This window comes from Pieris rapae, chromosome Z (genome assembly GCF_905147795.1).
Source record: "Pieris rapae chromosome Z, ilPieRapa1.1, whole genome shotgun sequence".
NCBI classification, from domain to species: Eukaryota; Metazoa; Arthropoda; class Insecta; order Lepidoptera; family Pieridae; genus Pieris; species Pieris rapae.
Window position 1 is genome coordinate 416,846 of NC_059534.1, and position 121,896 is coordinate 538,741.

The 121,896-nt window shown below is 34.1% G+C and overlaps 6 protein-coding genes, 1 long non-coding RNA gene and 1 other non-coding gene across 9 annotated transcripts; 5 read left to right on the forward strand and 3 right to left on the reverse strand.

Annotated features, from left to right (window-relative positions):
- Positions 1-44,162: 44,162 nt before the first annotated feature.
- On the forward strand, positions 44,163-52,043 carry LOC110993417. The gene is made up of 10 exons (XM_022259676.2): positions 44,163-44,230; positions 45,271-45,352; positions 45,751-45,912; positions 46,835-47,004; positions 48,299-48,428; positions 49,203-49,344; positions 49,521-49,612; positions 50,263-50,404; positions 51,068-51,264; positions 51,619-52,043. Exons 2-10 carry the CDS (start codon positions 45,280-45,282, stop codon positions 51,750-51,752), a joined length of 1,242 nt encoding a protein of 413 aa, XP_022115368.1. The 5' UTR covers positions 44,163-44,230; positions 45,271-45,279; the 3' UTR covers positions 51,753-52,043.
- Positions 52,044-54,697: 2,654 nt separating this feature from the next.
- LOC110993437 lies at positions 54,698-78,696 on the reverse strand. Of its 2 annotated transcripts, XM_022259703.2 has the most exons (21): positions 78,437-78,696; positions 76,690-76,818; positions 71,622-71,712; positions 64,694-66,076; positions 64,049-64,240; positions 63,504-63,659; positions 63,095-63,224; positions 62,719-62,792; positions 61,814-61,929; positions 60,833-60,907; positions 60,036-60,146; positions 59,597-59,744; positions 58,592-58,670; positions 58,272-58,406; positions 57,746-57,871; positions 57,376-57,484; positions 57,006-57,074; positions 56,428-56,510; positions 56,170-56,240; positions 55,730-55,839; positions 54,698-55,166 (listed from the first exon to the last, which is right to left on the reverse strand). In XM_022259703.2, exons 3-21 carry the CDS (start codon positions 71,686-71,688, stop codon positions 55,047-55,049), a joined length of 3,354 nt encoding a protein of 1,117 aa, XP_022115395.2. In that variant the 5' UTR covers positions 71,689-71,712; positions 76,690-76,818; positions 78,437-78,696; the 3' UTR covers positions 54,698-55,046. The 2 variants fall into 2 exon arrangements, with proteins under 2 accessions (XP_022115395.2, XP_022115396.2); XM_022259704.2 differs by lacking the exon at positions 76,690-76,818.
- A 1,604-nt stretch (positions 78,697-80,300) lies between these two features.
- Positions 80,301-80,372, forward strand: Trnap-cgg. Its single transcript has one exon. It is a non-coding gene; the product is annotated as a tRNA-Pro (tRNA).
- Positions 80,373-82,109: 1,737 nt separating this feature from the next.
- On the forward strand, positions 82,110-89,627 carry LOC110993439 (cyclin-dependent kinase 6). The gene is made up of 7 exons (XM_022259706.2): positions 82,110-82,406; positions 84,099-84,267; positions 85,074-85,215; positions 87,498-87,665; positions 87,885-88,045; positions 88,687-88,822; positions 88,926-89,627. The coding sequence occupies exons 1-7, from the start codon at positions 82,298-82,300 to the stop codon at positions 89,010-89,012; spliced, it is 972 nt and encodes a 323-aa protein (XP_022115398.1). The 5' UTR covers positions 82,110-82,297; the 3' UTR covers positions 89,013-89,627.
- A 1,827-nt stretch (positions 89,628-91,454) lies between these two features.
- On the reverse strand, positions 91,455-93,588 carry LOC110993427. The gene has a single exon (XM_022259690.2). It carries the CDS (start codon positions 93,434-93,436, stop codon positions 92,414-92,416), a length of 1,023 nt encoding a protein of 340 aa, XP_022115382.2. The 5' UTR covers positions 93,437-93,588; the 3' UTR covers positions 91,455-92,413.
- Positions 93,589-97,563: 3,975 nt separating this feature from the next.
- LOC110993385 lies at positions 97,564-100,990 on the forward strand. The gene is made up of 6 exons (XR_006751191.1): positions 97,564-97,624; positions 98,206-98,328; positions 98,821-98,962; positions 99,274-99,406; positions 99,980-100,051; positions 100,960-100,990. It is a non-coding gene; the product is annotated as an uncharacterized LOC110993385 (long non-coding RNA).
- Positions 100,991-101,488: 498 nt separating this feature from the next.
- LOC123689111 lies at positions 101,489-105,937 on the forward strand. The gene is made up of 2 exons (XM_045634166.1): positions 101,489-101,530; positions 101,885-105,937. The coding sequence occupies exon 2, from the start codon at positions 102,011-102,013 to the stop codon at positions 105,935-105,937; it is 3,927 nt and encodes a 1,308-aa protein (XP_045490122.1). The 5' UTR covers positions 101,489-101,530; positions 101,885-102,010.
- A 3,057-nt stretch (positions 105,938-108,994) lies between these two features.
- On the reverse strand, positions 108,995-121,041 carry LOC123690564. Its single transcript, XM_045634167.1, has 16 exons — positions 120,990-121,041; positions 120,795-120,876; positions 120,030-120,157; positions 119,481-119,581; positions 118,882-118,963; positions 118,216-118,314; positions 117,703-117,837; positions 116,955-117,069; positions 115,896-116,025; positions 115,307-115,366; positions 114,819-114,849; positions 114,019-114,083; positions 113,307-113,349; positions 110,075-110,121; positions 109,880-110,001; positions 108,995-109,013 (listed from the first exon to the last, which is right to left on the reverse strand). Exons 3-16 carry the CDS (start codon positions 120,130-120,132, stop codon positions 108,995-108,997), a joined length of 1,152 nt encoding a protein of 383 aa, XP_045490123.1. The 5' UTR covers positions 120,133-120,157; positions 120,795-120,876; positions 120,990-121,041.
- Between the last annotated feature and the right edge of the window lie 855 nt (positions 121,042-121,896).

A 121,896-nucleotide genomic window follows, 5' to 3' on the forward strand; every position in this document is an offset into this window, starting at 1 on the left:
TGTAGGGTCAGTATGATTTTGGTTTTAAAAAGATTTTCATCAAAAATGTTCTATATATTTTTAGGCATGTCTTCGCATGTGTGGACATTTATTTTTTAATATTTTGGCATTAGCGTACAGTAAACGCAGGTCATACCTAAATAATAATGTATTTAGTAGTGGTGTATTGCTGACTCCTTTTGGGACTTGATGATTGAAAACAAAATGATAACATAATAAATGAGAACGGGTCATTTCTAAAAATATATCACTGAGCTAAGCAATTGTGTGTGAGATAGTATATTGTGATATATAAGAATAAAATCATAGCTTGCCTTGCCTATTATTGCTATGGGCTAATATTATTTTTATTTCTTAACGTCTGTTGCGTATCTGTGTGCCATGAGCCGCTGCGAGCGTTCCGCGATAGATTCACGTGTACGCGTTTGCGATGTTCTTACTCTGTTCTCAGCGATGCGCTGCGAGTGTCCATCGTTAGATTCCTTTGCACATGTTTGTGAGATTCTGTTTGTTTTTTCAGCAACGCGCTGCGAACGTTCGGCGCTAGATTCTTTAGCTCGCGACTGTGAAACTTAATTTCTATTAAATTTTTAAATGTTAAAAAGTATTTATAGTGACATAACTAATTTCGTTAGACACATGCTATCGCGATATTTTTATGTACATATTGACATGTTCTTTAATATTGTAAAACATTTTTTTTTTCAATAGTTTTTGCAGCGAATGCGATGAAAGATTATATAGGAATTTTTTTAAGTTTAAGTAGGGGTCCTTATTTTCAAGCAATTAAAATAGCCAATACATGTGATAATGTAGCATGTAAATGGTGAAAGAATTTTTTTAACCGGTGCCGTACTTACTTTTTGAGCCAATTTGTTACTAAAACATACTTACACATCAAAGAAAACAGTGACTATATATATATAAAGCCAATATAGAAAACATAGGTATATTTATAGTCTCACATAACTTAAACTAGTTTAATTTGAACTATTTGATATTGAAATAGTTTAACTTAAGAAAGCCTAGGGTACTTAAATTAAATATGATAAAAGCAAAAAAAGAGCTTTGAGATCTTTAAAGAAAATACATTTTAGGATTTACACGTATGTGACATGAAAAGTTAAAAAGAGAACCAGATCTAACCAACTTCCTTAGCAGTAGCGCGATATATCGCAGCACACTCACGATAGAACTCTTTGTGTCAATAACACATGGTTCCAAGAAGCATCTGCTTAGTATATAATTATGTTGGAAAACAGATAATAATTTTAACAAATAACTAACAAAGTTGCTAGTCCTGGAGGAAGGTCTCTGGAGTAAAGATGTCTCCCTTGTCATATTTCATCAAAGCTTTTGCGTTTTGTTAAAACGAATTTTGTAATCACGAATCCGTCCCAATTTGGGTTGAAGGTTCGTCACCCCATTTCCGAACATCTGCCCCGCACGTGGTCACAATACGTGGGAACCAATCGATTTCGCCTATGCATCTGTTTGAAGGGCGCAATCTAGTTTTGGTTATGTATTTATGGCCAAATTTTGTGCTGAATTTTTTTCAAATTTTCTTTTCTAAGTACTTACAGTAGAGACTACGGTATACCGTCTCTCATCCATAAGAGAGCCAACAGCCAGGGCGTTTGGATTAATAAAACTCTGAGACACTATATGACAAGCTTCAAGAGTATAATTGGTGTTTAGTTTAATATGGTCATTATAAGTTTTGTTATTTATGTAATAACTTCGACATCTAGGGACTAACTTAGGGACCTTTCTGTGACTGTGTGTCTTCTCAGTGGATACACGCAGTCCGCCGTATTCATGAGGCCTTAAGCTCGGACCTTTACGTGTTCCTGAAGTATACTTTTATGTTGTTCAGTTGATCTTCTAATGCCTTCCTCGATAGTGGTAATTCCCAAATATGTATGAAGGTAGAAGATTTTTTTACATCTCTTTGATGGCATAATTATATTTCACTTATATTTAAATAAAAAGTATTCCTACATATAACGAGTCCGTTATTCACATTCTTCGTATCAAATAACATTCGTAAGATGTTTTCTATCTTAATAATATAAACAATTGATTTCTCAGTAGTAACATGATTACATTGTATTAGGTGTTCGGTTCAAATTCCGGTGCACCAATCGTTCTATACGAAGAAGGTTCTTGTGTAAATTATAGTGCCTACTCCTACCTTATATTAGAACCAATTTTAAATGCCCCTAAAGATTTGGGGCATTAAAAGGTTGTTCTTGTGATTTTAATTAAAAAAAAAATAATTTAACAATGTTCATTAGATGTCTTCAGCTTCGTGGTAATGGGAATTAGATCAGTCTTCTGTTGCTGATTTTTTGTGCCCCACCTAAGATTTTCTAAACATTTTATGCACCTATTTAACAAACATATTTTTAAATTTATTGGTTCAGAAATTGGTTGTAGTATGCCTTTAATACTTATGTATTTTTTTCCACAAACTTGGAATTAAATGCGCGACATTTAAATATACAAATATATGTATTCCTAGTTATAGAGCAGATACATTTCCATCGATTCACACAATATACGAAAATAATACTGGTTTTATTATATTTCTATTGGAAAGGGTTTCGAGAGTTTTCGGTTGCCATAGCAACTAAAGGGCAGCTGTGTTAACAATACTGTGCGAACAATGTTCGCGAATACAATACACACAATTATTTTCTATTGAAAAATAACGGTTTTTCGTCGTATATATTTTATTTTAAATGGGACAATATTGTAACAAGCAATATAGTCTTGTGATAAATGTATTATTATTTGAAACTGATTTTTATAGTAGGAGCCTGGTGTTAAGTGATACCGCCCATGGGCACGTTGTCATAGGGCTCACAAATGTACTGATTTGAGAATTATTACGCGATTGAATTGTTTCGGATATACCAGTTGACTATGGACACTCAAAGGCGAAGTGTGTTGCCGGCCTTTTATGAATTAAAACCTAAATACTTACCATAGGCTATAGAATATTTCCTAAGTTATGGGTATGAAAACTTAACGTAATCGTATGCAGAAACTATTGACAATAGAGCGTACAAAACTACAGTTCTATAGAAGACATCATGAAAAAAATATTATTTTAAAGTCTATTTACCGTAAGCTTTCGACGATAGACCATCGCGATGGATCGATTTATGCGGGTGGAACGGTACAGTATTGTATAATAGGTAAAATCACAACCTAACGAATTTAATTAAATTACCGCAAAAATGTAACGGCCAAATACGCGTCCCATTTACGAAATTCAAATATGGCCGCACAAACAACAGTTGACCCCGATGCGGGCCTAATGGCGTGGTAGGGCTGACACATTAAAAGTTAATTTACGAAACAGTAAAATTACAAATTTAAATAATCTTTAAAAGTACCTTTTTCAAAACTTAGCGATTCGATGCGATTCTCATCCCTGATGTACCTGAATGTACCAACTTGGCTGACCCAAAAAGTCGGTGTATTACAGGAGCCTACTTGCCAGAACATGAAATAGATAGAGAACTGATGCCCAGATCTAACAAAGTTTTAACGCCACTGATATTTAATATAACCCCTATCTATTCGCTTCACAAACAGACCGGTTTCCGGCGAAAACTATTAAGCTGAGTAAGCGGGACGCCGGATAAAGGGCTGAAAAATTCTAGAAAATTATTATTGATAGAATTTGATTTGATTATTCAATACTTTAAAGAGTGATGCAACGATTATAGCCGTCAAATAAACTATTATTATATATTATAGAACGATTTGTCAAATTCAAAATAGGCTTCAGTGTCACCTTCGGCATCAGCGCTCATTTGGTCAGCATTCACTTAAGGTCTGAGAACAGCACAATTATAGGTATTTGCAAATTTATATCATAACACCTTTTTCTTGGAGGGGTAGGCTACGGATACTATATATCTGAATAAAATAACTATTATTTATACACCTCTACATCCAATCGGCCAAGTCGGCGGTGAGTTTTGGATGTGATTTCTGATAGTGAACCCCTTTCTATGGGAATTAATCGCTGTAAATTCAAGCAAGCAAGCTCATCATGATGATCAAAAAGTCCAAATCATTTAGGTAACGCAATGTACACTTATACACGTCAAGAAATACATATTAAATTAAAGTTGATGGAGAAGTATTTCAGGACGGTTGTAATTGGAGATCTGTGGCCTGCCTTCGTAAGGCGTAAAATTATTAAATTTCGTACAACCCTATGTGACATTGATCCAGTGAACAGACTGGAGAATAATTTGTAATTTAAACTAATATTACAAAGAAATCGTCAAAGCGCCAACTTTGAATGAAAGTGAGTCTATTATTCTACCTTGAAAGACACCAAACGATATTTGAGTTTTTTTGTAATTGGAATTACGTTACAATACATGTCTGACAATAGAATTCTATTGTGAAAGGCTTCGCTCCAGGTCGTCTAAGGGTAAGATTTTTGAGACGAGATTCTGTGACCCATTACCCCTGTATGTCAAATTCCATTCAATTTCGAACTTACTGATGGAAGTCGGTGACATGAGTGAGACAAAAACGGGACAATATTGTAAGGTTAAACATACCACACAAATAAAATTCATAAATGCTATGCGATTGGTATAGAAACGGCTCTGCGTCTTAGCCTAACACATAAATGTTTACAAAAATAAAGCGTGTCCCAGCTATATTTTTTAATAATACTCTGTAAATACTCCAGGATAATGTTGAAAATCGGTCCAAGTTTATTTAACTAGCGGATTATGCTTTGTGGACTTCGTTTCGCCTCGATATGTTTTTTACATTTTCCTTCATAAAAAGCTTCCTTAGTGTTCAAAAAGGGAAGAATTTATTTAAATCGATCCAGTGTAACTTTCCGCTTAGCCACATGTTTTACTATCAATTTTTATAGATAGATAATAGTTAGACTTATGACAGACAGATTATGTTTTCTATAAAAAGATTACATCACTTTATTTATTTATTAAAATTCACCACAGCTTACATAATCATCAAATATCTACAGTAGGCCTTTTTAATAAAATTTAAGCAAAAAATAATGGTAAAACAGGGTATCAGATATTCTATAACAATGCTTTTTACAAAATCGATCAGCCCACTACCGATGAATATTGCTTCATATACGCGATGAATTCAAATGAGTGGTGCCCCAACTGATACTCTCTTGTCAAAAGATTCCGCAGCATACGCGATTTATTTTCACACCTTTGATAATTAAAAAATAGGAATTCGGATTCCTATTTCTTAATACACAAGGATTCTATAGTGAAATAATTCTTCAAATCGTTATATTTGTAGCAATAGAATCAACTCTTATATATATATATATATATATATATATATATATATATTATTTTATCTTCGTATGAGGGACGATACAGACGATATCACAGATAAAACGGTAGTGTGCTTGACGTTTGATAAGACGTTGAAAAATATTATTTCAATTATCTAACAATTAATTGTCCATGGACCAAATGCTTATCTATTGGTAATATACGTCTGTACTTGACAGTAGATTATCAAAAGGATACCCTTGTCATATAAAAACAGTCTTGACATAACTATTTTAATAGAGCAGGGGCTGGAGGCTCATCTGATAAGCGCTTATTAGGTTCGCGAGTGCGTTGTCGGCGCTTTAGGAACTAAACTTTAGATAGAGATATTTTTAGAGAAAGTCGTTGGAAGTCATACTTAGCACTGAGAATATAAGTTTTTAGATTGATTAACTTTGTACTATTTTTGTTGCTCTTTTAATGATGATGATTACATATCAACCAGTGTGGACCGTAAAAACTGTATTAATAGAAAAAAAATATTCAAACGAAGAATTTGTCCCATGTTCCGATTTTATTACTAATGCCATGCGTTTTATATTCCATTGTAATGCAGTGTTTACTGTGCGCAGATAAAATCGAATTTTGAAATAAAAAATGGTAAATTTGAAATTCGAATGTCGACCGTTATCGTTTAGGGTCAGCGCTTCCTATCGCTTATCGTTGTCACTTCCCGTTCGAACATTTGAAATATTCGATTTTTAAATTTGATTTGCCGTGTTTTTTGTTGTTTAAGTCAATAGTATTTAAAAACACAATTCTATTTTTAAATTTATATTCGTCTTTGTTTTGTTTTTTTAACAGACGCTACATAATATGTGTGTTTTCGATTTTTGAATTAATTTGCCGTATTTTTTATTGTCTATTTAAAAACGCGTTCGATTTTTAAATTTATATTCGTCGATTTTGTTTTTTTAATAGCAAATACATACGCGTATTATGCCTTATAATAATTAAATCAGTATTGCTGTATTCGTCTCTTGCTAAATTTATGTTAACGCTCTGATATAAAGAGGCGTCCTGATTTCTAAGCGATCTATGTTAAAGAATATACAAGTTATGTAATACAAGATTTTTTCTTTCAGTTACTGAGGGCCTGTTGAATACGTGAAATTGGTAAGTTTAAATTGACTTTTATTAAATATGTCATGTCTGTATGAACGCGATTATAATATAAGAGATATTATGGCGAAGGTTTAGGTTTAGGTGTATTTTTTCATGGAGACTTTCAGGCACCGCGAACCAGCTGCGAGAAGTATTTCCACCAATTTCAATTCGACTTAGGGTCCTTGCTTACCATTTCATAAAAGGTGCCTTTGAAAGGGAAAGGATAAACTGTGAGGCCTAAGGGGGACTTTTGTGGATAATAAGAACCTAATAGACAAGTAGGTTTATCAGCCTGCTGTGACACGCGGTCGTGTTTCCTCACGATGATGCCACTAGGCCAACTGTGTTCTGACCTTCAGCCGTGACTTTTTATAATAATAAATATGAAATGATTTTTCTCTGGTCATAACATATTAAATAAAAACTGGGATGGAAATAACTACATTTTAATTAGGACTCATACTAGGGATTAATGCTCATGGCTTTCATCATCATCAGAAATTCCACCATATAGATTATATGTTAGAATTTCTCAACTGAGCGTTTGAGGCAGTTTTTGGAATATGGGGAACCAGCTACCCACTGAAGTATTTCCGAATCAGTTCAACCTTGGGTACTTCAAGAGCGTACCGATTCTTGAAAGGCCGGTAACGCATTCCCAAGCTCTTAGGCATTGAGTGGCCAAGGGGGATAAGTATTTTCGAAACCTTTTCGAATACCAATTGAATTGTTATTATGGTCAATATCAGATGAGCAGCCGGTTTGCCCACTATGAAAGGTCCTCTTGCTGACCAAAGTGTCTTGGGATTTTGGTAAAATAAAAAGCCAGCTATAGAATTTTCTACTTTAAATTCAATGATTTTTAGCTAAATGGGAATTATAGTCGCGTCTTTCTTATTTTTAGAATATCGATCTGTGCCGTCTCAAAACCAACGAGCCTATTGTTTTTGAACCCCACGACTCGGAGTATCGAGGTTTTTTAATTTAAGACCCGGTTAGGGGTTGTAACGTATACAGACGGATGAATTGATTTTTAGTATTTTAAAATTGAGTAATGGTCTGATGTTACAGCATTAATGCGGTAGTACTGTGTGAAGCCAAATGCTTTCGGTAAAGACTTACTGAATGCAAAACTTTTGAAGATATTAATGTCTTATGTAACTGCGTTCGTTAAAAGCGTATAGGATTTTTTTATTGGCATTATTCACATCTTGCTGAATAAATAAATTGAAGAATCCTTACACGACTTGGGAAAGGATGACATTAATACAGAGTGTCTAATTTACACTATTATATGTGAAAAATACCAATAAAGATTCCTATAGGCTGCGAAATCTATTGACAATAGAGCAATGTAATACAGTTTTATAAAAGGCATCAATATCTACTCAAGTCTAACAAAAAAATTCAATTACGATATAATAATGAATCCTATATGTTGCGACAACTTCTATGCTTTCAATATTTCATACACAAATGGAGCCCTTCATAAAACTCAAATGGTGACAAATTTTTTGTATCTTTCTGTCCAATTGTGTTTTACCGTGATGGAGAGAGACGGATACTTTAAATACAAATATAGTAAATTCATACAATTAATTCCTAATCAAAATTCCTAGCGAGTAAGTCATTGAGCCAATCGTTAAACAAAATGGCGGCTGGGGAGCGTGTGCGCATAGGGTTGCTAGCTTTGTAAATTTACGCGAATTTTTTGATGAATTTTATTTTTCTCTTTTTCTCTAAACATATAACAATCATTTTTGCTCTCAAAAGTTACAATAATCAACTATGAATATAAGTTATAGAACTATATGCTATAAAAATGACAGGAGAACTTAAAAACGTGCCAGTTTGTGTCGAAGTCGCATGGTTCCGCAATGAATCCGCGAATATACAATGTAAATATAACTAGGCAAAATTTATATTCAAATCTTACGTCGCAAACCCATCTTGATGAAACGTCTTCATTCCTAATTATCTAAATTAAATAGGAAATTAAATAATTGTAGCTGGTAACCCTATGCGCTAGCGTCGAGGGGAGGCGCGCGATTGGACGCATCCTGTCGCAAATTAAACGCCGCGGACGTCCTGCGCGCACGTGTGGAGCGCGTAGGACCGTTTCGAAATTCAAATTTTGAAGTATTGTGTTGCTACGCGTTACAGCGCTTGTCCTTCGAATTTCGTTCCATATTCAAATTTCTACTTGTCACCGTGCTGTGTTCGTGAGGAGTATAGTGAAATCAGGAAGACAATGTACGTATTTAATTAAAATATTCTTTGAAAAATTATTGAGCAGCGTTTTCACAGACGCCTATCAAAGTCTAGTTTCTGAATCTCATCCTAAAGCTATCTGATATAGATTTATTCTGATATAGTTTAAAGATATTCAGAAACCAGAGTTATGAGAGTATAACGTAAAATTAGGCACTTTTGCGTTCTTAAATCTAAGTGTACATAAGTTTAGTCTGGTTATTGTATCTCGGAAACGAGAATTGTTCTATTACAATTAATATATGAAAAACTAAAAGGCACATTTATTACTAAACTTATGTTTTAACATTTGGCTTGCGCTTCTAATTGTTAACTAATATGTATGTATATATATGTGTAACTTCAAGCGAATTTCAATATTCTTAAAGCGATGTTTTGCTCTCCGCCCAAACCTTGCACGGGTCCCAGACTTGAGATAAACTTCGCCAAAACTCTCTCATGATTTCTACAATAAAATGTTAAACCAATTAACAGTTGAAGATATTTGTTTCGTATATACGTGGAATATCGTTGAGCATTTATTCGAGCCGGTTAAAAATATACACAAAGACCACTCGACAAGATAGGCAGATTTTTGTTCCATTTTTTTCTCTTCATAATTACTTGCTTTGTGTCGGTACCTATCGCTTAATTAAAAATTTTCACTCGACTCTTATTTTTTGGTATTGTCATAATTATAAGTACTGCGTTCTTTGAGTTTTTAATTAACAAGCTGGTGCATTTCGCCTGTGTGAGTGTTCAGTTACAATTGCGATGTCATTGACAGCTTTAAGCATAGTTTGGACTATTCCAACGATGTCTGTGGTAATTAGTCGCGAATATGACCTGGTGCTACTCCATACACCTTATATATATATTAATATCAAAGACCACTTATATACAACAAGACATCTGGGGAATAGGTTCAATTACATATTATGTTACATTCATATTATGTAGCGGCATTGGTCGTCTGCGGCCACGATGTTCCCTGAGACGCCATCGATGTCCGTTGAGGTCAACACTTAAATATCTGTGGTCTAGGGTGAAATACTTTACCCAGGAAGGCGGACCATACGTGATTCGTCAACACCTAGAACGTCGTTTTACCTAGGCCTGACCTTACAGTAAAACCCTTCTTCAGGCAGATATAGCCCAGCTAAACTGCCCAAACTCTACCTGCTACTTCAGGCTTAGATTCTCTATATAAAGGCCTATCTATATGGTCTACATCTAGGCCGACTGTTGGAGGATTCTCGCTTTAAATTAGACCACATTGTCTGCCACTTACACCATGAACTTTATGCCATTAATATAGAAGTTCTAGGGATAATGGGTTCCAAAATTGAGAGTTTAGAATAATTTTTGGTTATGAAGAGTCCTTTGTAAATCGTGTGTTAAGTCTCCAGACGGGCCCCGGGAGCTATGCTTCAATAAAAAACTGGTTTCGTTTTTTTTATGTTTATAAAGGAATTTATTTTCTTACATCTGTCTTGCGAATTCCTGTGAAATGCGAAAATAAAAAAGCCATCTGCAAGTGAACAAAAGCGTGTTCAAAAACAAAATTCTATTTCAAAATGTGCAGATGTGTTCATTGTTGTAGTTTTTTTGCGTTAAAATGGACTTTATTATTCGTGTTTAAGATTACTTTTGCCGTGCGGGGATTATTAGGGATTTAGTTGGCGTAATTAAAAGCTAAAATGAGCTTTAAGTTATTGAAGATAAGACGGAAATTAACTTAATGAAATGTTTAAGGGATGTTGGGAGTACGAAAAAAATATCGTTGGAACTATTAAATCTATTTCTCAAATAGGCTGGGGTTATTGACCTCTGGTCAGTCGGTAACGATCGCAGAGGTTAAGCGTTGGTAGGGTAGGTCTGTTTTTGGATGGGTTATATAAAAGAAAAATTACAACCTAAAAAAGAACTTTTAGTCGTCTTACAAATTATAAAATATAGTCACTTGACCGCGTATGTATAACCGCGCAAGCTCAAGAACTTCGTTAATGTGATTCTTATTGAAGTTGTAGATCTATAATAGGTTTAAAGATTTTATTTCCAAAAAAGACAAAAAAAATCACTTGCATAAGAACAACACTTTAACAGTACATTGTAGTCGTTATTAAAATAATCACAATAAAAGATAGATAGTACATACGATAAACTTGAAACTAAAAGTAACCACAGAAATATGAACTAATAGTAATTATAAGAAATGAATTTAAAAGTAATTTTGTCTAACATATTCACTTAGCTTCCAAATGAATTGAAAGAAGTAATATTTTTTATTTTTTTGTGGGTAGTTTATTATGATATAGCTGTGCGCATTCGTACGTTTTTGCCGTAGTCCGTACGTATTCTCGTATAATTAATTATGGTTTTATGTTAATTAACGGAAATATAACGATAATTGAAAATCATGTCAGTTTTGCGCGGTCGAAGCCGACCGTCTCTAACCAATATACATCATTCATTGTCTAGTCAAAACTAATATGCGGAGGGTTAAATTTACTAATGAAAACGGAAGATAAATGTTGTCACAGCCCCTTGCCCCATCGCCCAGTGGGTGAGGTATTTTTAAGCGTTGAGAGGAGTCTTGCAAGGTATTATATCTGTGTTTCATTTGAAATGTTCTTCAAGAATTGGGTTTCTTTGTATATGTGTGACGGCGAAGGCTATGATTTGATACCAGAATCTGCACAGGTTTAAAAAAGTCGGTACTAATTATACCATGAGCATACCCTCATTTTCACACCATCACTAATAATACTTAGTTTATATTATCTTTCTGTAATACAGATTTGAATCTTTGTTTGTATTATGTATTACATCTTGGCTATATGTATAATTGTTTTTTTTTTAATATAATATGTTACTAGTAGGAGTTCGAAATAAATAAATAATAATGTATGTTTGTTTGTAAATAAATGAGTGTCGTGGCGGCCACATAAGACACCTATTTATTTAGGCTTTACAAACATTGTTCCCTTTGATTAATTAGTTCAACCTTTTTAAGTTAGTATTTTGGTTGGCAACCGTTTGAGTTATACGTATAGGCCTCTCTTGCCTGCCTGGTTTTAACCACGATTATGTTGTCAAGGAGAGTACGAACAAAGAGCGTACCAATTCTTAAAAGGCCGACGCTTGTGAGCTGTCTGGTAATGTCCATGAGCGGTATCACCTCCCCTGTACTATACAAAAAAAACTGAGTTATTGTTGTCCTGCCAATATGTTCTACTTTTATTTGAGATCATTAAATGAAGTTTATAAGTGTACATTAACCTATACGATAAATAGAATCTAGAAAAAATATTCGAGTGCGTGCGGCTCGAAACTACAGGATTTGTAAAATCATTTCTCCATTAGAACCCTACTATGATGAACATGTTCTGTATATTTTCAAGGTGTGGAAAACACCAATAAAGATCCCTACAAACTTGGAAACTATCAAGAATAAAGTAATGTACTACAGGTTTATAGAAGATATCAATAGCTGCTCAAAAGTTTTGCAATTAATAGTCAACCGAATTGTTGCGGTATGTTTCTAGCATATATGAGAATATAGTGTCTATTTAATATGAAAAAATACATAAGCTTAGTGAGAAATCAAATTGTGTTTGATAATGGGTAGTGAAATTGCGAATGCATTTCCCTTTGAGTCACGTCATCTGGAAAATCGCTCATTTCCTAATGGTTTTCCACTCTGTCTCTTTTTCTGACTGTATTTGGAAGATAACTGTAGGTATACCTAAAATAACGAGATGTTTAAAAATTTTGCTTTAGCGAAAACTTAAATAATGAAATAAATCTAAATTACTTCGTTTATTTTCGATTATTATTGGTAAATTTGTTAAATCACGGCTCCAAATTTTTGGCTTTAACCTTATGTGATTTACTGGGAACTGAGACAATATCATGCATATATTATTATCATTTTTATTTTATATTTAACGGCCCAAAACCTGGAGCCGTGTTTCGACAAATTTACCTTCTATCATCAATTTTATACAACAAAAAGCAATTTTCAAACTTAAAATTTATTAAATGGGAGAGTATTTTGACAATTATAAATAAGTGTTCTTATTATGACATTGTGATAATTAATATGACATTTGAATTCCTATTTTTATTATGGCTGATAGTGCGATTTTTATAACCAATGTAATGTAACATTTTCATTGCAAATAAACGATTTATTGTTATTATACTAAAGATAGATAAGGTATACATAATATAGAAATGTATCAATAATTATTATTAAATACTTAATGAGGTAAAACCTAATTTGGCTGTCTGTGTTAGTTTTTGGAACCCGAGAATCAGGAAGTCCACCGATGAATTATGACACGTTAAGTGTTTAAATCATGATACGTAGACTCTATCATCCATATTGCAAGATTTTATTTTAAAAGAAAGTTCTAATAAACAATAATAAAATGCAAAAAATCAATATTTTAAGGCACAGTATTCATACAACGAGCCACTCTCGTAGTACAGCAAACCGCCGCTAGATGGCGCTATTTTACATTAGAGAAACGTCAATACAGAGTAAATATTTGATTAGATCCCTCTACGGTCCCAGAGTGGGCCGTATCATCAAATTGCTTGGATGTAAGATTAATTATTCAATGTGTGTAACTGCTTTTGTTGTAATCAACGGAACTACGAGCATATAATATTTAATATTATGAAGATTGACCAGCGAGAGCACCCTATGACAATTAACACTTATAAAAGTATGTAATACAGGAGGGGACAAAAACGTATTGCTTTTTTTATAAATTTGTACTTTGTAAGAAACAAACACAAATTATGGAATTACCAAACCTAATCTAAAATAATAATTTAAAAAATGTACATCGCTGGGTGTTGCCGCCCGCATTATATGCCCGACTTCATAGTCCCCAGCTTCACGTCGTAGGTAATAAAAGGCCAGCACCGCACTCGCGAGCTGTTCCTAAGGGATATTTTAATAATATGTATATACCATAGGTATTGTAAATCCCGTCAAAACAGTTTTAATTCATGTAAAACCCTCCATTGTTTAAAAGAGAACTTGGCGTGTATTATAAAATTGATCAAACAATTTCATTGCTACAAAGTTTTGTTTTTTTAAATACTTTACATCGATAACAAAGTACTCGGTTATCTGGGATTTGTTACACAGTATAGGATTCTTATAGAACATGTGCGTCTTATGATAAATCATGAACAAAACCAGAAGGCTCGCAATAATTATTGGTACACTCTGAAAGGACTCTTTAAGTCGAAAGTTAAGCCTACTCCCGTAGGCAGCTTGGTCCACATAACGGCAAAATCTTTAAACGCTTGGTTGCGCTAGGGACTTCTGATGATGAAACTGAGCTGCCGGCATTAATCTGAAGATCTCTGTAGCTTGATAAATGTTGGTTGAAGAAGAACCCACATTTTAATTGCGAGGCATTTCTGTGTCACATTATATATGATCCCGCCAGTTGGTCCTGTAAGAAGCCTATACCAATAGCCTTTACCATAGAAAATATGAATCCTGATAAAACAATTTTGTGTCATAAAAATGAATTACGACTGTCATTAAATATAGCTTATGATTTTATGGTGTTTTTTCCCATTATAGTAATTATATGTTGTATATTTAAGATGTTTATTTGCGCTCTTAAAGTCATAAATCGTTACTGGTGCTCTCCTCAACGAATAAGTATCGCTCGAGGAAATATATTTTTTTGTAGAACCAGGGGCACAGCTGTTAAGCCGCCCATGGTCACTCAATGGCCTCGTGCCTGCGTTGGCGGATGTTTAGGTATAGATTGTCGAATGGAAGTCGAATTGGTTCGGAAATATCTGTCGCCTATGGAAAATTAAGAGGAATCGCGAGTGCGTTACCGGATTTTTAATAATTGATACGCTCTGAAAGACCCGGAGTTGAATTGGTTCAGAAATACTCAATAAGGTTCTACACAGTTGTGGAAGGGACGTAGACGTGATACGGCTAGAATTCAATGTCTCGACGTCTGATGAAACTAAAATATATATATATACCCCCCCCAATTAGCAGAAAACTCTAGCAAAATCAATTTCAGGGTAAAAAACCCGGGTCATTCCATCCGTAAACTTCGTCAGCTGCAGCAAATGAGGCGAGCAATGATTTACGATGCCCGGGCCAATTGATCGGATTGTTTTAAACGTGAAATCGGAATTGTTAACCGACGTCGAAGGGTGTGAGTTATTTGAGACGTGTATACCTAAGTGCAGAGTATCGTACGAACTGGGTTCTTAGGTTCGATGCCCTGATGTTAGTTATACCTACATGGAAACTCACTGCCAGAAGGCTCGCAAGTGCGAGCCTTATGAATCTTGAATCTGGATGACGTGTGCGTTGATTTGAACTAATCAGAATAAATATTGTTAATTTAATAGGTTTAGATTTTTGGATTTTGTTCGAGTTTTAGGATTCCGATTGAATTGAAAATCAAAAGTTATACTAAATTTTCTCGTTATTAACATTGTTTTTATCAACGTTACTATGGAACATTTTTCTTTTTAACAATACTGCTGCGAACAACCAGCTTTTTTGTCCCTGTGCGCTTTTTACGATACTTCACCGCGTACCATTACCACTGGAACCAGCCTCGCCAAGAATTTCTAAACTGCTTCACATGTTAAAGAATTTTTTAGTCGTTAAAGTTGAGATTCGCGCGCTTTTGATCATAAATTTGAAGCAATAAACCCAATACTGCGTCTGACAGATATTACTAGTTAAGGGTGTGGTTAGGGCTATACCAACAACCCCTCCCTTACCCCCCACCTCAGAGCATGGAGCAGACACTGACAATTTTGGATGGAGGGTGATTCATGCTGATGATACCTAATTGAAGAAATTAAAACCTCTCGAGTTTGAGTACAAAACAAGAGACGAGAGTGGCGTTTAAGTTTACTGGTTTTCGACGATTTAAAATAACTACACCGTTCTACGTATGGGCGCTGGAACGTGTTTTGCGACTAGCTTTTTTCTACGCATTTTATGTTCTGTACATATATATATATCACTACCTAAATTCTGGAATAAAGATACATCGATCGTCTCAACACACAGCGAGAGCACTTCACGCTGACACGGAGATATTGATTATAGAATATATACAATTTTGAATTTGAAATTACGAATAAGAATTATAATTCATTGCGAAGTTTAGAGTAAAAATCATAGATCAGCTTCAAATAAAATACTCGGGGACGGAAGAAGTGACGTAGGATTTGAATTTAGAAATTTGAATTCTAAAATTTAAATTGTGAATTGGATTTCAATTCATTAATATAGAATAAAAATCATATACAATATATAATGTTGTTATAGACAAGCCTCAAATAAAACACTCGGCGAGTAAGTGTCGGAGAGTTTGAATTTAGAATTAATACAATTTTAAATTTAAATTAGGAACTAGAATATTCACATTCATATTAGAAGCCTGAGGCAGATTCATTACAAAGTTATAGAGTAAAAATCACAGACAATATTGTTACATAGACAAGCCACGCAGCCTCCATCACTTATTCAACACCCCTGTACCTTGCCGATAACACTTCGCGAGTATGGAATAATGTTGTAATATGGTCTGAAATTTATGTAAAAATAACTATTAACTTGTTTTGCTCTAAGTTGATAAAAAAATCGGCGCTAATCAAGTGTTTCGAATCTCACAGCACTTCTTATACTATATTACTTACTATTATGTATTATAAAATTACGTATAATTATTTTAGTTAAAAAACATAAATCGGGCGTTTGAATACCAGCTATCAATTGAATTTTTTTGCAATTGGTGAAAGAAATTCGTTAGCATTTTAGCTCTATAAGCTTTTTATTTAAAACATAATCTCTACGACTTTGAAATCGAAATCGTGTAGCGGCCCGAGAAATCCCGTTTTTCTACAGTTGGTACAATTTAAAATATCCGTCGACATTTAAATTAATAGTAAAAATTATTATTCATAGCATAACTGTATTATGGCAAGCCTGCCATAATTAAAAATATGTCTGGGCCTGCACGAGCCTCTCTAAAGGCCGACAAAGGAATTGCTACGCGCAATTAGCTTTGGTCTCCGACATCTTTGACCTAACAGTGAAATTTCATAGCCATGAGATGATTGGTCATTCCTCGCAGCCTATCATAAATTTAATTACATAATTACAGTCACAAGGAATGGAAATCGAACCTGATTGAAACCAAATTTAGATAACCTTCACAATAGCTTTTTAAGGCAGATTTTGCTTACCACCACTGGTACCAATTCGACTTCGGGTCCTTCCCATGGGTGGCGATATACCTCCTGTTCGTTTGCCCCCTATTCCATCCCAAATAATCTATCTATCTCAAATTTTCTACAAATTTTGAAACATATAAGTTATTCTAGTGATTGACTCAAAGTTCAATGTCTTGTAATCTTTTGCACTAATGAACAAGTGGGATTTCTCACAAATTTTTATATTGTAATTCGCATCGAATCAAAATCTCATCTTAAATAAAGATTAGACAGCTCTAGCGATTAGATGATGAACTAGAATGACATCCTAAAACAAAACAGGCCGGCAACACTTTCGCGAGCCCTTTGGCATTGCGTGTCACATTCTCGTCTCAAGAAATAATTTGAGAACTTATAAAACTATTAATTTTGATTGACGCTCTGAAGGAAAAATATTGTTAGGAAACCCTCGTGTACCTATAGACGACCAGAGCAAACACTGTTTGTCTCTAAAACATAAATGATTGTAGAAATAGAACGCGATTGGATGACAAGATGGCGTTGTAGCGATTATATTATTACGCCGGCACACCACTCACCGTTCTACCATGTCGCAAACAATTTCGCGATATAATGCAATTAGGCGTTACCGCACACAGCGCCACCTAGTTTCGTATTTCGCGAACTAGCCGTATTGAGTGCGCAGACCGCAGAGCGCACGTCAGTTCCCGTCGGGACGCCTTCACGGGCGGACGCGTTCGTTTTTCAAAATCGACATTTTTTTTCTTGAACCACTTCCTGTTTTAACAAGCTGAGGTGATGTATATGTAGATTATAATTAATTTTTCATATATTACGGAAATTGCGACCACGCCTTCATCTCGCTAACTTATCGATTACTAGCGACCCGCCCCGTAGGTATTTTGTAGATAAGTTTCGCTAAACCCCTCAATTCTTAGTGAGATGATCATCTCAATCTGGAAATGTTTTATTAGTAAAAACCATTAATAATAATAAAATATTTTATAAAATCACGAAATTATTCTTAAAAATTATGTGGACCCTTAACAAAGGTAGGACTTTTCGTTATTCCATTTTTTAAGCAATAGATGGCGTTGTACATTTATAAAACGCGATATCTTAACGAAATCCTAGAAACATATAGTTTTAATGTTTTAAACAATATGATTTTAGATGTGTAACATAGTTACATTTATATTTCCCTCTCTGGTAAAAAAAGATGCTGATTAAATAATCCCAGAACTATCAAAATTCCATCTATCAAAAAGTTATATTACGGAATAACCAGCTAATTGAAATTAATATCAATAGGTGTTACACACTTTTTCTACGCTGTCGTGTAAAGATCTCCTGAACTTTAAATTTGTATCTATTTTGAGCTCCCTCCATCGATTTTTCCCCAGAAACCTTAACAGTCTTCCCACGGTTCGTTTTCCTGTAAGTCCCCCTTTCACACAGTTAATATCCTGTGAATTCGTATATCATAATCGTACCAATTCTTAAAATTCACTTGCGAGTTCTGGCAGCGTCCATGGGTATCACTACTTCAAGTGAGCCTCCGGCCCGTTTGCTCCTTTTGCCGCTTTGGCAAAGTCCACATATAAATGTGTGTTAAAGGAAAATTAAGTATGAATTTATTAAAATTAAATTTTTTTGTTACAGATTTTCCGGAATATCCCGTGCAGTATCAAGATGGTTATTGGGAAAGTATTCTAATTTAATTATTATTTAACAAAGAACAAAGAGATATTTTCTCTACTCCAACTTTATAAGCAACCACGGCTCTTCATGGACGCTAGTAGCGTCTTGAAGGTGTTTGAGGAAATTTGAAATATCTTTTATAAAATACAAATCGGTTCTTTAAGCTTAGGTGATATTGTATAACACTTTGCGAGTTTTCTAGTTTAAATTAATTTCGCTTAAGGGCAGGAATCAGAATTATATTTGATGCAATATTTTTCATTTTCAGATTTGCAGACAATCATTTCTTGGCTCCGAAAGATTTCGGAGGCAGGATAATGACATTCATCAGGACCCGACGCTTTTATTTATTTATTAAAAATTATGTAATGTCAAAAATATATTGACATATGACTGAGTTCGCACCTATTTTCCTATAATTCAATTTGACAAACCATAGTCATTAAATTTTATTAGTCTTTGCGTTTCTTTCTGCCAAATTATACTTGAGCTGTAATACAGAGATTAAAACTGTGTTGGGTGTGACTTCGGTAATATGTCAATAAACTTGGAACTAATATATTATATTGTGTGAATATAATAGCACAAAAAATTTCGTATTTAAATTCCATGTAATGACGGTAAGTGGTATTAAAAAATGTAAACTCAAGATATTTCCAATTGTATAGAAGTAGCCATGATGATACCTCACGATGGAAAGTAAAATAATAAAATAGCAAAGAGAGAGAGTGAGACCGGCTGAAAATTTAATTCTGGCCAGGAACAATATAATATTTTTATAAGTCGAGGGAAATCCAGAAATAAGAGAATTCGTATTTATATATCATCAATCTTCTAGGCTCAGAGATTTCAAAGGTTCATCATGGAATTAATTCTTCTGAACAATTAGTTGTGGCCTTCCATCATCCACTTTGTCTTGAAAGTGGAGGCGGATATTCGAGTTTTTCTTTTCTTAATAGCACTTTGGTCTGCATTCAGGTCTTTGTTGTTTCTTTAAATTGATTTATTGTTAAAATGTCCGCATAATATGTATCGCTTGCCCGGGGAACAAACTCGTAAAGCACTATTACGATCATTTTAATATTCTCCCATTTTTGACGTTCTTGGGTGTAAATAGGCTTTTCAAAATTTTTATATTTTTGTGATTTTTCGAAATTATTTTGTACACAATTTTGGTAATACTCGTTTACTTAATTAACTTTCCTGAAATAGATCGCAACTACCATAAAGATTGTTTTAGTTACGATTGCAAACCAAACAATCTTAAAAGTCACATCGATAGTTTAAAAACGAATAAACATTTTTCATTTCATTCAATTTAAATCACCGAATAGGAATATAGCTTTCATTTGATATATATGTATATGTAATGTACTAAGTATCCTAGTAATTATAGCATTACCTTCTTTAATTTAACCTAAAAATTGATTTGGCTACGTTCCCCGGGGCAAACGATATGTACAATAAACTGTCATGTACTTACTACCCTTACATTAGCAGAAACCAGAGATGAAGACAGACATACATACATAGTTGTGCCCTTGTCATTCTTCCTGCCCTGTGTGTTATACAACTGGACGGAGAACTGATAAGGGCATAACTTGTATAATTACGACGAGAGAAGAGAAGAGAAGATTGCCTGAAATTCTGCCGGAGTTACACAGCGACTAGGGGAAATCATTTTTATCATTACTATGTAGTTTAAGAAAATTTTAAATTTATTATTGGTATAATAAAAGCGTATAGCATATTATTTAATAAAAATTAATAAATTGTATTAATTAACCGTTTTTTTTTTTTGTAAAAGTAAAAACATTGATTTTGTTCCTTTAGGTTCAAGTGCTAATTAAAGATTTGAGTTGGAACCCGAAGCTGCGCCTTTAATAAATAGGGAACGCCAGCATACAGCATCCATTTTAAATTATAACTATTACTATGAAGGTTAAAAATATTGTAAACATTGTATATTTCTTTGAGTATTTATTAATTACCATGTTATATTTTTTATGTAGTGTTACAAATTGTATAATAAAGAAATATTGATTAATTATTTGTTTTATTTATAAAAACAATCAATACTCACAGAATCGAACCCAGCTGTAAAGAACTCTGTATAGTAATCCCAGATAAGTGTTACCAATTTTATAAATTATTTGGACACTTAGAAACTTGAGTTCAAAGTAGCTTTTAAACTAGTATTTATTAATTACAACAAAATTAAATTGCCAACGACCGATTTTTTATAGGGTTCACCATCACAATAATTAGAAGTGATTTCTGAGCAAGGTTTTAGCAGCTATAAGTAAATTGCATTATATATAACAATTACAGAGCCATCTAATTTTGTACTCATATATAAAATTACTGCTAAATACATATTATTATCATATTATTTTTGGATCTCACCTCCATATATTTAGTCACCTAGTACATCTAGCTACATACATACACATAAGAAATGTATGTATAGATAGTCCTAAAATTTAAAACATAAATTCCACGGGCTGCCAATCTGAATATTATTTGGTATCGACGTCACCAGGGGAGAGCTGCCGGAAGCTTTCACTTCATACAAAACATTTTCCTCTGTACCTACTTGAACCGCCCTCAAATGGGGCAGCGCCCTGCACTGTATAGTTGATACCTTTGTGAGACTTATTCGCCTTCCACTGGCATCCCAAATATTTTCAATTGAAAGAACGATGATCATGGCTGTTATAATATCAGGCTTGTAAATAATTATTTAACAGGAAATATTTGAAGTATTTGTGGACACTGGGACACGTCGCTATATCTAATGTATCATGCCTAAGTTATTTAACCTAACTAACAATTTGGGTTATTGTATGACAGAAATACGAGAGGTAATATTTTTATATGAAAATCTTAAATAGTGCTAGATATTGGGTGGGCTGAGAAAACATGTTTATCAAATAGGTGATCAGCCTTCTGCGCCTGACACTCGTTCTTTAACCAGTTTTCTCCATGAGAGCGGGTGATGAAGTAAAAAAATAAAACCTGGTGCACCTCCGTGTCTCGAGCTCATGATATCAGGGTTAGCGTGGCTCTTCCCTCAATGCCCTCTGCTTAAAGGGATACCCACTTAAAACACCTCAGCCTTCCAGACGCCCATGAGATGGGCCCTGGGGGTCGCCAACGCAAAGCTACTAGGCCACCACTGCACCCCTATTATATAAATATATATATAGAATTATATAAAAACAATTATTTACAAAAAGTGTTACAGAAAGACAGACTGATTTATAATAAAAAATATATTTATCAGATATTAAATTAGATATCTGCACCGGTAGTCTGTGTACGAAACCTATAAACCGCCTATTTTAAGAATCTTCATGTTTCAATGTATTTTTCTTTATTGTTTGTTAATTTTTCACCAAATAAAATGTTGTCCAGTTTTCATGGATTATATTTTCAAAATAGGTAATATTACTTCTGCTTCCGCTTGCTTATTCAGGGAGAGGAACGGACGCATTTTCTGCGGCATCATCTTTGACAGTAAAATGAAACCACAAATGTAAATATCATATTGAGTCGTTTATAATTAGCGAAATATGCATTTATAATTTTTTTCAAGAAATGAATAAGGCTTAGTTATGGTTAAATGTCATTTTAGAATGAGCTTGTAAGAACCCGATGAGCGGCCATCTTGCCGAGTTTAGCGCCATCTTATAATTACACTAATAAAATATTTAAACAGAATTACAATAAACATTTTGTGTAGGTTCTACTGAGGAATACTGTTCTGTTGTCGGAGACTGGTTGATCGAATTATATTAGTATAAATTAACCTTTAAGAATATTTATAATAAGCTGTAAAAAGTCAAGTGACGTGTAGCAGTGGGGTATAGGTGTTAATTTCTTACTTTATTATAAAAAAGAAAAATCTTTTTTTAATGGCTTCCAACCAACTGGGCACAAGATACTTCGCCAGTGTCGTGTAAATGGAGAAGGCACGAAAATAATAATTATGCACCTAAAAAAAATAGTTGAAATTCGATTGTTAGTTTAAAGACAGCACAGACAACACAAATATGAGTAATAACATGATTAAATACTATTCCTATTTATCAATAATTTATATATATATTACACTTTAATTATATTACTTGCTATAAAAATCTGAAATATCGAATCTGTTTGGCATGACATTTGACAATTAACATATTTTATTCAATAAAATCACTGGTTTCAAAAGAGCTCGGTCCACGGGGATTATATATCTCTCCGACATCCGATGTCCATATGGACATTAACAAAAGCGGCGTAGTAGGTAGAGAAAACAAATGACACGAATATTGATCGTACATTGTAATTTAGATTATTTCCTTATAACATTACAAGTAATACTTTAATTTATAACAGCGGGTTCAAGGCACCGATCTAACTTTAAAACACAATCTCATCACCAGAATGTTCCACTGAATACTCCATCATAACTACTACTACTCAGCCTGCGTTCCCTGAACGCTCTGTCAAGAGTCAAGGTGGCACCTCGTCTCCACTAGAGGCATTAGCTGGCTCTGATTGATTCTAAATTATGAAACAATTAAATATTATTAATTTATTGATTATTAATTGATTCTTACAAATAATTGAAGAATATCCATTACAAATGTAACGATTAATACTACTGATAATCGGAACATTGCTGGCGAAAGAAGATATTCATGCAACGAAGTCAAAGTCAAAATTCATTTATTCATATAGGTAACATAATGTACACTTATGAACGTCAAAAAAAAAAAAGAAATATTAAATGGTTCTAATTTTACATTTACTGCCAGTTCTAAAGTCAAGGGCGTAGAACGGAAGAGAAGAACTGGCAATAAACTCTCCGCCACTCTTTTTAATCGTCAAGTTTTTTTTACACAATGTAAATAACCGGGATTGAAGGCGCGACTTAGTCGTTATTACCACTAAGCCGACTATTTTAAGGTGTTTAGTAAACCTTATATGAGGTCACGCGTGCCTATGCATTGACAACGTGTTAAATGAGATACACTTTGAATTTTTATAAAAGAAAATATACTAAAGATACCATCTCGCCATTTAGCTATTCCATACATATTTTCGTCGTTAAGATTCTCCTTGATTTGATTGAAGAATATATATGCTATTAAGAATATCCATTGCGAACACTTACATAATAAGCAAACCTCACAAATACACGTATATACCCTCACTTTCACAGCATCTCACAACACAAATGAATTCGGTAATACGTATTGAATATTATTTATAGATTTTTTCCTTTTGTTAACGAACCTTTTTGTATTCATCTTTGGCTATATGTTTGATATAAACGTTTTTTGTTGTATATAATATATATTGGCTGTATTACGAAATAATGGCTACTGGAAGTAGTTAGGGGGAAGGAAAAGTGTGGATTGTTTACATACCAATATACATGCTATGTTGCCACATAGAGTTTGCTTTTCCGGGGTAAAACTGGTTTCTAGGCTTTTCTGTTCCATTCTTTCAAATTCACTCCATAATAACCTTCCTCAAAGTGTTGATTTTACTCAGCCTGCCTTTTCAGAAGCTACATATTCTAGCTACATATAGAACATTTACTATGCTACCACATAGAGACTGGTCTTAGGAGTTTCCGTGTAATATTCCTAATGTTTCTCTCCATGAAAACCTTCCTCAGAATTTTAGTAATAAGAATGAAAGCGACTTTTATTACTGATGTATTATAATATAACTACTTAATAATAAATAAAAACAAGCTATACATAAAAAAATGCTTTGAAAACGCACTTCTTGTAGTAATTCTTAATTACCAACTTAAATATTGTAGAAAAGTTGCCAAACTTTTCCCATTTTCGTCGGGAACGACAATTTCATGGGCGTGTTTCACTAAACCTGGTTTAACTGAGATTAACGGAGGTTTAACATTCGAAACTTTACTAACAATCAATTAACTTTTTAAAAATTTACGTTATTATAATATATAAATAGAAAACTAAAATGACATTAAATATGGTCCTAGTGGTAGTCCAATAAATGCTTTCCTTTATTTGACTTATTCTTTGAAGTAAATTACCAGCTTCGTTCATCACGGGAAGTGTAAATCGATGGTGAGAAGTGTTGGCTAACTGCAACTATCAACCCTGGGTCGTAGAACCCCAGCTGTGCACCAATGGACTTCATGTACGCATTTAATATTCGCTCCCACGAAGGATCATCAAGCTTTGTAAATATCTTACCTAAGAGACAATACGATAGCGTGTGTCGGGAGCAAGCTGTTGATACTTACTTATAACATGAAACAGATAAGGCTGTAGCGCCATTCATTTACTTTTAACAAAAAAGAAGGTGAGGCAAATAGGATAAGACCTGATCCAACTGAAGGTTCCTGAAGACCTTAGAACAAAAGACCGCCTGGCCACATTCAGGGTGGAAGGAGAATCGGTCTGGAAAGATTGACGGCTTTTTATTATATGATTTAACTTCCAAAGCTAATAAAGCTTTTTTGACGACTATTTTAATGATCCTAATCCCTGGGATTGATTTGCTCCAGTTTATTGTATGACTCAAAACTTGGCAATTGAAAACGTGGCGGAGAGTTTATTGCCAGTTCTTCTCTTCCGTTCTACGGCTTTGATTTGAGAACTGGCAGATAATGTAATATTAGACTATTATAGTATATATTTCATTTTTGACGTTCATAAGTGTACATTGTGTTACATATATAGATAAATCATTCAGATTTTTTTCATTGAATAAATAAAATTATTTTGAGTTCGGGTTTAAGTTGAAAGTTTAAGGTCGGTTTAAAGGTTCGATGCAATCCTGCGTCTCAGGTGTTGCGTTTATAAAATAAGTGACTTGTCGTTTTAACTTCGTAACTTACTTAGCGAGCTCCATACGATTTTGTATATAATAGATACGAAGATTCTATTTCCAGCGGTCGAGGGACCTCAACTTCTGGGGACTTGCCAGTCAGTGTTTCATTTCCAGCCATTCTTTTCTTTTCTTTAAAGTGGATATCCACTCCCCATATTATATCCCTCTACATATATCACTATATCACACAGATATAGAAAATAATTTCTATAAAACCAGCGAGGCTTCAGACTACGCAGATAATTGAAATATAAAACTCCATATGAAATATTTACGTCAAACTTAAAAACACAGTTTCAAAACACTTTTGAAATCTACAAATACGAAATTCGCGTACTCTTCATATTAGGCGAGTGATGGGCGTGTATCGATAGAATTTATCGATGTTTTACATTTGTTCTGGACACACGCCTCGTGACGCAAAGACAAGAAATTGTCACATAATTAATTAAAAAGATAGTCATTTCAGACAGATGTTAAGTGATGACAGTACCTGATGTGACGGAATCTATTGTATGCCTGTCTATAAGGCTAACCCAAATTAAACTGAACCTATAGAGAAGTGTAGTATCTAGGGATCGTCAGTTAGCAGTTAGCACATAACAAAACAATTAATGAGCATTGAGCCCAGTTGCTCACTGAAGTTATTCGGAACCAATACGACTTATAGTCCTTGAAGAAACGAGGATGCGAATTTTATAAAGCCTGCCTCTTGCGATACTTGGCATACTAAATATAATGTTAGTTTAAAGCCATTAAACAAATCATTACATACAATTAAGGACTAATGATTAACTGAATTGACAACAATAAAATAGTTAAAATAACAAGTATTATAGATTTTTACTTAGTTTTATAATATGCATTCAGCAGGGAATCTTAGCCAATTTACCCACTGATGTATTCCGAAACCAATTCGACAGGGTCCTTCAAGAAAAGAGCGTATCAATTCATAAAAGGTAATGCACTCGAAGGTCATCTGACATTGAGATAATTCTTCGGCAGTACCACTTAAGATCAGGTGATACTATCGGTTTATATACAAATATATTTTTAAATAATGTTTTAAACGTATAAGCCCAAATAACGTTATCACATCACTATAACCACTCAAAGCCGGCCAGTGGAATAGTATGATTCACAAAAAAAAATATTTTTTAGTGAATATTAATGCTACTTCCACATTTTGCTTAATATGGAATGGTAATACGAGAGAACGGGTCCGGTTTTTTCTAAAATTTAATATATGCAATATTATGTTTTCTTGGTTTATTAGTTCCACAAACTTTGTGGAATCGCGGCTCCACCTGAGAACAGCTTCAAATGTTTATCTATATGTAGTACCTACCCCAAGTAATAATTTTTCTTTCCTTCACTCACAGTGGTTTCCTGGAAGAGATCGCTCGAACGGCCGCCAGTTTCTCTCCTTTTCATTTAACTATGTTCAATTTTTATATTGTAATAGAACGAAGTGTTAATTAAAAAAAATAAAAAAGCTTGATATATTATTATATTGAAATAAGCATGATGATTAATTGATTAAGATATTGTTTCACTCCCATTGCTTATATTAGGGTACGTTATAGCCAAAAATGTGTTACTTCTTTCGTTAAATTTACAAGTCATACAGCTAAGTGCAGAAAAGATGCAGAAAAAAAATTAAGAGCTGTTTTAAGGTGGAGCCGGATTCGACAATCCGAAAAATAATACAATTTGTGCACTAGATGTATAAAAAACAAACAAATCAGCTGCACTACAACCTTTTTAAGTCTGGGCTTCAAATGAGTATCTGTTTCATAATCAATTGTCTTATTGGTGATCAGAGTCCTATGACACACCGTCTTGTTGGATCAAAGGCACGATTCCTCATGATATTTTCCATATTCATTGGTGCACAGCTAGGTTTCTACAACCGCTGCTCTATTAAAGATATATGTCGCAGTAAATATATATGTCGCTTCCGTTCTACGCCCTTGATTTCATGATTTGAGAACTGGCAGTAAATATAAAATTAGAAGCATTTAATGTATATTTCTGTTTTTGACTTTTATAAGTGTCTATATGAATGAATAACCTTTGACTTTGACAAAAACGGGCAATGTGACCGGCCCATTTCCATTTTAACTTTTTTGTATATACTTCAACGTCTTTTATTTTTGTACGGCCTCGTATCACATCGTTTTTTCTTTGTCTTTAAGTTCCAATCGAAGAATGGAGCGCTTCTTAGTTTTACATACTCCAATCTCCTTTATTAAGGCCTTATTGAAAAGAAGAGAAATAAACGTCTATAAAATAAATTCTGTGGACGAAACATATTACTGTACCAGCTTTGTGAGTAGAATTCGTCAAAAGACAAAAATGGACTTCACTTCATGGTTCCTCTGTTCCTTTAGACCAGTGCCAATTCCTTTTACCAGCCCCACTCACGCCCCACAGGGGGCTATTTTATTGGGGGCAATCGAAATCGGCTGGAGACTTGTGAAAAATATAAAATCTCATCGTGCGGATCTCACTAAATTCAAATAATACAGAAAAATCTTTATTAAAATTTGAATGTGAATTTTATGTATTATGTATATCGTTACTGTATATCGTTAACAATTTCCAAAAAAAAACCTATCATTTAAGTGTTTTAATTAATGATTTTCGAACTGAAACTTCTTAATTTTTTTCCGTATGAAACGTCACGAATATGCGCAACGTTTTAGTCGAAGAAAAGGGAAATAGCGATTGAGACGGATTGAGAGAGAGTAAGAAAGGGAGATCGAGAAAAAAACGGTTTAGTATTTATATATTAGAACTTTAGATATAAATTCTGCAGTAAACGCTGATTTTTTATTTATTTATATTATCAGTGAGAAGTCATTTGGAGTGCAACGCAATGCCATATGAAGCTAAATAAGGCCCCATATGAAGTTAAATACAGTTTCATGTTAGAGCGAGTACAAAATGACTTCACTGGCAGCCTCTACAAGAGACTATATAAATATGTTTTATATCGGCATGGGAGGCGGTATCACTTAACATCAGGTGAGCCTACTGCCAGTTTGAGAAAAAGAAAGACTTTTGTAGCGCCACTTGTTTTCTTATTTCCTATGGTACTGATATTTGCTAAGATTTTTTAAACAGGCGTTTTGTCATTGAATTTCACTTTTAGCCAGACTAAACTAATATAACAATATTTACTTTGATTTTAAATTACGCTGTCGATACAAAAATAATGAGCTGATTCTATGAGACTTGGGCTTAAAATTCAGATTTAAACAATAATTCTGTTAGTTTACAAATATCAGCATTAATAAGAAGACAAGAAACATTACTGGATTTGTTTTAATTTTTTGTTTATTATGTATGTTGCGAATATGGTAAATATTGTATTATTTGTGATGTTCTTTGTACATAGTACAACATTTTTCAAGTCGGTTCAACAGTATTTATAAATAAACAGTTGTAATATCATTAGGGTTAGCGTTGACAATAGATCGCGAAGCCGGATTTCACTAATTGGTAAGCCCTAGGCGATTTGAGTCAACGGAAGTTTAGTCTTTGGAACTTGGAGACGACATTACGCATATTTTTTCCCAACTTTAGGTCAACTTTAAATGAGAATTTTTAACTTTTCCACAATCGCCCATATCACAAATAGTTTTATTGTGCTTTCATATCGAATAGAACGGAGGAAGACAAGAAAATATGTGTTTAAAACACGAATTTGTTAAAAAAAAAACATAAATACGGAATACAGAGTATTTTTTTACTTAATATAATTAAAAAGTTATTTCGTTAAGTCACCTCGCGTATATTTATACGACTGAAAGAAAGGGGAACGATATACTAACCAACTACCCCAAAACCCCGTTCCTCCGACAAAAACGCTGCACATCTTCGTGACGTTCTGTAAAATTTTTACCGTCAAGCCTTAATGAAGGTGTAGATTACAAAGTCTTTGATGGGAGAGTATTTTTTTGACAGTTTTGACTATTATAAATTAGTTAATTGTTTTTAGTATGACATGTGTATGCTGATTTTTTATTGCTGATTGTTTTTTTATAAATCGGGGGCAAGCGGGCAGGAGGCTCACCTGATGTTAAGTGATACTATCAATGCCAGAGGCATTTATAATTATTATTAACACATGGTTCAGGACGTCTTTTTTCGTGTTTTACAACGTCTTCACAGCGACTCCACTCCATCATAACTCTTAAATATCTTGCTAGTGTGTTTTCCTTTCGAAAAAATGCAAATATTTTTACACGTTTATCGAATACATATTTGCTAATTTAATTTTGCAGGCGCTAAAGTATTGCAATAGTATACGAAAATATAAATTAAACCAACGGGCAGAAGGCTCACCAAGTGCTCCAGGGAATAGTCAATAGTCCCTAATATACCTTAATGTCGACGTCACTACAATAATCAAAAAGGTACAAATTAAACTTGATCAGCGGAGGTTTAATAACCTGTTGTTGTAAAGGTTCCATTTGGGATAAGAGCTCTTCGTTGTTCATTGTAAGAAAAAAATTCACGTCGGAGACTTCACTTTGCGAAAATAATCACATCGGGAAATGAAATGAAATCGTTTATTTGCCGAGATAGTGGTACAATTAGATACATCTTAATATATATATTTCGTGTGTGCGTGTGTATGTGACTGAACTCCTCCTAAACGACTGGACCGATTTTGACGAAATTTTTTGTGTGTGTTCAAGGGGATCTGGGAATGGTTTAGATTCACAATTTTGTCCGCTGGACAATGTTTTTTTAATTAATTTTTAATTTATTAGTAGTTGTTGATTTTGGAATGTTTTACATGGGATCCGACAGACGGCGCTACCATCGCAGTGTCAAATTTTAAATAATATTCGAATTTTAGTCTGTCCCGACTAGGGCATCGAAACTCGGTTCAATTCTGAAAACCCGGGTTTTCGGGTCTAAGAGTAATCAAAACCCGGGTAGACCGGTTTTTTCGAGCATTTCGATCTTTTTATTGCATTTTTTTTAAATACACTAATCTGCGTTTAAATATCGATTTCCTATAATGTGTACAAAATATAAAGGGTGAGGAAGAATGTAAATAAATGAAACAGTACTTTACAAATTACAAAAACACTTTTAATGTTTAAAAAAGTGATAAATATTTATTTTTTCTTCAGAATATCTTTAAACTTAATAAGTTATCTAGTGCCTTTTAAACCTCCATTCTCGAAGAGTGCCATTTCAACCCTCACAGTATTAAGCAAATCGTCTGATGGACAAGTTGATCCAGTGTCAGGAGCTGAATTATCAGTAGCAACAGCTTGACATAACTGTCTGTTCAGTTCCTGATCATCATCATCTAACAGCGGGAGTACTCCTGTCCAAAATCAGCTCTGAAATGTTTTTGAAGGATTTCATCGTTTTTTGTCGGAGAGTTCTTGAAAATTTTTAAAACTTTTCGTACTTTTGATAGCAGATCATTGTATCGCAAAGACTGTGAACTGAAGGACTCCATAAACGAGGATTCATTATTAAATTCAACGCCATCCTTTCAACAGTTTGCAGTCTTTGAGCCAATACCGATAAAGGTAAATCTTCATCCTCGTCAACGTTTTCCTCGAAGCCAGCATTGCGTTTCTACATTACGTCTACAATTGCCTACTGAATGGCAAGAGCGATGCATGACTTAATGGACTTCCCTAATGCACCCAATAGCCTGCAACCGTCTGTGGTTTGAGCGACGATGTCATTTGTTAGAGATACCCCATATTCATCCAACTTGGCCTCAATCAATTGTAAGCATTCATGGACCCGTGAATGCGTATGAGACCTAGATTTCGAAAACTGCTATCCCTCGCAAAATTTGGTGAATGTAAAGTGATCCCTATATATCTTCTATTTTTCATGGATGTCCATTCATCGAATGATATCGAAAACTTCTTTTCATCTGACAGTATAATTTTTATCTCGTTTATTATTTCTAGCTTCCTTTTATCTTCTATTCTATCTCAAAGTCTTTGAGAATTATGTGGCGAACGGTATCAGCAGTAGTTGGTAATTTGTTGCCGGTCTTTTCAGAAAGGTACTTTAAATCTTGTGATTTTGAGAACGTTCTAAGAGAAATTCCATCAACTGCAGCCATATGAGACACCATAACCTGCATACTTGGGTTGGCATCAGTCTCAAATGGCGCCGGTATTCATCACCCGCGCAACGATACACCCTCCCCTCTCAACTGCTCCACAGTTCACCCCTCTCATGTCCTGAGATGGACGCGCATTTAACTTGCATGTCTTGTTTATGGGTAGGAACGTAGCAAGGAAGGTACTTTTTGTGTCATAAATAATAATTTTTCAAAGCGAATTTTTATTCAATTTACTTATTATTGCATTCAAAGTGCTTTAAACTTAATAAACAATAAAAACAAAAGTATAAAAAAAAACCCGAAAAACCCGAAAACCCGAGTTTTAAAAATTGAAACCCGGTTTTTTTTGTAATCCTCAGAACCGGGAAAACCCGGGTTTTTACGGCCCGGGTAAACCCGGGCTCGATGCCCTAGTCCCGACAGTTAGCGCTGCGATCAAATTAAAAAAAAGTTTTGTTATCATTGTGTTATTGTAGACCATGGGCTGGATCGTTAGATATTTGTCATAACATTTGAATAATAATTTTCATCAAAATGGTCCAGAATGTTTTAGCTTATTAAAAAAAGTTTGAAATTTTCAAATTAAAGACGTGTAGACAGGACAACGTCTGTCAGGTCCGCTAGTTTATTATAAAAATCCGCACAATCCGCCACATACATATAACTCGGCATGCAAATGTCATTAATTTTATTATGTCACATAATAGAAGCATTAACATAATATCGTAATAAGAGGAAAAAATAAGTTAGAATTGGTGTCAAAATCTAGATACTCGAACTACATTTTGCGACAATATCACGTCGGGGTTACCATTTATGGGATGTTCTACCTTGTCATAAATCACAACCCATTTTTATCTTTGCTAGTTGGTTTATTTTTCACAACAGTAATTAATTTATATTCTTATAGAAACTCTCAAAGAAAAAAATATATATTCACTCATCTTAAAAGGCTGTTCTGAGTGACGTCTATTTTCTTCTTCTTCTTCTTAGTATCCTGTGTTTATGTTGCCACGTACATCAAAATCTTATAGAAAATACTACACAATATAGTATGTACATTTTTAGTGCGTATCTACGATACGCTACACCGGCTTTACAAAGAGGCTATTCGACTTGACACCAGGGACCTAGTGAGAAGGTGGAAAAGGACCAAACCAAAGTTCCATGTTAGTGCTAAGTCGTAAGTCAATAGAACACAGGAACAAAGTGTCTTTAAAGAGACTGAAAGTAGTGTTATTGAACACTTTATGTAAAATATCCTTTTTAGTAAATGCCATGATGTCTCAGTGCAGACTAACAGTTAAGTGATACCAGAAGGGCAGGGCAGCATTGTAAAATATATATTATTATTAACTAGGGTTGGTTGTGTTGAGTTAAAATTTAAACTCTGTTTTTAACTACGCCCCGCGGTGGACACGACTAGCGCATTAATAGGTAATTACCTATTGTAAGGGATATAAATTAACGGCTACTAATTGACAGTACTGTGTTAAATACATGAGTAATACATAAGAATATAATAAAGGATTTTCATTTTTTCAATCAGGGAAAATTATTTTTAGGCATCAGATTTCTGTATTAGTTTCATATCTTATAGGCAAGTAGTGGCTTCAGGGTGCGACTCTCATCTCTGAGGTCCTAGGTTCGATCTCAGGATCTGCATTAATGGATATCAAATGCGCATTTAACATTCGCTCATACAGCAGGAAAAATCATAAGAAAACTGGCTTGCCTGAGTCCCAACATAACCGTCTTACCTATTAGACAAATGATCATGTAATCTGAAGCCCAGGCCTAAAAAGGTTGCTGCTGCTGGTCCAAGTTCCTAAATAATAATTTATTGAAAAGTGATAAAATCGTAATTTGAATTATTTTCAAACCAAATCTTCCTAGGGTCCTTCAAGTCCTCCCCCTGTTCTACATAAAACAATTACATAGAAATTTAAGTAAAAAAAATATTTCTTTCCCAATGCAGTCATTATTGTTGAGAGACGTTTATAAGTAAGATTTAGTCGGACCTATCGAAGTACTTCAATTTATAAGCAAACAATAGGCTGCATTCATCATCTCCCCCTAAAAGTTTCATTGTGATAAATCTAGCCCTTGTTGCTGTATTGTTCAGAAAACGACGATTTTAAAAATGTCAGTATTAAATACTTTTACTTGTAGATTTGACAATTACTCAAGGCAACGGAGATACAAATGTTTACAAAGTATTGAAGCCAATAAATGAGCGAGTTACGATAAAAAGATTCTCTATACATACATAGCGAGAAATTATATTTCATTATAGGACGCAATACAGGTAGCATTGGATGAAAAGCTATCCATAATCCAACGAAGGAGAAGAACGAGTGATGACTTTTCAACATACCCGAGGTAGGTACAGTCGTAGTTATTTTACGAATCTTGGTAGTTATGATAGAGATACTAGTATATATTTTGCAAACTCACATAAAAACCATCGTAATACACGGGAAATCGTGGAGGACAAGATCATAATAGTTCGTCTAATTACGGTCGTGGTAATTTTCGTGGCCACACACAGTTTCGTGGACATACGCGACAACAGCAGAAAAATATTGCTAGTTTGGGTAACAGCGAGAATCAGCGGTGAAATAGGTGAAAATATGATGAATTGGTTACTTGATACCGGTGCATCGTCAGCGGTGAGTCAAAAGATATTAGAGAACTTAAACATTCCATTCCATATGAAGCGGATTAAAGTGAACGGCGACGGTGGTCATGTATACTGTGACGGTTTTGTTTATTTAAAATATTGTTACAATAATAATTAATTAAAATATACATAGAATATATATATAAAAAGTGTATAATTCCAAGTAATTGACAATGTACTTATATTGCACCTGTATACAATTCGGGTAATTATCCATCAGAATTAAATTTCGATTGCAAAAAGCACAAAGTGATGCAAGAAAAAATTTAATGAAAAGTAAATTATTAAGAAAATGTAAATTTGATGAATATCTTAAACCAGTAATGTATAGAAAAGATGATATGTTATTAATTAAGAACGAGACAAAAAAAAAATTTGATGATGTATACCTTGGTCCATATAAAGTTGTGATCGATTTTGCGTAACAATAAGGAAGAAATTGTACACAAAAATAAGACATAATTATATACATGTTAAGTTAAAAATAAAATAAATAATGTATTTTTATTTTATGTTTTATATTAGGTAGGACATAATAATATGGTGTCAGTATAAAATAAGATACCTATAATATACGTATATGTAAGTCTAGTATAGTCAAGAGAAATGTATTCTAATTATTTAGTGGTATTATACCAGATATATCATACGAAATGGACGTGTTTACTTCATTCCCAACACCGAACCTTATAGTCTTTATCGATCAGTAGGCTAAAGAACGCCGTTCTTACCAAATTAAATATATAATACGTATTTTTACCTTTCTTTATTTATATGTAGGTATATATTGTAGAACTGACTCTCATCTCGGAGGTCGTAGAACCCCGGCTGGGCAGCAATAGTCTTTCTATTTGCACATGTTCACATTCGCTCATACAAAGGAAAACATCGTGAGGAAACCGGCTTGTAGACCCAAAGAGTCGGTATTTCAGGAGACTAATTGCAGAACTAGGCTTGTGGCACATGCTTATATATTGTAAAACCTATGTCAACCATGTTCTTATATATCCAGAATCAACTGTTTACCTACAGCATAGCTAGATCGCAAATCCAGACTTATTGCGGACTGCCTGAAGTGGCGCGAATCATTCGCGGCTGCATTCAATCTCACTAGAGCTGATATTACATTTCTTTAAAAATCAGTTTAATTTTAACCTTACATGATCTCTCTCTGCGTGTACAATTTGAAAGAAATAGAAACTGATTAAAGAGATGTCATGGCTTTTATTAATAACTACTACGTACTTTATGAAGAAATTAAGACTAAAAGATATAACATTTTTTGCAAAAGAACGGGTACCTAGGAAAACGAAAAGGGAAGAGGTAGGAAATATACGTTTAACTTCTTCTAGTCTTCTTAGGTTCTGTTCTAGGGTCTGATGTAGTCTGTATTATAAACAAAAAACACCATTAGAAATGCATTCTCAAAAAACCCTGAACTGATATTAAAAATAAATGCAGTGTAAAGAAGTAAGGAAGATGCTCATCCCCCTTTTTATGTGATAGAAAGCAAATGACAAAAGGCTCATCTGATGTTAAGTGATACCGCCCCCCATGGACACGCCTGATTGAAGTACATAGTAAAATACCCCCCGTATAAATAGCGGTTTTTTAATAGAATCTATCTTATTTCGCGTTCAGAGCCTTGATGCCGGACCACTCCCGTACATTCCGCAACCACGACTTCTTCCTTCTACCAGTGAAGTCGATAAGAGAGTATAAAACCCCAAGGTTTTTGTTTTAGCAGCTCTATATATAAGAGAAATAGTAATAATTTAGGATTAAAATTTGCATCAGCAGTGAGTTTTCTTTCATGGACTCCACTTGACTTGATATTTAAATAAAAGATTAAAGTATTGATGTCTAGATTTTGTTTGTTATTCTCTATCTAAGTCTCAGGATTACTAGGACCTATTAAGATTTTACCGCTCTTTTAAAGGCCCTAAGTGGAATTGGCTTGGAAATACTTGTAGCCTATGTACTCGCAATGCCAGAGGGATCGCGAGTGCGTTGTCAACCTTTTAACAATTTGTACGCTCTTTTCTTAACCCAAGTGAGATGTGTGCGACGGCGAAGGCCTAAGTTATTTGTGATTCCAAAGGCAAGAACAAGTCCGTTGCACAGATCCCGTTTTCCAAGACGTTGTACCTATTGATTGCTGTCTCCGACACTATCGACATATTTACACGTTCGCAGAGAGAATTAACAGTAGCGATATTATGTAAAATATGTTTTTAATATTATATACCTGATTATACGTTATTATATATTTCTCGATATTATCGTATTGGTAAGGCAACGCACTCACGAGCCCTCTGGCATTGAGAGTGTCCATGAGCGGCGGTATCACTTAACATCAGGTGAGCCTCCTGCCCGTTTGCCCTCTGTTCTATAAAAAAAAAAAAGTTAGTCAAAAATGAGGACACATTGATACAGTCGTAATAGAACTTTTATTCTATTGTTATTGATTGAATACAAAAAAAACCGCAATCAGTCGTTTCAAACGCATGGAAATGTCATATTAATTATCATAATAAGTCATTTATAAATATTGTCAAAAGATACGGACTAAATCCTCTCTCTGTAAAGACACCTTGCCTATAAAAATCTAATCATCTCTCTTGATAACTATAACTTCTGGGAAGGTGATTGAATAGTTCAAGGGAAACAATTATTTAAATACATTGTGGTGCACTCACAGCCTTTTTGGATCCCGAATCATACGAATTTAACATGGACATCGTAATACGACAGAAATCAAGCCCAGATCTGAAAGATTTTTATTTAAAAAAATCTAGGAAATGTTATTGGCATATGTCAGGTATCCAACCGTCCATCTAAAACTGTTGTTAGAGGTCAGTAAACTACAAAATCGAATCGTTTTTTGCAGAGCCCTTCAAATGTTTGTGTAACTGTACAGAGGTGTATAGGACTGGTTCTAGTTTGGAGCCATGAGAATGGCACGCGTTTGCTAAGCGCAAGTGAGAGCGATGCACTCTTGATACAGGATAAACTTTGTTTATTGTTATTATTATAACTACAAAAAAACTACTAAAAGGGTGTATTTTTTTGACATAACAGGGATAATCGGGCAAAGGGCCCTGGTGGTAACTCATTCCCAAAAGGCTTGCAAGAGTTACCGGTCGTTCTCATAGATTGTTTAGATTATAAAACCCTATTGTGATGAACATTGGCTGCATATTTTTAAGGTGTGGAAAATACCAATAAAGATGCTTATAAGCTGCAGAGACTTTTGAAAATAGATCAAGGTCTTACAGTTTTAAGTAAGACATCAATTTCTACAAAAAAAATTTCTTTGAAAGGAAATGACCGAAATCTTTTGGCTATGGAACCCAGCTAATATCTATTACATTTTATAATTTAAAACTTAGAGAAATCGCTGTTTTAATAGCCTAAATGTAATTTGTAATATGGCCGTCAGGTCATTGCCTTGTTTCATCACTGATTCGATAACCGATGCACCAGTGACCATCATTGTTAGGTTGTCTATAGACGATAAATTTTTAAATGTTTTACAACACAAAAGTAAACAATATTTACAATTTTCATAACGTAGAAATAGAAAAATAAAACACTTGACTTGACTTGAGTCCCACCGAACAAATTCGCTCATAGCCTTAGGGCTGATTCCAAATTACCGCAAAGAAAAAAATAGCACGAAATCGAAGTTGGTAGTGGATAAAATGAGTGAACCAGTAGTTTAGAAAACTACTAGTCAAACTTTCTTAATTTTGTCATTCCCTGACTGTTCATCAAAACTCTGAGGCACTTCTACGAGACCAATTGTTTTAAATTGGTGTAAGTATATTGATATAATCATTTTAAGATTTTACCATATTTAACAGAAGCTCCCTTAGGTGGAAATTAAACTTAGGTTGAAGAACATGAATTTTACATGTTATGCTTTCATGGCATATGACGATGCAATACAATTAAAACTACGCTAAAAGAAGCTGGTATTTTGGTCAAGCATATCTCCTCCATGGACCAATCTGGATAATTGAGGTGTCAAATGATGATAGGATTTTCAATGACCAAGACTCATGGATATTGGCTAAAAAGCCTCAATACATAATGCAGTTTCGTCACTTATAAGTCGTTTTGGGGCAAACGGCCAGAAGGCCGATCTGACGTTAATTCATTCATGGACTCTGTATTGGTATGCTCTTTCTAGAACTACTATAAGGCGAATTGGTTAAGTAATACCTGTCACCTATGGACACTCAATGCCAGAAGGCTCGCGAGCGCGTTGCCAACATTTTAAGAATTGGAACACCCTTTCCTGAAGAACTCTAACGCTATTTTCTTGGTGGAATCATTTAACGTCAGGTAATCATCCTGACTCTTATATAAAAATTATACTCGTCTGTACACGGCTTAAGGCTGTTTTATACAGCAATTTGTTAACGCTACATTAATTGATGTAGAGAAACTGATGGATCATAATAGAGAATAACAGCTTCTTAAACTTGTTTACTGATAAAAAATTCGTATATTTAAATATCTCTCAACAGCCATGACAAGATGGACAAGAATAAAACATAACATGTAAAAAATCAAGTCTTGCAACGCTATTCTTCTACTGTAAAGGGAGATCCATAACTTTACGGTAGAAGAAGTCGTTTCAGTCTATTAAGAGACCTTCTGTGTAGTAGGTATCGAAACGTTACAGAAGACGAGATAGATTTTAGAGATTGGTTCTTTTTTTTCATAGAACGGGCAGGAGGCTCACCTGATGTTAAGTGATACCGCCGACCATGGACACTCTCGATGCTCGCGAGTGCGTTGCCGGTCTTTTACGAATTTCTTTCAAACTAAAGCAGAATTCATTTAGTACACTTTGATTAAGCAAGAAAAAAGGCTTTTTACATTTATTTGGTTAGAAAAAGTAGGGTTTTTCTTCCCATAGCTACTGTCCGATCTTTTCGACAGATGGTATAGATCGTCCTCTCTGCTGATATTGGTCTCCGGAGGATGCTTCCTTCAGATCTTGGCTCATGCTGGGACAAGGGTCATGGAGTGACCGAAAGAATGCCAAATTAAAACAATTCAGTTCAATGTTATAGTCGAATACGAGGCGGAAGAGATTGGCTTGGATTGATGTTACAGTCCATGATATCAGTTACCACTTACCACTTACCTTCTATCTTATCCAGCCTGATACATATAATAATAATACTGATTATAGTATTTGAGTACTATATGTAGTGTATAAGCTGCACTAGATTACTAAATATATGAGAGGCAGAATAATCAAACAGCCCTTCGGATCCCTAAGCCCTACAGAAGTATAGAAGGTAGCAGACGGAGTCATGCTCGAATCAGAGGTTCAAAGTAGTGGCAATATCTTAAAGCTTTCAATAATTACGGCTGGCAGCAGGCTTCGCTTCTTTGACAGGAAGCAAGAAATGAATAATAATAATAATAATAGTAATATGATGTTCCTGTACATCTTCAGTTGTTAATTGGTACACGTGAGCCCTGTCAGCAGGTGGTTAGTATTCAGTTGAAATCTGAACCGCCGCAGTTAAAATAACAAAAGCCAGTACAATGTTTGTTTTAGTCCTTAGATTCATTTATAAGCAGGTAGGTGATCATCGTCTGATTGGATCTTATTTAATCTAACATTAGTTATCTTATAATATTTGTAATTTAGTTAGTAAATGCGTAAATGAATTTTTGCAATCACACTTTAAGCCAAAATGTTTTAGTTTTTCATCTAAAAATATATTAAACTATTTAATTTTTTTTAATATAAAACATATATTAAATTGAGACGTAACAAAACATAACATTTTTGATATATACATATTTATATAAAAAGTCAATGTCAACTGTCAAATCAATCAGGTATGCAATATACAATTATATTGTTTATTTTATTATTTATAAATTGTAATATAACACTCTCGTTTCCGATTCAATAGGTTACACTTATATCCTTGTTATTCTTGGAACCCCTAATGTTATCTTAGTTATAAGCTCATGTTTTTAAAGATTAAATCCAAAATCAAACAAAGTGTTTCGTTATTTCCTCCCTCCAACAACCACCACCAAATGTAATAGCAAAACTTAAATCTCGCTTAATAGATTTGTATTTATCTATAACAAACACATTTCTTTTTTATAGGTACAAATATTTAATAAATTACTGGTTCTACCGGTGCGCGTGAGCACTTTGATAGCAAAACAAACACTTCTTAGATCGTTGCCTTAGCAAATAAACTATTTTCTTAGCTTAACTCCCCGAAATCCAATCCATATTATTAGATTGGATTGGCTCCAACATGATATAAAAAAACTGTCATTTGGCTTAGTGTGTGACAGGATCATGAATCGATCTTGAGCTAATGTAAACAGTTACCTACGCACACACACACACAGGGTTACAGTATGTATAAAATATAAATTGATAATAGGAAATTAATATAAATTATAAATAGTTTCTGTTGCAGTCCCTTTAAAACTGGAGTTACCTCGCTGTATTGATATACTTAAATCTTTAATTAGCATCTTACGTGAATTATTTAACCAATTATAATGACCGACATTATAATATTATGACCATCAAGGCTTCCTCAATAAGTTTTGCACATAAAACAAACATTCATGTCTTCTCTATCTCTATTCTCTATGGAAGGCTGGTGAAACTTTAAAAAAAATGCAAAATTAAATTAAATAAGTAATACTATTTTTCGTCTCAAACATTACACTTAAGTGGACAATCCCTTACATATAATAAGTCAAAAAGGATATATATATAAACTAAAAAAAATTACATGAGAACTGAAGGCAAACACTGTCGAACTCGTTGTTGCCATAAATTCTTTTACAAATGAAAATACAATTTTGAAGTAATTTTAAAACATTAAAATTTATTTATTACAGTCTCAGCAAAAATATAAATCTATTTGAAATGGCCGCCTTTGGTTTATGTATTTTACTTTACATAAAAGCCAAAGGCGGTCATTCGTGGCCTGATTCTGTTTGGCCACGAATCTATGGATTTACTATATTAGGCCACTGCTAAAAGTCTGCAGTCACCTTTGGAACACCAAGATTTTTTAATAGACTCAATGTGGGTAAGTCAAGAGCAAGCCATGTCCTCTAAAACTGACCATAATTTGAAGTCTAAAAGGTTGACGTCTAAGCTACATGAGGGCCAGTCTTCAGCTCGTATAAAATAAATATATAAAAAATGTTTACTATGGTACATAAGATAAACATGTATCACTTATTCCACGTCATTAAATTTGTACCTGTAGGCATCCCTATCCATAGGCAAAGAAGACAGAGGGTGTAGACCGAGATAAAAAACTGGCGTGATCCTACTCTCCTATCCTACTCTTTTAAAAAAGCAAATTATCAAACAATACTTAATTAAACAAATAAAGCAATTTAATTAAGAGTATATCAACTAGGTAATCGCTTACTTTATCGCCTTAGTAACTTAGTTTTTCTTTAATACACACGATACATTTTAAAAAGTCCAGAACGTTGATACCAAAGCCAGGCTTGGTTAGTTGGTGCCTTGTGACCAGGTGCAGAATTTTGCTGAAACGTCCACAGTTTATTTTTTAAAAGTTGCTGTGAGGATTCTTCATACACTTTGGCTGATTTCATTCCTTTTTCACAAAAATGTAGATTTCTGACTCCTTGATAAGACCGCCCCACGAAAATCTGAAGCAGGATGATGACCACGTTGTGCCATTCGTACACTTTATGATTTTACTTATTGTAGTGTCTTTAATCGTGACACTTTTTCATCAGCAAAATCCTTCGTGAAATCAGCTGCCCACTGAAGTATTTCCGAACCAATTCGACTTAGGGTCCTTCAAGAAAAGAGCGTACCCGTTCTTAAAAGGCCGGCAACGCACTCGCGAGCCATTGAGTGTCTATGGGCGGCGGTATCACTTAATCAGGTGAGCCTCCTGCCCGTTTGCCCCCTGTTCTATCAAAAAAAATTTTTTTTAAAAGAGTACCGAGAGTTTTTTACGCCGCCTTTTTCCCTCGGCCTACACCCTCTGTCTTTTTCACCGATAAGTAGGGATGCCTACAGATTCCAATCTAATGACGTGGAATAAGTGATACCTGTCTATCTTATGTTCCATAATAAACGTATTTTATTTTAAGGAAATTTCTGTGTTTTCACCTGCGTATCGCGACAGAAGGCCTGGCCTGGTGATCGATCTCTTTAATTGTTAAATTGATATAATGTCCTGTTTAAAGACGCTAACCACCGAGCTCTCGTTTTATAATCGCGTATTATAAATATATATACATAGTCCTAGCGGAAATCTCCATTTCTTGCGATAAGATTTTTTGCTCCTTAAGTCTAAGAATTCATTAACAGCCTTTGTAGATCTAAGAGCCCGCGGCCGCCCCTATCTTTCTGGACATCGTCAGATGAAGTGTTACTATATGTGTTGATAGCATGATATACGAACATACAACTGATGCCAAGCTTTTGCAGTGTCTGGAATATGACCGACGGCTCCATATTCGCTTTGTGCAAGGCGATCACTGCAATCCGATTTTCTTAACACCCCATTCCTTGTTGTAATTTGATAATGCACAGGAAAATCATGTGAAATGGCGCAAAGCAAAGGAAATGTTTTTATGAAACAGTATGGCTAGACTAGATATACTGAATGTATGTAGAATAACGAATAACGAAACAAATATATAGTTGTTAATAACAACAATCAAATATAGTACAATTTACAATTACTCTTAACTACAGTATAAAGTACTTACAATTTTCTTAACCGAAATCGTAATAACACTAATATTTAAAAATTAATACAAATAAAGTTAAAACAAATTCCAAAAGTTTGGTCCTTTAACGCCCGCAGTATTGTGCTATTCATTTATTGAAAGCACTGGCTCTGTGGTCACTTAAACAAAACAAAAAACAAAACAATAACTTTATCCATATGGGAAAACAAGTAGGTACACCTATGAACGTCAAAAAAATTAAATTAAGTGTAAATTTACATTTACTAACAGTTCTGAAATCAAAGGCGTAGAACAGAAGAGATGGCAATAAACTCCTACCAGATGCCAACTTAAATCTTATAACATCACGGCCCAAGACTACTCCAATGGGAACAGAAGCAAAGTTGGAGGAATGGAAAATATCTTTAAAACAGAAATCTGATTATATCAAAGACAGTCTAAGACATGTGTATGCATATGTCATTAATACAGCAAGACAACAGCTCAATACGTGGCATTAGAACCAGAGGTAGAATCTTTCGGAACACCTAACTGTATGTATATTAAATCTCTATAAACACACATTACACAAATTACTGCATAGACTATAGTCTAAGAGTCCGTGAATCAGTTGAGTTAGTTATCGTATATCGTCTTAAATATGTGGATCTCAAACTTGGGCACCTACAGCTGACAAAGATACAGTGAAGGGTTCCAGATAACAAGAAAAAAATGTATATTGCAAATCAAAGCTGTTTATTCTATATCTTTAAAGATTTGAAACGGGATTTTATAATTATTTATTCATCTCTTTTTTCATCGTCCGCTAAACAAGACACTTTTGAATACTTCACCGTGGAATTGATCTTCGGTGATTTTCCCTGGGATATACGACCTCCAATTGTTCAATGTAAGAGTGTACTCAAAGGTCATTAAAATTGGCATCCTTGTACTGCAAGGACTGTCCATTTGGGGCTCGTAGTTTTCCTTAAATTCTTTTTTTCTTAATTCTTTATAAAAAACGTTCTTAAAACACCAGTTAGCTCTTAGACTATGATGAGCGGTCATAGGCTGGTATAAAACCACTTTCCACGTATGACCAGTTCGTAGTTCCCGAGATATACAGCAGAGGTATGTTCATTGATTAATTTTATATTTTATTTTATTAATTACTGTTGTTAGTTTTATCAGTACAGTCGTTTCGTCAGTAAGTTTCGTTATATACAAACGTGTACTTAAATCTAATTAATTGAAAAACTACTGAACGGATTTTTATACAATCCTCATTGATCGATAGTGTGGTATATAAGGAAGTTTTTGATATATAATTTTTTGTTTAAAATTAAAATTTACATAAATAAAACTGTCAATGCTAAGCGCGAATTTTGCCAATGTACAAATAAGTGTTTAATATTCAGTTTCAATAATTTAAATGAAACAATACTATGTTTTTAATAAATCAAAAAAATTCTTAAAAAACCTACAAAATTCCCAAACACATAGGATTCGAGTAACGAGGTTAACCAGCGTTAAAGATATTTTAATTTTTTTTTATTACGTTCGGAGTGGATTTGTTAGCACTGTATTTGTTTAAATTAAAATACAAAAAGTTCGCTAACCGATGATTCAATTCATTTTTATTTATAAACAATATTATATACAAACCAAAACCATCTAAAACCCAATATATAAAGTATTTTAAATAAGTCAATTTTACATAAATTAAAAATTAAAAACAAAATTCACAAGTAAGTAAACAATGGATTGGTTCGTTCGTTCATCAATTTTTGACTAAAAACACAAATTTAATAGCAATTACAGTTATTAGATAGTGTAAAGTTCGCTAACCTGTCGTGAACCTGTCTTTATTTAGGTTCGTTTTCTATAGAAGCATTCCAAGTTTCTCTTATATACCTATACAATAAGTAACTCTTATTGTATATATTTATATATATATATATATATATATATATATATAGCACAGCGTATAACCTTTTTATGTCTGCGACTCAGATGAATATTTGTTTCATGATCGTTTGTCTCATTGAGGTGATCAGATCATTAATAAAGAATTACAAATAAGAATTATGTTAGTTTGAATCGCATTAAAATTAAACTATATTTAATTAACTAATTTAAAAAAACTAACTCGATAATACTATCCTTTTCAGATTTCAACGATGCAAGCTACACACACATTGCTGCTAATTCTAGTGGCGGCGAGTTGCGGCACAGCAACAACATTATTTAGATGTAAGTTCTTTTTGGCGCTAATAATTAAATTAAATTTTAAATAATCTTTCGTCTCTTTCTGCGAAATAACGTCTACCCTGCGATAAAAAGCGACATATGTATTAAACTGATTAATCATTATGATTGTATAATGTATTGTGTAAATGTAAAATATTGTAATTGCTGATTTTTTATCTAACAAGACTTTTGTTTCTTGCCTGCTGTTGTTTACTATTATACATTTAATTGATAAGCGAAATATTATATTAGTATATTTTCTCATGTATGTGAATATTGTAATAAGAGGAGACAATAATAATAAAACAATTATGAGATACGCCAACAGCCTTTGTTTATAATATGCGTCGAAACCAAAATTTTGGTATCCCTCATTAATTATATTTTAAATCTATTTTTAGCTCCAAGGCAAGCCCCTGGAAGTATTTTTACGGTTGGCAACGGTGAACAATGTCTAGGATCAGACAGGTCGACGGGCGGTGTATGTTTATCCAGAAACCAATGTAACACGCAGGGCGGAAAAGCTATAGGCTTCTGTGGTGTATTCGCTACGTGTTGCTCATGTGAGTACATAGAGGGCGCTGTTTTAGTTTAATATATTTGTAACATTTAAGTGAAGTTTCGTAGATGGCAACACATTTAGTTATTTTAATTGTTTTTTTTTATAAAGACATGATTTGTATACAATTCCGATTCTCTATTACCAGTATACAATTTAGAACTTCTATCAAGGTGATTAAATAGTCTGATAGCCATGGGTAAACATTTTTTTAATACAACATATAAAGAAATAATTTCAATAACATCTGTTTAAAGTCTGTTATCCTATGTCCCAATAATGTTGTTAATATCTGCTCTTAGGTGGTTTTTATCAAAAAAAATTGAATTAGATAAACTCGAATTGTATGTTTGGCTGTGTTTTTGAACTTCATAGATGGCGCTGTAATGAAAATTATGACACTTAAATTTCAATTATTTAATCGTGATAATTTCTATACTATGACATATTAGATAATTATTTAATCTGCCCTATATAAGGTTGATATAATTTATAGTATTTCTTGTTAGTTTCACCTAATAGTTTTGTAAAAGGTACCTTATTCAGCAGTTTTAAATTTTTCTAGGCCTTCATAGTTAAATCCTTGAGAACTTTTTGTTCTAAATTGCATACAAAAACGTATAGCTGTTTAAAGCCTATCGACATTGCTAGTGTTTAAAACTCGAATCTTTTTTTTTCTTTGGAATTTTTGCCCATACAAAAAATCTTAGGCAATGAACTTCCACAAACCTCTGTCAACTGTTGTATGTATTTTAAATAAACGTTTGCCCACTGAGCGGAAAGCTCACCTGATATTAAGACATACCTTCCATGGACATTGCCAGAGGGCCTTTTAAGAATTGGCACGCCCTTGAAGGTCCTTCAATCGATGGGCTGGTTTCAGTAATGTGCCTCAAATAACGCTCGGATGTACAATTTGTTTTTAGTGAACGCTTGCGACATAAGAACGAACACAAAAGTGGCTGTATTCATAAACCCTCCATTGAATCGGGAATCCTCCGGCCTGGAATGTTCTTATAACGTGGAAATAAATAATAATAATGTATGTCAAATACGTATTGACTTCGAGACTTTCAACCTGGCACCACCAACGACTGTAAGTATGATAACAGATGGACTGAAAGTTTGTAAGTTATTTGGTTAAGAAAATTGTAAATACTGTAATAAGTCGGTTCAGAAATACCATTACCCATGGAAACTCAATTCCAAAGCGCTCGTGAGTGCCTAAATTTGATTAGTTTTTATATTTCAAGTGACGTGTTTAATTATTTTTTGTATCAGTCAATTTACATAACTATGTACAAAGAACATCACAAATATACCGTATTTACAATGTTCGCAACATACATAATAAACAGAAAATTAAAACAAGTGCAGTAATGTTTCTTGTGTGATCTTATTAATGCTGATATTTTCTAGTCTTAGACCCAACAACCTGAAAGAAAGAAGGCTGAAACTTGCCTATGAGATAGACAAACTATTAAAACAGATACAGAAATCTGAGGCTCAGACCGAAAAACGTTGTAGAGCCGATTTATTTTATTTTAAATATGGCTTTGGTGCATATATGTATAATTCGTAGTTCTTTTTTCTATCGGATTTCCGGGAAACTAATATTCAGGTCTAAATTATTGTTTAAATCTGAATTTAAAGCCCAAGTCTCATAGAATCAGCTTAGTCGTTTTTATATCGACAGCGTAATTAAAAATCAAAGTAAATATTGTTATATTAAGTTTGGCTTGGCTGAAAGTTTAATGACAAAACGCCTGTTTAAAAAATCTTAGCAAAATATCAGTACCAGACGCAATAAGAAAACAATTGTCGCTACAATAGTCTTTTGTTGACTTTATGTGTCTGTTTCACGATCTTTTGATACACGAATCTAAAGCAGTGTTATCCCTTTTTGTCCCATGCCCCAGCTTAGTCTTACTAAAATTCGTATGCCCCTATGTAACATACATTATTAAAATTAAAAAAGAATATGCGTACTTATGCACACACGTTAGAAGTTATACTTCTTTAGCGTATGGAAGAAAACAAAATATATTTATATAATTTTTAATTTACGATGTACATAAATTATACATACCGACAATAATCCTCAAATCTATAAATACACTCAAAACATTTAATTCAAATCAGAGATTAATGAGCTTTTAAAATTGTTTAAATAATATTACCTATATACATTATGTTATTATATATATTATTATATAAAGTGTATGTTTGTGAAAAAATCCATGGCGCTATTCCGGGCAATTAGGTCAGCCTTCTATGCTCACTATTACGTCTTTGTCCAATTTCCTTAAGTTTTCGTGTGTTAAATGTACACAATAATTTGGGTCCCAATCTACAGTTAGATAGTTTGTTATATTTTTTATTAATTCCAGGTGGAAGCAGTGGAAAATGTAACACATCGGCCGGGTTACACCTGTAGAAACGATATCTTCCAAGTGACGAACCTACACGCAAACTCTGACATCCTACCACCACTATGTGGCGATAATAATGGACAACATAGTATGTATATATTGCTACTTAAGCTTTTGTTAATATACTTTTAAATATAATGTGGTGTAGTACATTGCTCTATTGTTAATAGTTTCCGGATCATGTAAGGAATTTTTATTGGTATTTTTCACACCTTACACTATCGTAATTTTACACCCTATGTCATCACTATATTAATAACAATATAAAACAAAAGTTTCTCAACCTGTCCTCAAAAAGTTTTCTCGTGCAACAAAAGTTCAATTATAAAATTTTAAGTGTTTTGTGAAATTAATATACCTAATGAAAGGGACTAGCTAGTGTATCTTAGTGAAGGCAATTACTTTTTATTTATCCATTTATATTAGGTATAATAATGAAATTTCTTTTTAAACTAAACACACAGATTTCAGTAAAGAACTGAACAGATCTTTAATTTTTAAGTATCCGGCCTATTTATTAGTTGTTAAATATAAGAGTCTCTCTTTCTTCGTACTCCAGTAAGGTGCCTGTCCTTCAGGCGATTGACTCTACGACAGACAAAGTCGGGCCGAGTTTCGTAGGAAAAACCCTTGCTGAGCTATACAAAATTCCGAGCTGAGCTGTCAACGCCCTGCAGGCTAACAGCTAGATTCGATTCCCCAAAAAATATAAGTTGTTGGAGTAATTCCTAACGACCCAAATGGGTAGTGTGCTAATTAAAGTTGGCGTATAATGATGGCGGTGACAAGTAGCATCCCAGCCCCAATCCCATCGTCCAAGGGAGTTTTTGGAAGGACTTTTAAAATTTCGGTATTTTTTCAGTGTATGTCCGCGTGAACGCATCTACGAACAGTAGATCCATTCGTTTGAACTTCAAAATTGCTGACCGGAACACACAACCAAATCTCCCTCAAGCGACTTGGAAGATTAAGGTCACCCAGCTAGAGTGTTTCAATACTTTGGGGTAAGGATTTTTAGCTGTAAAACATTTTATCTTCGAACACACACTTATCAAATTTGTGTGTGTGAAATGACACGAGAGCTAAGGGACTCACAGCGCAAACTTGATGCTTTAGGGGACTTTTTAGAGGATGTTTCTGTCTTCAGCTATATTATTTATGTAAAAATTCATTTTTCCAGCAAATACCGAGATGGTTTCCTTGAAGCAATAACGTCTTCTCTACCGGCCACGCCCTTCAGTTCTTCAGCTGATAGGGACGAGTATTTAATAGGTAAGAAATTCTATAATTGGTGCTCTATGCACAGATTAAACATCTTGACATGACAGTTCTCATTAAATCTTTTGTCGCATTTACATTCAGCCGTATTGGGCAGGGAAGTGGGCAAGGAAGTGGGCAGGACGAGTGTGTGATTTATTTCCTTTAATAACCTTAAATGATAACAAAAAATTGACAATATAAAAACTATTTTAAATTTATTAGTAGATATTATATCTAGATCGTAAGTTTAACACTCTAATTAACTTAACTTTCCTATTATTACGACATTATGTAAATGCTTCCATTATGTGACATAATTAAATTAATGACAATTCCATGCCAATTAATAATTGTAACTAATTTTACCACTATCTTAGCAAATAAACGATTTCATTTCATTTCATATTAAACATATACATATCTTTGAAATCATAAACAGAGTGGTAATAAATTATTACCTGTAAGACATGCGTCAAAATTACAGTGGTAATGAGCGGTTACTGTGTCGTCCGTAATAAAACAGTGAAACAATCGTAAAACGCTTTTGCTCTTCAGTCTAATTAGATAAATTCTGTAATTTACATTTAGTAGTTTTAACACACACTGACACTCTCAAATATTAAAAAAAGCAACATGTTACCGATAAAATTATTTTATTTTAGCACCACCTGGATGTCTGCAGTACTACCCAGACCGAACCGGATTCTTTGAATCATTTAATTACAACCGCGGCGCTGGGCCGTACATCGCAAATCTTGCCTATGCCACGTGCTTCAAGCGTACTTCTGACGTCTGTGGAATTAAGTAAGCGAATATACAAATCTATAACCCTAGTATAAGTCTTAAGATAGGAAAGTGCAGTACACAGCTGGGGTTTGGTGCAAACTCCAAATATCTTTATTAATATAGGTAAACAAGTACACTTAAGGACGTAAAAAACAAATTGAAGCAATTGTAAATTAACATTTACTACAAGTTCGCAAGTCACGGGCGTAGAGCGGGCAAGAAGAATTAGTAACTTCGCCACTCTTTTAATCTCTTAGTTTTGAGTCATACAAATTGTTTGAACTGGAGCAAAAGAGAGAAAAGTTTTATTGATTCTTATATACTTTACTCTTAGATACTTTAAACGAGGGCATTGAATTTATTTAGTGATAATTTTCTAATTTCGCTTGAGAGTTTGTTGTAACAACGAATACAATTTCCATATATGGAGAGATTTATCTTCTGGAGCCTGGTTGGTCGTACACTCAAATTAGTTCTATTTCGCGTATTATACTGGTGAGTCACTATTTGTTGTTAAATCGTTAACATTTTTTTGTACATACAACAAGGCTTCAAGGATTAGTTTGACCATATATTGTGTTAACGAGACTCGAAGAGATCTGCCAATATATTAACTATTCCTCTTCTAACATATATATTAAGTTATACCTATTTAAAACGAGATATTTCACTAAATTCCAGATTGACAGCTGCTAGCTTCGAAATGGCCTACCGGACGGAAGACAACATGTACCTGGACACCGACTGTCAGATGAATCCCGTAACCCAGGGTTCCAGTCAGTCTGAAGACTATCTTTTCATTCCTGAAGCGGAAACTGCTGATGGCCTGAGGGGTTCCAAGTATTGTGGCCTTAGCGCTTCGAACCAAATTATTGCATGTAAGTATTAGGAGTATCATCTAGATTTAGGGCAAAGTATCTGAAGTTCATCCACAAACCCCACAAAAAATATATTAATAATGTAATCATTTTTACTTAGGAAAATAATTTGGTGTCCCTCCAACCCTCTGATGCTCCAAAGCCTGGATCTTTGAATCCAGGTCGATCAGGATCCATTTTAAATATTTCGGGTTTAGGGGTCCAATCTTTTGTTTACCTCCACACCTGTAACACGTATGAAGACTTTATTTCGAACTCCGATGTTATTTAAATGTTAATTAATTCGATGTTATTCAACTATAAAACATATAAATAATGTAACATACTATGTTAATTGTACCTTGTTCCTTGCAGCAACACCCCCTGGACCAATATATGTGCACTTCCACAGTGACAATTTGGTGACCAATGATGTTCCCGAGGCCGGCTACAGGTTTAATTACAACGTCCTGAACAATTGTTATCTTAGAACGAACACTTTTCATTAGATGGGGCTGATGGCAACATAGCTTGGTTTAGTTTAAATTTCTGCGAAATGGTTTTAGGGACCAAACAATTAATAATGTGTAGTTTGGTTAATAAATTAATAATGGCGCTGGATCAAAGTAAGAGACTTTAGAGTTAAATCAAATTAAAGTATATAAATCAATTTTAATGCAATGTTCTCCATAATAAAATGATGATAGTATCAATAATTTATTCACAATTCATTTGTGGTTAATATTACATTGAACTAATTATAGACTGATATGTGCATTTATTAAATGATTTTATATATAGTTGAGTATTTTATTTAATTTACCTTCCCTTTTTTAAAAACGTTTCAAGAATGAAGTCCGAACAAGTTTCTTGCCTTACATAAATATAGTACAACTTTTTCTTTCTTTATTTCGTCAATAAAAGGCCGGAAACACACTCGCGAGCCCTCTGGCATTGAGAGTGTCCATGGGCGGCAGTATTTCTTAACATCAGCCGAGCCTCCTGCCCGTTTGCCCCCTCTTCTATAAAAAAAAATCAATAATTGTATGTACATTTTATTGATGAGATGAATGCTTTTGTTAAATCAGAATAACGTGTTCTAGCACTTCTTAACGGTACCTTAGCTTATCGGGCTATTAATGAGGCGAGGCATTTATTTTTGTGTGGTTGCTTGTTTAATTTTTTCCCTTGCTAGCTTGCGTATGTTCTAATATAATTTGGTGTATGCGTGTCAAATTGATGATGTTATATTTTCTTCTAAAATTTTTTGCTTACACGTTGATTTAGAAATTATAATATTGTTACTTGAAAAATGTATGTATGATGCTTCGAAAATAATTATATTGCCTTGCAGTTCTCTTCCCTAATGGACGCAATATAAATTAGCTTGTCAGTACATATTGCTAATTTACTGTGCACTAAAAGCCTTTTAATTTCAAATTAATAAGCAGGTATATCTTTAGAATGGATGCCAGAGTTTATAAACCATACTAGGAAACCCGTAGGGAACATGTGTCGGGCACAGATGGCTTATCAAGCTTTTTATAAATATCTTTCGCTAATTAATCACCAAGCAAGTTATTTATTGAGCAAAGAGAAATATTGAATTACTTATTTCTGTCAACTTTTTTACTCGTCTCTTACTCAGTGATGCTACTCATGAAACACTGCCTGCAAGTGCGTTGACTACCTCTTTTGTTTAATAATAATAAATAAATATTGTTATTAAACAAAATTATTATTATTATTATTCCTTCCTTATACTACCTATTAAGGTTTTTTATATCCATTAAAAAATAAATCAGTGGCGCTACAATCTCATTAGGTCTTGGCCTCAGATTTCAGAATCTGATTCATGATCATTTTTAAATCTAATAGGCAAATAGGTGATCAGCCTCCAGTGCTTGACACACGTCGTCGACTTTTTGGGTCTAAGACATGTCGGTTTCCTCACGATGTTTTCCTTCACCGTTCAGCAAATATTAAATGCGCCATCACAGCCGGGGATCGAACCTACGACCTCGGGTATGAGAACGCACTCTGAAGCCACTAAACCAACACTGCTCTCACGAATTAGCGAAGCTCACGTTAAGAAAGCCTATTTAAGGGTGACAGACAGTAACGCCAACTCTTTGAGACCATTTTTACTGACATTTATTAAGTAAAAAAATATATTTTTGTTCCAATATCTTTTCTAAGAATGATTTGTCTTCCTAGAAACGAAACAAAACCAAAAAGGGTAGTCGTCGCGCATGGACATCCATTTTCACGGGTGCGTTGCGGCTTTTAAGGGAGGAGTATGCTGTTTATAAACAGAGGTCGAATCTACCAGGGAAGACTTAGTTTGCAAAAAAAAATAAGCACATTGTATATATATTTATTCAAATAACCTTATATTATAATATAAATGCAAATTTAATAACTAAATGACTTTATTGTAACATAAAAACCAATAAAAACATTTTTTTGAATAGCGCCATCTATGCGTAACCGTTGAATATATTCGCCCTTACTTCTGTTCTGTTCTGTACTTCAAAGGCCATATCTAGGCCACGAATGTTAAGAACTTGTATACAACGACGTCTTCTTTTTAAACTTGGGACAAAGACGTCTAGATATCTATTGGAAATCACAGGATAAATGATAAATGGTTTTTAATTACAAAATAAATATAATTATTTATTCTTTTCATTCATGTGTAACAATAACCCAATAAAAATTATTTACGTAATAGTAGAAAATCTTTCAAAATAAACTTTTTTAAAACCGATTTTAACAAATGCACTCGGCTTGAGAGTTATTATGCAAATGTACTTCAATATGTGGAGTCACATTTTTATATTAAAGTTAAATAATTTTCAAACTAGAAGGAAAAATAAATTGTTGTTTTATATAGTTTATTCTTTACATACAGATATTATTTTTTCATTACATCTTATTATTTCCTCTTAGGTTTTTGTTACTTATATTGGCTATAATAATATTTACATAACGCCAAACGGCCATTTACCGTAAATGTATCCTAAAAACATATTTTTGTCAATTCGTAATTAAAACAGACATATTTATGTCCGTTTTGACTTTAACACTGTGATTTCGATACAACTATGATTACAAAGAAGCATCCAAATGGATACTTTTTAATTGATACCTATCGTATAATTATAAAATAATAAAACTTTATTGAATTGAATATAGTAATATAACTTAGGTATTTCGTACAGTAATTGTTCCCATACAAGGCTTAAATTAAAAAATAAATCACATATAATCGATGTTACAGTCTTATTTAAACTATCAAAATTTATTTAAAAAACTGAGCATTTTTATAAAAAGAGCCAAAGTATGAAAATTAAAAAAAAATCCTAAAAAATACTTTTAATAAAAATTCAACCCAAAGGAAAAATATTTTAGTATTTCACATTATGAAAAGTAGTATTTATTAATTTTGTCTGCACATAATTGTACAGAAAAAATATTCCAGCTCCAAAATAGTTTTGGATTATTTTGAATAATTCCAGCTATATAATGTTAAAAATTATTATTGTTCAATAATTAATATTGATGTTTTAAAATTGTGTACTTGCTGGCATGAAATACGCAACATTAAAAAAATCCAAATCTCGTAACGAATTTCTCGTTTAAAAAATATTTCCAGATTTTTATAAAACCAAATATTAAACATATTATGATTACATAATTAAAATCTAATCGTGTTTTTCAATTGCAAAAACAGCTCCTAGCTGATATAACACATCCAGTGTTAAAAAATTCCAGCTAGAGAAATTCCAGAATATTCCAAACTATCTATAGAATGGCGGTCCCCTGCTAACTGTATACGTCGACAGCGGTATACCCTTCGACCCGTAAATCGGTTCTGGTGCATTTTCATAATCCACATCATAGTAGATACCGGTTTGGTTCTGAAAAAGAATTTTTTCTGTAAAGTCAGTTGAAGATAGTTTTACGTAACAACGTCATAACAAAACATTGATGAAATAGTTGCATACTTCAGTCTTCGAGAGGAAGAGAGATAGATGCGCCGACAGCGTACAACGAGCGTACCGGGACAATCATGATTTTTCCAACTCGATTCACTTTTATATTTTTTTGTTGTTATGACTTCCATAAATATTTATTACTCTATGACTAAAATATTAACGCCATCTACTGCTGGGAAATTGCAATTTTTAGCTGGACTTTTGGATTTCGCTGTAAAGTGAGTTGGTAGTTCAATTCTTTTCTTAAAGCCTTAATGTATTAAATACTTTTTGTTTGTTTGTTCCCTTTTGTAAATCTTTTTCTAGTTAAATGTATAATGTATTCCATCTTTGGCTATATTTTCAGTGTATTTGTTTGTAATTATATATAATTTATGTTAGCTGTAGTACTAGCTCTTGAAAGACTTATTCGTGGGTGTTTAGTATTTGTTATTTCGTAATAATTAAAACATTAAATCCATATTTTAATCCCCTTTTATACTTACATGCATGCTCCTGGCTCGGGACTTGGGCCTTGGGACCAAAAGATCGGCGCGATCTTGTACGTGACTCGAAGCGTCGGAGCTGGACTCTGACGCCATGTGATTCGTGTAACCTGAAATTTTAATTTATTGATTTTAAAGAACTCAAAGTCGATTATCTTTGACAACATATTAACTGAAATATTTAAAATTAAATTGTAGAAAAATAACATTTTTTTAAAGAAATATAATAAAATGTGAATTCAATTATATAATTGGGTTTTCATGAACATCGCATAACCTTAAATTTGAGAAAATTCATAATCTTTAAGTACCCGCGGAAATAATTTAAAAAAATCTAGAAATAAGAAACGTGTCTTTCATTTTAGTCATGTTTTTGTAAAGTACCCGCGTATAATTTTTTTTTTGGTAGACAAAATTAAAATAATGACTATTATACATACCATACAAATTGTGATGAGAAGCAGAATTAATTCTTGAATTAACCGTATTCATGGTTCCGTGCAAACCCATTCTGAAAAAAAAAATTTTTTTTTTTTTCAAATAATTTTGTATTTTGTTACAATTTCGAGTTAATCTGAAAGAATTTGTATTATCTTTTATTGTTTGAGTCTCCAACCATTGTGTGCAAAATAATTCACAAAAATGTAATACGGCAAGTTTTTTTTAATCTTTTTTTTAATTCTATAGAATTAAAATACCTGGGCAATGGTACTGGCGGCAGAGTGGGGTAACCGAACATTGCAGAAGAGGGCCGAGTCGCCATTTGAACTGGGTCTGGTTGCTGAAAATTCAAAAAAAGATGAAAAAATTGGATCTTTTTGACTTTTTGAAGGAATCACTTTATATACATAATAGTAAAGAACAATGTTTATTGCGTTAATATTTTGTGTCAATGTTTGTAAATATACTCTTAAACAGCTGGAACCATTTTGATGAATGTTTTCAAGTGGATTCGAGAATGCTTTGGTTTTTTTGTATTTAAGTTGTGTGTCGGGTTTAGAAAACTAATCCAATATTTTTTCCATTTGTAGTAAAATGAGAAAAATTAAATAATGTAAACTTCTTCAACTGAAATTAAATGCAGATTAATTTAAAATATGTACAATCGTATATAGTGTGTGTGATATATAGTAAAAATGCATATATAAATAAATCCTCAATATGAATACCTCTACGGCTCTACCAATTTTGATTACATTTACTATGTGGATTCGGGAATTAGAGATTTAACATTAGCATTAATTATTAATTTAACGTTAGTTTTTTTTTTACTTACAGCATAATGATTAGCTTGAGCCATCGCCTCAGCAATTTGAGCCCATCGCATTCTCTCTTCCAGTGTTACCTGAAAAAAACATAGATATAAAATAAAGCTATCTTAAAGCAGTTTAAAAAGTATAATTTATCTCTATTCTATTCTATGGGATATTTGTTTGAAGAGTAAAAATTTCATCGAAAACAGTTCAGTAACCTCTAACTTTTATAGGTCTGGATCTAAAATTTCTGTATCTTTGTTATTTGTGACATCTCAATTAATAATAATAAAATAAATTAAAAACAAAGATCTTTCTCAGAGCGTAAATAACTCACATTTAAATAGCAATCATTTTTACAATATTTTTTTCTTCATCCAACTTGGCACATACCTGATAAGGTGGTTGGCCTACTGGGGGCGTCTTCACAGTATTGGCCGTCATGTAGTTGAATACTGGCGAACCCATGCCCATTGCCTTCTGTTCGCGGCTCCATTTGCGGCTGAAATTCAATTTAATTATTTATTTATGGAGACCATCTCCAGAGTAAAAAGAAGAGAATGAGAAAGAGAAGAGAAGAGAAGATGTATCGGTCTAGTGGCTTCAGCGTGCAACCCCAAGAGGGAGAACCACGGCTGTGCACTAATGGACATCTAATGCACATTTAACTTTCGCTAGTACGAAGAGAAGAAAGAAGAGAAACATTGTGTTTTCAAACAACATCGGTTTTTTAGGTCTCTGTATCCCCTCATCTCCTACTCACCTCCAAGCAGTAAGAGCAGCAAGTGTGAGGGCAATGACAAGTGCGGCTGCTAGGGATGCGCCCACTGCCACGCCCACGACTTCACCGTCGACTTCGCAGGAGGATCCGTAGTAACCGCTGGAACAGCTGGAATTTAAAAAAAAATGTGTTATCCCTCTATGTCATCATGTGATGATTAAAGGGTGACTGTTTTAAGTTTACCAGTTTTCACGTAAACTTGAAGAATTTGATTTTAAATAAAATACCGTTTTTATCCAATGTCAATCTACAATTCAACGGTTTTCTTCACTAATCGGTTGTTAAACTAAAGTACCGGTCTTCACCCTCATCTTATCAAGACTTTATTTAATATTATCTTTCATCTTATTTACCGGTTTTGCGTTACCGGTTTTCTTTTATTTATTTATTTAATTATAAGTAAAGTATTTCCTTTGCAAATCTGAATTTCAAGTTTAATTTTCAAATGAGAGTTTCATTAAGCGATTCTTCTAACACCGGCTTTAAGAAATACCGGTTTTTATCTCACCTACAGTACGGCTGTCCATTGTTATAGCGACAGACACCGCGTTCGTTGCAATGCGACGAACTGCACTCGCGACAATCACGACCCGACCGGGTAATGGTCACTGCAGGGTCAAGTGTTGTCTCTGGACAAGTACATCTGAAATTTTAAACAACATTCTTTAATACTACACCATATAATTAGAATAGTTCTACATATACCGTGACCATGCGATTGAATTATGTAATTATTAATCATAATTAATAATTGAAATTATTATAAATATTCGTAATAAAACAAAGTAATTCCTTGAAATGTTTTTATAGTGTAAATTATACACTTACTTAAAAGCACCCCAAGTGTTAGTGCACGAGGCCAATTTGTGGCAATCATTCAGCTCCGGGGATGAACATTCATCCACATCTGAAAATTTAATTATTTTTTAATTAATTACAAGTTATTATGCAACAAATGGCAAGCGGTCAGGATTTCGATGATCGAGGATACTACTTGTGTGGACACGTCAGCACCGTCTCATCTCCATCAAAGTAGTACAAAAAGGCGGTCTACTGCAAGTGAAGAACAGAGAGTATTTCCTCCAACTCCGATGTTTTCCCCTCTAGAGACTTTTGCACGATGGGGTTCAAGAGCACAGGCTGACCTCAGAACTGGTGCTTCCTTCGCTTAACTAATAAGTATCGCAATACAGCGAGGTAATGCTGCCAGAGTTAGAGGTACACATCGAGCAAAGTTATTAAATTAAAAAAACATATGTGCAATTCACACATGGTAGAAGTGAAACCTTCAAAAACATTTTTTTTATTATTAATCATATATAAATTAATCATTTTCCATTATCTAAATGTGTGTGTTCTTTTAAAACAGTATATTTTAATGATAAATTTTAATTTATAAGTTTAATATAAATTTTTAATTTGGGAAAAACTAAAACATCGAAAGTTTGAAATTCGATCAAATGAAAAAGCGGCAGTAAAGAGAGGCTGTATAATGCCTGCTATCTCATTTTCTCCCACGTTAAATCATATGATGAATTGATGTTTCTGTCTCTCTTTACCGCTGCATCCGGTTTAAAATCACGACGATTCGAAAGAAGTTTATCTATCTCATTTTCTCCCACGTTAAATCATATGAATTAATGTTTCTGTCTCTTTTTACTGTCGCTTTTTCGTTGCATCCGGTTTGAAATCACAACGATTCTAAAGAAGTTTCACTTCAAAAAGTGTTATGCATTGCTTAAGTTAATAAAAGTGTCAGTTTTTTATAGTTACTATAAGTAGTGTTATTGGACACTTTATATTATTATCATTTAGTTGAAAGTTAAGATATACCTTTGAGTGGTAGGACACTACCCGCAGGCGAATCGACCCAGAGCGCTGAAGTACCCACATTATTCGATCGACGACGTATAACACCCAGTATATGTTTTTGTATGTCCGTTGCGACGGCAGAACGGAGTGTCTCCCCTGTTTCTTGCATCTGAAATTTATTCAATATGATTGTCTTTGGTTCTTAATGTAGCTACCGAACCGCTGTGAAATTATTATCAATGTTTAAAATTATGTATATAAAAAGACAATTAATTATCCTGAGTAATTTAAATATTTAGAGTAGTACTATGTAAACACATCACACACATCTTAAACAAACTATACAAACTAAATATACAGTAAACAAACCAAACGCCTAATTAACAAATAGTAGGATACATCTATTCAAAAACATTTTCCTTTTTAAAACAGGGTGTGTGCATAAGAAAACCTCACTTACCAATATTGTATAGTTGACAAATACTTGATTTTCTTCACCTTTGTGTATGGCATTAACTGAACCTGACACAAAGTCATCCGAAAATGGCGTCATCGAAAATGCCGAGTCGATCTAGAGAAAAACAAAAAAATTTAGTTTACGACCTAGTTAATCTAATATATAAAATTCTCGTGTCACAATGTTCGTTCCCATACTCTTCCGAAACGGCTGGACCGATTCTCATGAAATTTTTATTGCATATTCAGTAAACCTGAGAATCGGCTAATATCTATTTTTCTAACCTCTTAGTGACAAGAGGTGTTCAATTAAAAAAAAAATTTTTTTGTGGCATCAAAAAATACCTACAACCCTTAATTTTCTTCAACCCTCTACGATCCACCCCTATTTTGTTCAGGTTAAAACCTATAACTTGAACTCTGAGGTTAATATAGAGATAACTCACAGAATAACCTAAAGGGTTGTAAGTCTGGTAAACCGAACAGTCTCTGGGTTAGTATAGCAAAATGTTCCATGTTGGTATGTACAAAAAAAGTAGGCTAGGCATTGAGGAGAAACGAAGTTCGCGGGGGCAGCTAGTATTGCTAAATATCTTTAACAGAGATTTTATTATAACCCGATGTCATTTGTTTTGATGTCATATATATATATATTTGGCCAGCCTTGCACTTCTGGCAATGTGAGTGTCCATGGGCGGCGGTATCACATAACATCAGATGAGCCTCCTGCCTGTTTGCCTCCTATTACATAAAAAATGTCAATAAGATGTAGATGAATAAATGTTTATTATTATTACTTACTGCTCTGACCGCTTCATAGCTTAGTTGTTGGTAGGGCTCCGAATCTTTGTCCATCAGCTTTATATCCCAGGTTACCTGTATTAATAAATGTTTAAAAAAGTTAAATTTTTACTGTATAACGCATGACCTTGACTTGACCTTGGCCGAACAAAATATATCAAGAAAACTTAACAAGGATTAGAGACATAATAACTCCAAAGTTATAAATATTTAATCACTCTACTTCCACCATGTGGAACCAACTCTCACACAAAGTAGGAAGTCAAATTGGTAAAGATATACTATCTTTACCAATTTGACTTCCTACTTTCGTGTCAATCAAAGGAAATCATACCGGCATTGGAGCCACGTGACTCGGCTGATCATCTACTTGCCTACTAAGAAACAGAAATCTAAGGCCCTAAAAAGCGATACTGGCTTCGTTCAGGGAATCCATAGAACAGTTGATACATTTGTAAACACAAATTTGCCGTAAAGAGACTTGAAGTAGACTTCAAGAAGGATTACTAAGAGTGACAGAGATGTTTTCATTAAATTCTCTAATTTTTTGGCTGATAAAAGCAAGGCATCGTAATAGAGGAGACGGTCAAACATTATTAAACATGTGGGATCCAATAATATCCAAATTAAAATCTCGAGACAAACAATAGAGGACACCGTGCCCCAATTCTGCAAATCCTTTCATCTTTTAGTCGATATCAACTCCGGGGAAATAAATACAGATAATATAACTTTTTCTACATCTGTGATACTTTTTGACTTTCAACACCTTTTAACTGGAGACACCGTGACCACGAACGCTGTAAAGCACGCGAAACGTCGGAAAATTATGTTAAATATATTATATAATACAAGCTTTAATCCGTTAAAAAAGTGTTTTCTTTAAAAGCAAGGCTGATTGCAGATGTACTAAAAATATCCTCTAATTCGCTAAGGTTATGGTTCAGGGTTGGGTCACGGCTCCTAAGCTGTTGAACCTACCTTTCTATCATACAATCGATCCACCCTCAGATCCATCAATAAAGAGACCACACGGCGACATGGGTCACGATGGATTCTTCGTGCATAACCAGGTCTGCATTGGCAGCTGGAAATACCTGCATAGGAAGTCCGAAATACAAAAAAACATATTTTTCTGAACCACCCATTAACTGCATCACACTTGTATATGAATGTATTGGCCAGTTCTTTCCATTTATTAAGAACAGTAATTTAAGGTATAATAGGCCGGCAACGCACTTGCAAGCCTTATTAGAATGTGTCAGCCTTGCACCTCTGGCAATGTGAACGTCATTGGGCGGCGGTATCACTATAATCAGGTGGGGATCTTACTGCGTTTTTCGTTTAACAAGAACTGGCAGTATACTTAGAAATTTAGATTTTTATTCACACTATTTAAAGTAGCTTAAAACTAATTCCTGCAACTCTGAGGAAGGCTTTTGTGGGGAGAAAATTTTGGAAAATTGCACGGAAAACGCTAAAAAAATGCCCCAGTGCGGTGGCATAGCAAAATATTCAATGTCTTGGTATGTTACAAAAATATAGCCAAATTTATAATCGGCCATTTATGAGCGTTAATGTTTCAATTAATTAATATAATTGTCCATGGGCGGCGGTATCACTTAACATCAGGTGAGCCTCCTGCCCGTTTGCCCCCTGTTCTATAAAAAAAAATCATTACGTTGTTCGTGCAATTTTGTTGGTAAAAAATGATATAGTGTATATGTACCTTAGTATGTATATAAGTTAATTTTTGAAATATGTTCGAAGTCCTGGTGGAAAGAATATCTGTGTTTATGTTTCCACACATACTTCTTTTCTATTTAAAATTATGTGTACAATAAATAAATAAAAAAAGACATTTCAACATATGAAATGATACCTACCAGCTTCCGTCCTACACTTTTCGTTCTGCGCTTGATCACAAGTGGAGTCATCGCCGACTATACATGTATCGATTCTGCCAACAAAAAAAGATTTTCAATAATATAAAAAGGAGAAATTGACTGTATTGAATTGGCTCAAAAACCGATCGAAAGATTCTTTCACCATTAGAAGGGTTCTACTGTGATCATCATAGGCTCTATAATATTTTCAAGCTGGAAAGATACAAAGATCCCTATGAGCTGTGGAAACTATTGACAATAAAGCAATGTTCTACAGTTTTATAGAAGACATCAATATCTACTCAAATGTCAGATATTAAATTAATAATAAAAATTCCAATGGGGGCCTATTGTTCTATCTAAAAAAGTATCTCACCTAACGGTTGGCTGTGGCCGTCTGAACGTCTGTGGCCGATGGACTGGTCTCCGTATCGGTGCCTGCACATCATCAGCTGGTACGGCCACACCTGTCCCCAATGGCGTGGCCGTTTGGGGCGGTACTGTCACTATTTATTGATAATAATATATAAGTACATTCAATGAGAAAATTATGAAATGAATCATTGAACAGTGTTCGCCTTGTGGCTTTAGCATGCGACTCTCATCATGAGGTCATAGGTTCGATCCCCCGCTGTGCTCCACCTTGTCTATGTGTACATTTAACATTCGCCCCAAATGGTGACGGAAAACAGTAGCAGGATGGATTCGAGATAGTGTGAGAAAGAAACGTGGTGGGATCGAGGAATTTAAATATTTAAACAAATATAAATAAACATTTATCTCACCAGTCTGCTGTTCCTGCACCCTCGTGGGACTGATACTGGTGCTTGTGTCAAATAGGTTGAGGTATGTCCTCTTCCCATCGATTGAGACAAATCCTTGTTCACCCGAGGGCGATACTATGATGTCATCGTTGTGTATGTTTATATTTTCTATATGTACTGAAATTCAAGATGCGACTTTTGACATAAATAATTTGACAACCTGGCTGACTTCTGTACATCAAAAACGTCATGGATTTTGACATAGTTCGCCCTAATTCGTACATTATAATATATTTATAATGTATTGTTATTTGTTTTTGGCTCACTCAAAATGTTTCATATATATATATTACATCTGTAATTCCTTCTGAACATACAGATGTTCTGAGAGGACATCATATGAGAAAGCAAAGTTCGTAAACTAATGTAAATAAGACCAAGAAAGTCCAAACATTCATATTCAGCCTTTAGAACAAATAACATGGCTGTCTATTGATATAAAAAAAACATTCAAATATCCAGAAATTACTGTTATTAAATAACTTTTAAAATTCAAAAGACCTCACCTGAACCCTTCTCCCCTGGTCCTTGAATAGCTGACACTGTAACGTCAAATATCTCTCCATAGCCCGGGAGATGTTCCGGGGCAGTGATGACGGGGGCATCCCGATGCCTTGTTCCGTGAGGTTTGAAGTCCGTGTCATCCAGAACTATTCCTGGCCTCGGACGATACGGCTGGTACGGGATACCTTGGGATGCTGTAAGTTATTTCTCGTATATTATTTATTTATTAACACTTCGTTACATTACATTATAAAAATTTAAAATATTTAAATGAAAAAGAGAGCAAGTGGCGGCTTTATCCTTCCAGGCAACCAGTTAATAATGATAAAAAATTGTTTATAGTTCTAGAAGGACTAATTACATAAAAAGAAGCAACTGGCGGCCTTATCACTTCTGAGCGATAGGGAAGCAATAACTTATATTAATATATATGAAGAAATTATAATACGATAAATTTGAAATCGTTCTTGAGGTAAGAGGTTTTAGAATTGAACTGGTTGATAAGAAATGGGGAACGTGAGCATCACGCTGATGTATCGGTAACCAGCCGATCAGGGCGAGTCCATTAAAAACTTAAGAATTGGTACGCTCTTTGGTACATGGCAAAAGTTGGAAATATATTTCTAGATAAAAAAACAAATTCTTACTTGCAATTGGCTGAGTATTGATAGAAGTCTTCTCAATGACAGCATCCGTTTTCGTAGTAACACCTAGAGTTGTGCCACCAAGTGCTTCAGTAGAGGTAGTCGATGTAGCTTCAACGGAAACTTCAGTAATGGACGGTTGTATAACATCAAAATCATGCTTTACTTCTTTATCTGTTACATCGTTTTTATCTGACATTTCCTTCTTATCTGACACTTCCTTTATATCTGTGACTTCTATTTTGTCCGACACTTCCTTTTTGCCTGACAATTCCTTTTTGTCCGTTACTACTTTTTTATTTGTCACTTCCTTTTTGTCGGTGACGTCGTTTTTATCAAGTACTTCATCTTTATCTGTATTTTCCGTAAGATTTATAATCTCTTTAGGTTTTTCAGTTGTCGCTTTAACTGTGGTTGCTTCAGTAACCTCAATTGCTTTCTTACTAGTAGTTTCCAGAACTTCTGTCGTCTTCTCTATAAGTGCTTCTGTTGACTTTTCAATTGTTTTCGCTGTAGTAAATTCTGTCGTAGTATCAGTGACATTCTTTTCAGTAGTGAATTCTATTGGTATTATATTTTCTATATCTGGTTTTTCTTCCAGTATTGGTGGTTTATATATTGGTAGACCGGGATTGGGTCGTCTATTCGGCGGACGTGGTCGTCTTTGCCAGGGTGGAATTGGTCTATGGAAAGGTCTAGGCGGGATTTGTTCAACAGGAGGTCTTTCAAACGGGTACGGCGGTGGCGTCTTCGTCGGTACGAATGAGTGCGTGACAGTATCAAACTCTGGTAGAGGCACTTCAGATATTCTAGGCGGTCCACGATTATTAATTCTGGAAGCCATCGGCCGCGGTCTACCGTTTAATAACTGCGAATTCGCTTGCACATTTACATTACCATTTAGCAGTTTAACTATACCAGTGATTATATTTTGTATTTCCGTGTTTTGTCTCCCTTCCTCCCTAAGGATTGGTTGCACAGTAGCTCTCACTTTGGGCTCCGAGGGTGTCAGTGCACGCCCCTTCGGAGCCCTTTTCGCTTCCCCCGGAAACTTAAAGTCTAATTTATCACCGAACCCAGATGACAACAATATAGCTGCGTCATCCTTATAATAATCTATAGTTTTCGTTGGGGTAATGTCATAGTATTTACGTTTATTGTGAACTACTTCGTTGTCGATTTCGTTGTTGTTTAAAGCTATTTCGTCTGTGTTAATTGATCTTGGATTCCTGCTGGCCTCAACTGGTGTCAAGTCTTCTTCGAGTTTCACGCTTGGCTCTATTCTGAACGCGAGGTTTTCTGGCTCTGTTCTAAGTACGTCTTGAGGTGATTTCTCGTTGTGTGCTGATTTTGGTGACAGTTGAGATATGGTGTACATTTCGTGACCTAGAGAGAGAGAGATAATCTAGTCAATCATGTGAAATTTAAAACATCCATAAAACATAAGTGTGAAAGTGGTGGCTACACGGCTCGCATGAGCAACGCTATAATATAACGTACGAATAGGGTTCTGTGTAAAAGCCCACCAGGAAAACCAAAAGCAGGTCGCTCTTCTGTGATGGGCTGACGAGAACTACATACATCGAACCCAAATCCAAAAATATTGGTGTACCAACCAGGGATATGGCAAGGAGGTCGCAGCCTGCCTACTCTTGTCCGATGAGCTGATGAGAACTACATCCAACTTACATAGAAGAGGTGTGGAAGTTACAAAATAAGGGTGCTAAGGTCGGTTCGTATATGAAATCATTTGCATTTGAGTTTAAAAAAATACATAATGTATTTTTTGCACAAGTGCGTTGCCGGCCATTGGGATCCGTCTTTTAATAATTGCTACATTCTTTGAAGGACCCAAACTAGAATTGATATTGAAATACGTCAGTGGCAAAAACTGCCTGAAGAAACACTCAATTATTGCATGAAACTCAACTGCAGCTGCATCCGAACAACTTTATTGCACAGCCTGCACCGGTGGCGTGATTTTTGTTTTACTCATAGTCAAGTTTTTAATGAAAATAAACTTTAAAACTAATCGCTTTCTTTATAGAATTAAAATATGAATTTATTTTAACAGCTTAACAGCTCTTACTAGCTGCGTCGCACCCGCCTTACCATCGTAGCGTAAAAACAATCGACACGACCACACATTTTAGAATAACTGCAATGACGTGGGAGAGTAATCAACATCCTAAAACTATCATTGAACTGAACACTAAGAATGAAGGGTATTGTATGATGTTTTTGTATACACCAAGAAGAGAATTGCATCCGAAGGCAGTGTTCTATCATATAAGATATTTCTATAATCGCGTGTTTGCCCACTTCCATCTTTACGGCTGACTGGCCATGTTAACTGTTTGTTTGGTGAAAGTCAGTTTCCTCAGATCATGTCATGAAGTTTCATTTAAAATTCACGTTTATATAAGGGCACAAACTTGTGGTAGCTAAGTGTACAATACATGAATAAACGAAATAATCCATTTGTTTCCAACACATATACAGTATTTTAAATATTTATATTTTCATATAATTATTATTTTGTTCTATTTAATTAATTATTATTAAGTAAGTAATAATATTAATATAAATATTTATATTAATAACTAAAAATTCATATATAGAAAATTGAAACAAATTTAAAAATGGTTCCTGTGTACCTGGTTGAAAGCAGCTCTGGGGTCACCACCTTAAACCTTTAACGCCATGGCCCAAGAATCTCTAGGTGTTTGATTTTTATGTAGAATAATGTCAAATATATCGTTATAAATTATATAACGTTACGAAATTAATTTTATAATAAATAAATAAAATATATATTTCGTTTTGTGTTATTAACATAATGATGAAGTGAAATTAATATTTGTTTTGGATTCGTTGTATTACTTTCATAAATTTCACATGGACTGTTCACCGAGATGCAGGCGACCCTCGTTAATTTAACATTTAAAGGACCAGAGATACATTTTAATTTACCAAGAGTTTAAATAAATATGAGGAGGTGGACGGAAGAGGTGGCGATTTTCTCAGGTTACTAAAAGTTTAATTAAAATTGTATTACCAATTAAATACAATACAATTTATTTCGAAGAACACAATCTTTTTTGCTTCTTGGCGGCTCCATAAAACAGCTTTAATTTATTTTCTATCGTTCTTTACGACTTGTATGTTATACCCCAAGTAATAATTATAGAGGGATTTGGGCCCAGAAAAAAATTGATAATATTACATGCATGATATAAATGATATTGTCTCAGTTCTCAGTGAATTACATTAGGTTTATCTTTTGTATTATTTTAATAAACCAGTGAAATATATTTATTTTAGATATCATAAATGGAAGCTATTGTGGCACCCTCGCATCGCAACGGGGCGGTTTAGGCCCATTCGGGGCAAATGTCCCCTTCGGGAATCGGGTGGTGTATTGTTTCTGTGCTGTAGAGTCTTGATGGGGTGTCAGGCAGTGTTGATGCAGTCTCTACCCGCTGCGCGCAGCCGAACGACGACTGATGTCAGCCAGTTGAAGGAGCACTTAAGGACGAATCCTAGGGTTTGATGACGCAGAGTATATAGGAGAAGATATCATCTTCTACCCCCTATGTAGTGTGTCCTGCAGCAGAGAGATTTGCTGAGATTGCCGTTGAGATCCCGGTAGAAAGCAAGAGCGATCCTGGAGCCTCTAGAAATCTCAGTAGGAACTACTCGAGGTTGTATTAGTATTTTCACCCATTCCCAGCACAACAGAGATTCTCTTGTGGATCGAGGTCCCTGCACTTTTAGGGGCAAATGCATTTCCTCAAATTTATTAAAACACTTGCTAGAATTAACTGAAGTATGGCTAGATAGTCCAAGGCTGGTTCAAGAGTGCAATAATCATGGAGTTTCCACGCGAACTGGAACAATACAGCGGAATTTTCTCATCACTTCCGTAACAATTACTGGGAATCTAATTGGCTAGCGGTAATTGTTCCGTGACATAACGTTGGTTTAACTGCGCTTGGTTTAACGGCACCCTTTAACAGAGATGTGATGGTCTGACGCCAATCCTGATGATGAATGATTAAAGGAAGAAAGAGAAAACTAACTGCAGACCTGCAGAACTGGACTGGCAAACCAGACAAGAGCTTATTCAAGGGACCGGAAAAATTCAAGAAAGATTCAAATGAACGAGTGTCTACTGTACTTGCTCTATTAACGAAATCGTAAATCAAATGATTACTAAAGGCGACGAAACTTTGAATATTCAATATTAAATTTAACACATCAGGTTTTATAGTTTTTCTACTCTATTGAATGGGCGTGGCATGTACAGTTAATTCCGTTAGTCGTGGTATTTCTCGATAGGAAATTTATTAGCTATTTTACGGTATATGTTGGCTTCCTAACCAGTGGACTGTGATATGTGTATTATATGTGATAAGAGTCAAGAGTCTATGGACACAATCAATGCCAGAAGGCTCCCAAAATTTATAATGACAACACTCATCTTTTAGATTCAAACGCTCTCTTCTTGAAGCACCCTGAGTCTTAAATAAAAAATACATACAAATACTTCAGTGAATACAAAACAAATATTAATTTCACTCAATTGTCAAAATAACACAAACAGATAAACATATATTTTTGTATATAATTTTTAATTTTGTGTAAAGGATAGAAGCACCGTCTTATCCTTTACACAAAATAAATTCCGGACACATTAAAATCTAACACTCCACAGAGACTCTTGGGTCAGTTTAAGTTTAATTTAAGTTGGCGCCTGGCAGATAGTACCGATGACCCCAGAGCTAATGCTTTCCTCATGGAATAAGTATCGCAATACAGCGAGGAACTGCCAGCGATACAGGTACACTGACACAGGGACCTAACTTTTTAGGCTACATAGTAATAAATTATAAGTATTTATATATTTAATTATACGCCTTTATATATATTGTGTTGATGAACATAAATAAATGACAATTAAAACTCATTAACATTTCCTCTGCTATATGCTTTGCTATATATGTTAGCTCCGCAGCCAAGACCAACGAGCCACTGATATCGCCATACTCGTCTCGTGAGCCACCAAGCCGAACCTTGTTCTGTAAAACTATTGGGTTCCAGATCCAATTCACCAGGTGGTGATACAAAAGGTCCCCGGCTTAGACCAAGGAGCCGCCACACATAATGTATATTTGTTTCTTTTTTTCTGTACCTTCATATGTGAATGAATGAATAAGAATATAGTAAGAGATAATGAAAGTAGTGAAAGTGCTTCTAATTTCACCGAGAATGGACTTTGACCTGTTGACTGTGTTTGTGGCTTCAGCGTTAAGGGCACGGCTGTATTGTTACACTTATGCGTTGAATAATTTTAAGGAACTTAAATGAAAATAATAAACTTTAAACTTAAAAAATCAATATTACTAGAAAATTGTATACGTAAATTTTCAAAGGGAAATATTTTAATTCAAGTTCCAAGTTATTTTAATAAATTTTCTTAATCAAATTATAGGTGGCAAACACGGATCTAGTCGCTGTTTTTACGAAAGCGCTGAACGCTTCGAATGAATGATAGGTCGTTGACATATGTATGGCGTTATTGACAGCGATCAGATCGATAAATCTACGAGTTGCGCCATGAATTTTCACATAGCGTTATGTTTTTTTTTAAAAACGACCTTTCTTGACCTCAAATTGCATATCTGTTGTATACCCTTAGCATATGAGAGATATGGCTGACTTCTTGACTATCTAATATGCTAAGTAATCAATCAAAAGCGTACCGAGCGGGTAAATTGAGTCCATAATACTTCTTTTAGTGCCTCTCCATACCTGGATTTTACCTATTTATTAATTGATAGAATGGCCCAGGTGCGTTCGTTCCTTAGAGAAAGCCTTCTGGATCCGGCATATACGAAGCATGCGATAGCACATCTTAAATGCTTCTAAGCTGGGTATTTTATATTACTATCCAAGATTTACATTACAGCAGAATTGGTTGGTTATGTAATCCACTACATATAAATTGCAAATTATATATTATTTTAGTTATACATATATATAATAGGCAATTATATATATATATAAATTACACTTACACTCTGAATATGATTTTGTCCCATTCGGTGTCGAGACCCTTGGTCCGTGGGGTCCTAGCGCGTTAAGGCTTTTTAGGGAATTATCAAAAAGGTTAGTAGCCATCACAGGAGAACGAAGAGCTGGCAGCTACCTCGCTATTCAAAGCGGGAACGCTGCCAGTATCTTCGGAACCTTGCCTAAAGGGACTCCTTTTAAAGATATTTTTTAATTATTAAATTTTAAGGTTTATTAGGTATATTTTTATGTATTATGTTATTTGTTTTGAATAAAAGTATTAAAATTGCTTATTAAAATAGGTACATAATGTAGTATATAACATAGTTGTAGCGACTCTTACTGTGACCACACCTCACGACCTTGAAACACGCACGAACGACCACAAAATCCATTTATGTATGAAACTCAATGGCGTACATTTAGTGTCGGTTTTTTTTTAATAAAATATATTTAGTAAAGTATATGTCGCATCCAACTAGCTAACTCAGCCGTTAAATTAATAGCATGGCCTCTTGATGAAAAGCGCCATTTAACAAACAACTAAATTGCAAGATTTTACATCACGTATTTTTTTATTTTTTTTATTATCATTATTATTTAATTATTTTTAATTTTTCTTTGATTATTGTTATTTTGTATGTTTCTCTGTGTGTGTTTTGTAATAAATGTCATGTCTACGTCTACGTACAAGATAAATATTTAGTTGGGCTGCGCACACATCCAGGGCTAATTACATAATTGACTAATTTAACAACGCAACAGACACCAAAGAGCATCGAGGCACTTTTTCAGATTTAGCAGGCCGCTTAGGGCGCAGCACCCAGACCTGGAACCCATAACAATAACCACTTACCATAAACGACTTGTATGATTGCTAAAACCGCCCAGATGCGGCATTTCAACCGCCATTTTACGCCCATCTTGACTAACACATCACATCGAATCTGAAACAGAAGAAACGCATATAAATACCTAAACATATTAATTACATATATCTGTTTTAAACTATATCTTCAAAGTCCATCCCTCATTCATAAACAATAACGATAATAACTTTGATTTTGTTCTCTATGGAGTAGCCTTGCCCCGTTTGGTTCTAGTGCTAATAAAAGATGTAAGCTGGCGTCTGGTAAATAGTAGGTACCGGTGACACCAGAGCTGTGCTTTCAGAGGAAATGCGGCCAGCGTTAATGGTACACTGAGCAACCTTTTTAAATTTGTTTTAATTTGCTTTTTGTTATTACTACGTATGTATGTTAAGAAATACTGTATTGATTGTTATAATTACTGATAAAAATGTTAAATAACCTCAACTAATAAATCTAAAATTCTATCGTAACTTTATTTATTTATTTTACAATTGAAAACAACTGTTTGTAATTTACTTTTATGTTGGTAAACGTTAGGCTATCTAATAACCGACTGGGTAGTCTATTCATTAGCAGCAGCGGCCAGTACCTCAAAGTTCTTTCGCCATATACGTAGTTTCCTCTCGACGTTCAGAACGGAACTTGAGTTACTGCTAAGGTCTGTACGTCATAGAAGATATATAGAGGCAAAAATGAGTGTTCGATGGTATCAAATAGCCACTTTCACACTTCCTCTTGTCACGCTCATAGAAAAAACACCCGAGTGACAATTAAAGTAAAGGCCGGCAATGCACTCGCGATCCCTTGGCGAAGTGTCAAAAAAAATTATGAATTTCTAGATTCTGTTTGGGATATATATTACAATACGGATTAATTATGATTATTTTTATTAAATAATGTTCATACACATACCATAAAAAATATTGAATTTTGGAGTCGAACAAACTTAGTGAATGAAGTCAAAAGTTACACAAACGGATGTGAGTCAAGCGTGTGTCACAATTTCATAACATGACACAAATGAGAGAAAGTGTTAACCAATCGTAGCAACTACGAGCCGTTTTATATAATTGAATTTTTTAAACGAAATTACTTTTGTCTAACAATTTATGCTAACATTGTGATGAGGACCGTTTCTCGGCTTTAGTTAATTTATTAAAGTTCACCACATATATTATGTATAACATTTTTTTTCTTCTTTTTTATAGAACAGGAAGCAAACGGGCAGGAGGTTTTATTAATTTTTTAATTAAATTTATTAATTTTGTCCCATTCGGTCTCAAAACTCTTGTTCCGTGGGATTCTAGCACTATAAGGCTTTTTAATGAAATAGCAAAAAAGGTTAGTCGTCATCACAGCAGACCGAAGAGCTGTCAGCTACCTCGGACAAAGAATTAGTCTAGCTATTCAAAGGGGGAACGCTACCAGTATCTTCGGAACCCCGTCTAAAGGGACTCCTTTTAATAAGTAATATATTTTAGTAATTATTTTTTAAGCTCAGTTAATTTTTTTGATAGATAGTTAAATTAAATATATATACTTAATACTTCTAGGAATATTGATAAATATTAATACCTTAAAACTTACCAATAATAACGACCCTAAGGAAATTACTAGTATTTAAAACACGAAATGATTTCTTCACACAAAAAACACAAAACCACACACAACATCTTTAGACAATTTATGATTCAACTTCCACAAATACTTTGTCCAAAGTTATATATTTTTTATATTACTGGGGGCAAACGGGCTAGAAAGAAAGTTTCAGGTGTCTCGTTGCCTTCTAAGAATTAGTACACACTTGAAGGAACCTAATTCGATTTGGTTCGGAAATAACTACTGCAATGGCGTGCTTTTCAATCTCAAAACAATGATAGTTATAATTACGGACCATTGTCTCCTAATAAACATATTTTTGACCTAGGCGCATTCTCTTGCAAGAGACTGTTTCAGCGAAGAGAAATCAATCACCCAAGTAGTCCTGGAATGCGGGGCTAAACAATGTGCAGAAATCATCGGAGCAGTGAGATCGCTCCGCGAAACCTGCGAGGGGCCCAGGAGACTTGTGGAAGAAGCTAGGGTGGCTTAATTGGGCAGGACTTCACGCACAAGGGACCGAGTTTAACCATAACCAAGGGCTGGTTTTAGAGAGTGGTGCATGATAACTGCCTTCAAAGGCTCATTTGTGGAAGTGACGTCGAGGTGATGCGGGTTTTGACGTCCGATGACCAAACTCAGCTAACGGCTTCTACTAGAAATAATTCCTTTCTAAATGATTGCGTTACGTATGGAAACCCCACCATACACTCAAGGTAAAGAGTTCCGTTTCGCCAACATTTATCACTATCCGTTACGCGAAAGCCTTGAACCTTCCTCATGACTCATTCTCTATATTGGTGAAAACCACAATTAACTCCGTGCCGTACTGGACTCTTGTAGGCGTTATGAAGTACCAGGACATATCTCTCATCAAGACAGCTTGAGAAACTAAAAATACGACTACCCCGGCAATATTTTCATTCGGGTTATGCCTATGACACGAAGAACATGGCTGTCCATTAGTTAAAGAATTCTCAAAGTACCAGAAACTACCTGCTACAAATTAACAATTTTTAAACTCACCCACCCAAAGAGTCTTCTTTCTTTAATACTACTTAACCGACCTGGCAGACGTTAGCAATATAAAAAAATAATGCGTGGAGTTCCTCTGCGCGGAAGAAGTGAAACTTTGTAATGTGGAAAAGGGGGGGTAGAAATTTATTTGTTAAAAAATTATTTGTAGTGAAATCATATTGTTACTTTAAAGTTAACTAGACACCTCGCCAAGTGTCATTATCGCTATATCATGTGCCAAGTTGATTAGTGCGTAAAGTAAAGACAAACTTATAATTATCATTTACAGTGGGATTATGTTTCAGCCCTCATTAAACGTAAATTAATCAATATTATTATAAACTTGACGAATACTTAAATGATCCTAATCCTTGGGATTGATTTGCTCCAGTTCAAACAATTTGTCTGACTCAAAACTTAGCGATAATGAGTGGCGGAAAGTTTCTTGCCTGCTCAACGCCTTTGACTTGCGAACTGGTAGTAAATGTCTATTTAAAATTACATACTTTAAAGTTTTTTGACGTTCATGAGTGTCTTAGTTAACCTATATGAATAAAGATATTTTGAGATTGAGTTTGAAAGATACGAAATGTTTGACTTCTATTTTTTCAATGTTTAACGCAATAGTGCTCTCATACCCCCCTCCAGGATAGCGTTTAGCGTTTAACGCAACCTTGTTTTTTTTTATAGAACAGGGGCAAACGGGTAGGAGGCTCACGTGATGTTAAGTGATACTGCCGCCCATGGATGCTAGAGGGCTCGCGAGTGCGGCGAGTGCGGCTTTTTAAGAATTGCTACGCTCTTTTCTTGAAGGACCCTAGTGGACGTCGCATTTGAAGTAGCACTTCAATTCATCAGTGAGACTTGCAGGAATTAACAAACTCCACTTCCAGAAGCTTCGTAAGCTACCTTTACGATGCGGATAAATAAAGTATTGTTTCTTTAGAATACCAAAGTTCCTGGCCGCGTTTGTAACTGTGAGGTCAAACGACACTTGAATATTAAAACAGTTACCGTTTGTTACGTATCGAAAAACACGTATCGAATAATAATTAACTATGCACAGCATTGGTCTGTTGCAGTACTATTTATATTGAGAGGCAAACTCACCTCGAAGGCCGTCCTTTTAAGAATTGCTACACTCTTATCTTGAAGAACCCTAAATCGAAACGATTCGGAAATACCTGTCGCCTATTCATACTCAATACCAGAGGGCGTGTGAGTACGTTGCCGTCCTTTTAAGATTTGCTACGTTCTTGAACGAATTGGTTTGGTATACATACTTCAATGGGCAGCTGGTTATACATAGTGGTGGTGCGCGGCAGAAATTGCCTTGGGTCTTTTCTTTAAGGTCTTTCTTTTGCGTACCACGAGCCTTCTGGAAATGTGTTGACCAGTTACGGGCAGCATCATAATGGATTACACTAATGTATAATAACCAAAAATCCTTTTTAATATGTAACCTATTTTAGATCTTAGATAAAACTTTATCTACATTCACTCAATTAATCAGCAGCGTCTTCTCTGGCCCTCACACACATTTCAAGACAGTTCGTGCCTTTCCCGCCCTATGTATAATTGATAAATACCTACTACACTAGGCCACCAAGGGCACGCGCTTGCAACCCAAATACCACAAAACCTGTTCCCACCTGCACACATTCTCGAGACGAACCACACATTATGTCACTTTGACTTCGAAAATATATAGGAATTGGGTGTGGCTCTGTCATGGACACGTTATTTATGTAATTTATAAGTAAACACATATACACTTTAAAAAAAGAAAACACGCCCAAACCCAATAACCTATCTCAATCCATTTCGGATCATCTGAGATAGACATCTTAATCCAAATATTGATAAAAGTATGCTAATAAGTATGCGCATTGTAATAGCCATCTGTGTATGTGGATAGACCTTTGTATGAAAATGACAGTTCAACTGTGCCAATATTTTATCTTACACCAGTTTTTAAAATAATTAAAAAGCTATATGATACGATTTAAACATAGGCATATAAATTTTAATATTATTTGTACGGTTTTATTTACTTTATTTGGTTTATTATAGGGAGATCGCTTCCAGTAAAGTAAGATACATTACGTCTTATCCTATCAATGACTTTTACCAAGCCTTCTCGTACTCTTAAATCCCTTCTCTAAGTACCTCCAGGATTTGCCGTGTATGTCCTATTCATAAGCTGCTCATAAATTCATTCACGGCAAAACCTAAGCATTCCCTTTCGTATTCCTGTCCTCTATTCACCTACACTGCTCACGTATTATCCTATGACGAATAAAATAATTAAATTCACCACTGAACAATCAACAATTTATGAATTCATTATAACGGTGTGAGCAGGTGGAGCGACCTAGAAAAACCATACATGTTGCATCGTATAAACCTGTTACAAAAAACCTAGTAGCTACAAACCTTTGGATCAGCCTGTTCTTGACATCGTTGTATGCAATTTGCAGGCTCTGTTCCTCAATAGACGATTCCTGCTCAGGCATGCATTCCCGAAAAGCCGGCAACACAATATCGGGTCTTTTATAGTTGTTCCTATCAAATAAAAATACCGATGATTTCACGAGCGAGTGCTCCAGCATATTGGCGCTGTCGCAGGATCTCAGAGTTGGGGATTATTTTAATTTTGCAGAGACACACATTTTAATATAAGTACAATCAATTAGAAATATATGTTATAGAAACGTATATATATTTACACGTGTGAAAATAACATGAGAATTTAAGAAGGCACCGGACAAGATCCATGCAACTTCCTCAGAAGCCAGTAATACCGCAGCACACTCACGATGGGATTCTTTGTGTCCAAGTCACGGATCCGCCAAGCATCTGCATAATTTATGAAACAGGAAGCACGGGCAGAAGGCTCCCCTGACGATAAGTGATAAGCCCATGGACACTGACATTGCCAGAGGGATACAAGCCTTTTAAGAATCGGTACCTTCTTTTCTCGAAGGACCCCAACTCGACTAAGTCGAATGGGAAATACTTCAATGCGTATCTGCGTTTACTTTATTTGGATTTTTTTCAAACTATTTGAATGGATTGCTTTTCTGTACGACCTTGGATACATACTGGACGTCGATTTCTCAAGAAATCATGGACGATCCAGAACCTGAGCCATCTACGAGTTCTATACTTGGTAGACGACCGGCTTTTGAGGACGCTGGGCCCGTTGCCGATCGTCACCTCTATACTGAAGAAGTGGTCATGATGTGGAATTTGGCAAAAATTATGGCATTCGCTGAAGAAAGTGGATTAGTACATTCGCAAAAGCAAGGTAGAACAACATCGTGTTCCCATGAAAAAACTTAGTCGGCGAATAAATCATTAGGTTCACGGTGTTGTTAAAAAGAAAATTGCAAAGCAAATTCGAAAGTTCCTAGAAGTACATGAACGTTTTTCGAAAATATTAAAATATATTTACTACATGTTTTCTATGCATATTCGCAAAAATGGAGCACAGCCTATAATGCATAAGTCATACATAAATGATTTGTATAATTATTGCAGGGAAACTACAGTAATATATCAAATGCATAAAAATGAAGTGGTTGGAAAGATTGGAGGCCCTGTGAAGATGGTTCATTTTGGTTCAGTCAACTTCAACTGACGTGTTACTAGGCTATTGTACCCCTAGTTTTATTTTGGGGGTGATAACCCTAACCTTCTTATTTCCCCTCAACCTAGCGCAACACCCAATAATGGTGACGTATTTCTAAAATTCTAGTCATTTTAGTCATTGTGCTATTCGAAACGTCAAAATCCCTGAAAGCCCGTATTAGTAAGTTTTCGATGAATCTCCAAAACTAGACTTTCTTCATAACCAGAATAAAATAATACAATAATATTATTGGAATTAGTTAAAGTAGTATATCCAATTAGAATTTACTTACAGAACTTATGTAAAATATAATTACAAGAGGTATTACGATAAATAATAGAAGTACTAAGCAGAACCATCAGTGGAGGTTACTATCTAAGTTTCACTTTTAAAATTTAACCAAAAAAACAAAAGAATCCACTTAGATCAACTTTCTTCCGTAACTAAGTCAGATGCGCAAGTAATTAAAAGTTTATTGTTCGAAACTTAATATACTTCAGTTACTTGAGAGAAATAGGTTGTTTATATTATAATATAAGGAATACTCACATGTAACTATGTAAAATTTCATCTAAAGCATATGAAAAGTATGTTAATAATGTAAAAAACGTATCACATTTTCTCACAAACTTTCACCACGAGTTCCGCTTACACAATTGTTACAAACTTATAAACACACTTAATTTGACACAATTATTCGTTGTTAATGTTTATTATGTTATTATATATTTAAATAGTTTATAATTATTGATTTATTGACATTTTAAACACATCCGCCATGTTGACCGGCGCACGCATACGAAACTAACAGAGACTGATTTTAAAATGAATGTTATGCTGTGAGTAAGAGACAGATCATTCACTATGCTTTGGAGTAATAAGGATAGGTATAGGGTGCCATGTAGCGGTAATTTTTTTCTCCGTTCAACTTTCTAAAAACTATGACGTTACATATAGGTATGTTTTCTTTACAAAATATTTCTTTACGGAAATATCTAGACATTAAATTTCAAAATCGAGAATACCAAGAGATTTATTTAATTAATTTTTCTTTTACGTTTGTGCTAAAAATGGCTTATTTTATAATAAAAATATTTTAAATATTAAATTATTTTTGCTAAACTTTTTTATAAAAACTTTTCTACTAAGATTAATGATGAATTAATAGTTGAATCTAAATTATATATAAGAAATCATGCCTTAAACACATACATTACCATTAAAAGTTATTATCATTGGCATTGTTAAGATATCAGTATTATAATAAATAATAATAATAAAGCCTTTATTGCTGTATTTACATATTGGGTACATAAAAGTGTGAAATACTAAAAAAGTTATCAATAAAAAAAAAATACTAATAATTAATCGGCAAGCCGGTTGATTTTATTATACAGCTTGTCCTTAGACATAGGCCTCCTCTAAGGACTTCCACTCTTCTCTGTTTCGGGCTTTACGCATCCAATGAGGGCCAGCTAGTCTTCGCAAATCATCTTCCTATCTTTTCATTTGTCTTCCTCTTCAACTTTTGTCATTGCTCGGAAGCCATTCCGTCTCTTTTTCCGTCCATTTATCTTTATCTTCTCTCATAATGTGTCCTGTCCATTTCCACTTCAATATTTTACTAGAACTAACAGCATTTCTAAACTATGTGATGTCCTTTATTTCTTTTAGTTTTACTCTATCTTTCAATTTCAGACCTAGAAAACTCTTTTTGATACTATTCTGACTATTTATATTATGTATTATATTATATATATAATATTCGTTAAATAAACAGATTTGATTTAAGTAATAATTTTGACAAATAGATATCTTCTTCATTACTTTTTAACGAATTCTAAATCAATGGTAGTTACATATATACGTAAATGATGTTTTATTTATATTAAATGCTTAATTTAAACATAATTCAGCTGTAACTATAAATTTTCCAAAAATTATAACCGACTTTAATGCACTAAAATGTATGAATACCTTTTTATTTCTATTGATTGTATTTGTAAAACAATTAAGTGTAATAAAAATAAATTTAAAGTTCTATGTACACAAAAAAATATGGCTCAAATTGATAATATTTACATTAAGTACTTATTTTAAGTTTCATTTTTTAAATAATATATAATTCACGATTTCACAAAAAACTGGAAAATACTGAAATTTTATACAACAGCCTTATTTAAATAGAAATAAAAAAGCTTACGAAGATAGGTTCGAATCCCAGCTTAACAATAGGAATTGCAGGAAGCTGATTTTCAAGCTAATTTTATAATTATAAGTGAAATTTGTAGTAGTTATTACTTATTGGTGGATCTTTTTTTCAATCTTATAAATACAAACATGAATAAAACGTATTTCTAGCTGTTCATATTTGTGATAAATATTATACATTAATTTCAACATCTATGGCCATGGCTCGTTGGTCTAGGGGTATGATTCTCGCTTCGGGTGCGAGAGGTCCCGGGTTCAAATCCCGGACGAGCCCGAGTGTAAACCTTTTTTATATATTTATCTTAGACTACTGGACCTAAAAGACGTTGTCATGTTTTAACTATGAATATTGATTTCTAACTGGTAAAATTAATTGAAAAAATATTTTAGAAACAAAGTGTTTAATATTTTAATGCTTTATGAAGTACCTTTTTAATATGTAAAAGGAAATAAATTCTCAAACACAGCATGAATTATTATGTAATTTCAAGTTATTTACAAAATTAACTATTTATTAATGAATTACAACTTAAAATAGAAATTGTGTACGTCTACTTACTTGGCTTATTTTTAACTTCAAAATAAAAAGGACTTAATTAATTTGACATGTACCTTTTTTTCCTTCCTTTAAAAGACAAAAAACATACGAATCAAAAAAATAAATATTATTGTTTTTTTAAAGACTGTGTAAAATACATGATCAGTTTTAAATAATACTTATAATAAGAACTAGACGCCGCTGTATAGGATTTGTCGCTTTGTAGTATTTGTTGTATAATGTTCGATGTTAATATTAAATAAATCAAATAAAAATTCATTTATTCATGTACGTAACATAATGTACACTTAAAAACGTCAAAAAAACGGTTGTCTGAGAAGTCGGGTTAGTGACGATAGTTAGATAGCATTGGCCCCCTCGCCATATTTTAGGGAGAGAGATTTTAAAATTTAAATTGTATTTTAATATTATTTACGGAAAATATATTTTGACAACCGTAATTATCAGTATTAGAAATTATCAGTATATGAATCGCTAACAAACTGCATTTAGTTTCGCAGAAAAATACGCAAATTTTTACGAGCATTTATTTTTATAATATTATATTAATAATATATGAATTATAGATGTTTTCACAAAATTAAGCAAAATGTGTGTGATGTATGTATTATATTACTAAGTTACTAACTAAAATGTTCCTTAAATTCATATGATTCACTATGGTAACATTAAATTAAAATAAGTCGTATTACACGCCAGGTGTTTTGTAACATGCATGCCCCGGCACCCCTCCAAACAAAACTTAACGACATTTTGTCCTTGTGAACAGTGTGGTCAACGTAGGCGATTAATCGCCATTTAGGCTACTCGGCCCTAGAATCGGCGATGAAAAGATCTGTATGGCGACTGGTCGCCTATTAGGCTATTTCAATGATACTGTAAATCAATGGGTACAGGTGTTGAAAATGCAGAATACTGGTGGTTATTTTAAGTTTTAAGTCTTAGCGGAGAATCCTTTCGCTGTGTTTCCGTACCTTTGAGTAATGCGTCATAGAAATAATTTTTATCGGGATGGGGTTGGTGACAACAAAATTAAGGAACAGAATGCAACTACCCATGCTGATCGCTATCCTTTAAATTCAACATAACAACAGCACATATGAATGTCAGAAGTATTTGCTGTAACAGCATCCAACCAACTTCCAATTTACTTGCTGGCAGAAAAATTTAGACTGCCTCGAACATCTGTGTGAGTGAACCTTGCGCCAGTACTAAACACATCAGTTGTGGTAGACAAAATATGAAGTACATTGAGAAAGTCTTGTTGGTGCCCTTATGTTGCTGGCAGATAGTACATAATTATTTTTTTAAGTAGAAATTATGTATTAAACTTAAAATAAAATATACACTTTAAATTTATTTTATTTTTCTACTTTGTTCTTTGGCTCCTTTTTAGGTTAATTATGAAATTCGGATATGTTAGGCTACTTTTACTGGGGAAAATGGCGATATCAGTCCATGTGTGGTTGGCAACACTGCCTGTGAAAGCTTTTTTAGTTTTTATTTAAGTTTTGTTTATTAAAACTTGTTTTGTACAATGTAAATTTTATTAAAAAATTGACTAGGCTGTTTTGCAAGCGTGATTTAACTAGTTTTTGTATTTTTAATTGTCTTCATTTGTTAGAAAACTGGATTTAACAATGTCTAGACCAAGTGCCAGTAATATACCAAACATGGCATCAATTAATGATGTCAGTGCTTTATTTCAAACAGCTAAAAAATATGAAGAATTAAATGTAATCGGCACAGGTGAGTACAACTTATTTTGTTTATTACATATAACCTTATTTTAGCCATGTGCCGGCAATTCGCGCATTATTTTTATTTAGTAAACAATGCTTTTATAAACTATTGTTCAAGTATCATAATATAGTTTGGACATGAGATGTAATTAAAATTATAAATAAGCGTAATACACATATCAATCAAATTAAATAAAACAATGATACATTGAGATTTTTACATATGTTGAGTATCTGCTTCTATGATCTGATTTTATTATTTGATTATATAAAAATGTTTACATCAATAAATATTTAGAACTGTTTATTTATAAAAAATCACCACATCACATTCAATCTATATCCACATTATACTCTATTTTTTTTAAATATGTACAACAATTATTGTATACATGACTGTTACAATAAATAAATAAAAAATATTACACTTCCAATTTTAAATTTTGCTATTTTGCTATAGTGGATTAAGTATCAGATAATAATCAATGTTTTTACATACATATACCATCTAGATATATACCATAATTGTGGATGATTTCCAAAGAGTAACGTTTCTTTATTAAAACAGTACATACTCATACTTTCAGCTGTTTCATTTAAAAAAAGCAAAAATTATTTATTTATTTATTGTATAAATAATCTTGAAGAAGTTGGTGTGGTGGAAACACAAACTAGACACAGTTTTCCTGTCCACCAGGACGTCGAAAATATTTAGTTTATTAACCTGTATACATACTAAGGCCAGTGACATAATATACAACAAAACACCTTTACTATCAAACCATCAAAAATTGTACAAACAATGCACTAAACCAATCGAAACACCGCCGCTAAATAGATAGCCGGTGCAAGAAACCTGTTCTTGATGAGAATTCTAAATCGTTGATATGTTTAAACTATTTCAGTAAATTTATAAGCTTACAGTGTAAAGTTGTTTAGCAACAGACAAAACCAGCTTTAGGGGAAGCCTTTATAGTTGGTCAAAGTAATTTTACCAAGAAACCTATTGCTATCAAATTTTTACTAGCTGTATTAAATGACATTTAACAATGAGTTCTAATTCTTCTGTCAACATTCTTTATCATTTACTTAATATAAGTGTATACCCCTATGTCATAAATTATTAAACTAATTTTCATTAAACATGTACAACATAAACAATTTTTACTTATACATATTGCACACATGCTTGGACACCTAAATGAACATTATATTTATATACTGTTATTTTTTGTGTTCTCGTTCATCTGCAATCTGCTATCAGCCATGATCAGATATTTTCTTTGAGGTTAAATTGGGTTGGGTGGAATTCCATTGAAAAGCATCATATGAATTGGTAGAAAATAGATTTTTATTTTAGGTTATTTGTTTGCAATCTTTTTAGGGAAGTTACATCATCTCCTTGAGTTAACAGATTCTTAGCCAGTTCATATGTATGTTTGTTTAAGCTTTGTCTGTCACTACTACTGTTTTTGCAAATTACTTCCTTTACAGTTGGCATTTCCAGATAAACATGCATGTCTATGTCTTATTTTGAATGTTTCTGACAAAGCAGTGTGCACTTGAAATGATTCTCAGTGCAGTGTTTTGAAATCTTTGTAGTATTTCGATTTTGGAATTGCTTGCACAGCCCCATCTATCAAGGCAGCGATGTGTGAAGTGATGGGGAGATAAACTTAACTTCAACTTTAAATTCCAGGTGCATATGGAACAGTTTACAAAGCACGTGATCTTCACAATGGTGGTCAAATAGTTGCTATGAAGAAAGTTAAAGTCGCATTAACTGAAGATGGAATACCATTATCAACATTAAGAGAGATTGCACTATTAAGACAATTGGAGGCATATCAACATCCAAATATTGTCAGGTAATGTAAAGACAGCCAATAAAAGTTACTATAGAAGTCATAAAGCATTAAAATGGCCTTTAAATTCTTTAACTTACAGTAGCGACCGGCATAAGTGTCTGCAATAATTTAGAATCACTTAATGATGCCAGTAAACTAGTAGGTTTAGAAATGAACTTGTCCAAAACAATGTTGATGACTAGCAGTAAAAAGATAATATTATACGTAGGTAGCGAACCTCTCAAATCTTATCCCAATCTAGAGAGGACTGGCTATCTTTGGAGGAGGCCTTTACCTACAGAGGAGATCTTACATTATAATGAATAATAGTTTAAAAGGAGGGTTAAGAAAAAACTAACACTATTAAATTTAGGATACAAATTTACTTAGAAACAAAACTAACAATTGTATGTAAGAAAACTAACTTAATCCAATTTCTTGTTTTAAAAGAATTAAAAGGCTTTTTTATTTTTCATTTATTATATAAAAACAGCCAACAGAGTAATTCCGAGTTCAGAGTAAATTATTAAGCTTTTCGACTACTGGACACTCCAAAAGGAACCTCGGGTGGGATTAGTGAATCCCCACTTCATCACTAGCAGATGATATCCCTAACGTGACCAGACTGGCCCTTTTTGGAATTACGAGTCCTGCTCTCTCTCCGAAATGAAATGTGGGGCGCAAAATTGTCCCATTTTCAGAAACCACGTGACATTTTGAGCAGCAGAATTTGAAATCGTCACCAGCTTTATGAAAACAATTTTTTCTTTTTTATAAATATAATCATAATAAATTAAAAAATAATAAAAATATATTTCACATTACAGGTTAATCGACGTGTGCCATGGCGGTCAGTCGTTGAAACGTGAAAGTCAGCTGGTACTATTCCTGGTTTTTGAACATGTTGAGCAGGATTTGGAGTCATATTTGAAGAAGGCACCTGGACCACTCGGGGATAATAAGATTAGGGTATGTTTGATCACGGCCACAAGTGGTATTTATAAGAGGAATAGGTTTTATGAATTATATGCATTAAGAAAATATAACCACAATGCAGTGTTTATAGAATATGTCAGAAATTATTCCAAAACTTTTATAAAAGTTTGCAAATATACAAAGGCTTTGCATATACATGAGAAAATTAAGAATTCAAGTAATATAATCAATACTACTTGTAATGTTATAAATTGAGAAACAGGAAACCTTAAATCCTGTAATAATTCATTCCTTTTAAAGGTAGATGATATTATTACTGTTGTAAGCTCAGAGATTTATGATATTTTTGAAGATTTTTTTACAAACATACCTGTAATTACTAGATCTTCTCTTAATTCCTCTCCCAAAGAGGCTATTAGTTTTCTTATAACTTACCGGTATGCAAAATAAATTTTCAGTTAAAGCATGTTATGGTGTATGTAGTTAAAGCTTTTAAATCTTTAAAATTAAAACATTCTGGATGTTTCTGTACATATTATTAAGGATATTATTATTATTGCCCCAGATCTTGCGTGTATTTTTAACAATTGTCTTGAAGTAGGAAGTTTTCCAGATTTAATGAAGCATAGTAAAATAATACCTTTATTTAAATCTGGATGCAGGACAGATAATTTTAGACCCATCTCAATACTGCCAACTTTAAGTAAAGTTTTTGAAAAAAATATACTAGAACAATTAATTACATTCTTTAATACAAACAATCTTCTACACAACGCACAATACGGTTTTACTAAAGGTCGCTCCACTACCAATGCTCGAATAGCTCATTTACGACATATATTTGATGCATGGAAGAAAACTTAAAATGTGCTGGGAGTTTTCTGTGATTTGTCCAAAGCGTTTGATTGTGTTGATCATGAGACTGCTTTGCAAACTTGACCACTATGGAATAAAAATGTAGCTCTTAACTTAATAACTTCTTACCTAAGTTGTCGAACTCATAAAGTTGATATGGAACTAAATATTCGGGATTACTTATTAAAATGGGAGTCCCGCAAGGATTAAGATTGGGACCATTTTTATTTCTTATATATGTTAATGATTTTCCTTATTATTTTCTATTTTAACCGCACCCATTCTTTAAACACCACTTTTTGACAAGTGTGGAAGGAGGGGTCCATTTGCTGCATGCGCCCGCACTTTAGAAAAGACTCAACCGCCGACGCGAGGTTACGCGTGTGCTTACGCTTTCGCTTCGTGTGCTTACGCTTTCGCTTCGTGTGCTTACGCTTTGCTTACAGCTTTATTTGTGGTCTTCTCCCACAGAGACAAGTGAAGATACAGGAGTATAGGTGAGTGGTGTTTCGGCCGCTTCAAATAGATATAAGACAAATTTTGACGATGTCAACAACACACTTGCAACAATGCACTTTTAAAATATTGCCCTGGTTTTCTCCAAATATGTATTTACAATTAAATGCCACAAAAACAAAATGCATAAGATTCACTTTATCTTATGTTAAAACTACAAGTATAGAACTTAAATTGAACGATGAAAAACTAAATTTAGTTGATTTTACGGTATTTCTGGGCATTACATTAGACCAAAAACTTCAATGGCGTCAGCATATCACTAAACTTTCTGACAAGCTCAGTTCTGCGGCATACGCTATTAGAAAAATTAGGCAACTCACAGACGAGGAAACTGCCAGAATAGTATATTTTAGTTACTTTGAATATGTATGTAATTGTGAATGTGGTAAATCACAAAACAGATTTTTTATTTTATTTTTTACTTATGTAACTTTAATGACGTTTATGACATTTATATTTAAATAATTGTAATGTCGAGGGAGGGTAAAACTTGCTGAGTTTCTTGCCCGTTCTTCTCAGAACAAGGCCTCCTGCTATGCGAACGGATGGCGTGGTCTTGCTCTTTTGCGAATTTTGTAAGAGTTTTTGACATTCATAAGCATGCCCTAAGACGCATCTAAAATGATTAAACGAGTTTTGATTTTTATTGAATGTTCTTTAAATGAGCGATTTTTAGTCCTTAGAGATAAGGTGGAGAGTTACTTGCTGAAGCCACTATTGACTACACTAGAGTACAAGTTATCACCATTTAAATTTCATATAATAAAAGACATGGATCATTTATTATAAGATCGCGAGTATCGGTCGGGGAATCCCCATGATAGCGTCAGGCTGTTTGTTGTTTGTACATAGTTCTTAAAGTCAATCGCTGACGTAAGAAGTACATACTGGAACAGCCCCTAAGCAAAATATCGATAATATAGAATTTCCTGTATTTTCAGAGAATGTCGTATGATATACTGTCAGGGACGGACTTTCTTCATTCGCATCGCATCGTCCATCGGGATCTGAAGCCCCACAATCTTCTGGTGACGTCATCGGGTTGTGTCAAACTCGCGGATTTCGGTCTAGCTAAGACATATGACACTGATATGAAGCTTACTAGCGTGGTAAAGATTTTCATTTATAAACAAAAACTATAGAATTTATACTTCTAAACAAGATGGCGGCGGTCCTGAGACGTTACATACTTGTAACTGTTGCTATGCAGCGAGACTTTACCCACTAAAACATCTCAGCCCCATACGCCCTGAAGAGGGGCCCTCGGGGTTCGTCAAAGCATTGTAGGAACCAATTAATTTATTTTAACGTAATTTTGTTTTTTTCAGGTGGTCACACTGTGGTATAGACCGCCGGAAGTGCTTTTAGGTGTTTCGTATAATACGGCTGTGGATGTGTGGTCATGCGCGTGTGTCCTTGCGCAATTGCACACGCGTTCGCCTTTGTTACCTGGAACCTGTGATTCAGATCAACTGCATTGTATTTTCAAGTGAGTTTGTAGATTACTTTATCTGTGAAAGTGTCAACAGTTGAGTATAAAAAAGATGGCTCTGAAGAGAATATTATTTTTGCTAATCAAATTCAATATACGTTATTGTGATATTTTTAACGTGTATTAATAAATTATGGTTCTTAATTTCTTCATAAATATCATTTTTTTTTAAGTAAAACTTTTACGTAACGTCACGAAGATGTGCAGCGTTTTTGCCAAAGAAATGGGAGAGTCGTAGTTTGAAGGCGATTTAATTCTTTTATAGTACTGTGTTTGAGACGCACCTAGTGTTAAGTAATACTTGTCTATGGACACTCAGTTCCAGAGGGACCGGTCGGCAACTTCGAGTGAGTTGCCGGCCTTTTAAGAAAGATTTTATCAATACCTTGGATTGCTTATAATTTCAGCGGTTCTCAGAGGTTGAATGTTTGTACCTTATTTGCGCACCTGTGGGCCAGAACTAAAAGGTTGTTGCGTCACTGGCTTTTTAATCAACGACCGAACTTGTAGGGATAGCGCAAAAATTACTGAACAGATTGTGATGGAATTTCAACTAGACCATACGTTGGAAATTCGATTTTTTATTTAGCACTCGGCCCTATTCTGAAGCATACTGATATCTTTTAAATAAATTTCAGATTAATAGGCCGGCCGCCAAAACACGAATGGCCGGATAATGTGTCGGTAATGGCTGATAGTTTTCCCGACTACCCTCCGTTGGACTTAGGCATTGTGTTGCATAGGATACACCCGCAGGCTCTAGATCTTATTCAAGTGAGTATTGGGGCATGGGACAATACATGATACTCGTTGTCCAAATATTCGGGCGAAGTGGGGTGAGGGAAGAAACCCTTTTAAAGAATATTTTTTTTTTCAGAGAATGCTGGTCTTCAACCCCGCGAAGCGGCTAACAGCACTGGACTGCTTGGAACACCCCTACTTCACCGACGAGCCACTCGACTAAAATCCATCAAACAGTATTTTTAAATACGTAAGACTCAAACACTACTTAATCCAATCTTTGACTGGTATATTTTTGTTTGATTATTTCACTTCGTATTTTTGTTTGATTACTTGATTTCATATTTTTGTTTGATTATTTGATTTCATATTTTTGTTTGATTATTTGATTTCGTATTTTTGTTTGATTATTTGACTTCGGATTTTCGTGTGATTGTTTGACTGAGGATGTTTTAGGTTTAGTTTAGGCCTGCTTTCTCTAAAATTTAAATGATTTATATCTAATTTCTTACGGTTGAATTTATACATCAATTCAAATCAATTGTTTCTTTTGACAAAGTGCTCGATTACTTTTGCGTTTATAATTAAACACCATCTAAGGGGGCGTTCAAGTATGTAACGTTTTTCTGTATTGACTCATTAAAACTAAAAGTTGTCATTTATGTGGTGTATAGTATCGGAAAGTCGAAAATAATATTGACAATAATACAATCAATTAAAAGAGCGTGGCTTTAACGTACCCACCATTATTGTTCCCTACCTAGTTATAATTAGATTAAATTGACTATACTATTACGTTTAGTATTAAGACAAAGAATAAATACAATAATTTTTTCTAGTTTTGTGTTTTAATATATATATATATTTTCCTGACTTTTGGGCTTGTTTAGGATTTCTTCTCACCCTTGTTTAAATAACTAAACTTAAGTCAAAATTGACAATTTAGAGTGACAGATGTAAGTTCAGGAATTTAAGTGAAGTATTTCCATATTAATTCGACTTAGTCCTTCAAGAAAAGAGCCTCCTGCCTGTTTGCCTTCTATTCTATAAAAAACATATCTCAACCTGAAATTCAAAGATTTTCATGCAACATTTTAATTATGTAATTCAAAATGTTATATAGAGTTAATTATGTCAAACTGAAGAGCTGAGAAATACAGGGAATCCTAGTAATAAATAAAATTTCTTTCTTTCTAATTCAAAAACCTAAGGGACAGAGAACTCTAAACTCCAGTGGAGACAATGGCTTCGCTTTAAGATTAATCAGCGATGCCAATTTTAGGGGGAAACAAGTTTTCCTGATTATTGATTATTTTTTATTTAAACTCACGATTATATGCAAATTATATTAGACCTAGAACTGAACTTAAAAAAACAGTAGTTATAACTGAAATGTCCAAAATTACTCCTTCCACTGCAAGTTACATGAGGTTAGCGAGTTTCCCACTTAGACCTAACTTTATGATGGCGAAGTTAGGTGTAGACATTGTAAAGATTCACTCTCATCATTTTTCGCCATCGCGCCAAAAGAAGTATAATTTCAAAACTAAAGAAATAAAGTGTAAAAAATACATAGTTTTTTGGACATAACTGAAACGGGATACGTGAAAAAGGAAAAAATGCGGGTACGATGCGGAAATGTACTGCTTGTACAGAAGTTAAAGGAAGATAGATATTGTATTTGAAATTATCTCTTAAACAAAATCTGTAGTGGATTTAAATTGATATTAGTATTTGACGTTGGTCTGAGGGGGAAGATAATTCCTTCCAATCAAAATATTCAGTTCTTAGGGTACATATATATAAATGATAAATACGATTTTATTGGGAACGATTTTTTTTAACAATTTTGCGATATAACTCTTTTCCTTATAAGAGTATGTTACAACAATGGACAATTTGCAGTCAATGACTCCATCGTGAGAATACATTCCAACTAAAAATCTGTTGTTCACAATTATTGAAGATAACTTCTTTTGGCACTTTAGGGAAAAATGATGATTTTTTGAGTGTAGTCAACACTTTTTTGTGATGTTTAAATAAACTTTATTTAACCAGATGATAATGAAACAAAAACTCTAAAGCTAATCAGTTGTTGTAGTGAGCGCCATCTTGTTTTACATTACTAATGAAAATGCTGGCTTTCAGTCAGATGAATTGATTGAATATTGATCTTAAATTAACTGTATAGAGAATTAATTAACTACTTTACTGCGACATATCCACTACATTTTTTACTTTGGCTTGACTGCAATATATTCAGATGACATAGTCTGTGCAAGAGATTCGTGGAAGTAGATCGAAGCAGACCTAAAATATGTGCAAGTGTAGTTCTCACTATAGATTAAAATCTTGACATGGATGTGTGGACCACCACTGAACCAGCCCATTGAAGCATTTCTGAACCAGTCCATCTTACAATCTTTCAAGAATTATATGGGTTCCTAAAACGCCAGCAACAAACTGGCATCTGATATACACTTAAACCAAAAATAACTTAATTCTTATAGGGAAACAAGTTATAAATGTCAACAGAAAATATGTTAAATTGATTATTTTTACTAACAGTTCGCAAGTCAAGGGCTTAGGGTGGGCAAAAAAATAGTTACTTTTTTGAGTGGTTCAATAGTAAAGGTATCAAATAAAAGTTTTATCTTTTAATCAATTTATTATAAATTAAACACAAGGTCATGTAAAAAATTATAAAATATCACAATATTATATACTATAAATAATATTCAGCAGTGATGGCCTAGTTCAATCTATAGCTGTGCATCAATGTACATTCTTTTTGCATACTTAACATTTGCATGATTGAGGAAAATGTAAGAAAACTAGCAGGCCTTGGCCTTGAAGCCCAGACCTACAAGACTCCATCTAAGGACATGTAGTTTGGCAAGTTTAGAACCAATAGATTTGCTACAACTTCTACTCATGTAGAATTACTAACTTACATGGTAACTATGTTTTATACATATTCGTAAATAGGAAAGGATTGTGATGTTTTTTAAAGCAACAGTATTGTAATGGTAAGATAGAATGCACTGTACAGCAGACCACAACTAGTGAGATCTCTAGCTGTAGATCTCGATCTAATATAGCAAATATTAAATTCAAGTCAAGACATACACTAAGTATTGTTCCTAAATGTTAAACATGTATTGGTTTAGAAATAAGGAGTATTCTTTCTGACATCTATTTGATTAAAATAAGCGTTTACTCTTTATGCTTATTATTGTTATTATAGTGCTATTTAAATAGAATTTAATTTTTCCTATAAATCAATTATTTCTAATCTATAAGTTCCTATTAATTGACATTATTCTTATGGTCTTGCCTGCAAATGGATATATTCAGAATGATATGTGTGAAAGTAATAAAATTTCACTACCCAGCTTTTAGCTCTTTTTCAGATTACATTATTTGCAGCCAACATATAAGAATGTCACATAAGATACATACAATTCCAATTTTCACTATATAGTCATGATTTCTTTAGTACTATGGTTAAATTTTACATAATGTAATAACTTATGTTGTCATATTTTTATACAAAATTATCCAATAGTTGAGTTACCTATTTTAATGTAGATATTTAAGCTTTCAATTCTCGTAACAAATTTGTCACTCCTTATTATCAGTCTTATCATTGTGAAACTTAAAAACTTTTTCAAAATTCACAGTATTTTGATTATACACACTATGATCCAGTGAATCTCCCCAGCTTAGTGGTGTTATTCGTTTATTGGGTGTCCCGGGTTTAACGGCGGTTTCTGATTGCTCACTGGGTTGTTCCAGGTTGGATGACCCTTCATAGGACTCATTCAAAAAATCCATCATTCGTTCCTTATACAACTCAGAGCTTGTCTCTGGAATTTTCGCTTTTTCATTCTTCAAATAAAAACCATTTTTATTATGGGCAAGAAAAATCTTATTAATTTTAGGGTGAAATTTTCTTCCAGGTGTTCCTTTTATCTTTGTTACGACTTGGACACAATCTCCGCGTTTATCTTCAACATTATACGTGTTTCTCATACCTTTATATGAGATTTTAATACTTAAAATCGACCAGATCAACTCTAATACCGTAGCAATCAAAATATTCACAAACAAAACATTATTTGTATACAATTTAGTTTGTTCCTCGGTAATACGTCGATTAATTATTAAGTGTGTTTCATTTTTATTCAGTATATCGGTATGTTTCAACACAAAGACTTCTCTCTCGCCATTATTAGTTAATCTCCATGTTAAAATCAAACAAATAGCTAATAAACACGATAAAAACGCAACAACAGACGCTATGAAAAATAATGCTATATTTTTGTCAATGTACCATTTCACAGATGACAAAATTGCAGTCAAACCAGCTGTCAACGCGAATATTGACACTAAACTTGGCGCCATTACTAACAGATAAGATTTATCGTTGTTTGTAGAATTCTTAAAGTTAAAAGAGTTAGTAAATTCTGAATTTTCGTCTGGTATGATTAATGTTAGGCTTGTGAATATTAATAATGTTATCGCCAAAACTATGTGAACCCAAGCAAAGCCAGACACGGTCGAAGCAGAATACCGACGTTCGGATGGATACAAGTTCCTTGGATCTGGTTTCGTTTTCACTTTTATTGCATACACGTCTTCCATTTCTGTTACAAATTATTAACAAATAAATATTCTGTTTAAAACATTAGAATGCAAAGTAACACTTTTAAATGCTATTCAAACGGTTATCCTTAACGAATCCGGTTATCCTTAGCGTTGTTTTTGTATTAATGCGACGCGTGCACTCCTATCAAGTGCTGTATAACGACTGACTTGAAGTTTGATATAGTGAAAACAAACATGAATGTAACGTAAAAAATATGGTATGAAGTTAGATACATCTACTTAACCGTCCATGGAAGAACTAAATAAGATATGCATGTAGTGGGAAATAAGTGGGAAAATCTTTGATGTTCTTGTTTTAAGAAAGATATAATTAATATACTAGGTTATATTTATCTTTTATATTTGACAATATATTTGCTACGTTGATTTCACTATATATGTACAATAAACCCTTAACAGCTGTTTATATGTTCTACCTTTATCACTCTCGTCACAGTTTAAAATAAATATTATAGTCACAGAACTTAAAGCTTAAATTTCATTAAAGTTATACTTTTGGCGCGTTAGAGGAAAATAATGAGAGTAAATTTTTACTATGCGCGGTCAGGCACCGTCACAAAAAGCTATAGTTCTTTAGTAAGAGCTGCAGTCAAAATTTTAGTTTTTGTGGATTTAAATAATCTTAATTAACTAGATAATGAATTATTATAAAACTTTAAATGTATTAAATACCTTTTTTCCTACAAACGTAGGATTTTATATTGTGACTCCAAAGCGGTATAAGTTCTTATGCATCTTTTGCATATGACTCCAGCTTTAATGTTTGAAGTTATAAAAATTATAAAAGAAAGAATTAGGTAAGTATTTAAAAAAAAAACAATTGACTTTGGTTCGTCAATTAATCATTAGTAGTAAAACCCGTTTACGACCTTCTAACAATATTGAGTTTTATTTTTTTTTCTCTTACGGTTCGAAATACCTGATTATGTTCTACCATATTATAACCGTTATTGTCATGACACATTAGAAATTAATCCCTGTTAACGCAAACTTAAAGATCTTTTTTTAAAAACACCGGTTCAAACAAATTCTAATAATGATAACATTCCGTGGTGATTTTGAAGAATTTAGAGACAACTTCGAAAGAAAGATCGTTCATACTTATTTAAAGTATTATTTAACACTAAATTAGCTCATATACATTTATTTACCACATTTTATTGACACTATTATTAATGTATTTAAAACAAATTGCCAATGGACATGTGCTAAGTTTTGCTAATAAGTGTCCACGTTTGTAACAGTCTAAGTCCTAAGATAATAATAAGTTAAACACATATTAATTGTAAAATAGTGATAAATGTCTTTTTAAACAATAAAAGACTTATCTATTACTAAACGAATAAATTACATAATAAATAAATTTCGCTCTAAGGCAATTTATTCATTCGTTACTCCTATTATGAAATCATATGAACCAGACATTAGATCTTCCACCTCTTTCCATCAAAGGTCATAAATAGAGACGGATATATAAGTGTGGCGAATAAAACCTTCGCGCTCTTACCTCTTTGGTAATCTCTTTACGTTATAGTCTGTTATTATTGTTTGATGTAAAAACCTGCGGGCTGATTTGCTTTTCTATAGATTTAGCATTTTTATTCCCACGAGATTGTGAGAAAATTGTATTTAAGTCAAAACGGATTTTTGTTACAATTATATTCAATAATTTTATAAACGGCAAAGACACATTTCCTCCAAACTTGATTTTAAGTATTCCTTTTGAAGTAGCCTTAGGCTGGGATTCAAGGGATAATTAAAAATTTAATTTGTACCTGATAGTTGACCCCAAAGCTGATGATTTTAACGAATAAGTATCGTAATGCAGCAAGGAAATGCAAACATTAAAGGTACACTACGTCAAGTAATTCTGAACCAATTCGATTTAGGGTGCTTTTAGAAAAGAGCGTACCAATTTTTAAAAGGCCAGCAGCGCGCTTGCGAACCTTCTGGCAGCGCGAGTGTCTATCGGCGGTGGTATCGCTTAACATCAGGCGAGCCTTCTGCCCATTGCTATAAAAAAAAACATGATCATGATCAATCTAATAGGTAAGTAGGTATATCTAATAGGCATTTAATTGTTGCCTGGCTCTTATTCTGTTTAAATAAGCTCTGTCTTCTGCGCTTAAGTTGCTTTGAGGCATAAATGGCGTGTACTGAGTTCCGTTTTCTTTCTTCGTTTGTTTATCCACATTCTGTGTAAAATTAATACTTAATTCATTTCGCGGACTGAAGTAACTCGCGACACTGATTTATTATTTATTTTTGTTACACTTCTAACTCAAATATTTAATACTTAAATTGTATAAATTAACTTTGGATTAACATAGATTGAACGATATTAGTAAATATTATTATTATGTTTACTAAATTATAGTAATTAGTAATATTTAGTACAAGTCAGGAAATTTTTATCATAATATCACAGATCACGATTTATTAAGATTTTATTTTCTTGATTAATAACTCTTTTCTGATAGACGTTCCTTCATATTTGTCAATTTCTTATTTTTCTCTAACGATTATTATGTTTACAAAATTATTGTTTCCTATTATTCAAAATTAATTAATATAATGTAAACACAATATTTATTTATTTAATTAGATTACTATTTGTATAAATATGAATAATATTATAATTTTGATCAAAGAGCCATTACCATGAACTGCTGAACGGAACTGGAAATCGATATTTAAGTTAGATAGTTTATTAAGATAGATAGATTTATCAAGGGAGGGTATAGGAATGCGAATAAATCCGTGCTGCATAGCTTGTCTGTATACAGATATGAGTGTAATATTTATTAATTTTCAGGCCAAGTAGTGAAATTGAGAGTTGCTTTCAACCCGACTTCACTTGCATCGTCCTCAATCTGTTGAAGTTTCGTGTAAGTTTGTGCAATTTCATTTATTCGTTAGAGGCAAAGGTAGGTGTGAGAATGTCTAAGAAAACGCTTCCTGCATGCGTCAGTCTCTGATATCTTACTTGTAGCTTGCCCTCATAAAAGAAACCATACAATGGAATTATTTAGGAGACAGTTGGTGAAAAATAATGAGAAGGAGACATAATATGTGGTGAAAGATCCTGTTGTATTCATTGCTGTGACATTATGTAATTCCATGAGTGAATGTGTGCATAAAGAGCGATTTGTTTAGAATATGTTTAACTGATTTAGTAATTATTAAAGTAAGTTTTTTAAATCATGCAGTTCATAAGATGCAAGGCGGTGGAGAAGTCGTGATGCTGCGTGGTTTAAGGGACAACGAAGTGACCATCGCTTTGGTCTGTGGTGAGCCTAGACGACCGGGGTTTATTGGTAGGTATTCTCGATAGGTTTTGAAGGTTTTAATGGAGTTGATATACACATTCATAGTTCAGATGAAGTATTTCATTAGGAGCCAAGAGGAAGTACTATAAACCCAAACAGTTCATTTAAGCGAGCTAACATAATATTATCCAAAAGTAAAAAGACTTAGTGCAAATAAAACCAAAATATCAAACAATTATTATTTTTTAAATAAAATATACAGCTTTTTACGATAAATAAGTTCAAAATACAATTAACAACAGTTCTCACATCAAGGGCGTGAAACATGAATCTTTCTGTCTCTCTTTTTTGTTGTACAATGCTGGTGCTGCAATGTAATGGCTGCATATGACATTGCAGCATTAAAGCATAATGCCTCTCCGATTAATCTAAGATCGCTATTCAATCTTCGCTTCCTAACGCCCGACTCTAGAATACTTCGTGGCAAAACTGCAAATTAGGATAATTGTGTAAACAGATTTTACGTTTTAGGTAAGAAATCACCCACGCGTACAGTCCAATCCAATGTTGAAACGAATACAGACGTCTGCTACACTGATAGTGCGGTCCAAATAGATGGTAGCAGTTTTAAAAATAATGTAAGTCATAAATATTTTTTTATTGTCATTCTTTTTCGACATCTGTGAGCCCATTTTTGTTAATATAATCCTCCAAATCCTGCCTCTGTCTGCAATGTACTACTGTTTCCGTATTCTAGTCAATCCTTCTTTTTCGTTTATTGCACCATTTTAGTACTTTATTTTATATCTAGATTAATTAAGAATTATGTTTAAGGACACCTACTCCATACCACCACCGAAATGGGAACATCCACAGCGATCGTCTGCAATTTCGCGTAAGTTCCTAATCGTTAAGTCTTGATAGGACGTAGACCTTTGTTTTTTGATTCAGTGACGAGAAAGATTCATAATTATAGGTATATAATGTATTTTATCGAAAATAGATACCATTACAGACTACTCCAATGTCACATACAAAACCGAAAAAGAAAAAAGCAACCCAACGTTAATAGATTAAAATACTAACAAAAAGATTAAGAATTTCTAGGAACTTGGAGATCTGTTGTCTGTTCACTCAACGGACAATTAAAAATGTTTGATAATCTATGTTTATTATTTCCAGAAAATGTCAAAATATGTGGCCATTTCGAGAGCATAGTCTTGTTAGTTATCATTATACCATCATACACCCTAAAGTATGATTGTACAGTCTGACTGCACGCTTGAACAGAACCTCTAGAATTCTAACTTTGTCTTTTACGCTTACTATCACTTCTCTAATCTCTTCTCTTTCATTAATAGTAATACTAAAAGTACAAACAAATCCGAGAGAAATGCCATATATATCAATGCTCGTATATATTTGCGATTAGACGGAGAAAGGTTATATGTGTAAGAGAGAGATATATGTTGTCAGGTATGTTCCACAATACAGACGCCTTCGCGGAGTCGTTGAGGAAGTATCCCAATCCTGGCTTAGAGAAATCTCAGTCAGATGAAATAGTACAGCGGATTTTGAGCTACGCACAAGGCAGGAGTTGTGAGTTTAGTTATAATACTACTTTTACTTATATTGTAAGGAAACCATCCTTTAAAGGGGAACCCCTGGTGAGGAGGATGAGTGTGAGAAGACATGGTCTCTACTCACCGTAGCATATCCGATCATCTCTTACACCCTCTCTCGTGAAGGAGGTGTTTGGATCCATTCGGGGCGTATGCCCCCTTCGGGAGGTATACTGGTTTGTGCCCTGCTGATAAATAGTTAAATATCTATAGTAGATAGTTAAATTCAGATTTTTTATAATACCCTTTTATGAGACCATAATTAATTAGAAGTTAAATCAAAATTTAACATCTTCAGGTTTTTTAACTCAGTTAAAAACGTACAATATTTTCGAGACTAAAACAAATTGAAAAGTCGAGTTTGACTGTAACTTCTGTGCATTGACTTTTGAACTACGGATAAAACTACCATAATAGCGATTACAGACTATAACTTAAGGTGCAGGATAATTTTTATTGCATTATCCAGTTAGCAAGAAATCAAAATCTAGAAGCATGAGATCTCTTCTGCGCAAGAGTTCGAATCATAAGAGATCGAAGAGATCTGTTGGTGTAGTGACAAGCTCTGTCTCTCTTTTGTTCGGGAGGTCTTCCAGTCTTGTTAATACAAGGTGAGTGTTTCCAAACATATTTCGAAGAATACTCTTATATAATGTAAACAAACTTCGCTGTTTATATAGGAAATATATATTAAAACATTATTTACATATATCATATATATATATATATATATATATATATATATGTATATATATATGTATATAAACATAGACACTTTTAATGATAGCTCTAGATAGATAGGCACATATTGGCGTAGTTGTCAATGAGTACCGGAAATATGATATATATATATATGTTGTGTCTGAAGTCGAAACTCTGGTGGAATCTCTCGGACTCTCATTTAAAATTTCACTCTTTCCAGGCCAGAAATAGACACAAGGTATAATTACTTAAACACGAGTATGTCGAAACCGGGATTCGAAGTCCGATACTTGACGGGACTGAAACGGGCGATTTGCACCAAACTACTGGACTTGTGTGATGATTCACCTAAGGTATAGTTGATTCTACTGAATCCAGACTACTAAGTTTGGGTATATATGTATTAATATTATTAAGACATTTTATAAACATGTCTGCTGTTATAGAAAGAAAGAAAGAAGAAAGAAATAACTTTATTAGACACAAAATACAATAATTGTTATCTATATATCGTCTGCCCATCTCTTATGGATAGATATTATAATATGTATATGTAACTTTAAATAAATTAAAATTTTATACTTGTGGTAAATTTAAGTTAATTTATATAATATCTTCGTTAGTGTCGAGGTGAGTCCTCGGCCTATGAAGATGTGTATGATAAGAGATGAGGCTTGGTACAGCATGATGACTCATTCTTTATGTTGAAATGTTTAATACGCTCTTTGAAGCTGAGGAGGTTTAATTTTACAGTCTTTAAAATATAATTTAGTAATATTTTTCACTTTAGTTTCGTTAGACAAACTCCTAAGTTTTGATAGTAGCTTGACGATTTAAAAGTTCAATAGAGTTTTAAAAATACTTGTCAATGAACTGTGATAGGTATTGATGGATCTGTCATATGGTTGAACGAAAGCAAATTACAGATTTGTCCGAAAATCAAGAGTCGCTACAGCAATCACAAGAGACATTGCCGATCACACACTTTCCAAATTAAGGTAATTTAATCTGGAATAATTTCGTAAAGTAGCAGTAGTGTGGATTCTCACTAGGTCCTTTGTGCGTAAAATCCTGGCTACTAAAGCCACCACAGCTCCTTACAGAAGCTCAGAAGTTCGTTAACACTAGATGTTATTGAGCGATGGCTTTGTTAGCAAAGAGGTCACTAACATGGCAAGGCGTAGTATCACTAAATTTTTTTTTGTGGGACCCCTACATCCTAGCCTATCAGGCACGCAATCGGCAGATAGGTGACCGAGTGGCTAAGCAGCAGGGGAGTGTCGAATTCTCCCCTTTCTTAAAAAGGGACATTATTAACATGTAGAGTTGGCGTCTCCCGCCGGAAACTCCGGAAATATTGTTATAATATTTATGGGCAAGTTACACTCAATATTAAGAAGTTGCTATCGCTCTCAGAAGCTTTAGATTAAGTGGGCTCTCTACCCGTTAATGTCTGCGGACTGCGATATTATAAACTATGAGTTAGTATTTAAGTACTAAAATAGGACACTTGGTGCTGACATCAATGGTTGACATTTCTAAGTTATTTTATAGATGACTAGCTGACCTGGCAAACGTCGTCTTGCCAAACTACTACCTTTAACTCAGCGCCATCTGTTAGAATTGTATCAAATAATAAACAAATGTTAATGTTATCGTAATTTTAGTAAGGATGCCTATTTTTTTGAAAATGAAATATAGCCTATGTCACTCAGGAATGATGTAGCTTTCCAACAGTGAAAGAATTTTTCAAATCTGCCAAGTAGTTTCGGAGCCTATTCAATTCATACAAACAAACAAACAAAAAATCAAACCTTTCCTCTTTATAATATTAGTATAGATATATGAACTGTTAAGGATTATTTTAAGCTTCTTATAAACTTTATAATAAATATTCATTTCATAGCCTCAAGACAACAAAAGCATTGAAGTTCAAGGTACATAATTTATTATGATTAAAATATATAATTAGAACATATTTATTATTTAACGAGTGTTTCTATATATATTTCAAAATATTGTGGTTTTTAGTACGATTTTGGATAAGATGTATTAACGTGTTTTAACCTTTTGTATCTTCTACCGTATCATGGAGAATGTTCAGAGGAGTTGATCGGATTCCTCTGTGGCCTTGAGGTATTCCCAAATTAATTCATCATAGGGTCCTTCTTAAAAGAAGGTACCAATTTTAAAAAGGCCTGAACCGCACATGCGACGCTCGGGCTGTGTAAGTCTGAATAGCGGCTTTGTATTACTTTACATCAGATGAGTCTCCTCCATTTTCTATAAGAAATCTCATATTGTTATTTATATATTCAGTCACGAATTAAGAATCATTATCGACATTATCTATTATTACGATTATTTGAAATAAAATTTGGAGAGGAAAAAACAGGATTTAAAAATTAAATATATGTTATTGTTTTCCAGCAACTTCTCGCGATACCAGTGACGCGGGTGTTGAGGGCACATGTCACGTAAGATTTCCACCTTTGTGTTCTTGCTAAAAAGATTTGATCTATTATCTTTGATTTCACAGTTTGCGCGCAACTCTGTGTTGAATTAAAGCATTGTAAGCATGTCATTGAACTAGAATAGTTTAACTAATACTAATATATGACTGAAAAAAATAATTTCTTAGATCAGAGTAAAATTCGGTGAAAAGAAAGAAATTGTGTATCGTTGCGGTATCCAATAATTTTCTTGTTAAACCCACGTAAAATTAATAATCATAGCCTTTGATTCAGACACATTCTACTGTATTTGTGTAGGCTTTTTGGCAAAGGCTTCCTCCAACCCACGTATTTTTTATTAAATTTAATTCATTACAGGGTATCGAAGCACACGCAGAAAAGAGCCATAAATCCTGCTTCTGTCAAACGCCACAAGAGTGTGTCTGCAAAATTAAATCCACAGAGATACAAGCAGATGAGAAACAAGGCTTTGAAGGCATTTTGATGAAACTATTCCCAGATTTGGATTTAAACGAACCTGAAGATCTTCCATCTCGTGTTGAAAAACTTATCAAGGAATGGATTAACCAAGTTCCACCATTTTACAACGTTGACATAACCAGCGATCAAAAAGAGGATTTTATTAGGAGAATGATAAATGAACTGAAAGATATTGAAAATTTGAATATCGATGATATCAAACAGAAAATTGTAAAGTGCTTGAATGACCTCCCGGATTTACAAAATAAACGCGAATCTCTTCTGAACGACATGAGTGAAAATCTTGCGAATAAATTAAAGTATTTGCTAGTCCAAGACGAATGGAAACACAATATATCTGATCTCGTATCCGATATACTATCCAAATACGATTTATCCGATAAGAACAAACAATTATTAACCAAGGCTGTAGCGCAAAAGTTGAAACCTGTAATAATGAATAGAGCGTTACCGAAAGGAGAATTTAAACAGTATTTGACAGACGAAATAATAGGTTTAGTTCAACAGTTACCATTGGATGTAAAAGAACATATAACTCAGTTATCAACAAAGAAGTCAATGGACAAAGGCATACCCAGAAGTAGCAGAGGCCGTTCCTTTGATGGAGGTAAAAAAGAAAGTCCAGTAAGCAATATAGAAGATGCAATTTTAGACTGGCTTGAAGATGTTCCTGAAATACCGAACTTACCGATACAAGAAAGAAAAAAGGTAATTGCTCCTCTAGTAAAATCATTGGCTAAATTTAAAAACCCAGAGAAGATGAAAGGCATAGTCAAGAAATGGTTGAATGATGTCGTTAATAAAGATGGTAATCTTAGCCCACGATCTATTAATAAACTCACGAGAAAGCTTGTTTCAAAATTACAGCCGATGCAAGAAGCTAGGCTAGATAGAAGAGTCAGTGACGGTCATTCAGTCAGCCCCAGTCGAGAAAGGTCTGATAAAAAAGCAAAAATTAAAGATAACATTGTCCGTTGGGTACAAGATATTCCGCAACTAAATAAGGATATGCATAAAAATAAGGTAGCTGTTGAAAATCTAGAAAATACACTAAATGAATTAGCGCGAGAAAGGAACATAAACGATATATTACCTGAAACACGTTCTATTATTAAGGACTGGTTGACAAATTTACTACGAGATAATAATATACGTTTACCGCGATCGAAGATTGATAATTTAGTGGACAATTTGTTTAATAAAATGAGTGAAAATGTTCCAACTCGTGCTACTCGACAAAATCTCGATACGGAAGTTATGAATTGGTTAAAAAATTCAGTAAATGTAAATGCAACGAATTTAGATAAGTATAAGCAGTTAGCACAAAAGTTGGTAAGTGATATCGAAGACATAAAAAGCAAACAATATGACACTAGAACCCTTAAACGGATGGTAAATAATGCACTACGAAAATGGATACATAAGTTAAAAGAAGAAACTGGCGCAGTGATCCCACCGAGAGAAAGACAATATCTAACAGAAAGTGTGTTGTCACAAATGAGACGTGCTCCAAATAATCTGATAGACGAATCACCTCGTGGTACTAAAAGTCCAAGTACTAGTAAGAAATCTTCCAGAAGTTCATCTAGACAAGAAAAACAAAGTTATCCAAACCAATTAACACCCAAGGGCCGTAAAAAGTGGAAAAAAGTACGAACTCCTAAACGTGATATCCATGATGGCGTTTCCAAAGTCCTTGACAAGTATTCGTCAAATTATATGAAGAAAACAAAAGAAGAGCTTATATCAAGAATAACAGATGAAGTGGAAAAGAAACTTAATGACATTCCCAAACCAACCCATGCAGAAACAAAAACACCAATTTCTCACATTCTAAGGGATTATACTAAATTTTCGGACAAGGACATCGATAATATAGCAAGCGCTGTTGTAGATATGATTGTGGGGTTTTCTACGCCTTATATTCATGGAAATAAATTCACATCAGATTATATAGACGGTGACAGAAACTACGAAAGTAATCAAGAATATGCTAGTGAAGAAGAAAGTGATAAAGTAAACACCGAAGATTCCAATAATACCGATGAAGATGAGCAACCAAAAACGCTACAGAAGCATAAAGTGTTTAAAAATATTGCCAACGATATATCTCAGAATATCGACAAGTTTCTTGGCCAAAACGAAGACCAACCAAAGCGAGCGACATCTACACCGGACAGAGATATTGAACCATCGTTAGAAACGTTATCTATACCATCAATTCACGAAATTAATAATGAATCCGAGATAGCTAGTACCACCCATAAAGAAGATACTGGCGAGGCAATGCCTGTAAAAAGAATACTAATGGATTGGTTGGGAGAACTAGATATTGATGAAAATTTAAAAAACAAGATTACTACTGAACTAGCCGAGGATATTTTAGATCGTCAGAAATATTTAAAACTATCGAACAGTAAAGTTAGAAAGAGTGCGGAATTGGAGCATCTCAAGTTTCAAGTATTCAAACGTTTAAATAATGTGGTGAGTGACCAGGAATTAAGAAACTTCATGGGCAAAGTAGATGACTTGGCCGAGAGACTAAATTTGTTCAGTAGTGGCAGTAGTGGCGAAACTCCTGAAGCGTCGGCGTTCAAAAAACAACTGCGTATTATTATATCACAAACATTTCCTTTCATACATGATGAATCATTCGAAGTGTTTAAACACGAACTTGCAGATGCGTTTGTAAGCCTCCATTTCTGCGCAGACGATCAAACCGCCCGTAGTAAATATAGAATGAAAATACAAGAAGAGATTAACTCCTTTTGCAATAATTACTTAATCCACTATCCCGGGTCTCAATTAGATGTGAAAGAATTAAATAGAGAGCTTTACATTGCCCTATTACAAGTTCCCGTTCCGAGCAAAGACCTTTTGGAGCCATCACACAATATTTCTTTGATACATGAAGAAGTTCAAAAGTGGCTCAGTAACACTCTTCCACCAGAACCCATCTCAATGAATACCCGAGACAGAATTTCGATTTTATCGACAAATATATATAATCTGCAAAACAAACAGTCCAAAGACAATAATCTTGAAATTTTTAGGACAATATCAGACTGGTTAAAGGAATTCAGTTTTGTTAGCGGAAAACATATAGATATCGCGACCGAAGCCAAAGCTCTACATTCCAACATAAGAAATACACAAGCCAGCAGTCCGCGAAGTGAAGTAAGTATTAATGTTACACAGAATGTGGATAATCAAAGGAAGAAAGAAAACGGAACTCAGTACACGCCATTTATGCCTCAAAGCAACTTAAGCGCAGAAGACAGAGCTTATTTAAACAGAATAAGAGCCAGACAACAATTAAATGAAATTCAGAATTCACAAACAAAAGACGTTGACTCAAGTCCTCCTCCTATAACTACAAGTACACAGACCATAACAGAACGACCCGTAGAGAGGGCTGTCAATGTTGATATTTCACCACAAGTACTTGTTAAAGAATATCATTGGGACTCCGAGCCGTCTAGGGTACCCCAGCATTTTAACACTTCAAATATAAATGAACTTACGCAGCCACAGAACATAAATCAGTCAACATATCTATCATCACAGCACGTTTCCAATCCTCAACAAACACAATCTCAAGACGTACGTTCTACCAGAATGCATCAAATTCATATAGAAAATCGTAATCCACAAATTCCTGACAACATTGATAACAGACATCCAAACATTGAAATCAACAAACGGCCAGTTATAGCTGGATTCCCAGCGCCGTTCGAGAGAATGAAGTTTCAAAGGCCGTTTGAATTGAGACATGACAGTAAAATGGTTAAATGTTGTAAATGTGGTGCTCGCGTTATGACGAAATGTAGATCGAGGAATAATTGTCAGCATCATGACAGAATGTGTTCTCGATGCTATGGTGGAGCCTGTCCACATCCTGCGCAGTTATATTTTCATAGACAATTTTGAATGTGTTTTGTATTAAATGTTTATGAAATGCTTTAACTTTTGTTTAAATCTTATTTGTCTACCAAAAATTAATTAGTTTTTATTCAAAAAGGAAATATTACATATCCTATATATAAATAAAGACTAGCTTCGAAGAAGAAGAGAATTACTTCATAGATACAGAAAATGTTATTAAAGTCAGTTTTAATTTGTTTTCTGAAAACTTTCTCACATTTTTCTTTATGCTGCTTAAGGTCCTATGACCCTTTAATAAGGCAGAAGGCAAGCATAGTATACTAGCCTCATCGGTCTTGGGCAGCTCTTTCAACTGTAATCCACGTATTTTAGCATCCTTCGCCTCTGTAATGATTCTTCGTTACAAGGTTTGTTTTCGGGTGGCCATCTGATTTAGGGAAATAAATATTGTACCAAGTTTATTGCTCTAAGTGCTCCTGAACTTTGAGTGATAAATGATTTTATTTGGACCAATCCATCCAATTAAGTATAGTAAAAAAGTGTTGAAGTTGTGAAGATTTTTTTAATATTGGCCTAATAAATTATGCGACGCTAGTGGAAATGGATAGATCATAAACTCGGAAGAGATTCCAATGAAATCCCCAAGCAGGCGCTTAATTGGAACCAGCAAGGAAAGCGGAAGCGTGGCCGTCCCTAGGAAATGTGTCATCGTCGCAGACGACGCAGAGCCAGAAAGACTGAGAGCGCGGGAAAATGCGAGGCTGAAGACTAATAGAGACGCCCTCTGCCCCGTCCAAGAGTTATAGGTTATATATATATATATAAATCACGAATGACTTAGCTTGACTAATAAGTTTTCAGAGAAACATCAGACATTATTGTATTATTTATATCCATGAAACAAAATCGAAACAGCATTAAAACTAATCAAAAGTAAAACAATACATATACCAAAAAATATTTAACAATATAATATGTGAATAGTAACTAGATTAAACTGGCTGTATAATAAATATAAAAAAATATTACTGCTTTCAATTCAATCAAAATATGAAGCTAAGGGAATATTTTACATATAATAACTTTTAAATTCAGTTCTTATAATTACTTTTAATTCATATTTCTTAGGTTACTTTTGTTTATTGCATTTATGGCTATCTTTTTATTGTGATTATTTAATTCTCATGCGACATTTTCGTCTTTTTTGAGAAATGAAGTCTTTAAACCTAACCCCGTAAAAGACTCTCAAAATCACAACCTATTTACTATTTTAAGTCGGCATGTCACTATTGAATATACTTGCTGCAATCAGGAATAATCAAGTGTTCTGTATTGGTTTCTTTATTAACTGGAATGTCAGCTTGAACAGACACTGCCTCTATTTTCGGTATACCTCTTATTTTTCTATTATTATCATTCTCCTTTTGAACACAATCATTACATTTACATTTATCTTTCATACAATAACACTGGGTTTTCGATTTATTGCCATTCTTCAAAATACTCGATTTTTTATTACTCTTGGGGGACTGGGTACATGAATTGGCGAAGCGTACGTGTTCTGTTTTACGCGTTTCACTTATTTTTGGTATATTTACACCAAATGTATAATTTTCATTTATTGTGATGAAATCTGTATAGGCATCTATTTTATTTATTTCTGCTTTTAAAAATCCAATCACTTCCTTTTCAATTTCTTTTTGTAAGTCTTTGTCGGCAATCGTTGATAATATATGAATGTTTTTAGCTAAAACGGTCATTAGCTTATATTGTAATACATCATTTGTATTATATTTAAGTGGTAGAGTTTTGAACCAATCTTTGAATTGATTTCTAGTGATAATTATTTGTGCTTCATAATTAACACTTTCTCTATGTAAGCCTATTCTGTCGAATATATCAAATACTTTATCATGAATATAATCTAATTCAGTTGGAGTTTCCGTTACATTACTAACATTTTTTATGATCTCTGTCAAGGAGTCCTTAATTTGTTTTTTATATATGTATGCTTTAAATGGATTCTTATTTTCAAATTTGGAAAGTAAAACTAAATTATCTAGAACATTCATAAGCAAAAGATCTTGATCTTTGGACGTTATACCTAAATCTCTATACATCACTTCTAGATATGTTATTTTATAAATACAACTTCTCTGCTCCTTACAAACACATTGAAACATGGTTCTAGCGTACGCCGATAGCTTTTTCGTCCAACCATCTTTTAAATCAAGCTTTAATACTTCGGATTTGATAGACTCTACAAATGTCCGTTCGAATATAATCTCAAAATCACGACTATTCGTTTTTGGGTCAGATATAAGGGAGTAATAAACTTTCCACACTATATTAACAACGTTTTGGGTTAATTTGGTTATCAAATGTTCAGTTAACGGCAAACCCTTTAAGAGATCTTGGCAATGATTTTGAAAGACCCCATTGTAATGTTTATAAATAAATTGTATGGGCATAAATTCGTACACGTATTTTCTATTAATCGAACTCGCGACGCTTGCTTCATAATAATCTAAACAGTTGTAGGTATTTAAATCGTTAAAGGTTTGAATGGAGCCTTCAATTTGCTTAATCTGGATTTTAGGCGTTGTTTTAGAAAAATTAACTATGCTGTTAAAAGCTTGACGATATTGTAATGCATTTGTAGCAGATATTTCTAAGGATTTCCTGAGTTGCACAATATTTGAACAAGAATTTGCATTCATAATTTTGACAAGAATTTTATGCTGACATTGTAATATTTTGTTCAGGAGAATATTCGCGTTTTTCAATACTTCTGCTTTGTTATGACCAAGCTTTTTATTAATCCATATCAAAATTAGATATTTAAGAAATTCGGCTTCAGCTTTCGGAGACACTCTTCGTGGATGATTCTGTAAAAACTTGCACCTTGCTTGTACTGCGTTAGACAGTTCTTTAGCGGCGATAATAAGATATTCTTTCTCTTTAGGCTTTGGTACTTCCAGTTGAAAGCTTTCCAACCATTTGACAATAAGTTCTGTAAGACTATTTTGTAATTTAGAATCGTCAAACGAATCGTTATTCTTTATCAGCATTGGATCTGAACGACAGGCTCTTAGTATGGTTCTAATCCACTTTGGAGTTTCTGAGTAATCATTAACCACAGTATTTAGTCGGTAAACAATGAGTTCTGTGTAATTGTTTGCCTCCCGCTGATTCATGTTACCATCACTTATTAATATGTCCAATATATTATGTTTTAAATTTCGTTTTTCAATGTTTACATTGTTCAGTGTATTTTCAATCGTCTTTAACACCTTCAGTTTTAAAAGCTCGCTTTGCGATTTCTTAAAAAAATGGCAATTACCAAAAATATCGGTCACCTCCTTATCAATCACCTGTAGTATTTTTTTGTTTTGTGTAACATCTCCCTTTTCTTGTGATACACTGAATATCTCTGTATCTATAGAATCATCTTTGGAGTCAACTATAAGTTGAATGAACTTATTGACTTCTTTTGTTAAAAAAATACTCTTTTCGTGAAAGTCGACCTTTATTGGTATATCAGATAAAGCGTTTAATATATTATCTTTCAAAGCAGCAATAGGTATCTTATTAACCTTATCAATTTCTCGAAGCAACACTTTTGTCGAGAGATGTATTATTTTATTTTTATCTAATTTCCGATCCAAATACACGTCTTTCAAAGGCAGAGTTGTCACCCAAGACTTTGCTAACGCTTTTATATTCGAATTTTTTATATGAACGTGAAATACTTGAAAATCTCTTTTGATAGGAACATTTAAATTCTTCATAACTTCGATGATGTGGTCTACGGAGAATTGTTTCTCTTCAATCGTCAATTCACTTTCATTGAGTATGTTATAAATACGTCTTCTCAATTCTGTTTCACCGTTTGGCATTTTGAGCTTCTGTATTATTTTTAAAAGCTTTTCATTCCAAAGCTTTCTCTTAATTTCATCGTGAAATATGTCATGAATAAATCTTAACATGTTTCGTCTTTCGGGGTTCGTGTGTGGGTTATTACTGTTTACTACATTAATGACACTGTGGGTGTACTTAAAATCGTGATTATTTCTGGCTGTCAGTGTGCATGCAGTATAGTTGGCGATCTGAAATTAAAAAATGTATAGATTTTGGTACATACATTTTAACATTATTTATCACACTATATGTTATACTTACAATTGGTGTAGGTTTAGGAATTGAGTCTCTAAACTGAAGCGTAAATACTGAAAAGGAATAAAAAGCATTAATCATTTTTAATATTTAAAAGAAAATTCAAATGTAGATAGTTTATTAACGAACAAAAACAAGTACAAAATATACAGGTTACAAACGTATAACAAAAAACAGACTAAATATAGAATAATAATAAAAGTGTCTTCAATTCAATTAGAATTTAGCGACGATTCAAAAAAAAGTTAATCAATTTAGTAGAAACAAGGACAAGCAAACATAAAAGGGAAACAAGACACATCATTTAAGCCCTCAAATCTGAAACGCTTGTGTAAAAAGCGTTCAATACACCTACACTGAAGTTCATCGAAATCGATACATCGCTTTCCGCTTTTCGTATTTGTAGCAACGGTCCTCTGCCTACCATCTTGGCTTAACTCGACATCACCAACTTCGAAACTTGCTACTTTTGCATAAAGAGTCTGGCATTCGGATGTTATTTGATTATCTTGTTTGACAGCTTCTTTAATAGCTCGACTAGGGTTGTCTTCTTTAAAAACGATTCCTCGGGATGAACTGAGGAAATTCCTTTGTCTTCCCAGTTCTGTAGATTTTTTATCTGATTGGGCACCGCTTTTACAGCACTCTGGAGTAGCAGGGTGTATGTTTATTTGTGGGATCTGGTCGTTTTGTACAGTTTTATCTTCTTTGAGGCTGGAGCTTTTAGGTCTAGCAGCTGCAAATTCTCTATACATCGAGTCGTGAGAATCTCTTAAGGAAGAACTTAATGGTTTTCGATTAGCAAACGCGTCGTAGTTAACAGATTCATCGTTCAAGTGTTCATTATCGAACCTCAAAAACTTATCATAACTGGAACTCGGAGGAGCGTTTTGACAAAACTCTTTAAAATCTCCAGGTTCATCTAGAGTGGACTGATCGATTTTTTTGATTCTATTAATCAGTTCATCCACCATAAACTCTTTATTGTACATCTCGTCTCTATGTATTGGTGTTTTGTCTATGAAATTCGAAATCAGATTCCGCAAAACATTATCACGAATATCGGCAGATACTGTAGTTCTTATTTCTCCGATTCTCTTAGCTAAATTGTCAGTTTGTTTCTTCCATTGCAATTTTTCCACTGGATTGTTAAAGTCTTTGAATATAGGTAAGTCGTTGAACCATCGTTCCACTTCTGATTCCATCAGAATGTTGTCAACTTCTTCGTTGACTGTGTCATCTCCTGGTATCGGGACTTGTTGTAGAGAATTAACAATATTTGATACAATTACTGCGTAATTGATATTAGTTTGTCCGTGATGGGCTCGTTTTATATCGTCTATCAATAGTTTCGCTTGCTGGAGTAGCCTTTTTCTGTAAACTTCTGACTTGGCAACATCATCGTCCTTAAACTTTGTTTGTAAAATGAATAGTTCAACTATTCTCATTATTTCCAATTCTTCACGAGCCATTTCAGTACTATCTAATCCAACGCTAAGACCGGCTTCTTGCAGACAAAAATCGACATTATGGTGAAGTTGTTGACGATAATTTTTAGCTTTTTCAGCTCGAATATGTTCCATCGTCTCTGTAGTTTTATCGATGAGTTCCAACTTAAGTAGATTTTTTCTAGCCAAGAGTTCTTTCGATTGTGGAAGACAGTTTAATAACTCTTCAATTTCATCATCCAGAAGGTCTTCCAAATAAAATCTATTCCCAACAATAGACGGATCACATTTCAACTTCGTTATTGCTTTCCAGATACCGTTGTTAATTCCCAATCTTGCCTTTTCCGCTAAAGCGGCTTCTTCAGGTGTTGACGTTTGAATAGGTATCTTTAGTACCCACTCCCTCACAAACTGCTCATAGTCATTGTTTATCCTATCTATCTTTGTCATTAAATTATTCGGGATATTAGGTGCTTCTAAACTTGCTGTTTTAATATTTGCATTCGTACTGGTAGCATTAAGTCCATTTCTGTATGGTTCCATAGTTTGCATGGAACACGATTCTTCCGGACAAGCAAGAGATTGATTTGTTTGATTGTGACTAAATCTCGATCTCGGTATGGGAATATTTTGAATTCTCCTCATTAAATCCGGGGCATGTTCACTTGGTCGTAACGTGTCTTCATTTGCAAGTTTATTTATCCATTTGAAGATTTGATATTTCAAGTATTCCAACTCATTTTCCGTAGTCGAAGGATTCATTTCTAAATACTTATGTCTGTCGATAATATCTCCTGCTAAATCATTGACTACCACTTGTCTGAATCCCCTTTCATTAATCCGTGGTAATATTGCTTCTATAGAGGTAAGCCATTCATTGATTTGTTCACAAAGCTGTTTAGTGTATTCTTCTAGTGAATCTGATTGGGTTTTATTCCGTGTTACCAAACTAGGCATAACGATCAACCCCGGTCTAGTTTTCTCTGTAATAATAAATGTTTCTTTCAGATGTCTTATTAAAACTTGTGCAAATCGCGTTGCTTGAAGATCCGAAAATCCATGATCAACAAGTGTAGCTATAACATCTTGTTTGAACAACTCGTCATCACTTGAATGAAGATTATCCATAAATACGATTAAAATATCTAATAACTCTTCTTCTAAAGCAAGCAATGTATACCGGCCAAGCATTAAACCCAATTTTTTGACATAAGTCTGGACTTCTAAAACTAAGAAACTTCGTAATTCACTTTCCGTTGGCGGAATATATCTTTTCTTCATTATAGGGAAATCGTACAAGCTATTCAAACTGCTTCGGACATTTCTGCGTAAATTTTTAATTTTATCTATAAGTATATCCGCCAATTTACTGAAAAACGTTAGTTTATTTCCTTTGAAATCCACTGGATACTCGTTCAGAAGTTCAATAACATCATTTTTTATTTTCTCTCTTCTATTATGCTCTGGTAAGCAATTTGACGTCTTCTTCAACCGTTCAAATAGATCATAAAATAGATATTCCTTGTCTATCTGTCTTCCGAAGTAATCTGTCGGTTTTAAAGGAATAATACTGAGCCAATCATCTAAAATTTCAGCAAAATCTTCATCAAGTGTTTTAGTTACTTCTGTATAGAAAACATTACTTAAATTTGGTCTGTAATTCTTAAACTTTTTATATCCGATTCTTTTATGAAAATCATCTCTCCTGAGTTCTTCGTCTGATAGACTCCTTTTAATGCGATTTACATTATATGGTTTTGTTTGAATGTGTTTCGAGTAGTCTTGATTACCTTCTGGGTCGTCTGACTTGGATGGCATTTGTGATATCGCTATCTGTAAAGAGAATTTACTAGTTATCCAATTTCATTCGTGCTCTTGCAAAGCATTATTTTTAATTCAAATTATAATGTTTTAAGTACATGTTTTGCAGTTAGGAACTATTTAAAGTGATCGTCAGGGCGAAAATTAAGATCACTGATGCGAGATAAAAGATGGACCGCCGAAGCCGCTGGCGGGAACCTGGAAGGTGAAACAGATCCAAATGGAAAGTTCACCCCTATTAAGAATTTTACTGAAGTACACGAGTTAAAACTAACGTTGACTAAGTAACAAAACTAACACAAATTATATATTTATTAATATACATATTTTTTTAACAGTATGGAACTAAAGTGTCTTTATTATTTTGTTAGTTATGGAATACCTTGGTTCTGTGGACTAAACCGAGAATTCGCGCATGTTATCAAATTGTTACATGGCAAGGACGTTGGCCGAGTACCTGATGGGTGCGCAATTACTTCTGTTAACGAATTGCGATAAACAAACCTCTTTCGAATCGTTGAGTGTAGTGACTAAAGTTCTATGATTTGTCTATAGGATATAGTTATTTTTTTATTATGTACTCCTGTTTTTCGTAATTGAATTTGTTTTTTCTTTGTTTTGATGTGGATTTAGGGTCACAGGTTAAGATAGGATTGTGTTTTGTTGCATGTTTATACTTACATTTCTTTGAGATGGTTTTTTGGTCGGCAAAGTGATTACTTCACGGGAGACCATTTGTACTGCGGCTAAAACAAAACAAAACAAAGTGATATCATGCATTTTAAACACTTAATTGTCAATTGTCATTATTAGCGCTACAACTCAAAATGGTATCAGGCTGTATCTGCTGCTTTGGGCATGTAGATGATCAGCCTTGAGATTGAATCATGTCGCTTTGGTACAAGATTTGAGCATATAGCAATCTTAAGTGTGTCTTAGTGTACCATTGAATTGGTATTCATTGGTACACTAAGACATGACGTACTTTTTTACAGAACAGGGAACAAACGGGTAGGAGGCTCATTTGAGTTTAAGTAATAACCTATATGGACTCTTTCAATGCAGGGAGGATCGCGTGTTCGTTGCCGGCCTTTTAATGGACATTCTTAAAGCCGGATTACCCTAAATCGAATTGGTTCAGAAATGATGAAGATGACTGATGTTAAATGATACCGGCTCCCATGGACACTCTCAATGTCAGAAAGCTCGCAAGTGCGCGCAGGCCTTTTGAGAGCACGCCCTTTGAAGGATTCTTAGTCAAGTTCCTCATAGTGGTGGGGCCTGCCTGCATCTAAACGAACAGTTGTGGAACGAAGGACGTCCAAAAGCCTCCTCTGAACACTCTCCCTGGTAAATTCTACATGGTTAGAACTTTCTAATCTATAAATAAGATATAATTTATCTATTCTCTATCTATCTATTAGTTTCTGATAATTCTCCACGTATTGTACGTTATATTTAAAATACGACAAAATTTTCACCTTGTATTTCCATATTCACAGAATTTCGAGTCTGAAAAAAAAAATTAAGAACCCGTTAGAATCATATGAATATGGAAATTTAAATAGTAAATTCGATTTTTTTTTATTGGTAAGAAAGAAGTAGTTTTGAAAATACAGTGGTACCTTGATACACGAGTGGTTTGAGATGAGAGCAAGATTTGTAGGAATCACACATTTTCTTATTTAATACATTAAAATTATAAGAAGTCAAGATTTTAGTTTTTTCTATTGTTAGTGATGTTACGATCACACACGTTTTTTTTACAAAACATCAAATTTATTTTTACAATCATGGGCCCGAAAAAGATGATGCTATTGAATTAAAGCGGAAAATCATTATCTTATTAGAGCTTTAAGCTAAAAGCTTGAAACGGTATTGCAACGGAAAACATTGCTCGTATGTCAACGAGCAAAGTGATGGAATAAAGTAAGCGTATATCGCAATACCACTGTACCGTAATAAGTACCTTTGCGTTTCTTCTTTCCGGGGTAGTTTCACGTCTTGGAATCAATCTTTCTGGATAATTCTGAAAACAAAAATATTCCATATTGATTTGAAAGTCAAACGAGACAACATTCAACATATAGGTCGCAGATTCGATTAATATTTAAGTTATTGTCTCAGTGGACCTGAACTCAAAGAACGGTCCCAGCTGATTAATTCGGCCGATTATACACCTGTACAGGAGATGCCTATTTTATGACAAAATCATTTGACGTACATCTGTCTTTGACATTGATAATTTACAACCAATCATAGACGTGTAACATTCTAATAAAACAATAATTATCTTATTACATAATCTCTGAGCTGAGAGCAGTATTCAGTGTCTCTCATCCCTGAGTGGGAGAACCCCAGATGTGCACCAATTTAATATTTGCTGGTACGAAGGGAAACCATCATGAGGAAACCGACCTTAGAGTCAAAAAGTCGGCGTGTGTCAGCCACAGAAGGCGGATCACCTACTTGCCTATAATATTGGCAAATGATCATGAAATAGATACAATAAATCTGAGGCCGAGACAAAAAAAATATTATAAATAACCGAGACTCACATGCGATCGTATCCCTTCTCTTACAGCTTTGGTTACTTCTCTTAAATATCTGATATCATGGCTTCTACTAAATGTATTTCTTCGCCATGACTCTTCTCTTCTGCCATCTCTTGTTGGCGACTCCTCCGTGCTGGAAATCGTAATGTAACCTTACTTTTCCTTGTCCTATTATAACATATTACCTCGACCACGTTCCACAATTCAGCGTGTTAAGTCAGTTTTTGGGCATTAACCACGAAGAACCAGCCCAGTTTATTTCAGATCCAATTCGACTTAGGGTCCTTCAAGAGCGTACCAATTCTCAAAAGGCCAAAAATTGCGAGCCCTCTGGCTTTGATTGTCCATGGGCGGTATCACGTAACATCGGTTGAGCCTCCTGCCCATTTACTCCGTTCTATAAAAACATTTCTATAAAAACAGTTTATTCATTTATTTATTTATTTATTTAGTACTCCTACAGCTAACATAAATTATTTATTTATTTTATTTATTTATTTATCACTACATTTTTCTATCTTAACAGTAATTACTAATTCGATAGAATTCCAAAATATTCTATTATTCTTCTATAATAAATATTAATACATAATTACATACAAATACACAAAGAATATAGCCAAAGATTTGGAATACATGATACATTTAACAATAAAAAGATTTATAAAAGGGAACAAGCAAACAAAAATTATTTAATACATTTGACTAATTGTGATTTAATTTATTTAACTAATGTTGCCTTTAAGACATTCCGGTCTTGTATAGGAAAGTGTTGTAAGATGTTTTTCCTTTTGTAATGCTACGGCTAAGATATATAACTAAAGATAAAATATATATAAAACAATACAAATCATTTACGACAGGAAATCTAAAATAATATCTAACAGTAAATAAACTAAGTGATATCTTATTCCTTTGTGAAGTATGATGGTGTTAAAGTGAGCGTTTGTGAGGTGTGCTCATAATGCAGGTAATTGCTATGGATGATCTTAATATTCCTAAAGCACTAGATAGCTTACACTAGTCTTTAGGTAAAACACTTGAACATACACACACACATACCGTCTCCTAAGATTAATTTCAGGGTCGGGTACTTGTTTCCTTCGAGATTCCAAACTGATGTTTTGACTGTCCGACTCAACGGTGCGCGTTGGTGATGACGATTTGGATTTGATACCTGGATAAAAATATAGTTTTTTTAATAATAGATTTGATTGATCATAAGCCCTGCAAATAAGCTGAATAATTTAAATACCATATTCTCATATATATGAATAACCAAAGTAGTCAAATTGGAATCTTTACGAAGTTCAGAAGTAAATAGCAATTGTAAGAAGACCCCAAGGTCAATGATTTTGGAAGTTGAATCACCCTAAGTTAGGCCCTAGGAATGTAAACTTAAATAGAGGGGGGAAGATTAGAAAATAGAAATGAAAAAATTTGGAGGTCGTCACTTACACAATAAATAGAATACTGTGTACTTAATGTAGGCTAAATAATATATTTAAATAAGATAAATAAATAAAAGAAATTGCAGATAAAATATATATTTTACTTTTATTTTTTCTTCTTTGTAGATTCATTCATTGATTCAGAATCAGCTCACCAATGCATAATATATAAACACTGACAAATACACACAAGGTACAAAGATTTTTACGTGCACCCCGCATTAAACCGCTGAACTTAGAGCAACAATATAATCATTATCGCTGTTATTAGCTCTCTTCTCTATGACCCGGGAATCGACACAGTCAAAAAATCATCATAATCGAAACAATGATTGTGATTTTTAACTGGAGCTGCTTACCACTTCTGTTCTGTCCAAAAGAGACTAATCGCTCCAAAATCTCTGAAGACCTCTCGGGAGACATACTCGGATATTTCCGAAGTGAACTGGCGAAGGAGTCCGGCTGCACCGAGGGACGAGATGCGAACACTGAACCTGGAAACGAATTTCGTATAGTCTAGGACTGGGCCTCAGGTTTTTGTATCCATTTTAGGATCACTAGTCTTTTAGACAAGTAGGTGATCGGCCTCTTGTGCCTGACACACACCGATGGCCTAAGCCGCTTCCCTCACGATGTCCTTCATTCGAGTGAATGTTAAACTCAAAACTAGATATAGGATAGACAGTGAACAGAAAACAGATTGTTAGCTCCGATGCTTCCTTGCTGACCACGAAGCTCAGACAGGAGCTACCGAGATGATGAGAGATCTTCTTTATATTTAATAAACTCATATTACGATAATTCGATAAAAATATTAAGAAAGATAACTTTACAAGAAAGCCCATCAAAGTTAGCCTATGCAATAACCTTACCTTTATCAGGCCAACTCATCCCTCCCCTGAATGTGGTTGACTTCTTCGCGTGGTATTTCTCACCACTGCCGTTACCACCAATCTCAAAATTGCCTTGACCTGAAATTAAAGGGGGTTAAAAGACCTATCACCGACGAGCATGGTGAAAGTCATGAGTGGATGAGGAGAAATCACAACCGTTGCAAGTGAAGATCCATCTCCGCCTATTCCTTTAGGAAAAAGGTGTGAATATATAAATGATAACAGCCTTTAGCAGCTTTAGCCAGCCTGAAAGTAGTTTTCTACCGTCCCTTCTCTTGTCCAGTTTTTGTCCCTCCAGTTTGTGTGTATCAACTCACTTCTCAGCTCCTTGCAGGCTGTTCTGTCCATCTTCACTTATTTTGGTACGTCCTGTATCCTAGTGCTTCTTCTTATACATATATCATGAGGCCAACGGGCGGGAGGCTCACTAGATTTTATGTGATAGGACGATAGACCGACAATGACAGAGGGCCTGTTCCAGCCTTTTAAGAATTGGTAGAACATAACTTGACTTAGTACACTCTTAACACTGACCGGGCAGGTATTTATCGGGCAGTTGTTGATGCTAGAACAAACTTATGTTTGCCTCTGGGAGACAAAATTTATTTAAATATTTGTTGTTAAAATGATTTGATTTAAATTAACCTGGACATAATTCAGCTCGCTGTGGGGGAAACTCTGTCACCTCTATCTGGGGCGAAGTTGGGTTCACGTGGCAATGCGTCATCTTAAAATTGGACAATACGTTAGATTTAAAATGCACTAAAATCTTGGTGTAGGTATATTAGGTATTTCATATTATATACTTTATTAGTATATTTAATTTTATTTCGATTTAAATTTGTCGAATCACGGCAACAGTTGTCGAAAACGTATACGATTTTTTTCCGACATTTGACACCATGTCAATGAAATTTTTACCTGTTTTAAGGTGGAGCCGTGATTCGACAAATTCAACCATTATTGTATTGGCTTAGTAGTAGGTAAGGATAATGTATGTATTTTTGAAAAAAAAAAAAACATAGATCAAGAAAAATAGATCTAGGTAGACCCATTTCATTGTGGACTGGCTTAGTTCACAAAAGCTGCTAGTTACGTTATAATAAATATCTAGATATATTTAAATGTATTTTAATTGTATAATCGATGTAATTATTATTATGCAGTTCTATTGTATTGGTATTATGCCAAGACACATTAATTATGTGGGAAAGAAAAAAATATTTATTTCATAAATTGTGTACCCTGTATGTGCTGGCATATCTGCCGTCAGTGGCTTGGGCACAGCTATCACTACGAACTGCGTCATGACACTGCGCTGATGTTTGTCGCGTTTCATTGGTGGCTAAAAGTATTAGACAATATATTAGATATTTCATTCCTAGTTCCAAATTGCTAGCGAGCACCTTCGGCTACAGAAACCCTGCACACTGCAGAACTCCGGCCCACAATACCTACACGCAAAATAGCACATAGCCAAAAGAAATGTGGGTCTAAGGTTTCCTCACGATGTTTCTTTTCGCCATAACAATGTTAAATGTGCACCAGTCCACTTGTGTCGCTTCCTACTAGAATGTAGTCTCACGAAATCCAAATTTTCGAAACTGACATACAACAGAAACAGCAGGACCTGATGTTAAGTGATACCCATGGAGACTCAGATAGGCTCGCACGCGTTGTGAGCCAAGAACTGGTACGCTCTTTCCTGGGACCCTAAGTCAAATAGGTTTCTTTTTTTAAAGGACTTTAAATTAAGTTGGTAATTGGACTAAGAATATCTTGAATTGAATAACCCTCAGGCTGCAGAGTGTATTGTCGACATCCGTCAAGTAACGTAACTGTCAGGGCGGAGTTGCCCAGACCTCGTACAACCGCCACCATTCCGTCACTATCCATTTCAGCTTTGGGGCAGAGGGATGTACTGACAAAAGAAAAAGTGTTTATACTAGCTGTCTTCTTCGAACTATGAAAGCCTAAAGCTTTCGGTAAAGGCTTTTGAGTAGATATTGATGTCTTCTATAAAATTTGTAGTACATTGCTCAATTGTCAATAGTGTCTGAAGAATATAGGAATCTTTATTGGGGTTACATTATCGTAATTTCATTATAACTTTTTTGAAATGCATAGCCTATGTTCATCATGGTTCTAATGGTGGAAGGATTTTAAAAAGTCCAGTAGTTTTGGAGTTTATTCAATGCAATCAATTCCCCTTTATAATATTAGTTTGACTTTCAATGATTTGCTAGAATTTTAGGTTGAATAAAATGGAAACCATTGAAACAATAATAAACTTGACATAGCAGTCATCACTAGGGCTGAGAGCTGAGCTGCATGGGATGCGAAAGCGACCTTCACCAGATCATCAAGGATTTACGAAATAGATTTGACAAAGACAGAGTTTACAACCCTTAGACTTGATTTTATATTTCTGTCCATGCTAGAGGGCTCGCGAGTGCATTGCCGGCCTTCTAAGAATTTGTACGCTCTTTTCTTGAAGGACCCTAAGGCGAATTATTTTGTTAGAGAATATTTCTATTGTTAATGCTGATTTGACTCACTGTCATCTTCATAATACGAGAGATGGAGTAGCAGGAGTCAGGCCGGTGTGCAGCCAGCCAGTTGACAGTGTTAGGTTCAGGCCTGGGGAAGTTTTATATTTGGTGAAGGCTTCTCCTTGACGCAAGTGAGTTTCATGCCCTCACTATATCACCCCTCATATTCATATTCATTATAATATTTATAAAATTACTTACATTTCCCACGGAAAATTTAATTCACAAAAATTCTTTTCAACAACAAATTTACATCTGTCAAGGTGTTTGATTATAGAAACTCTTTTCTTGAATATCTTGCAAGTTCTATCTCAATCAAGAAAAGTAAATTAGTCGACAGAGATTTAACTAAACTAAACTCTGTGGAAGAGTTGTGTTGGCCACTAAGACTTCGTGTACGACTTTCATCCCAGAGTTCGTTGGTTTGATGTATACCATTAGACTGGACTGTATACGTACGCATTAAACTAGTGCTAGGTGAGATAATAAAGAAAACGACGTGTAACACGAATCAAGGTTTATTGGTGACTGCCGCACAGCACACTCCAATGATACATTTAGGTATCTCAATTCGCGCGCACGCGCACACGCGCTTCACTCATACACTACACTAGGCACGCTACTTCTAATTAATTTCCGACATTTGATTTAAAATAAGTGTTGAGATTTTTTTTTAATAGAACAGGGGGCAAACGGGCAGGAGGCTCACCTCATGTTAAGTGATACCGCCGGCCATGGACACTCTCAATGCCAGAGGGCTCGCGAGTGCGTTGCCGGCCTTTTAAGAATTGGTACACTCTTTTCTTGAAGGACCCTAATGAGATGTAATGATTTACTATTTTAAAGAGTACCTACCGAGAGTTTTTTACGCCGCCTTTTTCCCCTGTCTTCTGTCTTTGTCGATGAGTAGGGATCTCTACCGATTCGAATTTAATTGACACCTGTATCATAAATTCAGATACAGAAATATAGGCCAGAGCTGAAAGATCATTATTATTATTTTTTATTAGAACAGGGGATACATCACAACACAACTCATCCACAATTTAGTTTAGTTAAATCTGTGTTGAAAATTATTACTGAATTATCCAAAAGAAGAAAATGAAGC

Coding starts and splice junctions, on each gene's coding strand:
- LOC123689111 (XM_045634166.1), top strand. CDS start 102,011: ATGAAACTATTCCCAGATTTGGATTTAAACGAACCTGAAGATCTTCCA.
- LOC123690564 (XM_045634167.1), bottom strand. CDS start 120,132: ATGGATAGTGACGGAATGGTGGCGGTTGTACGAGGTCTGGGCAACTCC. Junction 117,838..118,215: donor GATGAGTTGGCCTGATAAAG/GTAAGGTTATTG, acceptor ATTCGTTTCCAG/GTTCAGTGTTCGCATCTCGT. Junction 110,122..113,306: donor CAAGTCAGACGACCCAGAAG/GTAATCAAGACT, acceptor ATTCCTTTTCAG/TATTTACGCTTCAGTTTAGA.
- LOC110993417 (XM_022259676.2), top strand. CDS start 45,280: ATGCAAGCTACACACACATTGCTGCTAATTCTAGTGGCGGCGAGTTGC. Junction 47,005..48,298: donor ACCTGGCACCACCAACGACT/GTAAGTATGATA, acceptor TATTAATTCCAG/GTGGAAGCAGTGGAAAATGT. Junction 51,265..51,618: donor TTCGAACCAAATTATTGCAT/GTAAGTATTAGG, acceptor TGTTCCTTGCAG/CAACACCCCCTGGACCAATA.
- LOC110993427 (XM_022259690.2), bottom strand. CDS start 93,436: ATGGAAGACGTGTATGCAATAAAAGTGAAAACGAAACCAGATCCAAGG.
- LOC110993439 (XM_022259706.2), top strand. CDS start 82,298: ATGTCTAGACCAAGTGCCAGTAATATACCAAACATGGCATCAATTAAT. Junction 84,268..85,073: donor CAACATCCAAATATTGTCAG/GTAATGTAAAGA, acceptor TTCACATTACAG/GTTAATCGACGTGTGCCATG. Junction 88,046..88,686: donor CAACTGCATTGTATTTTCAA/GTGAGTTTGTAG, acceptor AATAAATTTCAG/ATTAATAGGCCGGCCGCCAA.
- LOC110993437 (XM_022259704.2), bottom strand. CDS start 71,688: ATGGGCGTAAAATGGCGGTTGAAATGCCGCATCTGGGCGGTTTTAGCA. Junction 58,407..58,591: donor AACACTTGGGGTGCTTTTAA/GTAAGTGTATAA, acceptor TTAAAATTTCAG/ATGTACTTGTCCAGAGACAA. Junction 57,872..58,271: donor AATGGACAGCCGTACTGTAG/GTGAGATAAAAA, acceptor TTTAAATTCCAG/CTGTTCCAGCGGTTACTACG.